Source organism: Gambusia affinis, linkage group LG10 (assembly GCF_019740435.1).
Source record: "Gambusia affinis linkage group LG10, SWU_Gaff_1.0, whole genome shotgun sequence".
Classification (NCBI taxonomy): Eukaryota; Metazoa; Chordata; class Actinopteri; order Cyprinodontiformes; family Poeciliidae; genus Gambusia; species Gambusia affinis.
The window spans coordinates 24284498-24428676 of NC_057877.1; the positions used below are offsets into that span (position 1 = coordinate 24284498).

Consider the following 144179-nt stretch of genomic DNA (forward strand, 5'->3'; position numbering starts at 1 on the left):
TTGAAAACAAAATATGTGTAAAGGTTTATGTCTGGTTGAACGATGTTGATGTTTTATTTTCTTTTTGGAGGGGGATTTTATTGCAATCCATAGGGGGGCCCAGAAAAAAATCTTTGAGAACCACTGATATAAGTAATGGCAAGAGCTATCTATGGACCCTTTGGTGACAATTGTGTTTTTTTTGAATACCAATTAGCATCTGGCAGTCTGCTTTTAGGGGGAACTTGCTTAGATGGCTAAACCTTATTTTAAAAATCCTCCACTTTTCATAGTGAATGGCTGGGTTTTTTTTTCCAGTTTTTTGCATCTTTTACCAGTCTCATAACCTTCACACTCGTTTTTCTGAAGGTCGTACACAAGTGTTTTATCTCTCTTCAAAAGTCAAACATAAACTAGATCGACCGTCCATAGAGTCATGGTCACTGTCAGGAATTTTAGGGACTGCTTCCTTCAACATGTTTTAGCTTCCTTTTAGTAAAAAAACGCTTCACTTGTGATAAATCCCCAGTGTGAAGACGTTATCTGTTCCAGGAAAATAGCTGGATTCTTTTCCTTCAAGATTGTCATCAGTGCACAGCAACCTTCACAATTATTCTCATTCTTTGTAAAGATAAGCCCCAAACAAATGGGCTTCTATGAAGACTATGACCTCTTGTCCACTTTCTTAGATTTTTTTTTGGCATTATTATTATTAGTCAATGTTATTCTGACAGAAAGGACAGCGTGAGAAGGGGAGGGCATGTAGCAAATGACTTAGGAATTGAACCTGGGTCAGCGGCATTCAGGACTGTACCGTCTGGGTAAACACTGATTAAAGGGATCTTAAAAAAAAAAAAATCATAAAAAGTCTGATTCCGAGTCTGGAAGCAAAAGATAAAGACAAAATTAACAAAAAAACACAAACTTTTTCACAGTATTTCTTTTTAATGTGCTTTGAAAAAATATTCCCACCCTTTGAATTTTTTTAAGGATTTTGTCATATCTCTACAAAAATTAGATATACTGTAAATTTTACTGGGAAATTTTATTAGAATTTTATGAGGTAGATAGAACACTGTATTATTACGTGACCTCTAAACTTTTATCCATTAATGAAACTCATTGCAACCAGTTTCCCTGAGATCACAAACTGACAGAAATGAACCAACAGGCTGAGCAGCGAGCGCATTAATCATCATGAATTCTTTTTGAATGAGAGGCAAGAAGGCATTCACATTTACATTTTTTATTTTTGCCTTCATGCAAAGCTATGTGTGAGAAAAAATCCCTAACATGGCATGGTAGTGACAGCATCATCCTGTGGGAACAGGAAACCAAGTCAGAGTCAATGGGATGTCGAATGGAACTAAATATGGACAATCGTTTGATTGTGAAAGACTTGAGATCTTCCAGCAGTACAACATAACACTATATGCTAAACCACATCATATAGTGTTATATTGGCCTAGTCAAAGTTGAGGCATAAATTCAGTTGATAATCTGTTAGGACCTTCCAGGATGCTCTGCATTAAATATGACAAAGCAAAGAAGTATGAGTGAAGAAATATAAAAACCTGATTTCCTCAGAAAACTTTCAGTAAAGAAAAACTTAAATTTAAATCTGATTTTAAATACCAGCAGATTCACTTGTGATTACCGAATAAAGAGAGCCACCCACAGTCTCACCCAAAGCAGGGGCCTGCTCCAACGCAGCACCCATGAAATCGTTACATTCCCCAATTAAGACATTATTCAAAAGGAATATTCCCCTCGTGTAAGAGTACTAATTATGTGATTAGGATTGACTGCATAAACCCAACTGCTGACACGGAAGCACCTGTTGCCCTCAGATCTGCGCTGGCATCAAAAACCGGCAGATTTCTAAAGGTTGCAAATCAGTTCAGGGTGGTCTTAAAACAAATAATTGGGCTACAGGGGAAAATTAATCTTAATGATATCATTATTCCCAAGCTTTATTTGATTTGCACGCTCACACGCTCTCACGTGTGAGATTGCATCCTCACCTTCTGATGTTCTGAGTCATTTACACACCACAGGCAGGTCGGAACATTGCACAAGGACCAGAGCGAGGACACTCACGACCAATGCATGAAAAGTGGTTATGTGTGAGCAGGTGTGATTACGGCAGGGAGTGGAGGAAAGAAAGGTGCTTGTGCATAACTGTCATTCAAACGTTAGAACTGCAAGAGAGAAATGAATGATTGGTGAGTATGTGGTGAATAAAACTGTCCTGTATCTCTGTTCAGGCTTTACTGTCAACCTTGTTCCTGTCCAGAAAGTCCAGTGAGCAACACTTCTCATGCTCACGCATGTTAACCGGAAAGGGCATCAGTCAGTGTTATCATTTCTCCTCCTGATTCAAAGGGTCAGCAGTCTAGACAGGAGAAATAGGGAATAAAAATTCCACTTCCAACACAAACACACACACACCCCTCCCCCCCTTCCACACACACACACACACACACACACACACACACACACACACACACACACACACACACACACACAAAACATGATCAAAGAAAAGGTGTGTCCCTCTTTTATTCACTTCCCAGAAAAAGCCTGAGTGATTTTTTTTTCTTGGTGACAATTTTGTGCCAGTAATCTATTTTTCCTAGAAACATCACAAAATCCCATAATATTTGAAGCTGGCAGAAGTTTTTCCACTTTCCATTCAGTTTTAAGTAATAATTACTTGTGTGAGTGAGAGTTTTATGGCAGCACGCAGAGTTTGAATCACTTTCTGCAAACGCACGCGATGATATGAATCAGAAAAAGCCTGAGATCAAGTCACTGCCGGTGGTCTGCACAGTCGGACTGAGCTGGTTGCTAAAACCTTCCATTGACCATGCAGTAGTGGTCAGAAGACACACCGACTAAACACACAGGCAAAGATAAGCAAGGGAACATTCCAGCAAGTTTCTAAATTTCATCACTGCTCCTCTTCCATCTGGATGCTATTACACTGAACACTGAAACTCTCAGGAGAAATATATGCAAGAGTGAGACCCACTCATTGATCCCAGTTTATTAGCATTATAAATCAAAGGCACAAAAAGTCAATGATGTGCCAAATCAAGCTCCTTATGGTCTTTTGTTGCTTAAGAAAATATATACTCAGACTAGTAAATTATCTTCTGCGTTTGGTACAAAGCAGTTGAGATGCAAAGCTACACAGTCAAATTAAAGCTAGCGAAGGAAAACTGGCGTAAAAAATGGTTACATTATGAGGAACACACACAGTGTGGAAAGCATTTGTTATATATATAACATTGTTCCCAGTTGTCCCTCTATTCATTAGGCTTGTGCGCCCTCTAGCGTCACGTGTATAAGCTCACACCCTCTCTACTTGTAGCGTCTTACTTTGCAGGTTAGATGGCGGTAGTGAGTAAACTGAAGCCAACAAAGACGTCACAAAAAGGAAGAGGAAGCAGTAAGAGGAAGTCGTCTGTCTTTCTGTCTCTGACAGCCGCGTCAAAGACAAAAAAAAATCCACTAAAAAGGCCAAATTAAATCTCCCTCTTCAGATTCAGAGTCGGACATTTAAATAGCATCAGCCATGTCGAAGAACACAGTGTCCGCCCGTTTTAGGCGAGTGGACGTGGATGAGTACGACGAGAACAAATTTGTGGACGAGGAGGACGGCGGAGAAAATCAGTTGGGTCCTGACGAGGCAGAGGTGGACTCCCTCATCAGACAATATCCTTTACATTATAAGCACGCAGAACTGGTACTTTGATGGTATATGAAGGATTAAGCGAATAATATATATATTTTTTGCGTTTATAGATACGTTTTTTTCGCCCGTGTATTTCCATAAGTTTTTGCTGCTGCCCGAATGATTGGCCTGCTAGCAAAACACCCATCACTGTACAGACTTGCCTCAGTCACATTCCAGGAATTGCTGCTCCAGGCTTCCTACACAAGTTCTTGCAAATTTTCCCTTGAAGTAATTTTTTTCTTTGCCACATTACAAGCACAAACTTTAATGTATTTTGTGATAGACCGACACAAACTAGCGCCAAACTATGAAATGAAAACGGAAGAATCTTTAAAGTGTGGGATGCATTTGTTTTCGTCATCTCTAGGTCTATACCTTGTTGAAGCTCCAGATGGAAGCCTTATAGCTAAATAATTTCATTCTACAAGAGCCGAATAGTGACCAATTTCTGATGTCCCATTAGGAAAACGTTACATGTTTATCATTATCATTACTTTTAGGCAGCGCAAGTCCCTGCGGAGTGTGTGCATCCTTAACCTTCCATTCACAGGGAATCTCATAGAGGCGTTACATGCAGTCCTGAAGAACCCACCAATTAATACAAAGAATCAGAACGTCAAGGTTACTTGCTTTAATTTATCTAACTAATGTTCGTAAACTTTGTAACGTGACCACATTTAATCATGATGCATTTTACTCATACACTAACAGCAGACTGGTCACTTGTGTTTTAATATGTTGAGGGTTTTTTTTCTGCTGCAATCATAAAATTAAAAATTTGATTTATGAGAACTGTTTGCAAAATTATTAATGGCATACATAATTCCGGCATCAGATTATAGTTGGTGTTGCTCAGGATTGATCATTTTAGCATTCTAATATTATCTCAGTGAGTTTATGGTAGCTGTGTTCTGTAAATGTTCCTCTGTCCTGATCAGGATCGAGCTGAAGGTCTAGTGCTGAAGGTGCTCAGTGCCTTCAAGAGCAGCGACATTGAGAAAGCGGTGCAGTCGCTCGACAAGAACGGGGTAGACCTACTGATGAAATACATCTACAAAGGCTTTGAGAGACCTTCAGAAAACAGCAGCGCCGTCCTGTTGCAGTGGCACGAAAAGGTAAATATTGCCAAACTATTTTGTAGCTATAAATTGTTGGACAAATTGTTTTCCTAAGAGAAGTGAGATGTCTACGTGTTCTTGAAAAGTTTTTCGGAACAGTTTTTTTAAGTCTGGAAAGATGATAAAAATTAAGCTTCGTGTGTCATCAAACTTAAGACCACTTAAGTCACAATTCTTTCACTTTATTATGTGTGCCATCACATTTTAAAATAGTTTCATGTAATATTCACATTTTCAAATAACCAGGAAACAGGACGCCTATGAGTCTGTGAAATGAAAGTATGTAGTTTGTTTCGCTTTTTCTGTTCAATTACTAACATAAATGTTATTTTCGGTAATATCCAAATTTAATGAAACACATTGGTAAAATCCTATTAACTGACTTCTCAATAAAGATTGTTTTACTATTTGTTAAAGTGGAAAAATGTGCCAGGTTTAATCCCTTGATGTTAATTTGTGTTGTGTTTTCAGGCTCTGGCTGCTGGAGGTGTGGGCAGCATCGTCAGGGTTCTCACGGCGAGGAAAACTGTGTAAAAGCAGAGCGTAGAGGCACGTCACGTCACATCACTGACACGCTGCACTGTTCCTCTACCAGAAGGCATTGAAGCTGAAAGGAAAACCAGATTATTGTTCTTTTTACCCACTGAGATGCTGATTTACTTGAGGCAAAGATGTAGGACTTGAAATGTGTGTCAGAGTGGGTTTGAAAGCTGATTTTCTTCTTTTTCCTTCTTTTTCAATCATCACAGCCTAAAGTCCTCACAGGGTGCTAAAAATACTTTCCTACTTCGTCTATGTGCTGATCCCTTTCCACCAGTGATGCCCAACTCTGAGATCAGTGTTCGTAAAAAGCAGGGTACCTCTGCATTTTAGCAGAAATGCTGGTGGAACTTCAATAATCAAACCTTTTCTGTTCATATTTGTTCTGAGTTTTGTTGTTTGTTGCTTCACTTCTGGGTGAATAAAAGCAGTAAATCCTCTGAGAGTAACTTTCAAGCTGTGGACGTCTGCAGAAAAGCACAGTTACAGATGGAGGGTGATAATATGAGCCACAGGGGTCGGCATTCACCCTGGGGGGCTGCTGGGGGAGGATTAATACCCATGATGCATCTCTTGGTAATCCCACTTTGCAGTTTTCTCACATCCATATGCTCCCCTCTGCTACTGAACAGGGCATTATGTGGCTAAACTGTACTGTTTACAGGAAACTGTCGCAATGAGAAAATGTGATTATATTTTAAGATTAATTTAACCATAAAAAAATCAGCATTATTCTTTATTTAGTAATTTTCCTCATATCCCCACTAAATTGAAATAAAAAATAAACAGTTTTCCACGGAAAAGCTTTTCTTTTTAGATTTTTGTTTTGCTGTATCTCTAGAGAGGAATTAATCGAGATGTTTATATTGTCTGCATGATTCCATTTTTGAAATTTAAAATCATACATTTCATACCTGTCTTTTCTACATATTTTGTTTTGCCACAAATATAAGTTTATTTTTTGTGTTAATCTCCTGCTTTATGTGCTTTAAAACATTCTCTTCACTGTAGATTCTTTAACAACCACAAAGTAACAGCAAGACTAATTAAAGTACATTTAATAAGATGTTTTTTCTGCCTTATAGGGTAGACTATCTGTTGCCAAATCCTTTGTTTTTCTGAATTAAGTAGCCTATTTAGGTGGCTATTAGCTGATCTTGTGTATCAGATGCAAGGTCTGTTGTGGTTCAACATGCTGCAGTTTTGAGAAAAGCATCCTCAGAGAGTAAACACTCTGAAGTTTACTTACTTTATCCAGTATTTTACTCTCTGGATGCTATTTGAATATGGATTATGTTTTAATTTTGTAATCAATTGTGATGCATCCAAACATAAGATACAGTTTCTAATGCAGTAATAAGACTTGACATGAAGCCAGAGATGTCTGATGATTTCCTCTGCTTCATGTAGTTCTTCTGTGATGCTCTTCCAGCCTGGAGGTGAGAAGACAAGGAACAGAGCAAACCTATGTGCTAACCGCCTTACTCAAATGTTTCTTTTTTATGTTTGTGCTTTTTTGGGAACAAAAATAAAAAGTATGACCGCTGATCATATTTTCATCTTGATGTTTTTATTATGGTTTATATAATCAGCCCACAGTTTCTGATGGCTTAGAAAAACATCCTAGAATTGTCATATTTTTATGGGTCGCAAGTGCATCACACTCACCTAAAGGCAATTCAGATACGCCAATTAATATTCTCACCTTAATGCCTGAACAGCCAAATGTTGTAGATCATCATTCATTAGGCAGAAAAGATTTTGCTTTTCAGTTACATTTTCAGACTTTCTTGTTGACACTTTAACAGATTTCTGCTCTGATGTTAATGTCCACATTTTTGCAGATGATCTGGTGACGTTTCTAAATGCAAAAAAAAAAAAAGTCTAAACGTCTTTGAACAAAAAAAGAGGAATTTGTGGTATTTGTTTCGGTATGTGACAATGATTTTGACACATCACAGGATTGTGGGGCGTTTAACACAAGCAGAGAAGCAATGCCAATGGTGTGGTTGTTTTTTTCAATATATTGAAAGGGTTGAAAAAATATATTGATTTTTGTCCAAAATGTCCATATTCGTGCATCGTGACAATGACATCTTAAAAATTTAAAATGCATACATCAGTAGTTTGTGTTGCAAGGTTGACTTCTGCTACAGGCATGAATATTTTATTTTTTCAGTGTAGTTTATGAAATTTTTATTACAAAAACTAATAAAATTAGGAGAGGTACTGCATCACAATTTGAGCTAAAGCATTATGTACAGGTTAAAATAAAATACATCCCGGTAATTCCTGGAAAGAAAAGAAAGTTTTGCTGATGGAGCAGTTTCCATGACAACAAAACAGATACAAACTATCTAGGAACCTCTAATTTCCAACATGAGCACCATGCATCTCTACTAGTAAATGAAGTTCAGTTGTGTTGATGTTCAAGCACTTTCCAGTAAAGTAATATTAGGTAGTTGGAATTACACATTGACTATAAGGAAACTGACCTTATAAATACATTTGGATGATGTGGGAAAATGTGAAGTCAAAATATAAAACAACTAAAATAATCGATTCCTTACAGACTGACAGAGCTTATAGGGACTAGAGGAAAGGATCAGTTTTATCCCCATTTCCTCAGTCTCTTTCATATTCCCACTAATGTTACATCCATTCATCGTCAGAACTGTAGCCGCTTATTGTCCTTGCACTCACTTAACATCAGTCTCTCAGTCTTCATACTGCGGTGGCCAAAAGTCCAAACACCACATCATATCACTCTCACCACATTGTTGTTCTGCAAGCTGAAGGCGCATTTCAACCTCACATCTTCATCTCACGTCATTTAAAGTGCTCTCAGTAAGGGTAGGCAGAGACCGCGATGTATACGATGAAGGTCGTCTGGTACTCGATGGCACCGTCCTCGCTGTAAGAGAGCGCTCGCACCTTCATGCGGAACGTGTGCGGCTCTCGCAGCGGCTGCGTGGTGAACAAAACACCCTTCATGTTCTCGTCTCGGAGGGCGAAAGGCAAGGTGACGTCCTCGTCCACCACCAGGAAGGAGGTTCTGGGGTGCATCACGCCATCCTGTGTGTAGGCCACCAACCTGATGAGATCCTGGTTGGCTGCGATGCCGAAAGGCAGAGACAGCAGCTTGTACTCCAGCGCATATAGACTCAGTGTACACTCCAGGTCGTTCGGTGGGCAGTCCTTCAAACAGAACCTACAAGGTGAAAACCGAATATGCTTGATAAAATTAGTTTTGAATTTGACTTTTTGATTCCCCATTGGGACATGAATAAAGATCTGACTCTGACTGTCTACCCTGTGGCTGGGTCCCTCTGGTAGTTTGGAGGACAGGGTGTGTCGATGCACTGGTAGCTTCCTCTTGTGTTGAAGCACATCCGATTTACTCCACACTGGATGTTCTGCTCCAGGCACTCGTCTATATCTGTAGATGTAGCAAATGGTTCATCACTGTGTGCAGAGGTCATCTTTCAATCCAATGTTTTAGTTGTTCAGTAAAAAAAATCACAAACTTTTAAATCAATTGCAGAATCTTTGGGTCTCTGCAACCCCTAGATTCAAGAGATTAGGGTTTCACCTTGACATGTTTTTCCATTAGCCATCAGGCGGTAGCCAGCAGGACAGAGACACCGGTGGCTCCCTGGTGTGTTCACACACTCATGCTGGCAGATGTTCCTCACTTCACACTCATTGATATCTATTGGTGCCACATAAAGAAACACAAAATACAGTTTTCTTCCCTATTTGTAACAAATTTAAAGCATCAAGCAGCATCAAGTCTTTAAAGTTTTTCAGTTAACTCTTCTCCGTCATGTCAGCGATGTCCGTTCTACATAGTTACCTAAGCAGTGGCCAGCCCTCGACTCAAAACCTTCCTTACAAGCAGGGAAATCCTGCCTTGAGCGGTGTTTGTGAGCCTCTCTCCGGTTACGGTTCATGTAGCGCCTATTTGTGGCGGTGAAGGAGTTGTAGCTGTGAGAAGCAAAGCTGTGGTACAGCTGCTGGTTGGGCGCTTGTTCAGGAGAGGACTGGGACGTGCGGTAGCCGTATGAGTAACTTTCGTAGGTGGGTAGACGCTCCAGCCCAGCGCAGGACTTGCCATCTCCCAGCAGGTGGCGTCCCGGTGGGCAGGTGCACTTGAAACTACCAGGAGTGTTGATACACTCAAGGGCACAGGGCTGAGGGAGCTGCTCACACTCATTTATGTCTGCCCTCATTGCAAAGAAAGACCAGCACCAGGAGAGATGGAAAGGACAAAGTGACAGGAAGAAATATAGGAGGGGAAAGAAAAGAAGAAAGATAATGGACAAATGAAGAAATAACATATTAGGAGTAAAGAAAGATAAGGACAGAGAGGGGAAAAATGGAATATATTATTAACCTCACTGCATTACAGTACATTTTCATGTTTATTGAGAAATGCATTGAGACTATGCAAGGCATCGACAAGTAGCTTTCAAGGTTCGATTAACAATGTCAACATCCTTGAAATCTTCCATTGTACTGCTCTGACAAAACTAGACTGAAGGACATTGCCTATTAATCAGGTTATTGCTCTTCTGAAAATAAAGCAGCCATGCTAAAAGTCTGTAGCAGTGTGACTGTCAGGCAGAGTGCAGGCTAGCCAACTATGCTGAATAAAACTGACAGCTGATAATAGCTTTCAGATTCTACATACGAAACTAGATATGTCATTAAAAAAACGGAGGATTCATCCAGGGTACAACAGAGATAATATGGAACTGAATGCCGAAGCAAAACCAGACAAGAGCTGTGTCCAAATGCAAGGGTGACAGAAAGAACAGAATTAGAAGAAAGTGGAAAGAAGAAGAGGCATACAAAGAGCAGTGGTGCTGGTCTTTTCAGATTATTTTTATTTCATTATGTCCAATGAAGTGCTAAGAGTTGCCAAATCTCACAACAAAAACAGTCAACTTGATCTTTGTATTATAAGAGCTGGCTGTGTAATTAAGTCACATGAGCAAAGCAAGAGCTAAGAGTTACACTTACAAATAAATCAACATTAAAGATAAAATAAATCTCTTTCTGATGCTCCATCCTGGGCATTTTTGTGCTTTTGCCATTCACAGCTTTTCATACAGATGAATAACATGTGTATGGAATACTTAGGAAGGAATACTAAAAGTGCTGTGAGGAAAGATGTGAAATGTGTTGAGGAAGTTTAAAAAGAAGCCAAAAAATAAAGCAAATGAAAACAACCGCAGTACAAAAAAAAAAAAGCAAAACAACTACAAAAACGCTGAAAAATACTTCCACTTACAAGAAAAGCCATCTAGAAGACATAGCAGCTTTTCCTTCATAAAATAAAAGCAAAGCAGTTGCTTTTTGTGAAGACTCAGCAGTTTTCATAGCAGCATCTGGTCACATGCAGTTGATGGATAAGATGATTTTTTAAATTAAATTTTTAGTTTAAATGAAAAGACCAACTTATAAAAAAATTGCAAACAGAAGCACAGGAGCTTTAGCAAAGTGCAGGAAATGAGCAAATCTGACAAATATCCAGTTAAAATAGCTTGCCATTACGTTGCAAGTTTATCTTTCTTATATTCCAAAATACTTTAATTGTATACAGTTTCTTTGTTTCTTAAGCTGGGAAGACAACACAAGATTTTTACGAACCAACACATGGGCGTCCTACTCCCTGAGATCTGAAACCACGTGGACATGTACAGTGGTAGCTGCCTCTGGTGTTCTCACAGATCTGGTTGAATCTGCACTGATGCGTCCCATCTCTGCACTCATCGATGTCTAAAAGCAAGAAACACAGAAGGCATAATCTCTGTGTGCTTATTCATGTTTCCTCGTTAGCTGATACCGTCTGTCTTGAACTGCCAGTCACTCACCCACACATGTGCCGTTCCCACTTTTGGTCATGCCGCTCGGACACAGATCTATGCAGGTGTAACCACCTCGTGTGTTTTTACACTGTTGATCCAAACGGCAAACCCTCTGCCTGCACTCGTTTATGTCTGAGGCAACATAAGACAAGAAAAAAATGGCTTAGACATTAAAAAAATCTTTTCTATAGTACAACATAACGTGAATCTGGATGCATGTAGAATAAAAGTGGCCCAAGAGCGGAACCCTGAGCAACTCCACCTAAACCGTTTGTTTGACTCCAGTTCTAATCATTTGTTTTGACTGGTCTGATGTTAAACAGGGTAGTTGACTCACCGATGCACCGTCTGTTCCTGAGCTGAAAGCCTGGTTCGCAGGCACAACGATAACTTCCTATGGTGTTCATACACTGCTGATGACACGGCTGGGACTCCAAGCACTCGTCCACATCTGAGGATTATACAATGAGTTCTAATAAAGACAGATCACAAATTCAGCCAAGAAGAAATTAGCTGCATCTGTTGAAGTACCGGTGCAGCTGAGCCCATCAGCTGTTCTCCTGAAGCCACGGCCGCATCGCATTACACATCTATAGGAACCAATGGTGTTTTCACAGTCTTGTCCACCGTGGCACATGTATCCACCAAGGGAGCATTCATCAATGTCTAAAACACAGACAAAGAGCAAGTCAAAAGCATAGTAGGTTGTGAGAATAACAATGAACTCCCAGAATCAATGCTGCACACTTCATACCTTGGCAGGTTTTGCCATCAGCTGATATGGTGAGGCCATGCGGACAAGAGCAGTAGTAGGTTCCCATGGTGTTGTGGCAGGTATGAGAACAGGGGTTCCCAACATCACACTCATTTTCATCTGCAGCACAAAGAACACAGAAATAAACTCCAATGTAAATACAATCAAATAGGCATATTTAAAGTGACATTAGTTAAAGCTGGTATTGATGTTTTGTTTTGGCATAAAAGCAGTAGCATTTGGTAGAATAGACATCACCTGTACAGTAGGGCCCAGCAGACACCAAAGTGAAGCCATGAGGACACTGGTTGCTGCGATCGCCTGCAACAAACCGTGTAAAACCACTATGAAACCCAAACTGGAATAAAGCCAGAGGTCCTAATTCATTCCTTTGAATTAATATTTTTATCCACTTGAAAACACATTTCAAGAAGTTGGCCCAGTATTAAGTACCACAGAACATTGTTATTATATTTGTGATTTGTAATCTGTAAAAGTTAAATATAATTTTAACCTTGGGCAAAACTGAAAGTGAAGTTAATTTGTGATTTTTTAAATCATTGTTTAACAAATGTTGATACTGGAAGAAGTATACCATCTACAATTAGATAAAAAATAATAAACACCAATGAAAACCGGAGTGTTTAACCTATGCGTAACTTATTTGTGGTACGAAATATAAGTAATAAGTAATAAAAATAACAGCTTCAAAAATGTTCTGCAAAATGTAACAAAAAGAAAAAAAAATTCTGGTAAGGAATAAGTTAGGAAACTGCCATATGTCTTCCTTCTTGAAATAGCTGCAATCAAATATTACATCAGGTGCACATGAATAAAACATCATAACTCAGTAGTTGGAAGGATGCTTAAAGTGCATTCAAAGCAACGGCCATCTTGCTTTCCATACAAGTTTAACCTGAAAGCAGACTGCAATGTGTATCTTCAAAGGACCTTGCTTTGCTCATATCCACCTTTGGTTATACTGGCTTGTATGCTATATTCCAACACTTCCTCCAGGGGGTGGTAGAGAGCACTGATGGCCGTGGCATGGAGCATTTCTACCAGGAAGGGCATCTTTCCTTTAGTGTGATCATAGGAGATGGTGTGGTTCCAGGAGTAAGGCACACTTTCCTTGTCGATGGTGAACATGCGGGTGGATAGAGCGTACAGCTGACCGGGACCGGTCTGGATGTAATCCTCTGTGTAGTCCTAAACAAATACACAGCGTTATTCAGCATTCAACAAAAAAAATTATTAGGTCTTTCAAAAACATCTGATATTTTGGGTTTTCATCACATGCAAGACACACTTTACTCTTTTAATTTTTTTAAAGATGTCAATATAACAAGAAGTGCAAGAAAAACAACAAATACAAGAAAAAAAAGAATTTTAGGTTTAGTGGAAAACAGTGACAAGTAGAATACTTTAATTTCAACAAAACATACTTTTTGTATAACAAAATGTATTTAATCTCAGTAGTAAAATCAGTCTTCTTAGACCTTTGCTAAAAAACTGCAGCTGAAAAACGCAAACAATGTTTTAAATTGTATTGACATCAACAAAATTGGAGTTTTGAGTTAATTAATGAAAAAACTTTCATGTCAGACATGAAAATAAAAAAAATGTACACTGAATTTTGTTAAATCGAGAACAAAACTGATAAGTAAATTGATGTCATAAGGTAATTATCAACAACCAACAGTTTGTTTAATATAACTGTTGCTGCATGAGCACATAAACTAATTTTCTCAGTTTAAAGTTGTTCCTTCAATGTAAAAGAAGAGGCAAATTTATATAAAAACACCAAAAAGCTCTTTCAGAATTTTTGCAAACAAATTTTTCTTCATAAATAGTTGTCCTCAAACCTTGATTACCGCTTACCTTGATGTTTATGTCAGCATGTGAAGGCAGCTGCAGAATATGGCCGTTAACAACAATGTCCAGAAGCAAAGCTCCATCAGAGTCCAGGCCTCGAGCAACGTGGGTCATCCTCAGGATTTCACCTAGCAGAATCCAGTTGAACTAAACTTCACTTACCCAATTAAATTTATCTTTAATGTGTGTTTATTTGACCATGACCAGAACCTACCTGTAGCAAACTCCACCTGCGTCTCTCGCCTGAAGACGCCGCCTGTCAAGGTGTAACCGTTAACAGCCTCTCCTATTTCCTGTGCAGTGGTCCAGTAGATGGGGTTCAGTATGGAGATGAGCTTCCTCATCGCATGACCTTAAAGTTAAATGTTATACATTCAGTTTTACAATCAAAGTTTAAGGGTGAAAATACATAAATAAAGTTGTGTATTCAAGGCTGACCTAAGGTTCTTGGTACATTTGAAATAGTGGCTTTGATGGTTTTGCTGCCCGAGTTGCCGTCTGTGATTGTGGCATTTAGGAAGGCGATGCCAAACTCAATGTCATTAATGTTTCCTATGATGCTTCCTCGAGTTTTATGAGGCCCACCTGACAAACAAAGAAAATGTTTATGACTGTGAATAGTCAAGGTTCATACAGACACAAGAAACTTTAACAAATCAGTCCCACAAAATATCTCAGTGAGAGCATAGAACCTGATGCAAAACTTACACAACAGAAATCAGTTTTTGTTGGTTTCATACCAAGAATTGTTGACCTAATTCTAATATCTACTATCTTAACATGGAATAGGCTAAATCCAATGATTTTTTTTCAATCTATGTAATTGTAATGTAAATATTAATAAGAAATTCACACCAAATAAAAATAGATCAATATTACCACATATACCATTTTTAGATTATGTCATTACCTGGGCATGCCTGATTGTTGCACCTCGATAGCTGAGTGGGGTCACCTGGACAAGGCCGGCCACCGTTACTGGGAGGTGGATTATTACAAAGTCGGACACGTGTCCTTTCTCCTCCGCCACAGGAAGAGGAGCATCCTCCCCATCCCTGCCATAAGCTCCAGTTCCCATCCACTGCAATACATGACAAAAACAGAGGATTTCATAACAGTCAAGTAGTTGTTAATGCATGAAACAAGACTAAGAAGGTGTGGTACTGACTCACCAGGACAGTCTGCAGTGCTACATTTCTGCATCTGTGAATCGGCTCCTCCACAAGCTCTCCCACCATGAGAAGGTCGAGGGTTGTCACAGGTCCTGTAGCGCCTCATCTGACCTCCGTTGCATGTCTTGCTGCAGCTGCCCCAGCTACTCCACTGTCCCCAGTTACCATTGACTGACAAACAGTGAAAATAGAGAAATAAGGCAGAGGAAAAAATTTGTTTTCTTTACAAGTGCTTTATTTTTTATAAATCAAAACTCACTTGGACAGGGGTCGCCATTGCAGAAATCAGTGTGCACGTCATTTCCCTCACACTTTCTGCCACCATGCTGAGGGGTGGGGCTTGCACAGAGGCGTGCCCGCTGTCTGCTCCCACCGCCACAGGAAACACTGCAGGGCCCCCAGCTCATCCATGACGACCACTTTCCATCCACTGGAGAGCCCAAAAATAGAAATATTAGCGGTTCAGATTATTTATAGTGGTTGTAACAACTTTACAACCACTTTCCATCAACGGTCATGTTACATATACAGTACATTACATTACATGGTTACAGAGTTGTAGAAGCCCTGTCAGGATGGAAAATGTACAACTCCAATAAGTTTTAAAAATGTGAGTATGAGTAAAATAATCTACCAGTAGAACAAGGACTTAAAAATATATATTAAGGAATTACTTACTTAAAACGACTTCCTATAGCTTGCTGAAAAGTTACTCGCAAGTCAGTTTTGTCTTATTTCAAGTGTAAGATATGCTTTAGAAACTAGACCAAAAATACTAAGCAAGAGTTTGTGTTTTTGCAGTGAAGGTCTAAGTTTACTCTAATGAGTGTCTTTATTCCAACAGCCTCTTACCAGGACAAGGTTTCTCCTTGCAGACTTGTGATTGGGTGTCTGTGCCTTCACACTGCGGGCCGTCGAACGCTGGAGGAGGGTTGTTGCACAGTCGGATCCTGGACTGTATGCCCTTACCGCAGGTCTCACTGCAGGCGCTCCATGACAGCCAAGAACCCCAGTTGCCCGTCACTAAGAAAGAAAAACAAATTATGCTGAGTGGCAAGTGTTTCTCTAAAATATAAACTCATTTAGTTTAGATATTTTTACTGTAAACCTTCTTACCTGGGCATGGTCTGATACTGCACATTATAGCTTCCACTGCCTTCCCCACACATGGCCTGCCCCCGTGCTGAGCGGGTGGGTTACTGCAGCTCCGGACTCTCGTTTTGTTGCCCTGACCACAGGTTTGTGAACATTCCTCCCAGGGAGACCACTGTGACCAGTTGCCATCCACTTTGCAAACAACGAAAGTTTGGTTTTAGAACTTTTATTTGCACACAGACCAGAAAATTTGTCAAATATTATTAATAAAGTACCTGGACATGGTTTCCCCTGACAGCTACGTGTTTCTGTGTCTGATCCTGCACAGTGGCGTCCTCCGTTAGCAGGTAAAGGATTGTTACACTGTCTGACTCTTTTCTGGGTACCAGTGCCACAGGACACACTGCAGATGCCCCACTCAGTCCACTCAGAATATCCACCATGAACTGCAAAATAAATCACATGCACACACTCATTTTTAATTTTCTAACTCAGAAAGTAAAGAAACAAAAGTTAACAGTTTTTCATCATTGTAAAGTACTTAAAAGTTTTTACAAAGTGTAAATAAGTGGAATAATAATCGGTATCTTACCGCGAACAGTGAGAGTGACGCTGACCACCACTGATCCGAGTAAGTTCCTGGCCACGCATTCATATTCAGATGTGTCCTCCTTTTGGGCACTGGTGATCCGGAGGGAGCCGTTAGACAGGGTGGAGAAGCGGTCGTTTTCCAGCAGGGGACGTGCATGTTGGGTCCACTCTATCATGGGTCCTGGCTCACCCTCTGCTTTACAGCTAAGAACCACAGTGGTACCTGCATCCACAACCGTTCCGACTGGCTCCAAAGTTATAACTGGTGCTCCTGATTGGAGAGGACGCACCTGTTAGATTTACTCTCCCAATGGCTCTTCTTTTCATTTTCTTCACAAATTAAATGTTATTACAGCTACACTGGAGTGAAAAAGGTAAAAGCTTACTCTGAAGTGTAAGGGTGACGCTTCTTTCTACAACCCCAGCATCATTTGTTGCTACACACATGTAGCTGCCCGCGTCTTCACTCTGTCAAATGCATTTTAAAGAAATAAATATTCTGCATCTATTCATGCTACAACAATAAATGCCAATGTGATTGTATTGGGTTTTTAAAGGAAAGTACAGCACAAAGTACCAGGTTTTCATTTTGGTGCAAAATCTAAAGTGGAAGGAAAGTTTTTTCACATTTTTTACCAATAAAAGTCTGAAAAATGTGCCATGCATTTTTATTCAGCTCCCTATTAAAGAGTTTGTGTTGCCATCTTTTACTGCAAAATCACATTTACAAAATTACAAACATAAAAAAAAGCAATTAAGAAAATTGACTCAAGTAAGTGTACACATCTGGAAGTAAGCATGTTTGTTGTTTCTCAGTTAGGCCACACATTTCCATTTTCTAATGTTTGAAATATGATCACTCAACAGTCTTCCATGAGCTCTTACAACTTGGAATATTGTTTTGCAACCTAACCCTTGTTTAAAATTCTCTTCCTTGGTGTTAATGATGCATTTTGTTCAAAAATGAATCTCTGACCAGTTGGATTCATTCTGGACTCTAAAAACTGATTGGATTATATCTGAAGGCAGTTGGTTGTCCTGGATTTTATTTAGATCTGAAAAAGTGGGTGAATGAAATGTGTGCTAATCTTTTTTTATAGAAAAAAGAAACGTTGATAAACCACGGATCCCTTTCAGTCAGATTTATGCTTTTGATCTACATTTTGTACATTATAATAAAACACATTGATATTTGTGCTTTTAAATTGGCAAAATGTAAAAAAGTTTTGCAAAGGACAGTATATCCTCAGCTATATTTTTTACGTGTCATTTCTTACCACGGTGCCGTAGATGGCCAGGGAGCCGTTATCTAGCTGCCGGATTCGGTTGTTGATCTGGATGTTTATGCCGTTTTTGCTCCACTGGATCGTTGGCAGCGGGTCGCCTCGAACCTCACAGTTCAGGATGGCATTACCACCAAGAGCTTCAATTCGGTTGGCGTGAAGGTCCCCATCAATTATTGGAGGCTCTGGAGAATACATTGTTAAGAAACATGTACTAGAATTTATTAGAAGACAAAACTGAAAGATGCATATTTTAGGAGAGTGAATGTGTGCTTCATGCAATATAAAAATAGACACTACTGTTAAAGGGAATATACACATTTCTATCAATATTTGTCATTGTGATTAGATCACCAACATGGTTTTTTCATCATTTTCCATAACTATTAAATGATCCATTCATAGAAGTCTATTAATTCTCCCATTGTAAAAGTGTGATATTTTTCTTGGTTGTAAAAATTAAACCTAGTATCAAGTTTTCTTTAACTATAAAACTATAAAATCTAATAAGCTATCTTTTTTCAAAGAACCTAGAATGTATTGTTTCTTCACACACATGTTGGGGTGAAACTGTCTCCTTGGATTGCAAAGTTATTGTTTTTGGATTACCCCAGAAACTGGACTTTAGCTTCAGCCTCCACAAGCAGCTAATCTGGATTCCTTACTTATAACCTTTTAACAAAACCTCACTTCAAAAACTCCGAACAACCCCTTTATGAATGTTTCATAAGAGTTTGGTTTACCTTTTACATAGACGAATCCCAGGGACTTGATAGTCCCCACTCTGCTTTCAGCTACACATGTGTAGGTACCAGTGTCTTCTTTACTTACTCTCTCTATCACAAGCTCACTGTGGCCATTCACATGATTATAGTGGACTACAGCAGTGGGACAAGCACAAAGAAAACACATTTAAAGATGACAAAATACAAAGAAACATCTAAAAAAAATAATATATATATACGACAATACCAACCAAGCTATCTCAATTTTGCAACAAATCATACCTGGGATATTTTTGTTGTTCATGATCCATTTAATGGTGGGTGTTGGGATTCCACTGACACCACAGGTCAGCACGAGTCGCTCTCCTTTGTTGAGAGAAACGTCTGAGAGCAGTTTGGTGAAGGAGGGGTGAGTATGAACCGACAGCGTCACCGTCCAGCTGTCCTCCCCGACTGAATTCGTTGCGACACAAGTATAACTGCCGGCATCTTCAGGCTGGTATATTGTTTTGTTTAAAAACACAACATTCTTGTTAACCCACAAATATGCATAAGAACTTGTGTGAAGAGAGGAGTAAAAACACAAACATTTCCAGTTAAGGCTGGCCTGTGTGTGTTTTCATACCTGAGCGCTGTCAATAATCAGCTCCCCGGATGGCAGGATGGTGAACTTCCCTCGGCTTTCGCTGAGAGGATTCCCGTCTTTTTTCCAGGACAGTTCGGGATGTGGGATACCGTCCACCACACACATCAGCTGAACCTGACTTTTTTCCACGACAACTACCTCCTTTTTTCCTCCACTGATAGAAGGAGGAACTATAAGATTATAATAAAAAAAGGACAAGAATGTATTTCCTTCCAAAAGTGTCTGAACTGTAAGTATAGAGCAGTAAATAAAATAGGGGCCAACATTTCCAAATTCAGCATGTTCAGTGAGATCTCAAAAGGCTAAAACTGTGTTTTAGCTGGAAGTTTTGCTTTCTCTCACTCACCCAAAGTCAGAATGAAACAGCCAAGCATTTCATAGAAAGTATACTGTCTGGGCTTCTACTAACTTTATTTTAAACACATTAATGATAAAAGTCCAAGAGTCCTTCAGTAACTTTGTAAAAAATTAAGGAAGGCCTTCATATGACCACTCTACCGTACAGGTCACATTGGTGGATTCTGAATGCTGCTTAATCAACTAAATTTACCACAGAAGATTTTAATTGGTAAGTAAGGTGCAACTCAACTTACTATTTCTATTTTTTCTTTCACAAACTTAATTTCTGTGTCCAGAAACTTGAACACAATGTGCATCGTTAAGAGATCTTGCATCTCATTAGGTTATCAGTAAGTTATCTAGTTTGATGTGAAAGCTCTTACTATGGTGCATTCACTGGTTAGAAAGAAAATGGGATTTTTGATTTCCCGACCAGCCATTTGACTGTCAATGCCAATCAACCTAAATAACATCAATGATTTTTCATCGGATCTCTACGTGACATTAACATTTTCTTTAAAAATCCAGCTAGGAATCAGATATAAAACATAAAAGCACCACAAAGTTTTTTTTTATCTCTGAATAATAACGTTAAGTTTCCAACTTACTCTGTACAGTAAGTGTCATATCCAAGCTGTCAGTGCCGGCAGGATTGGCAGCAGTGCAAGTGTATCTTCCAGCATCACTCTGCTGAACAAGGGCGATCTGGAGGGATCCTGAGCTGAGCAGCCGCTGGTGTCCGGAGTCACTCAGCAGCTGCCCATCTTTGTGCCATGTGATGGAGGGTGGAGGCGATCCTGCAGCTTCGCAATGAAGAGTCACAGAGGAGTCCAAAAGAGCAAGAAACTCCTGAGTCTCTGAACGGATCACTGGAGGAACTGCAAACAGAAAGTTCATTTAATGAGACATTAGAATATAAGATCAGACAACTAATGGTATAACAATGCCTCCATTGATTAAATATATTATTTGTTCAAATATAGAGAAAATCTGCTAGAGATTTCTGTGAGAAATGTGAAAGTTAGCTGTTTGAATCAACATCGTAATTAGGTGTCACCCACCTTGAACTCTGAGTTTGGTCTTGCCCAGTGCAGTGCCTGCAGGATTTTGTGCTACACAAATGAAAGTCCCAGAGTCTGCTAGAGACGCCTTGGAGATCTGGAGACTTCCATCAGGAAGTATTGTGTAACCTCCACCTAAAGCAAACCAAGAGATTTATGTCTGTGCTACATGTGGAGTAGAGGAGAAAATGCAGGTCTAAAGTTTTTGACCAAAGAAAATCTGCCAGGCATTTGCATTCAGTGTACTCCAATACTCGTGAATAAAATAAAACTCCTGTTTGGGAAGCAACATCAACTTGTGTGTAGTGTATTGTCATGATAAATCCAGGTGTTCTGTGAAGGTTTCAAAAGGTTTACTAGAGAACAATAGTGAATAAATGATGCCATGAAGACTGATGGGAGAATCTGATGAGTGATGAATCTGATCAGTAATTAGATGTGCAGTGCAGTAATCAGGGCATCATTGAATATTGTCCTGAAAACTTACAGAAAAACAGAAAGGAAGGATGAAAACTTACATAACCTCTCAAAAAAAACATTGTAGTTTCTAGTTGTGATTCACAAAATGTGAAAATATCTCCAGGGGTATTAATATTTTTGCATGGCACTGTAGAAGATGTGATTACCAGTGGCAGGTATGTTGATGCCCTCCTTCTGCCAGGTAATGGAGGGTCTGGGTGAGCCTGTGGCTCTGCAGGGCAAACTAATGGTGCTGTTGTAGATCACATCCAGTGTGGAGGGATGGGACTGGATCACTGGCAGTTCTGAAGAGACGAACGGAGAAAAGATGATGGTGCTACTCATCATCTGTCATACTTTACAGTAAAAGTGTTTTTAGTTTTAGAGTTGATACTTTGGGTGTGATTATGACTGCCTTGCATCCAACTTAACTTAGAAATCAGTTGGAAATAAATCAGAAACAATAATAATAATAATAATAGAGTAGCAATAAAACATTTTGGCATTTAATTATACATTTTAGAGTTTCCTCCTCCAAAATAAGGTTTTTGAGAAAGTTTTGCAAACTGATTTTGAGTAATATTTGCAGTATTGTTTGATTTCTCAATAATTCAATAGGCTTCATGGAGCCCTATCACACTTAAAAATGTAGCTCATGAACACATAATGTTGATTTCTTGCACAGAAATACAACAGCTTATGCCTTATTTGGCTGAAGAATTTGTGTTTGTTTTGTGTATTAACTTCATTAATAAAGTATTTATAAAGATATAGATTGTTACAGTCTGCATACCCTGCACTGTTAGCTGCACATGTCGGTGGGTGGAGCCAGCAATATTTTTGGCCATGCAAGTGTAGCGTCCAGCGTGGCTGAGCTGAGCAGAAGGGATCTGTACTTGACCTGAGGGAAGATAAAGACAACAACCAATAGGCTTCACATCAGTAACAAAAGTTCAGATGAATCATACCTAACAAGCATTTAAAATGACATAAAAACTAAGTAATTTAGTGGACTAATATTGAAATGTTTAGCTAAAATTATAGAATACGTTTTGAATAAATAAAAGTTTAACCTGTTGGCAAAATGTTGTATCCTTCCCCTTTATTAGGAAGCTTCATGCCACCTTTGCTCCAGTGGATTGCAGGTGCAGGCACCCCAGTTGCAGTACAAGCAATAACCACCGGGAACAGTCTTGTAACAACTATATCTGTGGGTTCATCTGCTATAGATGGAGGAACTAGGACAACAAATTTTTTTGTGGAATTAAAAAAAAATCTTACAATTTAATTAACAGCATACAAAACTCAGACAAAAATAATGACAAGAATGGTGATATCTAAACAATAGTTTTTCTCACCAATAACTGAAAGAGCGATGAATCTGGATTCCTCTCCAGCTTCGTTAGAAACCACACATTTGTACTCTGCAGTGTCCTCCACCGTAGGAGCTATAATCACCAAGGAGCCTGATGATAGCAATCTAAACAATAATTAGGACAAATAAATATTTTTAAGAAAACATATGGTAAGAGGTTTTACCTAACTACAACCTGCTGCAAATAATAAATCTGGAATGAATATTCCTCAGTGTGTGAATGGGTGACTGATTGCTTAGGGGTCGTCTGGACTTAATACAGAGCTATAAAATACAGGCCATTTACCATCAATACTTTGAAAACAAACTACAAAAAAGGAGCTTTACTAAAATAAAAGTATTTATACACTCTTTAACTTTCCCACATTTATTTTATTAGGATTTTATGTGAAAGAGCTACAATATGGAACATAATGTTTTAGTACGGACAAAAGGATCCATGTTTTTCTTTCCTTTTTACAAATAGCCTCTTGGGGGATGACTGTTCCACCTTTTCACATCTAAAGGCAGACATTTTGAACACTCTTTCCTGCAAGAGAGCTCAAAATCAGACGGGTTGGTTGGAAAGTAGCATTAGGTCTGGAATGTGACTCGGCCAACCGTACACATAAAAATGATTTAACTTAAATTATTCCACTGCAGCTCAGAGTGTGTTTTAAGCGTTTGTGTCCAGCTGGAAGGTAAACGCTGTGCCAGTTTTTTTTGTAGGTTTCATCAGAACAGAGCACCTTCTTCTGCATGTTTACTATGTTCCCTGGTGGATTAACTTTACTTTATCCACAAGGATAAAGTAAAGTTTTATGGTTTCCTGAAACAACCATAAACATTTTTGCCACTCTTCCATTATGGTTTGTTAAGTGCACAAACAAACGTCATGCTGTTCTCCAACCTGAGCTGTCCATTTCTGAAGCTTTTCCAGAGTTTTTATGAGCCGTTTGAATACTTGTCTGATTAATGCATTTTTTATGATGTCTTATAAGTTTTGGTGGACAATTATGTTTTGGTAAATTCCATTTGTAAAACACTATTTTCCATTTTCATAAGACTGAACGAATAGCATATTTTGAGATTTACTGGGGCTTTTTTTAAATTATTAACCTAATCCTAATCCCTCTTTAAAGTACACACAAGGAAATTGTGATTATAAATTGGAGGCCTTCCATTGGCAATAGGTTGCTGTATTTTATTTTTATTTTTTTAGAAATACCAGAAGGGAGTATTAGTGCCTGAAACATGCACTACAATTTTATTTACAAAATATGTAAAGCAATGTACAATTTTTTACCATTTATTTCAAAGCTACATGTTGTACTGAGTTGTAATGTGCACAATAAATCCATCAAACCTTGTAGTTATATTCTGACAAAATATGAAAAAGTTCAAAAGGTATGAACATTTTGCAAAGAACAGTAAATCCCAAAACATCTTTCACACAACATGCAAAGAGATACATGGTTTAAAAAAGATTTATGTTTTATAAATGAGTAAAGATTGGTAGGAAACCTGAATAGACCTGTACATGTTCTGATTCTGCTCAGTACTGATGATCCGACCATTCTTCAGCCAGCTGACAGTCGGTTTGGGAATGCCGGTGGCCTCGCAGGGCAAGGTGGTCTGAACATTGACAATTACCGTCACATTGGTGCGACTGCTTGCAATAGAAGGAGGCACTACAAGATGAGAGGACAAAAATAGTAGTGACTACTGTTCTGCTTAGCGTTGCTTTGTTCATGCATAGCTATCACTCACCATAAACTTGAAGATCGACTCTCTTGCGCTGTGTACCAGCTTGATTTGTTGCCATGCACAGGTAGCGCCCGGTGTCCGTCACCTGAGCTGAGGGGATGTGTAAAGATCCATCCTCTGCAAATGTATATCTGGATAAATATTCACAAATTAGACATTGATCTGGACATTAAAATATAGTAATATATTCACAAGAAGATGGTTTAGGATCAATACAGAACCCAAGAACATGTTCTACCTGGGGTTATTTTCTGCTATTATTGCTCCATTTTTCCTCCAGGTGACTCGAGGCGGTGGCACTCCGCTAACCACACATTCAAGAGTCGCTGGCTTGTTGATGTGTGCCACCACCATCTGAGAGCCGTCCTTAATAGTTGGAGGTACTGAAAGGATAGATGTCCATATTACCAAATAGTTTGACATTTCATAAGACAAAATCTCAAATTGTATTGTGATTTTTTTGTTGTTTACTTCTTAATGTCTCAAATGATTGTTTTTATTTACCATTAACAGTCAGGTTAAACAGTCGAGTGGTCTTGCCCGCGATGTTACTCGCCACACAGGTGTACTGAGCTCTGTCCGATAGAGCCGCCATGTTGATTTGTAAATAGCGTCCACTGGACAGAATACGGAGCCGTGGCGATTTCTACACGTGTGAAAGACATGAATACAAATCTAAGTCAGAGTATGCATTGTATATTTGACATCAATACATAGTTTCTATTCCACTTGTATTAATATTACAAATTTTTATGGGTATGCTGATACACTGTACTTCTCTATTAAGGTACAAACTAACAAAGAACTATTCTATTCTATTCTATTCTATTCTATTCTATTCTAGCAATGGTTTTAGCTACTGACCTGGAGTAGTGTGCCGTCCTTGAGCCAGGTCAAAGTTGGAGGTGGAACAGCATCAGACTTGCACTCCAGAGTTACCTGACCCTTCTGCAGCACTGACAGATGCTGAGTTGTGCTTTCTCCAGATATGTTAGGGGGAACTGAGAGGAACAACAGCAACAAAAAAGGCCAGATGCTATTTAGAAATACAATTTTGAGGCTTTTGTTTAAATATTGATAATTGTAGCCATGGCTTTCATCAAACAAAAGCAAGCAAATAAATTTCTGTAAATAATTTTATCTTTTTACAATATCTATATACTGGTCAAGGTTGGCGGTAAACCACTGAGCAACAGACCAAATATCAACACTGATGCAACACCTAGATCTCATTGAGACATAAATTAATGTTACAAACTAATTTAATCATTTTTTAATTGTGATTTTGTTGTAACACCAGTGCCTGTTAAAAATTTACAAGAGAAGTGTTGATATGACAAGAAATTAGCATTGTATACTATTGAATGGAGTAATAATTTTGTTTTTATAAAAAAGAAATTATTTGTTTCTGATTAAATGCAGTAAGTATATTTTTAATGTACTGCCTGTATGCTTTGGATAAACGTGTGTTGTTTCTATCCACTGTCATTTTCACCTCTATCCTCTCAATGTTTGGATTTTTTCTTAAAATTGTAAATTTATTGAAGACTCAAAACAACACAGTAGCTAAAATACTCACCATGAACTCGAACCAGGAAATCTTTGTCATCATCTCCTGCTGGACTGTTTGCTAAGCAGCTGTATCTGCCTGTGTCCTCCAGCTGTGGGGGAAAAAGTTCATTTTTTAACATTTTTACAATAATACAACATATGCTGTGACAAAAAGAGGTAGGATTTTACAGTTTAAATCTGGGGGGACCCACTTGTGCTGCGGTAACATGGAGTATCTCTCCCCCACGGAGGAGATGCAGGTTTTCTGTCTGTGGGAGTGGCCGTTCGTCCTTCAGCCAGGTCAAAGTGGGTGTTGGAATACCGGTGGCCTCACAGAGTAACTCCAGGACATTATTCACCACTACAGAAACCTCTACTGGTTGGTCAGAGCTCCTGATGCGTGGAGGATCTGAAAAAGTAAGCAAAAATGAAGCCAAAACAAAAGCTGAAAATAAAAAATAGAAGCTAGAGAATAAAGTTTGCCTTCATTTACCCAGAACCTTTAGGTTAAAATAGCGGCTTGCTTGGCCAGCATTGTTATTAGCCACGCAGCTGTAGCGTCCTGCATCATTCACTTGGGCCTGGCTGAACTGTAAGGTGGTGTTAAAGCCGAGGAGACTGATTCTGTGGTCAGCGGTTAACGTTTCTCCATCTCTGAGCCAGGAAATGGTAGGAGTTGGGCTCCCATCAGCAATACAGAGCAATGTTGCCAAATTTCCTCTGATGACAGTCACATCTTCTGTGGTTCCTGCTCCTTCCACACCAGGAGGAACTGGCGGTGAAAATTTAAAAGCTCATTACTGGCCGGCTCGTCATTTCGCCTTGAAAAACCGTATGAACGAATACACTCACCGTGAACCTGTAGATTATACTGTCTGTTGTCGACTCCTGCTCTGTTAGATGCCACACATGTATAGCTTCCACCATCAGACACTTGGATTCGGTTTATCCTGGTACACGAAAGGACAAAATGGTCCATCATGAACACTTTCATATCTACAAGTGACTACACTGTAGTTCAAAAGTTTGTACAGTAAATACATCCACAACCCTTGAACCTTTTCATGTTCGATACATTACAAAATACCAACAAGCCTAAGCTTTGAGTATTGTATGTCTATTTTTTGTCAAAGAACAACAGAATGGAACAAAGGACAAAGGCAACCACCCACCTTCAAAATTAATCTAAATAGCATCTGTGTGTAATTTAAAGCTGCAGTGTTTAATTTTATAAAAATTACGCTGTTGTTTTTTTTTACATATTTGTTAAAGCTATGTTGTGACAGTAGGGTATGAGACAAATAATATCTGAAAAAAACAAAAATCTAGCTTCTCTGGTTCCTTGTGCCAAAATGTGAAAAAATTCAAATGGCATGAAACTTTTGCAAGGCATTAGAAACCCATTATTTAATGATTAAAGCTTTTACATAAACACATTCTAAGATAAGAGCTGTTTTTACAAATATATTAAACACAATACTTCAGACAACGTTTTAGGCAAAAATCCCCAGTAAACTAATAATTATGACAGCCTTCTTTATGTTCCCTGACCTCTGACCCACCGGAGCACTTGTCCAGCAGAGAGTAGTCGTATGTTGGAGGAGACTGGGAGAGGCAGCCCGTTCCTCAACCAGTTCAGTTGTGGCCGAGGTGACCCAGTAGCAACACATTCGATACTGACAGAACTGTCCAGAACTGCGGTCAGATCCTCACTGCTGCCGAGAATGGATGGAGGAACTGAAAGAAGACAAATTGGAGGTCAAGCAATAGATTAGATGTACACTTTGAGTTTAAGATAAAGAATAAAACCCACCATATACATGTAAATTAAATATTCTGTCCTCTTCTCCGGCAGCATTGGATGCCACACAAGTGTACTTTCCACTGACAGCAGGGTCCGCTTGGGTCACGGTTAGAGTATTAGCATGTGGACTGACCCTAAAGGAAAAGACAGAAATGTTTTACATTTTTAACACCTTGAAGGCAGAGTAAGGTGCCTTAAAAGTCTTTAAGTCTTTAAGCTGACTTTGAGTAAACACCGTAAATGCAGAGTAAACTGTGTATTCAAAAAGAATTTGGAAAACAGAGTATTCCAAATGACTATTTGGAATAATTTTCAAGTTTCTATTGAAAGTGCCTTTGAGAGTACAATGCTTTCATTAATATGATACTTTCCTCAATTCATCCTTAAGTATTGTTGTCAAACAAGATTTGCAAAACCTATAACGTCAGTGGAAAGTAATAGAAAAACTAATTCCATTTTGCATTTATCCCATGTTATGATTAAATGCAGAGCATTTGGAATTTTACAACAGGTTTTTATTTTTAAGAAAGAAAAACCCAAACCCCTAAAAACTACTCTTGATGATTGTTTTTAATAATTATGGTAATTTAGGTCTGGATAACCTGTCCCACTCATGGAGCGATTTGACAAGTCCACAAAGTTCGCTGTGTATGCCACAAAGTTAAATGTGTTGGAGGACGAAGCAAGTTTATTTCCTCAAAGCCACACATCTTCCTACATCAAGTGCAGTAAGCCATACTGTGAATGACTGTAATCTGTCTGGAGCATAAGGGTGTAAAAGTTCAGACAGGTAGGCTAATGACCAAGGCTAATCAAACACCTGGGGGGTGTACATTTAAGTACCTGAGACCTTTGAGTTCTGTACTGTTAATGGCTTCTCCGTCTTTCAACCACTGGATTGTTGGAGTCGGGATTCCCTGAGCTTCACAGACAAGCTCAATGCTCTCATTAACAAGGACTCCCATCTCCCTGGGCATTTCTGATCCAGAGATACTGGGTGGGACTAAGAAGAAATTATTAAGTTAAGTGCAAAACATCTGACAGATATGAAAATGTTTGCTGTGATAACAAAAACTATTACATTTATTCTTTTAAGCTATTCTCCTAAGGGATTCAAATCACCCTAAGGCTCAGAGTAATGATGTTTATGTACCTTGCAGAGTGAGGTGGTAACTCTTGTGTGCTTTGCCCTCAACATTAGAGGCCACACATGTGAATGTCCCACTGTCAGAAAGTTGCAGCCGTGCTATCTGTAGTTTGCTGCCCCCTGAGAAGATGTTCATCTCCAGAGACTCAGAGTTCTCTAAGGGAAATATAAAGTTTCCATAATTGTGGTTATGCACATAATAAGACAAAGCATTGATTGTTTTAGGTCTGTTAGGATTATGACATTTATATTTACTAAATCCAGGAGTAATACCTAAGATGCTTTGAGAATCTTTTATTCCTGTCTTTGAGTTAAAAAGTTTAGATGTTACATTTTCCTGAGCACTTAGTGTTACTGATTATTAACCTGTAAGACTTAAGTCATACATTGTCTGGATATAATCACAGTACCTATAGTGTTTCCATTTTTCAGCCACGTGAGACTGGGAGGAGGGATTCCAGTAGCATCACAAGTGAAAGCAACTGGGTTGGTGATAGTTTCCACAACATTCTCCTCTGCTGGGCCATCGATGCTGGGAGGAACTGAAGAGTTAGAACTATTTGTTATTGTCCCGTAAATGAAAAAAACACTTTCAAACATCTGCTATAGCTGTTTTTGAAATCTATGGATTGATAATTATTGTGTAACACTCTACCATGAATATTCAAGTTGAAATTCTTGTTCACTTGACCAGCAACATTTGAGGCCATGCAGACATACTGGCCAGTATCAGACACCTGAAGAAAATAAACTGTTGCATAAAAACTTTGCATATTTTTGCAAATACAAATGATCCCTGCACATGTAAGAGGCATTAAACAGTGTCTTGCAAAAGAATTGATGCCCTCTGAACTTTCAGATTTAAGAATGTATATTCGTAAACATTATACATTCAATCTGAATTAACTTGAGCTACCTTGCACAGAAAAATACACAAAAATGTAAGTCTTAGGACTTAAAGCTCTATGCAAAAGGTAGTTCTACAAAGTATGAACCCAGGGGAGCTAAATACAAATGCATGTCACACTTTTTTCCTTTATATTTGTGAAACATTTTAAGATCCATGTATCCTTTTCCTTCCACATCAGTTATGTGCTACTTTGTGTTGGTTAATCACATAAGATCCAATGAAATACAGCAAAACTTAAGGTTGCAATGTAGCAAAATGTGGGACATTTCAATGGGTGTGCATTCTTCTGCAAGGTACTGTTTTTAAGTAGGCATTTACTCTGATTCCATAATTAATAGAAAAAAGAAGCCGGCATTGTTTGCGTCACCTCAGAGCGTTTGATTTGAAGCATTTGTCCCCCTGGCAAAATATGTGTGTTTGTTGTTTCTGTCACCACTCTGCCATTCCTATACCAGGTGATAATGGGAGGAGGGACGGCATTGGACTCACACTCCAAAGTTACAGATTTCCCAACAAGAACATTAACCTCCATAGGCACATCTCCACTGCTGCCCCGGATACTCGGTGGTACTGGTGAGGCAAGGAAAATAAAAAATTGTTCAGTGTATGAAATAAACCCAAAAACCGAGAAGAATCTGTAGAAAAAAAAAATTATAGGCGTACCATAAACAGTGAGATAGATGTGTTTGTGAGCCTGTCCTGCTGCATTTATGGCCACACAGATGTACTTTCCACCATCAGACACTTTTGCTTTAAGGATCTGTAAAGTTCGACTACCTGAAGAGACAAAAGGACACAGACATGTACAGGATCTTATGTAATATTTGGTTCTTTCACATTTTTGAACAGAAATAATGTATTTCTTCTCTTTTATGCATGACTGATAATAATTTCAGTACCTGGCATGATGAGGGCATTACTTTTAGGCTGTATGGGCCCCCTGTCATTTAGCCAGCTCAGGGTGGGAGGAGGGAAGCCGCTAGCTTCACAGGTGAGGGACACAAAGTTGTTCACCACCACTGTCACATTCTCTGGACTCACACCAACAATTGTGGGAGAGACTGCAAAAAACAAAAACATGCAGTAATCCAAAGAAAGCCATTGTAAAAGCATACAAATTTCAGTCAATTTATAGTCTTCATATTAAAATTACATCCAATTCACAAAGCAAAAAGGCAATTCTGAACAGTCTCTAATAGCTTACCATGAACATTCAGGTTAAAGTGTTTCTCTGCATTTCCAGCTACATTTTCAGCCACACACACATACTGTCCTGTTTCAGAAACCAGAGCATTCGACACCTGAGGGAGACAAAACTGCTTAAATATCAAGATAGTAGCTACAGTATCAGTTTAACAATGTTAAACAAAAAGCTGCTGTGCTAAACAAAACTACAAAAACATGAAAAAGATGGTAACTCTGAGGCCTGAAATAATTTTTAATGCAGTGTTTTTGGAAAATAAAAATTGCAGGATATATAAAAAAAATATTTTTTTGACTGGAAAACTCAAATTGTCAAGCCGAGATTACCGTAAAAGTTTTATTGCATGATGAAATCGTAGCTGAACAAGCGACTGTAGGGTGTTTGCTTATATATTTCTGTGTTTCCTGTTTGTTACCTGTAATGCTCGTCCATTAGACAGAATACTGCGTGGTCCACCTGAATTTATCACCTGACCATCTTTAAACCAGGTGATCTTGGGGGTTGGGTTTCCATCCACGTGACAGTCCAGTTGGGCAGTTTTGTTGACCAGTACAATAACTTCTTCAGGCACATCACTAACTGATCCTCTTATGCTTGGAGGTACTAGTGCAGTAAAGACACAAAAAAGCTTTAAATCATAGAAAGATTGCACACAAATGCTTATCCAACCTTTGCAAAATGTTCTAAAACCTTAAAGTAATTGGTTTTAATGGAGACTCTCCAACAGTGAGCTTTGGGAGTTTTGGGTGATTGGCTGCACCCCCATAAGTAAAGTGGAAACTTTAGAAGTTTCTTTGGTAGTTCTAAGATGGTTTCCAATGTATCTATCATTGCATATTTGGCGTATTTGGTGCTTGAACAATTAAAATAGGTAGTTAAAAGAGTTTTTAAAGGGGATCTGAATTACCCAGTTATAAGACATTAAATTAATAATATGACACAAAAGTCTTCAGGAAACTATGCAATAGTCATGAAAATTAGACACTTCTGGATCTGTACCAAAAGTAGACTCTCACCTAGCACTCTGACATTATACTGGATGGAGTCTTCTCCTGCTTCATTGATGGCCACACAGGTGTACCTGCCAGAGTCATCAAGCTGCGCCCTGGGAATCTGTAACACCCTCCCACCTGAGAACCAGACAGCATGGGCTGTAACATGTAAACTGTGCTTTCTTGTTTCCTTATTTTATTATTGCTAACTTGACTCACCGGGTAGGATCAAAACTTTATCATTAGAGGTAAGGAGTTTTCCGTCTTTGTACCAGGTGAGGGTTGGAGGGGGTACAGCATTTGTCTCACAGTACAGAGAGATTGGATTGTTAAGTATGACATCACGAGGATCCCCTCCAAAACCTGGGATGGATGAAGTATACCTGACTCCACCAGGCCTATTGAAATGTGGAGGTACTGCAATAAGTGAAAAGAAGAAAAAAAAAAAATTTCAAACCCCAGTTTGTTGATTTCTTTGATGACACAGATTTTATTCCTGGAGGAGTAAATTTCCATAAAATTAACCCGAGCACCAGTCCAACCAGTTCACCTTGTATATTTACATCAAAGTCCTTCTCGTCCTCTCCTGCTAGATTAGTGGCGACGCAGGTGTAGCGGCCAGTGTCCGACACTTGGGCATGTTTGATCTGAACAATGCGACCATTAGCTATAATGGATACATGGTCATCTGCTATCAGAGCCTAAAGAAATTACAAAATTGTTTGACTGAATTTTGCTTTGAGAGAAAAAAGTCTTTCAGATGCAAATGGTAGCATTGTGGATTCCTACCTGTCCATCTTTATACCACTGCAGTGCTGGAGATGGAAAGGCCTGAGCGACACATTCCAGGGTCAATGTGCTGTTAATTTTGATTTTTACCTCTTTAGGGGCAAGTCCTTCCCCGGGGATATCATTCTTATTAATCTGAGGAGGAACTTCAGTGAAAAAAAAAAAAGATTTAGGTCAACATATTGATCATATTTATGTTATTACAATGCTGTTGTGCAGGAATCTCACCATAAACTTTGACTTCATAGTGCTTCAGAGTCTCTCCTGCTTCATTTGTGGCTACACACGTGTACCTGCCAGCATCCTCCTTCTTGGCATTAAGAATCTGCAGCGTTCGTCCGCCTTTAAACAAGAGGTCAAACAAAAATTACATCAATCAAAAGTCAAGTTGCATTCTGCTTTTTCACACTTGTAACCTCAAACCTGGAAGAATTCGAACACTGCGAGTCGATTCAAATGGATTGCCGTCTTTGAGCCACGTGATCAAAGCAGGTGGGTAGGACTGGACTTCACAGACCAGGGAGGTGGGGCTGCTCAGGGTCACTGTAACCTCCTCCGCAGAAATGTCAGGACCCGAACCAGCAATGGTGGGAGAAACTGACAAAAAAGGCAGGGCCAAAGTCGCAGACAATCAGGTTAGGAATAGATTAAGAAGGAATATATTTGTTGGCACCGCTAGTAAAGATGTGTGAAAAGTTTAAAGTAATTAGTCTCCTATTGCAAAAGGAAAAATTCAAGATTCAATTTTGAGAAAATTTATTCAGAGACCAAAACAGCTTTTAAGACAATCACCTGTGGAATAATTACTGGTATTCAAGAAGTTATGAATGATTAAACCACTAACTAATGGCATCATTCAACATTTTTAGTATTAAAATGGTAGTATTATATATTATTGACTTTTTTTAACTTTAAATCATCTTAGAAACTTGTTTCCTCGTCAAAAACATGGCTGGATAACAACTAAAGTTAACACAGTGACTTGAATGTGCTATAAAATGAAACTATGTGACTAAAAAATACATATTACTGCCCCTTTAATTAATGCTACTGCCTTAGTCATGTACCACACAGAAGCATACTTGCTAAAAAACAAAAATAAAATCGCAACTCACACTGTTTATTTTGAATATAAACTGAATTTGAATCAGATAAAAAAAAAAAAAGTCCAGTTTAAGTTTTTGTCTGGTCAAGTTTCAGATTATTTACTCGAAATTCACGTAGAAATAAACTTTTTGTCATAAAATGGATGATAACTAGTGAACCTAAATTGTTTACTGTACAAATGAGTGGAGCATCATATTTATATTCCCCAAAGAAACAGATAGTTGGGGAATAGCAATAACAGCAACACTAGAAATACAGGTCAGCAGAGAAAAAGTTTAACATAATTGAAATCATTTCTACATGTTTGGACCAGGGGTGCCAACCAACATGTCTGGGTCTATGTGAATGTTTTCATCAGGTACTCAGCAGGAAATGTTAAGATAAAGTGCCTTCATACCCAGAACATTGAGGTTGAAATGCCGTCTGCGTTCCCCTGCGCTGTTTGATGCCACACAACTGTATCTTCCAGTGTCTGCAACATGGGCCTCAAAGATTTGGAGGAAACGGCCATATGATGTGATCTGCTGTCGTCTGTCAGGCACCAACAGCTGTCCGTCCTTCTGCCATTTAATCTCTGGAGGAGGGTTACCTGGCAATAAATTTAAACAATTGCACAGTTGTGAAGTTAAGAATCTTTTTTTAAATGTAGCAAACATTATAAAGTATCTTTTAGAATTAATTTACCTGATGCTTCACAGATTAGAGTGATGTTTTGGGATTCTCTTACTTTAGTTTCCATGACCGTTCCCTCCTTCACAATACTTGGGGGAACTGCCAATGAAACATTCAACTTGTTCATAATTTTGCTTGAAATTAAACTAAATAATTATTAAAATGCAAATAGGCTATAGTTGTAATGCGACTTTCATCTGAAAATCCTCAAGAAATCCACTTTCTTCACCTAGAATGTCAAGGTCAAAGTTTTTCCTCTCTTCTCCAGCGCTGTTAGCGACAACGCAAGTGTACCTCCCAGCATCCTCCACTGCGGTGTGTAACAGACGGAGACTACGCCCCCCTACAGGTAAAACAGATTAATGGGACATAAACCTTTACACATATTTTGTTTCCAAACTCCACTGAAGTTTATTTCAGTCTTTGTACCAGGTGAGGGTTGCAACAAAGCAAACTACAAAACATCTTTACAGTGGAACACTTTTACAAAACTGTATTATTTTTTTTTCCATTCATCCGTACTGGTTCCCCCCCATGGCACTACAAGGGGGGAGTCCCACATTCTGGGAACCACTGGTGTAGAGTCAGAGCACTTTCGATATTTGTCAAAAATTTTTTGAAGAAATTCTGCTGAAGTTTTTGAATTGGTTGATATTTTCAACACTATTTTTCAGCCATATGAATTTATTGCAGTCCACAGCTCATACTTTCTGTAAACAGTAACAAAGTGTGAATCTACAATGTCTTTTGCATTAAGGAACTGCACCAGACAAAACAGGCAAACAGACAAACGGAACGGTCTGATCAACAGGACTTTTAATGACAAAAAGTAAAGTATCAAGAAATTAGGAATGGTTAAACAAATACCATTCCACTTTAATATTACTTGCAAGATTAGAAAAACCCATGAACAGTAAAACCCAAACTCACCTGAGACGATGCGCACCAAGCTAGTTGCCTTGACTGGCCTTCCATCCTTCAGCCAGGAGATAGAAGGCAGAGGGATACCAGAAGCCTCACAGTTCAGAGATGCTGGATTCTTCAGCACAACACTGACGTTTTCTGGAAACTGCACCTGACCGGTTATAACAGGTGGGACTGAACATGATGAGAAAATGGTGGAAAATGATCAACAAGGTAATTATTTAATCAAACGGAACATTTCAATCTAAACAAAAAATGATCCCAGAATCATACCATGCACACTGACGTCATGGTTAATGTCTGCCTGTCCTGCCACATTAACAGCAATGCAGGTGTAGCGCCCTGTGTCTGACACCTTAGCGTCTTTAATTTGCAACATTCTGCCCTCGTTTAGGACCTTTGCACCATGCTGGTCCTCTATGGGCCGCCCGTCCTTCAGCCAAGTGACTGTGGGCTGTGGGACGCCCTCTGCAGGGCAATGTAACGTCACACCGCGTCCTTTTGTCACTGTCACATCGTTGGAGTCGTCTTCACTACGTCTGATTGAAGGACGAACTGAAACAGAACAAGGTCGTTGACAATGTGAGAGAAACTGCTGATCTCACATTACTTTGAAATGCAAATACCACACTTTTTTTTTATTAAATGGTGCAATAATTCATGCCAAAGAAACTTAAGTATTGAGGCAAACAACCAAAAGCAATAAATAAATATTGCCTTTGAAAGAACATTATCATCATAATAGAAATTATCGGGCTCATTTTAATTATGCGATTAATTGATTATTTGCTCATTGTGACAGGCTTATTATGGAGTATTCTCATTCTTTGTGAAACTGACTTTTGGGAATTTAGTTGATGATGATGTACAATAAAACACATATGAGCAACTTAAAGAACAGATCAATGCAGGATTTGATGTTGCTGGAGTATGCACCATAAACCTGGAGGCTGTACTCCTTTGAGGTGGCGCCAGCAACGCTGGAGGCTGTGCAGCTGTAAGAGCCTGTGTCTGTTTTCTCAGCACTGGAGATCTGCAGCTGGCGCCCTCCAGACAAAACCCTCAGTCTCTGGTCTGGCTTTAGGGCATAACCTAAAATATGCAGAAAGCAAAGGTTAGCTAAAGCGCTAAAAAGCACCTCCACATACCACAGTCTCTTACAGTGGTTTGTTGACTTGTGCTAGCATAAATAAACTTACCATCCTTCCTCCATGTAAGGCTGGGAGGTGGTATACCACTGGATTCACACAACAAAGTGATAAAACTTCCTTCAATCACAGTCATAGGAGAAACCTCCTCAGAGCCACGGATACTGGGAGCAACTGTAATGACGACAAGACACCTTAAGGAGGCACTCAAATCAAATTAAACTGGTAACTGCAAACAACTGGACTATGATCAGTTTACACATAGGATTTTATAATTTAAAGACACTAAATCAGATTTGTTCATAAAGATTAGCCATTTTTAGCATTTTTCTTGTTAGAAGAATTACAGATTAATCTTACCCCAAACAAGCAAGTTATAGTTTTTCTCCGTTTTTCCAGCAACATTGGTGGCTTCACAAGTGTACCTTCCTGTGTCCTGCAGCTGAGCATTGTCAACCTAAAAATTACATTCACAGACACATCAGGGAGTTCTGAAAAATCATAGATTAAACTTCCAAGATTTATGTGATAGATCAAGACAAAGTAGAGTAAAATTATGAAATAGAAAAAAATTCTGCGTTGTTTTCAATCAAAACATCCCCTAAAAAGTTTGGTGTGGTTTTGTGCTCAGCTTTCAAGAGTCTGTAGTCTGTGAACCACATTTTCCCACAATTACAAGTTAAGCTCTTCTGGCGTACCTCACATGAAGGGACTCAAATTGTGGCTTGTTCTTTTTGAGTAATATAGCTAGAGCACAATCAAACTGACTTTCTATCTAACCACAGATCTAAACTGGTGTTTCTCAGCTCTGGTCCTTTATGACTTACAGCCATGCATGTTCTAGGTGTACCCCTGATGCCACAAACCTCATTTCAGTGAATGGGTATTTAACATGAAACAGCACAAAATTGCTTGTTAAAGGGGCGATAAAATTATTTTAATCAAGTTGTTCCATCCATCTGCATAGCAACTTTAAGAGCTTTCCTGTCCCTGCTAAATAAAAGCAGTCCTGTTCAGGGAAAGCTGCAGACATAGTTTTATAGCATTTAATATGTGGGGTAAAATGCTAAATTTTGGTATTCTTCCAAATTTTAGTTGTATCTCTGTAAAAGATTTGTGGCAAATTGCAAACTGGACTTTGTATAATATTTTTTTTCTTGCCACCCTTCCATAAAGCTCAGATTTGTGTTGTGCACAATTTTTACTTTTCTTGTTCACAGATTTTTCCACTGAGGTGGGGATCTCTCAAGCTCCACCAGTTATCACTCCTTTTTCAGTTGTGCTATACTCTTACCTTTTTTTAATGACTGATTGAGCAGTGAGTGCTCAGATATTCCAAGTTTGATATATTGTTTTATGACCTGACTCCGCTTAAAACTTCTTCCTGACATGTTAGCGTTGTTCCTTGGCCCTAACACATAATTGTAAATACAATGAATTTACACAGAGCTCTGCCCTATTTACTAACGAGGTGGCTTCTGAAAGCAGTTGGTTACATTTGATTTATTTAGTTTGGGGATACTGAACACAAAAGCACACCATACTTTTGCAAGATTGTTGTACATTTTGAACCCCATTTATCATGTTAATTCCATATAACACTTTTGTAAACCTTTGTGTCTATCACATAACATCCCAACAAAATACATTAAAGTCTTTTGCTCTGCAGAAGATGTTCTTGTGCAGAATCTCTAACAGACTCTACCTTGAGTAAACTACCGTCTGCAGAGACAATTAGACCAGGTTTCCTGAAAATAGGGCGGCCATCTTTTCGCCATAAGAGAGTTGGTGGAGGCACTGCGTCGCTGTGGCAGTGCAGCTCTACTGGACCACCGAGCATCACTGTTGCATTCGCTTCCTCACCCTTGATGTTTGGTGGAACTGGGTAAGACATGAGTAAATGTCACTGAAAAATGTTTCCATGTCAGGCAAAATGTTCTCTCTGTATTTGATTGCTCTGATACTTTGATCATTTTTATCCTTCTTGGAGTGCAAAACAATGTGAAACAAGTTTAAGATTTGTTTGCAGAATTAAACTTGGAGCATGTTAAATTTACAAAACGATTCTGAAACCTAACATCCATTGAAATGGCTTATCTGTATGAAAAAACAGAACAACATGACTCACGAAACAAAAAGTATGGTAAATAATACCTCAAATATGAATGCACAAATATGTGAGTCTAATGCTATCAAGTTTTTTGAAAATCTTAAATGCCAGATGGGGAACATAAGGTAAGTCTTCATCTAATAAAAAGAGTTACCTTATGTTCTCTTTAATTATCTCTCCATCAGGATTAAAGAAAAGAATGCTCCTCTCTTTGAAAATCTATCCCTGTCTGGTAAATAACTTGGAATAAATATCCTTTGCAGGATGTTTTGTTTCTACACAGAAAGCAGGTCACTGAGAAACAACACAACAGTCTTTTCTCCTCAGGACATAGGAAGTCCCTCAAAAGATGGTACCAATTAACAAAACAAATCTGCCTGTTTCTGAGGACAAATCCTTATTGATATTCTGCAGAACAGTAAAGCTGATGCAAAAACACACATTACCAGTGGTGAATTATTGGCACCCTTGGAAAAATGTGTTCAAAACACTGGTTATCATTCAGACTTTGGGTGTTTTTCAATCTCCTCTGCATCCTGCTAACTATGCATGGGAGTAAGATAAATCCCCTCATGCAGCTCCAGTTATTTTAAACTCTTATTACTTTGAATATAGACATGCACAGGTTTAAGAGAGAAGCTATTTTCTTATAGTCATTTACAGACTTATGAGGATCAGTAAAGTTTTGATTTACTAATCAGTCCTTGTATCCTGCTGAAGTTGGAGAAATGGAAACTGGTGACATGTTACATACAAACACTAGGAAACAAAGTCAAGGATTTATCAACACTTAAACATGGTTTAACTACAATCGTAGCAATAAATAATTAATTTAAAATAACGGTTTAAAATAATGGCAGCATCTTAGGGTGCCAAAGTTTCCATGATACCCAGGTATTGAAATGCATCTTTACCAGGGGTGCCAATGATTTGCCTTTGGTAATGTATGTTCTCGAGTCAGCATGAGTCAGAATTTGTTGTCTGAAACAAAGAGAGATTTGTTGTGTTAACTGGTTCCATCTTTTGAATTATGTGTCCTGAGGAGAAAAGTTTGTTGTCTTGTTTATGCAGTGATGAACAAATGTGTTTGCTCCATTCCTGATTTCTTATCTTTTTGCATGTTTGTCAATCTTGTGTGACAAACTTCAAATCACTGCAACACAAGTAAACACAAAAAACAGTTTTCTTTACAAAAATGAGCAGGTTATGCTTTCTCACCATACACCCTCAGATCGTACTCCTTTTGTTGTTCTCCTCCTGCATTGACTGCCACACAGGTGTATCTACCAGTATCACTGACCTGGGCACTGCTCAGAGACAGGACTCTGCCTGCAGATGGCAACTGAGAAAAAACAGAATCAGAGTTGAGCTCAGGAATTTGCGAGTTAATAGAATCCTAGAGAAGGAAGCTTCTGATAACATAACTGTATTAATAATATCTATGTTGTGAATACAACACCAAATGTACAAGATACAACTAATCTCACACCTCACAGATGAAAACTAGCTAGCTAAACTTTTGATTTGTACCTGTATGCCATGTGATACACTTGCCACAGGGCTTCCATCTTTTAACCATGTCAGACTGGGAACAGGAACCCCAGAGGCCTCGCACTCAAGTTTTACAGCTTCATTCACCACAGCTGTAACCGTTCCACCTCTACTGGAGATTTCTGGAGGGACTGTAAGTAAAAAGATTGCAAGAATGGTTGGATATGGCCTTTGACAAAGTGAGAGGATTATAATGCCAGCGAAGCACCGACCAAACACTTGCAGACTGTGGACTTTCTCTGCTGCTCCTGCTAGGTTAACAGCCACACATTTATATATTCCTGCATCAGATAGCTGGGCTTGTTCAATCTCCAGCACTTGGCCGCGCTTCCGGATTGGGACAGCAGCTGCACCAGTAAGAGGTCGGCCATCTTTGTACCATGTTACAGCTGATGCATAAAAATAAAGCAAAGAGCAGCCATGAGACACGAATTATATAAAAAAAGAGAAAATAGAAACATAAATTGCAATGATAGGCTTACAACTCATTTAGTCACGTTTGTGTAGCTGAACAGGTCAGCTCAACATGCTATCTTCCAAACCTTGTAATAAAGTGATGAGACTTATCAAGTCATTTAATCTAGAAGGCGTGGAAGGATAAAGTCATGGCAAAACGTGTATGTAAAATTTTGCAGCATCATTTTAGCCTGTACAGGTTTTCCCTTCTGAACTCATTTTTATTGCAGTGGTATAATCAAACTGAAAATAAAACCAAACTTTAGAAATAATTGTTGGTGGCAAAATCCAGCTGCCACACGAATCATTAAAATTAATATAGCTGAAGAAGTTCTTTACTTAAACAGGATTTTTAAGATTTTAATTCATTCCTTAATTTTGATAAGGGAATAAATATTAACAAGATGAATTAAATTATTAATTCAATTTATAAATGAAGCTTGAGGCAGAGCCCCTTTTCCTTTAGTCACACTTCAAAATACTAATTTTCTGCTGGCATAAGTCAGAAAATGGGTACAATTGTTCACATCAACAGCCAGAGAAATACTTATAAGAGTTTAAAACAAACTGGAAGTGAGAGAAACAGACCTAGAATATGGATAAATAAGTGCACTAAACAGCTCACTGAAATGTACAATTTTCTTTTGCTTGTTATAATTTCTGTCTAATCATTCAAAGCATTTGAATTGCCTGGTTGCTCAAAATGTGCTATACAATTAAAATTTCCCTTGCTTTTACAAAAACAAAGAGAGCTGCTGAGAAAAACTCCAGAGTGATCACAGCAGGATGGTGGAAAACCTCTGCAACAGTCTCACCAGGTAAAGGACTTCCTGTAGCTTTGCACTCCAGCTCAGTGGGGAAGCCTGAGAGAACAGTCTGGTTGACGATGTCTGCAGAAAGGAGGATGCTGGGAGGCTCTGGGAGGGAGATATAAAACATTTTATGCAAGAATGATGGCAGCTCTGTGTAGTTAAAATAAAGATGTCCAGCAGATCCCAGAAAATAAATGACAGAAGAGGGCGGTGTGTCGGTAAATTACCATGGACACTCAGTCGAACATGCTGTTGAGCTTCTCCAGCTGCATTTGTGGCCAGACAGGTGTATCTCCCAGAATCCTCCAATCTGGCTTCTGTTATTTTTAATGTTCTTCCTGCTGAGTGCAGCTGTGGCAGTTGAACAGGCAGACAAAGAATCAACATAGTTAAGCATGAATGTTATCATTTATGTAGAAGCACAGGCATAAAATATTTATTCTTTTTGCATACTGATGATTTTTACTCTTTACTAATAACTTAAAGCATCTCTTCAGTGGAAACTGTTGGAAAATCTTTACCTTGTATTGCCCTTTAGTTTGAGCAAATCACAAAGAAGAAGTCATGTCACTTTGGTTTTGGATTTTGATACTTAAATGCAAGGATTTTCTGACATTCCTTATAGATTCAGCATTGGTTTTCAAGACAGTTACAGAAAGGAATAACAGAATATGATCACACTGTGGCTGGGTCACTCAAAAATGTCAACTGAAATTTTAAAAAATCCTTTAAACATCAGTATGTTAGTGGTTTGAATAATTTCAGGCTTAACTATAGATGCAAACTAACAACAGATATTTTTTAACTAAATAATAGCCAGACACCAACCTTGAGGTGGTCTTTTGCTGTGACCACAGGTCGGCCATCTTTAAGCCAGGTAAGACTGGGTGGAGGAATGCCACTGGAGATGCACTCCAGATTGATCGGTTTGTGAAGAATCACTGAGCGATCAGTTGGCCCCGTCATACGGATAGATGGAGGGACTGCAGAATAGCAAAGAATAGACTTTTATATAAAAAAAAATCCTTTTTTTAAATTTCACAACAATATGAGGAGCAAACATAAATAAAGTGTGATATTTACCCACAGAAAAAGCTTTCCAGCAGCTTGTATTTTAATTTTAAAACAAGTTAATTTTGCATAATCACCGAGACTTTGTTTTTACCCTTAAGAAAATCAACCCTAAGAAAGGTATCTTTTCCTTATTTTGTACCTTGGACAGTCACATTGAAGTTCCTCTCATGGTCTCCAGCCTCATTAGTGGCCAGACAGCGAAAATTAGCTGTGTCAGAGATCTGAGAGCGAGAAATGACGAGCCGTTGCCCGCTTGCTGAAATCCGCAACCCTTCTCCAGATCTGATTCGTTTCCCATCTTTGTACCACCTGGAAAAAAATAGTTGGCGTGTTGCCTGGCTATGCCTGATTGTTTATTTTTGCCGGTGTGTTGGACTGAAGCCTTACGTAATAACAAGTGCAGGCGTCCCAGTGGCATGACACTCCAGCTCCAAGGGAGTGTTGATTATTACTGAGCTGTCTGTCACTGCGTCAGCTCCATCAATAAAAGGAGGAACTAGGGCAAACACAGAAAAATAACATTTCAATCTACAATAGTAAAACTATTGCATTGAATAGACAATATTTTCCTGATACCGTTACCGTCTATTTGCATGTGTCAGATAGCGAAAACCCCAGTGAAGAAGCAGGTGTCTGTTTCCCATGACATGAACACATTGTTCAAACAGAAAAAAAAGCAACACTACTAGCATTTGCTACACATGGGTTGTCGTGGCCGAGTGGTTAAGGCGATGGACTAGAAATCTATTGGGGTCTCCCCGCGCAGGTTCGAATCCTGCCGACAACGGCAGAATGTTTTTGTTCCAGCTGTCATAAAGTGTCGGGAGTAAAGTTAGCACAACACGGTGCGGTTGTTTCAGGTCTCTCATACAGGAAGACTTCTAGCAACCAAAGCTGAATTCAGGCAATTCTAGTTGTTTCCTCACTAGATATCCACTGACACTGACATAAAATTCTCACAAGAGGCTTAGAAAATGTTTGAAGACAGACTGATCAATCCAGAACTAAGAAAGAAGGTAACATAAATGCCGAATGACTCGTTTCTTATAAACAATCAACATTTCAGCAATCTTAAACAATATTTTTTCCATGATAATTTAAGCATCTTAAAACCCTAAATTTATTTATTTTAAGTGCAAGAGTAATTCTTTCTGATACTTAGCTGTTTGTAATAATTGTATGTATTAATACCATTAATTTTAGTAGTAAAACTATAATTTTGACTACACTTAATATTATTGCATTCTAAAAATAACAATTTGAGGTAGCAGTAGAGATGTTTTTTGAAGAAATGTTTAAACACCTTAGGGATATTTAATTTTCAGACTTAAATAGGTCTGAAAATATTTAGTTTTCAGACATGAAGATTAAATATTAAAGACATTTAGTTTAAAGACATGAAGAGTTTACTTTCTGCACAACCATCATGTTTAGCTGATACTGATTTTCAATTTAGATGTCTATACCTCTACATAGGACTGTAGCAGAACTTTCTAAATATTTTTAGCTGAAAAAGGAAAAAACATCTGTAAAGACAACTCAGGCAAGCCCTCATCCCTGTGTAAGTGTTCGTGTTGATGTAATTGGAATTTCTAACTTTATCTTTATTTACAGTAATGTAGCTGTAGTTCAAAAATACATACAAGTAGAATAGATTAGGCGTGATGATTGTAATGAAATGGACAATATTTGTATATATACTTCGTACAGTATGTGGTTAAGCCAAAATAATACCATTCTTTGTGTCTCTTTACCCAATACTTTGACATCATATTTGACCTCCTTTTCTCCAGCGATGCTCGTAGCCACACAGATGTAGCGCCCAGAGTCCGAGATGGAGGCTGAGAGGATTTCTAATTTCCTTCCCTGCTCTAGAAGACGAACACTGTCTCCATGATGCACAGGGACTCCATCTTTCAGCCAGGTGAGGGAGGGCGGTGGGTGACCTGCTGCCTCACACTCCAGGGTCAGATGTTTATTGAGGACCACTTTTCTCTCCGTGGGCCCATCTTCCCCTCCAGTAATGGTGGGAGGCACTGTGGGGAATATATGAAATAGAAGAGGACAAGGTGTTAAAACTTTCTTGCTTAACAAATATCGTATTTATATTAATAGTGAATGCTTCCACAAGTAAAAATCATCCAAACCAGGGTGGGGCATGATGTCAAACTAATTATAATTTTTTTTTTTAACTGTTTTATTTAATAGAAAACACTCTCTAAAATGCTAACTAATCTAAAAACATAAGCTCTGGATCAATTCACTCCTATTTTGTACCACGCAATATTAATTTCCATAAATTCATTAATAAAAAACACAGCCTCTTATTAAATATACAATCTTTTTATCAGGTTGCACCACTAAAACGTCATTTTTACTGTGGGCAACAATGTTTCATATCTTTATGTTTTTGTTTCCATCTAAGTGTTTATTATGCACAAATTTTCTTAATTAAAACAGACATCCTAAACATATAATCAAGATTTATTTAAATGAAAATGAAGACTAAAAATAAAAAATCTTACTGTAGACGTCCAGCTCAAAGCTCTTCTCTGCACTTCCGGCCACATTGTTAACCTTACAGGTGTACTGACCAGCGTCAGACGCCTGAACTCGTGGGATTTTCAGTCGGATACCTCTCTCCAGATACTGAGCCTGTCGGCTGGACATGATGGCTTCTCCACTGCGGTACCAGGTGATGGTGGGATGCGGTACTCCACGTACTTCACACCCCAGTGTTACCATTGTGTCCAGCAGTGCTGTCACATCCGTTGTTAAGTTGCCTCCTATGATGGCAGGAGGCACTGTGACAACAGGATAAAAAAAAATAGCAATCACAATAGTACAATTTACTATTTGGCTTTATCACTATAGACTGAAACACACACCATAAACACTAAGGTTGAAGTCTTTGGACTGTTTTCCAGCTGTGTTTATGACGCTACACTGGTAGCGACCTTGGTCTCCAAGTCGAGCACTTTTTATCCTTAACACCTGACCCTTGTTGATGACTTCCAGATTGGGATCACCAAGAAACACCGACCTAGAGAGAAACAAAAACAAGACGACAGAGATAAAGTTTAATTTTAATTTACAGTCATCCTCCCAGTCAGAGGTTTACATACACTCATCATAGCCATGAGTCTCATGTTAATTTTGGACATTTATTGATACATTTGAAATGTCCTTTTTCAACAACAGTATGATCATAGAACATAAAAGATTAAAGATTTTTTAAATCAGGAGTTTGGTGCACATATGTGACTCTATTGAGGATTTTAGAGAAGTCTAAGCTTTCCATAGGGCCGTTCCAGATGTTTAAAGTTAGCCGACTTTCTCTATTTCTAAACCCAGCTTTGATGTGTGTTTGCAATTGTTTTCCTAATTGTGCTAAAGTTTTAAATATATAGCTATTGATTTGGTGAAGCTAAGGAGTTTTGGTCCTCTCGCCTTTCTGCATTGTTCCCATCATCTTGTGCAATGCAACCACATTGCTGTGATGTTGGCAAAATTCAGAGAAAATATTTTGGTGCCAATGGTTCTTATATACTACATAAAGTGGTATAGAAATAAGGAAGGTGGACTCTGCCCAACAAAGTCCTTTTATCCGGTCAAAACAAGCTTTGATATGGAGAAAGCAGAGTGACATAATTCTTCTGGAATGTTCTCATCATCAGCCCTCGGATATTCAGCCAAAACTATGCAGGAAGGCTTTTCAATAGCTGCAAAAGGAATGGATTTTTCCTCCACTTTCTGAGGGACATTACACCAAACAATAGAGGAATTGTAAGTATATGTGAGGTTGTGTGTATTTTAACTTTGTGGGTTAGAGAAAATGCTGTTGTGCACCCAATTGTTTGCTTTTTAAAATGCGTCATATCACCATTTCACCCAGAAAACTGAAACAATAAATCATTAAAAGCTCCAAAATCAAAATAAAGTTTATGCTTATAATGAGTGCATGTTAACCACTGATTAGAGAAGTATATTTGTATATGTAAAAATCAGAATGCACTTACTTTCTCTCTTTGTACCACTGGATTGTGGGAAAAGGTGAACCCTGCACTTTGCATTCAAGGGTGAGCTCTTGTTTGAGAATTGCTGAAACATCTACAGGAGAGCCAGATTCTACAATTGTTGGTGGGACTGAAAGAAAGAATCAAGTTTATTAGATGAATTTTACAGAAAAATTACGACAAATGCATAAAATGTAGTCTGACCATTTTACCCTCGAGCTCACACAGGGTCTCTGTTCGCAGTTGATTCTTTAACATATCTTTATTTCATTTTATGGTATGTTTTCTAAAAGTTTAAACTCTCCAAAGAACTTCATATATGGCTGATATTGAAAATAAATCTTAAAATTCTAAATGTTTCATTTTTAATAGTTTAACTCATAAAAAAGTTGCAATAAACAGCATCAACTATCAACTAGTATTAATGTATTAATTCATGTCAGGCTATGGCAGACTTCATGTAGAAATAGTAGTAGAATAGATCCAGACACATGAAAGCTATCTAGATGTACAAACATGCATCATGAGGAATACTACTTGACTTTACTTACCAAGTACATCTAAACCAAACACTTTTTCTCTGCTGCCTGCAATGTTAATGGCGTTACAGCTGTAGCTGCCTGCATCAGCTGTTTCTGCCCTCAGCAGTTTCAGAGATTTTCCCATGTCAAGAATCTGGATGCTGTTACCAGCGACAACCTGTAAATTAGCATTAATACATTAAATCAAATGCAACACAGTGACAGAGAGCTCAGGAAATGCTGTCTGGCAGTTACTGGAGCGCATTCTGTTAATAGCAAGCAGATTTGAAAAGCAGCATTAATGTGTGAAAGTGGAAACCCTGTGGAAAGCAGATTGATTTGATTTACATTCCAAATAAATCAGAGCTCAAAGAAAAGGCTTTGGATTTTCCCCTCACTGCCTGGCAGAAAATAAATACAGCAGCAGCCAAAACATCAGGAAGTAGCCAGTCTTGCAATAGTTTCCCAAGACGATGGTTTTTGAAGCCGGTAATTACAATAAACAAGCATACACCTGATAGGTACATGTTTATAATCAGTTTTCTTGGATGTGATTTCAGCATGTATTACTTTACTGACTGCATTCAAGATGAAATGAGAAAAGAAACCTATTATTGTAACCAATCATCAGGTATGCACAATGTGATTTAATCCTTTCTGAAAGGAAGTTTTTCTGTGCTCTGCAAAATTATTCAAATTCATTTAACGTTTACACATTTTTTCACATTTCAACCACAAACATCAGCAGGTAGGATTTTATGTGAAATCACCAAAAAGTGTCAAACAATTCAATGTTTTTCCAATTACGAAATTGAAAGAAAATATTTCACAGATTTCAAACGTTTTGCAAGTAAAAATCTGAAAGGCATTGCTTGAATTTGTGTCAGCACAGAGGACGTTGCAATCTGGTCTGTGTAGAATGGTGGCAGGTAGAAAAGAGAAATAAAATAAAAATGGTATAAGCAGTGCAGACACTTACAGGAGTGCCATCCTTAAACCAGGTGATGATAGGTTTGGGACTTCCTGTGACATCACAAACCAAACTGATTGGCTCATTTAGGATTACTGATACATTGCCTGGTGTGTCCCCATCACGAAAATCTGGTGGTACTGTAGATGTGTGATATATTTTTAATATGCTACAAATATTTATAGGAATATATTGCTGTTCAGGATAGTCTGCTATTGTCTGAACTCAATGTCTCTGATCTCAATGAACAGCTAAATCACCATTGACTCTGAGCTGGTACTTTTTCTCGGTGGATCCTGCATCGTTAGCTGCAGTACAGACGTACTCTCCATCATCCAGAGGTGAGACAGCGGCTAAAATCAGCAGAGTACCATCATCCAGGATGGACACACCGGGCTCATTGCCCGTCAGTTCAACCCCATTACGCAACCAACGGATCATTGGCTTAGGTAGACCTGAAACAGAAGTAAAGACAATCATTCATTCATAAAAAAAATAAATAAAAAAAATCAGCTATTTATTCTCTGTAGCAGTTGCTTTTAGACCAATAACACATGTTGGAAATATCAGGAATTGTTTTAGCAATACATAAATGTGAGAGGGAATGGTACAGCACCTTTTGCAAGGCAGGGGAATGCGATGCGCTGGTTCAAAACTCTCTCCTGCAGAGGGCTGTTGAAAGGAGGCTCTGGCACCTCAACAACAGGAGGGACTGAAAGGAATAAAATAAGCATTTTATTAAGACGGAGACATATTGCACTTTAACATCAAATTTTTTTATTTATTTTTTGCTGATTATTAAATTATTTATTGTATTTTATCTTACTTTTTCTATTTAAAAAAACAGATCAATTTTAAACCTAATGCACATAGGTGAAAATATAGTTTTTGGTAAAGGTTTTCCTTTCATTTGCTAAGTAACTGTTGGCCACTCCTGTAATATTTTTGCTCTGTTTCATCACATTTCCTGTTGATGTTGTATCACAGGTAGCCACCATTCTACACCAGTCAAATTGCTTGTAAACACAAACAATCAGCCAATCACATGCCAGCAACTCAATGCACTTTGGCATCCAAATATGTAAAGATTATTACGTTTAAGTTTACATCAAGTATCAAAACAAAGGGGATTTTTAAAATTCACATTCTTTGTTGGTGCCAAAGAAACTGGTCAGAGTATTTCACAAACTGCAGATACACGTAGTTCCAAAAACAAAATGTGGTTCAGGCAAGCAAGGGGTACCAAATAAAGTGACCAGGGAATATAGAGAAACCCACCTTGGACTTGAACCTTAACCTGAGCCTGGTCCTGGCCTGCAGTGTTGCTGGCTGTGCATGTGTAGATTCCTTCATCATCGAGCTTTACATCCCTCAGTATTAGAGTGCCATCATGTGACACGGGGAAGTTTCTATTATCTTTGGTCCAGCTGACCGTCGGCTCTGGGACTCCGACCACCACACAAGCCAGCTCTACTTGATGACCAACCTGAACCTTTATCACTCTTGGACCTGGCTGGATTTTAGGAGGAACTGCAGAAGAGAAAACGTAGGAAAAGATTTACAAAACCTCTGGCTGCCTTATTTCAAACTGCATTTTACTTATTGATCAGAAATATCACCTAATCATTATAGTGCTAATATTACTGTGGGTATTGACTGGGCCACTTTGATGGCACTAAAGTATCCAATTGATACTGCAAATTGTTCAGAAGCTCAGTTTAAACCATTTTACAGCCCATTAAGTATAGAAAGGACATTAATATATTTAGCTGTCTCCCATTTTATTAAATGTTCTTTCAAACTTCCAGAATTTCTTGAAAAAAATTTAAAGTGATAAACATCAGTGTTGCAGTTGAAAGAATAATTCATCACCTTCTAATTGAATGCAATTAGAAGGTGTGTCCAAACTTTTGGTCTGTACTGTATATACACATACATATGTGCATGGGTGTACACATATGTGTACATATGCCTCTAACTAGATTTTTATTCTGTCTCTATAAATAAATGTGAAATATTCTAGCCTCTTTTCATCTTACCTAAAACACTCAGCTCGATGGACAACGTCACATTACCAGCAATATTTGAGGCAACACAAACATAAAGTCCACTGTCTGAAACTCTAGTCTCAAGGATCTTCATCGATCCAGATGGAAGCTGACGATGCCTGCGAGGATGAAGAACACAGCGTCTTACTGTTCACACACAAGAAACAGCAGCTATAAATTAATCTGTAAAATTAAAGCCTTTTCCAAATATTATGCTTCCAAGCTGCCAAAGAGTTAAGTAGAACACTAATTGTTTCCACTCAATGATTTAAGTAGTTTGGACTCCAAACAGATACCACAGTAATTCATAATAGTTGATCATTATCCATAATTACAGTTACCTTGGCAGATCACAGACTAAATGTAGGATAGCTTAGACAGCCTCAAAGAATGACAGGGACAAAGCACTGTGATGTGGATAGCATGGAGTTAATTTGAACCACTCATTCATATAAAAACAGCATAATCTGACAATAATTATGAGGTCCTTTTTTGTTGCATGTAATTGTGGAAATATTTACAGTCAGATGCAGGCGTGTTGGTTTTGGATCATCTTCCCTTTTAATAATATTTAGAAGTGAGGAAACAGTAGTTGCAGATGTTTTTCTCATTTTGTCTGACACAGGGTTTTGCAATTTCAAACTTCAAGGCTTCTTTTGTCATATTTTTGCTTCACAAAGCAACATATGTTTTCAGTGTGACAGGTCTGGATTGCAGGCTGGAGTCTGTTTAGCCCCTGGACTCTTTTACTACACAGACATGCTGTCATAATACTGACAGAATCTGGTTTGGCACTGTCTTTCTGAAATAAGCAAGGGCTTTGTGTGTGTACAGATCTAGGCTACCCTTATGGGTAAGCATCAATGAACTGAGATCAATGACAATTCCTGTGGATTTTATGCCATTCCCAGGAGTAAAGTAAAAAAAATAACAACACAAAGGCCTTTAGTTCTCTGTGCGTGTTCAATATGAGTTGGATTTTACCTCGGGGAAAAAGGCGAGATGAGCTGTTTCTCTTTCGCCCAGCTGATGATGGGTGGTGGGACACTTTGAACGTCACATGGCAAAACAATATCCTCCCCCTTGATCACTGACATCCTCACAGGCTCTCCTAAATTTCCAGGGCCACCAACTCCAGGCTTGGGTCGGACTGGGAAAGAAACCAGTGATAAATTTAGAGGTGATTTGAATATGTGCGACACTAACATCCCAGCTAGATATGTGGTTTGAATGCTTCTGCATGTCATATTACAATAAACAACTTAGGTCACCTATAGATAATAAGCTGGTTACCATAGACTGTGAGCTGCACCTTCCTAGTTGCATATCCCGCTGCATTGGTAGCTGTGCAGACAAACTCTCCAGTCTCCTTTCCAGAGGGAGAAGTGATGAGGAGGCTGCCGTCCAAATCCAAAGAGAAAGCTGGACCACCCAAGTTTAGCAGCTCCCCACCCTAAAAGATTAATGGAGAGGACAGAATTCAATGTTTATTTCACTGAATGGGCTTGTCAAAAACACTTGTTACCAAAAATGATGAAATTTACTATGCAATTCCCTGTTGATATTAAATAAAAACACTGCTATTAAAACAATGTTGTACTTTCAAATGACTAAGCATAAATACAAAGGTTATGTCAGAGTTTCAGGACTGTTTAGAATATAAACAGTGTGGCTCACATATAACTCAACTACTTTGTCTACTGTTACAGAGAGAAGCAACCCGAAGAGAATCTATTGTCCCTTTCACTTTCACAGCAAATCCAAATCCTGCTTATTTATAAAGAACCTTTAAAAACAGCAAGTTATCCCAAATGCTTTACAAAAATAAGATAAATAGAACAGAGATAAATACCAACACATAAAACAAATATTAAAAGACTCATAACATTGGACAATAAAAAGATCATGTCAACTCACACTGGACCAAACACTATTAAAAAAAGATGTGTTTTTAAAATACACTTAAAAACAGGAAGCAAAGACTTCTACGATTGAGAAAACTACTGAGAAAAAAAGTTAGTTGTGAATTACAGAGAAGCAAACAATTGTGTATGCTATCCTAGAAAAACTTAATGTAGGAGTTATTGTCCTAACATTGGTGTGAGACCCATGCTGAAAGGTCATAAAAGTCAATGAAGGTCTTCTGAACCTGAAACTGATAAATTACACAGCTAAAGGTTTCCAAGCAGAGATCATTGCTGACTGTAACTTATCAAAGTAACTATAGTATAAAGAAAAATCATAAAAGCAATGAACAGCCATTAATCCACAAAATAATATAGTAATATCTCATCCATTCTGTAGTATCCAGAGAGCTTTGGAATATTTATTTTAATTGAGACATGTTGTTCAAACAGACCTTGCTCCAAGTGATGTCCGGACTGGGTACTCCACTGGCACGGCAGGGCAGAGTTATAGGCGTTCCTTCAATTGTGCTAAATACTTGAGGTCCATGCTGAATTGTAGGGATTACTGTAAATAGGGGGTTAGCTGATGTTAAACCATTTTTGTAGTTATCTTTGTGTGATATATTTCTTGCACATAAACGTACCATATACATAAACGGCAGTTGTATGGTTGGTGGCCCCAATAACATTTTCAGCCAAGCAGGTGTAGTCGCCTCCATCATCCAGCTGAACTCTCTCAATATGGAGGCTACCATCTCTCCTCACTGTGACATACTGGTCTGGGGTCACCTGGAAGATTGCAAGAGGGGGAGTTTTTAAATAGCCGGAAGCAGAAACGTGCAGGAACAAGAAAATGTGCACTTTTGTTTGTTATCCCACCAGGCCATAGTTGTGGAGCCACTGCCTTTCTGGCAGTGGATTTCCAGCCAGCAGCATGCAGGGCAGAGTGAGCTGCTGGTCCTCGATCACACTGATAACAGGTGGACTCATTGCAATCACAGGTTTAACTTCAAAGAGAAACGAGACAAAATGTGTTGGGAATTTCTTTAAGCAGAAAATAAGTTTTGATAACGTTTGTCCTTATATCTGACACCATGCATGAAAATTGCTTTGAATTTAACTAAGGTCAAAATGACAAGCATGTAATTTTGCCCAAAGTGCAGAAAACAGCCTATATGATCTTAATCAATGTAGACAATAGAATGTAATGGAGTAAAAGTACAAATCTTCTTATAGAGTTCAATAAAAAGCAAATGTGTATGTTCCCCTGGTATGTTAAAGAAAGCAGATGTATTTAATTTACCAACACAAGAATGAGCAACATTTTCCCAGAGCTTTAACTCTATGAAAGGGATCATTGGCCTTGAGAATTAATTGGAACATGGACACAGTACCCCATTTGCATCAATCAAATAACTATCATCTTTCAAAAACACAGAGAAAAATTTGTTTCACCTGTATAACAATATGGAGATAACTTTCCTTGTATAATTACATTTGCCAGACTATTCTAACAAAAAAAATCTATTTCTAACTTTGACATGGTTTTATCAAAAACACTGAATGTCTTGCCATTTGTGAACAAAGTGTTGTATTTAATTCAATTACATAATTGGCTCAATTATGTTTCTAGCTTAACTAAGATTAATTAGAAATGGACAGTTTGTATTGTATTTTGGTTGCAACTGGATTTGAATTTGAATCATACTGCCAGATTGCACTATAAAGATCCTTATTTTGATTTGAGGATCAATGCCATACAAAAACTACAGAAACAAAATGTGAATTTAATGAACACTGTAGCTGTATCTGTCAAGTCCAGTGCAGAGGTGGGTAAAGTAATATTCATACTTTATGATACTAATAAAACATCTGTGCATGTGCTTCTGCACTGAGTGTTCATATCCAATTAGGTAATTTAACCGGTAGGGAAAAGGCAGGCAGTGGGGTGTGTAATATATGTCATATGGGTGTCTGTTTGCACTTTCTAACCTTTGGCCCACATTTAAGGACTCAATGTGTTTCCACTGCAGAGAAACTAATGGTGGTTAACAAGGCACATGTGTTCCCACACATGCATTGAAGCATGTTAATAAACTCACTTGACTGGGTAAAGGTCAAGACACACAAGCTCACTCTGAAATACATACTGTAATTTGTTCCTGAAAATTACCTGACCATAAAGAAGAATTATGACAACTTCAGGTTATATTTTTCAGAAAAAAATGAATGTTCTTGGATCAGTATCTTAATATATGTGTTTACATATCACTAACATTTACAGACACATTTTTAGCTTCTGTTAAACAGCTCCAATGTGATGTTAGACAAACGCCCACTTGATACATGGATTTTTGCAAGAAAAGTCTGACAACATTATCAACAAGAGCTCCAGAAAAATCTTAATATTTCAAATAAAACGACAACTAGTTGTTGAGTTATTGCAGGAAGTATATCGTTATTGCAAACTTAGATTCTAAATTTTACACTACAAGCAAACCAAACCTCACAAACTTTGTCTTAACTAGACTGAATTCTGAATTCAGAAGAACAGATGCAAATATTATGGTCCCAACATTAAGAAATCCAAAGAATGTATAAAGGTGTAAGCATTTCGATTACAATAACTAGGACCAGAAAAAAAACAAAGAAAAATATTTAAGTGCAACCAATTTTAGGTATTTGTTACCAGTGAGTCATCTTTAATTCATACATATCCTCACTTAAAGTAAGGATATGTGTGACAGCAAGTTACACATATCCTTACTATACCAAGGGTATTTTAACCTTAAAGTTAAAATATCCTCTTCTTTTAAGACACACTAATAAATACAATACAATAATTCAGACATTTTATAAAGCGATCTTACCAAGTCCTGTCACAGTGATGCCAGCCTTGGCTTGGATCTTCCCAAAGCGATTTTTGGCCTCACAGATGTACTCCGCCTCATCCTCCACCCATAGATCTGAGATAAAAAGGAACAACTTGAACAATTTGTTTTTGACTTAATAGGAACAAAATTGACTTAACAGACTTACTAAATATGTGTAGGTCCCCTTTTTTCTGCATGATAGTGCTATGTGAGTGGGCTCGGTTAAACAGAGAGGACCCGTCCTCTCTCCTCCATGTGACTTGCGGCTCAGGATGCCCATGCGCTTGACAGGACAATGTCACGTTGGAGCCAATGTCCTCTGCTACATTTGATGGCTGAAGAGTGAACTTTGGTGTAGCTGGATTGGTCACGAGTAAAGAAGAGTAATGATAGTGATGAGAAATAACATCCTACATATATATGGAAAAATTTATGCAAAAAGTATTCAGAACAATTTCTACTCCAGGTGGACAAAGAGTTAGCCACGACAAACCGAATTAGCAAAACGCACAGACGGAGTATTCCACACTTTCACTTTATTTTACTTTGTCCATGTAAATCCAGATCTCCACGACACTGAACTTACATTATTTTGTCATACATGAGAAAAATAACAAAAGTTGCACCCCTCTGCACGTCAGCATCACCGATATTTCTTCTTTCTAAAACGTCATGGAAACGAGTTCTTACTGATAACAACAAAAGAAAAGGGAATAGGCGCCCCCTTGAGGTGATACCTACTCAACTCTAGGAATCAAGCAGTAAATTGACTGTTACACAAGGTTAAAATAAGGTTGCCCAGCATCTACTAATAGCAAACTTGTTTTTAAAGTAAATAATAATGTGTTTTTATTCGTTAACATTTTCAGTTGTAATCTCCAGCACCTTCTAAATGGATAGAAAAAGTGTATCAGTTTTCCATGATTGAAGTCTTTGATAACAGCTGAATCGATCTAACAAAATGCTGAAAAAATCCCAATCACATTCAGTTCATTAACATCAACTCACTGAAGAAGTGTTTCCTAAAATGTTTAACCTCATACTCACAAAATAACAGCAGTAAAGATGTTTGATGCCAATTATAGTTGTAATTTAAAACTATTGCTAAAACAACTAAAAGCCCAAATGGAAAAACAATCAAAAAATACTCAGATATACAGTTTTCATCCAATCAGCACAATTGATATTATTACACCACTTGAAAATTTTGTTTTAACTTAATTTAATTTCCAGACAAAATTGTAAATGAATTACCATATGAGATTCTGGCTTCTACTCTGGGAACCACTGGCATAAAATATCTGAGAATGGGAAAATATGTCAACAACACCTTCTTTAGAAAACAGCTGGCTGCTCAATCGACTTATATTTGGCCACAAAGCTATTTTATGACATTATGCATCCAAATCCACTGAGGAGTTGAACTCTAGACTGGAATTTCCATTTACTCCACTGAAATTTCAACCTTGATTTGGACATTCAAAGAAGATTTTGTTATTCTCCCTACAAAGGCAAAATCTGCAGTTTCGATTCATATTTTCTGCAAACTCTCTACATAAAATTAGACTGGATGATGACAATGATTACAAGATCAGGTAACAGACATTTTTGGTGCAGAATACAAAAAGAAGAAAAAAAACACTAAATGAAGCACAAGCAATTTCTGATCACAATGTATAAAAATACAAAAGATTCCTTTAAAAGTCAAAAGATGATTTCATAATATTCACCACTACGTACCTCCAACATCAAGACGGATCTTTAATGAGGAGGAACCAGCAGGATTTACAGCCACACAGGAGTAGTCTCCAGCATCACCTAACTGGGTTTGCTTTATGGTAAGTATTCCTCCTATTTTGTCCACCTCCAACAGATCCGAGGAATGGAGCTGAATATTACCTAGTAATTACAGCAAATGCAGCAAATATTTTATATCAGCTTTCAAAAGTCAGTTTGAAATTTAGAATGCAAGACCCAATACATTTATTCAGACTATGTTCTTCATTATTTCTGTAAATTAAATAGTTTAAGTCTCCCTCAAGACTTTATTTCTTCTCTGCATTTGTCCTGTTAACGTTAAATACATTGTTATGCTTTTAAACTGTTACCTTTGTACCACCAGATCTCAGGCTGAGGGATGCCGGACGCTGAACAGGACATTGTTGTGATTTCTCCAATGTTACTGAGTATTTCTCTTAAGACTGCTATCACCACAGGAAATTCTAGGAAACAATAAAGTGTAAAAAAGAAAAAAAACAGACAAAACACTAACACAGCAGGAACATAAAAGAGGCCAATGATTTGAATACTCACCAAAATAGGTGAGAATGGAGGTCATCGTGTCAGTACCAGCCTGGTTACTGGCCAAGCAACCATACACTCCTCCATCCTTCTTCTTTGCATTTCTTATAACCAGAGTACCATCAGGAGTCATCTGGTATCTAAAAATCAGAAATACAAAATTATAGATTTTACAAGTTTATCAGGGAAAATGGCAATACTAATTATCTAGTCACTCCATAAAAAATATTCTTAAAAGGTTTTCACTTGGACAAAAAATTCTGATTTCTATGCTAAATTTTGTATATTGAACTATTTTCATAAAGCTAACATTTTGTGCACCAAAACACTATAACCCATTGAGTAAAGTCGTTTCTACACAAAATGTGGAAAATTAGTTAACATGCATATAAATTTGTCTGTCTTTGGTTCAAGTTCTGCTATACATTATTGCTTCAGTCTAGCCCCTAACCCCTGAATCCACAAGTTTGGCCATATGCTGAACATTTTGACATATAACATGCCAGTGCGACAAATACCTTTAAAAGCAGAGAATGAAGAGATATAAAAACATATACATTTTTGCAGCAAGTTACCATGAAAATTAAATTTTCATGTCCTAAACATGAAAACTCTTTTTGTAGACTCTTCGCTACCTGCTGGTCATGAGTCTAGGAAAGTTTGCAATTACAGAAGGACAAGCAGAAGACTAAAATCACAACTTAATGCATTCTGTCACATATAGGTTTGCTCGCTGACAAACTAAAAGGTTGCAAATGACATGTAACAAGATGATATTCTACTGTAATTAGCACATGACATTATGATGTATTTAAAAATGAATATTTTGTCTTTCCTGTTCTTGTGTGAACTCAACATTTAAGGACAAACACCAAAAGCAGCAATTTTCAACAGTTTAAACAAAACAGTTTTTATGAAAAATATGACTAGAATGTAACATTAATAATATTTATAGTGTTATGGTGAAATGAATTAATTTACCTATTGGTTCCCGTTATAAACATGTCGTTGTGGGTCCAAACCAGTCGGGGGGGAGGATAGCCAGTGGCTGAACACCTGATCCTCACTTCATCTCCCATCATGAAGGTCTGATTTCGAGGCTCCACTGACACCCTGGGTACCTCTAAACAAACAACAACAACACCAAAGGTTTCAATTATTCAGTAATTCAGTGAGAGCATGAAAGGCAGGGTGAAATTCTGAAATAAAACTCGCATATTGAAATACTGGAGTTAGTCTCTGCTCTTGGGAAGATCAGGGGAAGGTCTTAAACACATTTCCATGCAGGGACAAGGGTTATCCGCTTACACAGTGAATTTAGTTCCAGTTACATGATGGAGCGGAGCCTAAAATTTTATGGCCGGTGTTGCAAGAGGAGGGATGACTGCTAAGATCACTAATATTATTTCACAGCATGTCTTTCTTCTACTAAAACAGAAAACAATGTGGAATCCAGAGAATCTGGAAATGTCTCCATAGACCCTCGGATTGATTCATGATGGGGAACTGTTCTCTTCTAAGATGTGTTTTATCTATTATATTCTCACTGACAATTTTATCGGCAGTGTTTCTTGCAGAAGAGTGATGATTGGGATATTCTCAATGCACACAGCTCTAACGTGTTAATCCAACATGTTGAGGACAAATTCAACGGAAAAAGGATGTCATGTTTTAATGCGTAATGTCTTAGACTCTTTTAGGTTTTATTCTATCTGTAGGGCAGGCTTTAAGGAAAAATATTTGGGCTCAAATTGTTCCTTCACAACAAATGCATTAGTTGTGAAGGAATATATTTTCCATTTTTGCTTTAACTTCAATCATAGAGGATGCCACATTTTTAAGATATGCAGGACATTTAGCAGATGGTGCAATGAAATAACTATACTATCCGCACACATTGAAGACTAAGAAACACAGCAGCACTGTCAAATTCATCATCTAAGCAGTGGACAGAAGCAAAAAGTGGGAAGGAATGCTCTGGTCAGATGAGACCAAAATTACACTGGAAGAAATTCTATTAAAGATTGAAAAATACCTAAAACTGGGATCCAGTAATAACACTATTACTACAAGAGCTACCATGACAGCTCTTGCAGTAATAGAGCTTAGATAAAAACATACTGGAACGTTTGTGTTCGCATGGCCTAGTCAAAGTCTGTCCGTAATGAGCAGTGTCATGGCTTGACTATTTTATTTTCATCCTGAGAGCTCAGCTGATTTCTTTTGAGTTTTCAATGATACCACACAAGGAAGCAGTGTGTTCGAGGTGTTGCCTTGCAACAACTAAAGTGTTGTGAGATGACATACAAAGGAATGACATCACCTTGTTTGCTTTACCAAATTGTTCAATAACACATAACTCTTAGTTAACATGCATACAAGTTTGGAAGGTCTGATTAATCTAAAACAGAAAATGTTCAACATAATTTACTGGTAGACAAGAAAAAAAGTTGTGTGTCTTTTCATACTGTATAAAACAAATTCAGCAAAACAAAGTTTGGCTTTAAGCCTGCTTGGAGCAGAAACACCTTCTGGATCTTTCTGGTGTGAGTCAACGTGCCTTACTTCAAAGTGAGGTTAATCACTAGGATATTACTGACGAGGGGCAATTAGAAAGGATCTGGGACATGCTAACATCTGTTTCACAAAGAGAACGAAATGACGTAAAGAACGAAGGGCCACAGATTATGTAATAATGTGGCTGAACAAAAATAGTTGTGACTGAATAACAAGAAACTATTGCACAGTTGAGGAGATAAAGGATGAAATATAAAAATATATCAAATAGGACTTCAAAGAAAATTCAATTCATAATTTAATGCACTGAAATTGGGGCTCTGTCTCTTTAAAACTTGATCTTTTTGGAACTCCGTCATCAGGAAGTTATGGCAACACTTCTACCCTTTAACAATGCGTTTACCTGCATTGCACTGAGTAGTAGTTCATATGATGAACTCAGCAGATGTGCATTTCCCCTTGGTACTTGCTAATTGCTGCTGGCTAGTCTAAAGGAGCTGATTGAAGGTCTTGCAGGGAGGGCAGAATCTCTAAAGTTTGGAAACTGCAGCTGTGGAGGAGCTGTGTCTCAAGACAGTGCTATGTCCACTGAGGTGTTTAGCGCAGCTTAATTGTTGCCACGGGAGATTAAAGGATTTCTCAAACATACATGAAAAATCAAAGCAACACTCCAGCTATGTTTTTGTCGAGGGAATAAAATTATAACATGATGTAAATCTAAAAAAACTTGATTTTACATAATATTGCCCCGTGTTTCAAAATTAACTCCCTTTCACTGAAAATTTAAAAGTGCTGAAAGTTCAACACAATTCGCCGCTGTGGGCTTCAGTATGGAGCGCATGGATTTGAAATGAAATCCTCCAGGAACTCATAGTTGTGTAATAAGGTGGAAACAGCATGTGGTTTTGGACAAACTGAATCAAATCTAACATTTATTTGCTTTGTTTATCTTGTTTCTTCCAACGGATTTTAGCTGGGAATGTTTGGTAATTTGGAATAATCTACAGTGACGTGTGCCTGATTTACTGCCAGAGAAGCATCAGGAGTAGTGGAATAATAATCTTTTGGAGATGAAAAATCCAATCTCAATGCTTCCTTATCATTTATCATAAATTATTTTTACATTTCCTATTCAAAACATTGGGCTGAATATATAAGAGTATGATAGAGGTGCTTATGGAGGAATTATGTAGTAAAGGTGGTTGTGTTTGGAAAGAGTATCACTCCACTTTGTTTTAAATCACAGCAGAAACACTCAATCATGCACAAATAAAAGCAAACAAAACAATATTACAGATCAAGATCAGGCCGAGTAAAAGCAATCAAGCACACCTACAAACTTTTTGTCGACACAAACACGCATAGAATAGAAAAGAAATATCCTTTATTATCCTGCAGTGAGGAAATTCAGGACATATTTATCACCTTGTACTGTGAGATACGTCCGATCTGTGGTCTTTCCTCCTTCATTAGCAGCAATGCACTCATACCAGCCCGAATCGTCTGGGGTCACATTGGACACCTGCAGTGAAAGATTGGCAAGGATGTTCCCCCTTGGGTTCAGACGGGCATCGTAGCCCCCTCGCAGCCAGGTGAGGTTGAAGGCAACAGTGCTGATGACTTGGCAGGTGAGGACAGCATGATTGCCAGGTGAGACGGTAACATTCCCTTCAACAGTGATGGCAGGTGGAGGTTCTAGAGAGAAAAGTGAATGCTGTAGTTATTTTAATTGGATATTGAATATGAAAGAAAAACATATTCTCTGACAGTTTTTATTCTTTTAGAGTTTAAATGTTTGATCCTAACATTGCCTCTCTCACCTGTAGGGTTTCCAGAAAGTTCAGTTCTGAATTCAGTTTAAGTTGGAACTTATCATTCACGCTTTATCTGAGATTTTCTTTTATGTTGATGACATTCAGCTCTACATCTCTTTAAGGCTGCCATCCCAAGTCGGTGTAATCTGATCCTAGGTGGCTAAAAGTTCTGCAATGACTATGCAGTAATTTTTGTTCTGTAAAGCTAGATATTTATTTGTAAATTAAAAATGTTAGTATTCATCTCAACTCTTTCGAAAAGCATTTAAGCTATTCCACACCTAAACACCACTTGCGTAATATGATTTTTTTTCCTAATAACGGTCTTGTGTGAGTATGTTACATATTGCAACAAATGTTTTTAGAAGTGAAATGGTTAACTATGTGTTGCTAAAATTGGTAAATTTACTATGAAAAGGTTATTCAGGATGACCAAAATTCTTACCAGCAGCTTCACAAGGTCTGACATAAAGATGCTTTGATACACCAAGTTTCATATTTACTCTTTCAGATTTATACATGATCGTATGAAAACAGGTAAGACATGGTGTATCTGTATTACTGAGAGTCTTGGGATGTTAGCTTACCTGACACATCCAGGAAGGTACGAGCTCGTCCTGTTCCAGCGCTGCTAATTGCGATGCATTCGTAGTGGCCTTCGTCCTTCAGAGTTACCTTTTCGATTTCCCATGACACGCTATCTGATTCACTGAAATTAAAAGTCACAAATATTGGTACTGATATTAAATTAAAGAACAATGTATTGTTTATCTGATTCTCTTGAGTTGATAATTGTCCTGTCTGACTGGATGATGTCAAAATAATGGCTTGAAAATTAATCATATCATTCTTGCTTTACCACACAATATTTTGAAAAAAAAGAAGAAAAACCAACACCGCTTTTTGTATATTCCTTATTAGTAGCCAGATATTCTAAGATTTTTTTTATGTGTTTGGGCTTTCTTGAGGTTCTTCAATAATTTTTAAGGACCTTGCCTTCTCATTCACTAACAAATCAGATTTATTTATTTTATCTTATCAATATCTGATCACCAGACATTATTTGGTGCAGCTAAAAAACTTTTAAAAAGTCTAACTCTCTACCTATAGACTAAAAAGGATGAGAAGTATTTAATGTTATTTATATACGAAAGAGAAAAAGTCAACACAGGATCTGAAAGCTGGACCATCGTTCAGCTAAGTACTCTATTTTTAGTACTTTACAGCCAAATGTTTTGCAAACAAAATCTATTTTTCAAAACTAGATTTTATTTGATGGTTGACAGAAAAATGTAAAATGCCCATATTTTACATGTGCATATAATTTTGGTGGTTAACCCTCCAACTTCAGGCTTACATCATCAACTGTGAATAGTTGGATAAAGTAAAGCTATATTCAAGGAATTAGAGAAATTTTGAAAAGTTAATTTATTTCAGAAACTGAATTCGCAAAATTAAACAAATTATTTAAATTAATTTCTGGTACACTGACATTTTCAAGTCTTTCATTTTCTCTGATGATTATTCACTTACAGTTAAAGAAAACACAACATTTAAGATTAGAATATTGCATCAGACCAATAAGAACATATTTTTATACAGAAGCATGTGCTCCACGAAAAGAAGGCTTAATATTCACTTAAAAAAAGATACTTATAATCTGACAAACATCTGAAAGTATATTCTAATTTAACAGCATAACTATATGTCACCTGAAGAGTTGGTCTACTCCAAGTCGCTTTCCATCTCTGCTGAAGCGCTGAGTAAATGGTAACAAACTCTCTACCTGGCATCTGATAAACCCTCTTCGTAGGTAATAACCGTGTGTGCTGGCTGGCATTACCACCTTAGGTGCATCTGAAAGAAAAGCAAAGTAAAGAAGATGGCATTTAACAGGGAATAAACAACATTGTTTCTAAAGATGGGTGAAAAATGCACATCACTCACCAGGTACAATACTGGAGAAAGAGACACTGGAGACTCTCTGGAACACAAAACCCTGGCTGTCATATCCTGTGAGCCTCAGGAAGAAGGCCTCGTTGGGAGGGATGAACTCTGTGATGTTCCAGAGGTTGTACGGCTGTCGCTCTGGGTAATACCTGATTGGCAAAGTTTTGATAACTACGCCGGTGATTGTGAGGAGATCCAACTGGTCAGGCCGAGCAGGAGGGGAAAGTCCAGTGGTGTTCAGAAGGATGTGAGTGGGAATACCTAGGAAGTGGAGATTACTGGTGTTAATAAACAAACTAAACAAGTAAAGCCTTGAAAGGTTGAATTTCATCACCTTGAACTGGTCTGCTGATTGTCATTTTAAAATCCATTGTGGGTTTTCTGGAAAACCCAGCACGGAAGTCAATGGTGCTGAGACCTGAGATCCGGACTGAGTGCCTCCCTTTACTTGATGTCTGCGACCATAACAGAAAAACACTGGGTCATTTTTAACTTGACTGAACTGACAGGAAAACAACAGAACAAGGATTCAAAAATCAGATTGTTGGACTATATTTTGATGAACAGTTTAATTGAAATAGTTGTTGGATCAAAAGTAACACTGAACGGTCTGATGACAGACTGTGCTTCACAACTGGCAACCAAACAAGTAGAGACAAGCTGCAAGAGTGACTAAGTCCCTGTTCATATCGCCTGAACTTATAAAACATCCACACCTTTGGGCTGACCGGTTTTGACTGAAGCTCACACATAAGATAAGCACAATCACTATAATCAGAGTGGATAATGAGGTCTTCAAGTGTTGGAGGTCTCTTGAAGTTTGCAGAAATAAAAGATGAAATAATTACTCTGAAGTACATGTTTGTACTCCTCACCTCAGTTGATGGTGTCACTCTGCAGAGGAAGGCATAAATTCCTGAACTGTCATTTACTCCACAATTGCTCCAAATGAAAGAGAATGTTTGGAATCTCTGTATTTTACGATGATTACCAAACGCAACATAATCACACCGTACAAAACAGTGGAGAGGCAACAGGCAAAAGAATGACTGAGCTAGAGAAGAACTTACTTTATTTTAATAAGCACTTATATTTATTCAGAAAGACTTAAACAACATGAAGCATCATTATGCTTTACAGACATCAGCTGGGAAATTAAAGCTTGGAGATAAATTGGTCTTTTAAACAGACAGCAGCCCCCTATGCATATCACCAAATTAGTTAGAGCACATTAAAGGAGAGCTGGAAAGAGATTTTAAGCAAAAATCAAATGAAAGAAAAGCATAAAATATTCTTGCTGGAAACATTTTTTTTAACACTGAGTATTGAAAAAACACTTTTCTGTAATACCACCTCCATCTAAGATGGCATTTTAGTTGTTAGTTTTATGCTGATCAGGAAGAAATGTAACTATTTCAATTAAAATAAAAAAATGTCTGAATTAAACTTAACCCCCTAAATTTTAGCTTTATTTGGCCTTTATCACAGAGCAACTTTGACAAAGGCCACTGTCTTTCTAAACTTTCTATGGAACAGCTTCGAAAGAGAAGCTTGTCTTCTCTACAAAGTTAAACACCTAATCAATTTGAAGGCAAATCGAATTTTTAAAAATGGTTATCCTAGCTGTGTGAAGCTGACACCCCACCCACGTCAAAAAAATCAGCAAATAGTCTGAATGGTTAGTGCTCCGTTTGTGCAGGTTTGTGCCGTTAAAATTTTCGTTTGTGCAGTTTTGGTTTCTGAGATATTAAAAATTATTTTTTAGGTCATCTAGAGTTCACCATCCCCCCATATCGCTCCAAAACAAACCAAAGTGGGCTAGATCGTTAGTGCTCCGTTTGTGCAGGTTTGTGCCGTTGAAATTTTCGTTTGTGCAGCTTTCGTTTTCGAGATATTAAAAGTTATAATTTTGGCCGATGACGTCACCATCCCCCCATATCGCTCCAAAACAAACCAAAGTGGGCTAGATCGTTAGTGCTCCGTTTGTGCAGGTTTGTGCCGTTGAAATTTTCGTTTGTGCAGCTTTCGTTTTCGAGATATTAAAAGTTATAATTTTGGCCGATGACGTCACCATCCCCCCATATCGCTCCAAAACAAACCAAAGTGGGCTAGATCGTTAGTGCTCCGTTTGTGCAGGTTTGTGCAGTTGAAATTTTCGTTTGTGCAGTTTTCGTTTTGGAGATATTAAAAGTTATAATTTTGGCCGATGACGTCACCATCCCCCCATATCGCTCCAAAACAAACCAAAGTGGGCTAGATCGTTAGTGCTCCGTTTGTGCAGGTTTGTGCAGTTGAAATTTTCGTTTGTGCAGTTTTCGTTTTTGAGTTATTAAAAGTTATAATTTTGGCCGATGACGTCACCATCCCCCCATATGCTCCAAAACAAACCAAAGTGGGCTAGATCGTTAGTGCTCCGTTTGTGCAGGTTTGTGCCGTTGAAATTTTCGTTTGTGCAGCTTTCGTCTTTGAGATATTAAAAGTTATAATTTTGGCCGATGACGTCACCATCCCCCCATATCCGTCCAAAACAAACCAAAGTGGGCTAGTTCGTTAGTGTCTCTTGTGCAGGTTTGTGCAGTTGAAATTTACGCTTGTGCAGCTTTCGCCTTTGAGATATTAAAAGTTATAATTTTGGCCGATGACGTCATCCGCCCCCATTTTGCTCCAAACAAGAAATTTTTTGCTTTACCGCTAATATGTCGCCACCACCAACTGGTATGTAAGATGGACCACAATGTCACCCAAGGATTATATTATACAAATGACTAGATTTGATTTTACTTTATTTGGCGCTTTCAGAGTTTAAGATTCAGCTGAATGTGACTGGGTATAATTATGTCCTAATTATACCCAATTAGGGGACAATTAATTTCACCTGCTGTAGGCTGTACTTTCTGTTTTAGTTCTTCGTCTTCCAGCACATTCCTGTCATGTAAGTCTTGTTTTCTGTGTCGTTTTTATGCAATTGATGTTGCTATGTTTTGGTAGAGAAGGTATTAGAAATCGTGTATACAGTTAGAGTAAGACAATATTTCTGGTAATTGTCTTTTTGTTTTTTTATGAAGTTGCATGTGCCTCTTGGTTTGCTATTGACACACCCAAATATCTGTAGTGTGAGGCAAAGGGTTTCTATCCTAATTGAGAAGTAATGAACCATGAAAGTAACTGTTTTGAAAATGCAATTTAATTATACAGTCGAAGAAGAAACTAAGAAACTGTGTTGATTTGAACAATGAACTTTAACAATTTAAACAACAACAAACAGTGCCTTCATAATCTGAAATTTCTCCTGTCTTGAGTAGAAAACTTCTTTCATTTGAGATTTAGGCAGAGCTCAAAACTGTTGAAAGTCAAAATATGGAACATTTGTCATAATATGGAAGCCCATTTCCGCCATTAAAGAAAAAATAAGACCAACTTGAAGTCATAATTTCAACTTTTAAAGTCAAAATTATGACTTCCTGTTGGTCTTTATTTTTCCTTCATGGTGAAATGGGCTTCCATAATAACTTGCAAAAGGAAAAAATTAATTCTGGTCAGGAGTATGTAAACATGGCATGAAACTTTTGCCTTTGGTCTGGTCTTCAAACTTTCTCGTCCTTTTTTCCCCTCACAGATCTGCTGTGTATAACACTGCATGTGGCAGTATTTTCTTCTTTTCAGACACTGTCTTCACAACATTTGCCAGGTCATCAAAAGCTCCCACACAAATGGAGCTCTCCGGCAGTATGCAGTGTAATGTCCCAGGCCATCTTTGGTCAAGCTTCCCTGAAAGCGACGACTGCTCTCAAAGTAAATTTTTTCCTTGCAGAACCATAGTGGAGGGAAATTCACTCAAAGCAAATTCAGTTGAATTTGGAAGGTCTGTGTCAATCCATGCTATTTCTCCGATACTGTAGTTGTGAGTAACGGTTCCTGCACAGAGAGCATTTCCTGAAGTGCTGGCTCCTGTTTTTAATTCTGCTGGACATTCTGATTCATTCTGCAGTGGTCTGAGGCAGGGAGACTGTGGAAGGAAGAGTCCTTTTTCTATGGAAGTGTGAAGCTGAGCCATACCAGAATTCTTCAGGACAGAAATGTCTGGTGAAACAAATGGTACTTCCCTGGTCATTCCTTTGTTTAGGTGGCAGTATTGTGAAGAGCAATGTTTTGAGAGATAAACACTTGACACATTTCTCATTGTCTTCCCAATAATGGTGGCAATATTGCACTGTGCATCGATTTGGTGAGTGCCAGACCTTAACTGTGTTTTTGCAAACATTGAACTAAGCAGATCTGCCCTCTGGAAGTATGTCCTTGGGGTCACACCATCTGTAGTAATGGACTTCACCAGCTGCAGGAGAGGGTTGTCACTGTTATTCATGACAACATTTTGAAATGCAGAGCTGTCACAGAAAGTACAGCATAAGCACTGACAAAAGGCATCGAAGGCGCAGGTGTTTAACACAGAGATTGACAGTTTACCAACTTTAACAGGCTGATGCATGTTTCCATTTTTTAATAGTCCCACTTTCACTCTTTTGGCCCCAGATGATGAATCTGCATGGAGCCATTCAGTGCAGGAACTCAAGTATGAAGTCCTCTTCCTCTTTTTGGGTGGAAGAATTTGTCCTCTCCAGTTTTCAACCACGTTTTCATCTGCTGTGGAAAGGTTTTTGGCGGGATCAGATTCCATTAAATTGCTAGAATCCATTTTTGTTTTTTCTTCAGCATTGTGTGTAATTACTGACGCAGGATTAGCTTCTGCAACGTCTGCTGATGTAACTTGTTCCTCCTCTCTTTTTGCTTTGGCAGAGCAAATCCGCATATTTCCTTCGATGAAGGAAAGGTGCCGAGAAATGAAGCGATCCACTCGAATGGGCAAGTTCTCATGTTTGAACAGGCCATGTTTTATATTTTTGAATTCGGCTTCAACATTGGCTGAGCTTGCTGTGAGACTGGTGCTTTTGAAGAGGGGAACCATTATTCCTGTCCACAGTGGTAAGTAACTTGCAAGTCTTATAATGTGTGGCACAATCTCAGGGAGGAAATGAATGTTATCCCTATCCCCATTGGCTGCAGCATGTGTCCTGCTCTCCTCACAAATGTTTGACACCCAGTCTCGTAGGTCAGTCTGGATGTCATTACATGGATCCACTTGATGAACTTCCTTTGTGTCTTCATCTGGAATTATGATGGAGTCTTCTGCAATCTGGGTTTTCAGGTATTTTTTGCACCTCTCTGATTCAAGAGGGGTTCCAGAACTGTCATCACCTTCTGCCTCACTGAGAGCCACGACAGTGATGGCATGTATTAGCTGCTTTGCATGGTCCAAGCTTTGTGCCTGAAGAAGCTTTGCTATTCCCCTGACAAAGAAGTCTTTGACACGGTGTGACTTGTTTTTCAGGCAGTCCCACTGGCAGACCATCTTTATGCAGTGGGCAACATCAACCCTGATATAACAGGGAGGAAGTTTTGCAGACTGGTTCCCAAGTAGCACATGGAAGCATTCATCAATGTATGATTTCAGGTTAGGACAAGGAGTGAAGGCCTTCACCAGAGCACCAAGAATAGCCAGGAAAAGTCACTCACAGCTTCTTTTGGTACAGCTGCGCCTGCGAAGCCATTCTGTCAGCCATGTTGCAATAGCGTTGATGTCATGCCTTTCTGATAGCATTTGTACAACTGGGACTGAACAGTTGTCTCCTTCAGAACACCTTGGTATAAGAAGATGTGGCCAGATGTACCATTTGGTCTTGCCAGTTTTCTGACAACTGAACCAGTTGCATCAAAGCAAACTACTGAGGGACATTTTTTGGTCAGTGCCTTATAAACATGTATCTGAGTTTGACTCCAATAGTGACAAAAGAATTTATCCAGACCAATATCTCTTATACTGCCACTGTTGGGTGTGCTATACTTTAATAACTGTAAAGATAGAACAGGGTCTTTGTCGCCTAACTCCAAATCTTTTCTCTCCTGCTTGGCTTTTCGTAAGGTTGCCAGGTTTGAAGGTGACTTGGCTCGATCTCCAATATCCATCAACTCTGATGCCTTTGCTGACCTCCATACAGATGGTTCCATCCTGCCTTCACACAACTCTTCTGAAATCTGTGCACGAAGGGTTCCTGACATGAATCTTTTGGACTGGCCAGTGTGCAGGGAGATGTCGGCGCCTTCAATGGAACACTGGAGCACCATTGGGCTGTTGACCGTTGGCTCTCTGTCACATGTCATTTTAACACGACTTTGACACTCTTTACAGAAACCTGTGATGTCAATGTACTTGCTAGCGACAGTTGGATAAACTTTTGCTCTTTGGAATACAAATGTACAAGTGCTTTTCAACTTTTTCCAAACCAGATCATTAATTATATGACTCCATGTGCCAGGTTTTAAAATTGTGTAATTCCTTTTACCAGATGATGAAAACTTGTCATTATATTCAACTTTTTGTGGTATAAATTTAATCCATTCTTCAAATGGAACGTCGAGCTGAAAATCTGAACATTGACCAGGAGAAGTGGTGTCTGAGTCAAACTCTGTGTCCACAGGGCTTTCAGGATCACTTCCTTGATTAACTTCCAAGCATGACCAGATGTTGTGTCTGTTCAGCTTTACAAATGTGTACAGACTTTTTGCAGACATTTTATTTCCCAACTGCTGACTTATCTCTGTCCAGACAGCGGCAGCTGGAGTGGCTATATGGCCGTTTTCTAGAATGGCCTCTTTTGAGTTGCAGAGAACTGCGAAAAGAGACTCTCTGTCTACCGCTGGCTGTCGAGGCATCTAGTTAAAAAAATAAAAAGGCTTTGATTAGCATTGCTTAAAATAATCAGTGCCTACATGATTTCAAAAAAGCCACAAATTGTATTCTAGCAGTGTCTGCACACTTAAAATAGTCTTGACTTTAAAAAAATCAATTTGGTTTTCCCTGTTTAATTTCTAACATTTAAGCTAATTAAAAAATATATATTTCAATAATGCATTGTTACTTGAAAATGTAAGTACCTGTTAAATTTTAATTTTCCTTTGGAATAAATTTTTCAATTGAATTCAGAAGATGTGCCCTTTGTGCATATGCTTAATGATTCAATATAAATGTAAAGGCTGCAAGATGATGCCTCACTATGTTTCAAAAGGTTTGAAATATCGACTTATTACAAGTTTGAATTTAAATAAATGCATATATAAGCTAGCCCTGCATACATCCTCTCTGCTTTTATGGGGATAGATTGCATTGAGTCAATATTTTATGTGAAACCTGAGCATTAATTTACTTACCTTGTTCAAAAATCAAAATCGGGGTTGAAAAAATTCCAAAAATGACTTATTCAAAACGATTTGAGACCGCTAGATATTAACGAGAGGTTGAAATTACACTTGCTCTGTCGCCAAAACAAGATCGGGGTGGTGGTGGTGGGGGAGGGGGCTCACTACAGTGTGGATGGAGCCAATCCCAGTTGCGTGAGAACTATGTCAAAGTTCGCAAAACGTGGAGCTTTTCAAAATCCTTGAAGCCCATACACATTTAATGTAAGAAATTGGATGAAATGAAAGTCGTTGCATTGAAAATATATTTACTAAATATTAAGTACATTACTTGGATGAACTTTGAACCAATGACACATTTCCGTTTTACTCTGCAAAAACTTTGCTCAAGCAACTAGCAAATTGGCTGTGGATTTTTTTTTTCTTCTATTTTTTGAACCGTTATAGGCTAATGTATATTTTTTACACGTTTGCTGCATAATCAGCAGACAGTACGTCAACAATGTAAATATAATTGTTCAGACCACCTCCGAAATCAAAGCACAGTTGAACAGGTTATACACATTACGTTAGGGTCAGGGCTGCATGTCCTTTATTAGCAGGATTCAATTATTGTGGAGAGAAAACATTGGTATCTTGAAACATCACTTTAAATGAGACACATTTTTTCTTGTTCTAAGTCTTTATTGAAGTTCAAAACAAAAGATACACATTGTACAACAGCTGAAAATCTGAAGAATTAAAAGAACTAGCCCACTTTGGTTTGTTTTGGCGCAAGATGGGGTGACGGTGACGTCATCGGCCAAAATTATAACTTTTAATATCTCAAAGACGAAAGCTGCACAAACGAAAATTTCAACTGCACAAACCTGCACAAACGGAGCACTAACGAACTAGCCCACTTTGGTTTGTTTTGGAGCATATGGGGGGATGGTGACGTCATCGGCCAAAATTATAACTTTTAATAACTCAAAAACGAAAACTGCACAAACGAAAATTTCAACTGCACAAACCTGCACAAACGGAGCACTAACGATCTAGCCCACTTTGGTTTGTTTTGGAGCATATGGGGGGATGGTGACGTCATCGGCCAAAATTATAACTTTTAATAACTCAAAAACGAAAACTGCACAAACGAAAATTTCAACTGCACAAACCTGCACAAACGGAGCACTAACGATCTAGCCCACTTTGGTTTGTTTTGGAGCGATATGGGGGGATGGTGAACTCTAGATGACCTAAAAATAATTTTTAATATCTCAGAAACCAAAACTGCACAAACGAAAATTTCAACTGCACAAACCTGCACAAACGGAGCACTAACGAACTAGCCCACTTTGGTTTGTTTTGGAGCGATATGGGGGGATGGTGACGTCATCGGCCAAAATTATAACTTTTAATAACTCAAAAACGAAAACTGCACAAACGAAAATTTCAACGGCACAAACCTGCACAAACGGAGCACTAACGATCTAGCCCACTTTGGTTTGTTTTGGAGCGATATGGGGGGATGGTGACGTCATCGGCCAAAATTATAACTTTTAATATCTCGAAAACGAAAGCTGCACAAACGAAAATTTCAACGGCACAAACCTGCACAAACGGAGCACTAACGATCTAGCCCACTTTGGTTTGTTTTGGAGCGATATGGGGGGATGGTGAACTCTAGATGACCTAAAAAATAATTTTTAATATCTCAGAAACCAAAACTGCACAAACGAAAATTTTAACGGCACAAACCTGCACAAACGGAGCACTAACCATTCAGACTATTTGCTGATTTTTTTGACGTGGGTGGGGTGTCAGCTTCACACAGCTGGTTATCCTTGCTATAAAAATTGCTAGAAGCTGAGAATTTTTTAAATAACTGCTCAGGTGAGGAATGAAGCATTTACCTTGACAGACCACATTCCTGGCTGTGGGTCCTTGATGTTGACTACTTTGGCCGAGTTGGGAATGTGCAAAAGCTCAGTCAAGCCGTCAGTCTTCCCCAAGACTTTTCCTGAAAGTCAAACAAATATACAGATGCAATTATTTACTTTTTCAGCAACTTTTATGTCACAAAGTTTTACAACTTTATACCACATGGTTGTAAGTTAAACATTAAAATGTGACATTATAGAAGAAAATTTTAAATTCCATGATGTGTTGTAAACATTAGTCAAGACACTGTAAGTAAAAGAACATGTGTAGAGTATATGTATCCCAGATGTGGAAATTCCAGGGATTTACTCAAACTCTTTTGCTGTGTAGGACTTCAGTTTTAGCAATCAATTCCTTAGTCGTTGCAAATTATTCCTTTTAGTAATATAATGTCATCTCTTCCATCAAACTGTTAAGTGAAATTTGCCATAAAAGCAAAAGTGTCTTGATGTAATTTTTAAAGAAGACGTGTGAAGATCCCTGGAGTCCAGATAATGTGGTTTCCCTCTGCTAAAAAAATAAAAAAAAAATAAAATAAGTTTCCTTTTGTCAGACTTAAGCTAGACTCTTTGCTACCTTACTTATCTCTCTTACTGGCAAAAACTATCTGCTCAACTAAACTATTTCTATGTAAGCTTGAAATCCTTCACGACAGTATTAAATTTCTCTTTGGGATCAATAAAGTATTCTTGAGCTGAATTTAAAGTAGCCTATATATATTTTTAAATATCACGAAGCGACTCTCCAAGGGTCTAACTGATCTGTCTGACACGTGCAGCACCCTGTTGAACACCCTTTGGGGGTACCACATGGCTACATCCTAGAGCCTCTTCTTTTCTCCTTCTAGATGCTGCCATCATTTTCTAGAAACACAAAATTGAATTCAGTTATTATGAAGATGACTATGGGATTTATTTCCCACCGAAGAGTTTTGGTGACTGCTCTGCTCTGGCCAGATTCCTGCAGACTGACTGTTTGACAAAAGGAGAATTTCCAGAAACTTAATGAGGTCTAGAAGAAAATCACGTTTTTCTGAAGCGAATAGAACCAGCTGTATCCCCTGTATCAAACTTTCCTCTTTGAGCTTTTCTTCTTTTCTTCCTTTATGTGTATACTACTTGTTCATACTTCTTTCTGGAATTACAATTACATTTTTTGGAAACAATGCGAACAAAATACTACTGCTGAATTTATACCTGACATAAGCATGAGGGTGAATTTTGCTAAATTATTGGCTTCTAGAGTATTTCAAGTTAATTTTAAAATAATTTATTTTCCCAAGGCCAATAGAATAGTGTTATAGATCTAATCTTTAACAGTGCTCATCAAAAAATAAGCAGAATTCAGTCACCATGTCAGCAGAGTGAAAATCTTACCCAGGGGAGTTTTTATTTCAATATCAGGTGCTGGGCCGCTGAGAGCCACCGTGACTTCTTTTAGGCTGGGATCAAAGGGTATTTGCCAGGTGTTGCTGACCTGACTGAAATGATCAGTGGAGAGCAGGTTGACCTTTGAGGACTGTACAGCCTCCTCTACCCATTTAAGAACCTGTAATGCAAAGGAAAAATGTTAGAAGTGTTGATAAAAGGTTGACTACTTGTGCTTACTAGAAGATGTAAAAAAAATAATTACTGGCATAACACTACTAAGCATAACTTAAGTTTAAAATAACATCTTTTAAGAGCATAAATTAATTAAGTAACATGTCAGCTATGACACATAAGCTTTTTCTTGGAAACATGGAACTCTTTATCAGAAATATTTTCGCATTCCGGGCATGCCATGGTCATATTTCCTCCACATCCCGAATACCCAGAGGCTATTCTGACCATGTGATTTGGAAAAGCATCTGGCCTTCCACATTTGCTGACACTTCAGGTAAAGATGTGTATGAAAAATGGTAACACATTTTTTTAAATATTAGCACAATATGGGGTTACAAATTTTCTTTTCACAGTTCAATTTAAAGATGACTGCAAGTGATGCATATTGGGGTCCCCAGATCTAAAACTAATTCCCACTAGGAATATGCAATATGGCATAAAATTCTTATCATGTAGCATGTAACATCCATGATTCTGGCAAATGAATTAGTTCTCATCTTTCGCAGGAGGAACAGAGTATTTCAGGCAGGTAAAATATAAATATTTAGTTAAACCCATGTAACTTTGGCAAAGAAAGAACAAATGTTTCCAGATCCACACAATTAAATGTCCATGAAGACAAGAATACACACAAGGAATTTTTGAAACAATAATTAGTTTCCATATTGTATACGTAGCTCAAATTTAGATCAAAGCTGATCTCTAGGCACTTTACACATAAAGATCCATAAAGAAAGTTTTTTCTTTTCTTTTTTTTACTATTGAAAGCAAATTGTCTGAATGTTCTCTGTGAATCTAAAGGCCTTACTTCCTTTGTATAAATTCCTCTCCAAAAGTAATAAAACTGCAGAACATTTAAATTTCATGCACTGGCTCTTTTCACCATCCAAGACTGTTGATTTATATTTTGGAGAGGCTGAAAAGAGCAGTGGTATGCATCAATCAGTACATTTTTCCCTGCACATTAGGTCTAGAGTCCCCACCAGGACATGGGTTGTAAAAACCGTCTGAAGACATTTAATTTCCAAAACTTTAGAGGAAAAAACACTTTTCTGTGGTTAAATCAGATCTAAAATCAAATGCTTCACTCAAATTTAATATGCAGGTTGATAACAGTGCAGGGCAATACAGTAATTATCCTCTTACCTCATTGACCTGTTTCTTGTCAAGGTGGAAAACTTGCCCAGAACTTGTAGAGGCAATCTCCTCATACACCTTGTAACCAACATGATTCCTATCATCACAATCACCCGTCAGCACAAACACCACCTTGAAAAGAAATATGGAACAATTAAAATGAAGTTTCTTTGATTCTGCACTTAAAGAAATTTCCGATTCATTAAATTATCTCCAAACCTGTGACTGTTTCTGTTGAATGAGCTGCAGGACTTCATGAGTCAGTTTGTAATCTTTAGAACGGGCATCTGTGAAAACATAGACAAATGATCCAGGCAAAGAGATCTCCAAAGCGATCTTTATAGCACCGATGCTCATCTCTGGGCAGTCACCACCTCCCTGTAAGAGAAAAAAAAGTTTGATCTGCCAGCAATGTTCATGTACAGTGACTCGTAAGAGTTTTCACATTCCTTGATCTTGTTCCTAATTTGTTGAATCACAGCTACAAACGATAACTTTGTAGTTAACGTTAACGACAGGCCAACACAAGTATTGCATAGTTCTGAAGAGAAGAAAAATAATGCATGGTTTTCAATTATCTTTGTAAAAGAACAATTCAAGAGTGTGCTCTGTCTTATGTATCACATGTTTGCATCATTCTGTTCTTATTAGCTCAGGGAGAAGCTTTATGGTTCCTCTGTGTAAATGCAACTACCTTCAACACACGTTTGATCTGTCCAAGACTGTTGATTTACACATCTTTACTAGATGATCATTACCATAGTTTGTCTCTCCATCTGGACGATTAGCTGAGTCTGAGCTGAGAAGTAGGAGGCTCAGATCATCAATTGTATGAAAGGTTAAAAATGTATGTGGACATGTACTGTGTGCTTGCGGGAATTCATTGCCCATTTGAAGCCAGTAAGTTCTTGTTGTGCATCATTGTATTTCTTACTCGCACAAAGCTTGATGTATGTCTGCTTAATTTTTTATGTTGGTTTGAATGTATTTAAAGCATTGTTATGTTCTGTTTGTATATCCTTTCGTCCAAGACAAATTTCTCCCATGAGAGACAAATAAATGTCTTATAATTTCATCAGTCTATTCTAGAAAACTAAAAGAAATACTGCCTACCAAAGTAAGGTTTCTTCTGTTATTTTTTATGTCAAATGGTGCAAGGGTATCAGAAGCAAAACAAACAGAAATGCAAATGTTGCAAACAGCCAAAATATGATACACCTTCAGCCTGAGACAAGTGAACCCCATTTTCTTCCATTTGACAACTTTCTCTTTTCGGTGTACCTGAGGCTTACATTAAGCCTTATAGCAAGACTGCATTGTTATTTTTACATACAGTTCTGCCTTTTGTCTGAAACAAAAACCCTTTTTTGTAACATTCTCAAGCAAAAGGAAGGAGTGTGACTGTTTAGAGGAGAGGGTAAGAATTAAGAATAAAGCTGTGACAGAAAAAGGGATTGTTTTCATGGTGAACTTGATCTATTCAGGCATAAATTTTAACACGGCATGCTAAATATGCAAGTTCCTTGCCAATGTCTTTCATCAAAGGCTATTCAGGGTTTATCTGCCTTTGTTTAACATGCTTAATTTGAGGCTTTTATTCTTTCTTTAATTTATCCGGAATACTTGTCAAACAAACACATTTTAGCATTGACTGATATATGTCCAGCTATTGAATGGTGTTGTTTGGCATTTATTTGCCTTCCAACGCTACAAAGTTCCTTTTTAGTGCCAAGCTTAGCAATACTCTGGTATGCAATTATGAACTTGTCAGCCTTACACTTTCTTTCGAGCCTTGTTTTTGGCTTCCAGCGCAAAATAACTAACTAACTGCAACAGCTCACAGATCTTCCAGCCCTGATGTCTGGTATAGTGACTACAACCTTCTGTATTTTAATTTTATGAAGTCCAGATAACCTGGGCATCCAGGCTACAGCTGCTGTTTCCTTGAAAGATGCAAGAGTCTGAACCCACCTGAACGTACAACTCTCTAAGTTCATCCTGGAACTTCTTTGGGTCTGTTGTGATTGTTACAGGTCCAATCTCTGCAAGAAAACACAAATCAATGAGCTTAATGGAACCACAGCCTCAATATGTGTTGGAGTATTTTTATTGTTCTACATTGTACCCAAGCCAACTATTGGTTTTGCCAAGTGCTAGTGAATGTCCATATTAAAATGTTAAAGTTTGAACTGCTGAACGAGAAAACTTTATGGAATAAAAGAGATTTTTTTAAGCAAGAAACAGGTAGAGGGAACTATAAAGAAAATAATAATACTAATATTAAAAATATGCAGAAGGTTTTAAGACATTTTTACTTTTAAAAACCTGAGTAACTATACAGTAACAGGTTATTGTAAAAAAAAAAAAAAAACAGAGTACTGCAGCTCCATTGTGTACTGATATTGTTTCAAAAGACAAAAATATTTTTGCGATACTCTAAAGTAGACCTATTTTATGCAGCACACTGTTTATGTAAACTTCAGTAAAACTGTGGCATCTTTGTTTTCTTATTGAGTGATGAAGATTTAAAGTTAGATATTTTTAGTACACTGCAAAAACACAAACACTTACCAAGTATTTTTGGTATACTCTTAACATGCTTGAATTAAGACAAAACTAACTTACAAATACCTTTTCAGCAAGACATAGGAGATTGTTATAAGTCAATAATTAATGGGAAAATGTCTTGTCATAAGTGAAATAATGAGCCAGTGGATCAAACATTTTTTCATCAATATTAAGGAATTGTGGATTCAACACAAGCGTCTGTATTTTCCTGAAAAGCTACTTCTAAGTCAGTTCTGTCTTATGTAATGTGTACTAAAATATTTGCACTAGAAACTAAACCAAAATTACTTGGTAATATCTTCTATTTTTGTAGTGTGAAGAAATCCAAGGAAATTTATGAGACTTGAAGTATAAAATTCAGACAAATATCGCCTCCAAGAAATTTGGTAGTGTTGACCACGTTAATATTGTGATGATTGTGATGATGATCGTGTTTCAATAAACTGTGCCACCAGCAATCACTTAATCATTAATGTCCACACCAGCGGTTTTCAACTCCAGTTCTTGAGCCAGTTCTGCACTGCACAGATGCATTTAAAAACTGCAGGACAGCAGTTCTCAAGGAGAACTTTTGTCTATATCATCCTCACTTTTCACAGAAACTAATGCAAGCACATGCTTGAACTCAACACTTACTTTGGAGTAACTTTTTAAACCCAAAACTGGAGTGTGGGAGTACTTGGTGTGACTCTACTGATCCAGCGGGAAAGTGTGCAAAATACCTGAGTGACAGAGCTCAGCTCAGGTTTAAACTCTGGACTGGTTTGCTATGAGGCAACATGGCTAAAACCTAAATGTCTGTGCACTTCTGATGATGATATTCCTCTACCGTATAAAACTACACTACTGCCTCACAGTAATAACATCTCTATTTTACATATGCTACTGTTTATACTCGCTTTTGTTTCTCAGACGTTTTATTGGCTGATGGGCAGTAAAGATCTCTCCCATCTCAAACTAGGTGACTGCAGCAGCTGCAGCTGCGCTAAAGAATGAAACTGATGATTGTTTGCAAAAAACAGCAGACGCACACAGAGCGGTTCTGCATATGCAAGCAGATTGAAACACTGGAAAACAAGGGGTCCCTTGTTGAAAATGGGGCAATTACAGAGAATCCCTGACTGTTAAGGAAGGATGCAGTTTTAAAACAGCCTGCAAGATGTTGGTTGATGTACTGCTAAGATATTTTGCCATTTTCCTTTTCCTCTAATCATCTTTTCAAAGAAGAACTTACGACATTAAGTATAGGCAACATAAACAGCAAGGAGTCTGTTGGCACTCCAGTTTTATAACATATATTATTTATTCTTAAAAAGCACTCATATGGTGTAATAAATAAAACAGAGAAAATTGCATTTGCTCCCAATAATTCAACTACTGACACTGCTGTGAAGCCTTGAGGAGCTTTTGTGGTGATCAAAGACATTTTTAAAAACCAGAAGGGAAATTAACCTGGCTGCTAGGAACAGAACTTGGATTTGAAGTTAAACTTTTCAGAGATGGAAAAATTGACACCTCTTCCTTTAGGGAGAGGTTCCCATGGCTGTTGTAACGATTCTTTAGACTGTTTTGGCTTGATGCCTCAAACCACAGCCACTCTTTTCAGCACCGCCAGTGTGGAAAACCCGGTACAAACCCATGACCTCGAAACAGCATGAGCTGCAATAAATCTGTTTAAAACTCTCCCTAGGTAATAAATCCTGACTCTGACATATAAAGACAATTGAAGCTTGATTTTTATAGTGTGTTTGTCGACATTCTTTGGTTATAGGGATCATTATGAGCTTTCCCAATAACACCACACCAAACAACTACACATAATTGCAAATGTGAAGTTCTTTCAGCATTCATCAAATGCTCAGCAGTAAGGGGATACGTCAGACATAGAATTAAAACTAGCCAGATAAACAGGATTTGATTCTTAAAAAAAGTAAAATCACTGCAAAATGCAGGTCAAAAAGTTTGATTTTGGTCTTATCAACTGGTCAAGTTTTTCAACACATTTCAGAGGTGATCACCTCTTGACCCCATTGATGCATTCTTTAACATCAGGCTAAAGAAATATCTTCAGTAACTTCTACAGCTCTGTCAATCAGACTAAGAGATGTTTTATTCAGAAAATGCCTGGATGCTTCTGTTTGTGCCCCTCCAGCTTTAAGGAGCAGGGTCTGGTAGTGTGTTGGTTATTACTGGTGCCTTCACATCGGTAATAAGTATGAATTTGTAATTAAATCTTCCAGACATGGAATGGTTGACAAGGACAAAAGGTTTAAAATCACTGCCCAAGATGGCTATTAGCAAATTTATGCAGACGTCTTGATACATTTTTTTAATACATGCTTTTTCTTACAACTCCATAGAAGCCAGGTTTGTGGATTGCTCAGTTAAACATTATCCTGTCAACAGATTTTTCCACCTGAGTTTAATCCACATGGCGTCTTCTCTGATTATTGTTTTCCTTGCCTTCTGAAGAAAGTTGGTTGTCCGGTATTTTATTTAAAAATAAGTTAAGTTCAAATATATACCCTTCTTATTTTAAAAGAACACTGAAAAAGCAGTTTTTATTTTCACTTTATTCCTACCACCTTCTATTAAATAATATTTGAATAAAATAAATAAACAATTTTAATTGTAACAGGATTAAATGTGGAAAATTTCAATTTGGTTTAATACAAAAATACTTTATTCACCCAAAAGGAAAATTAAATGTTGTCATAACTCATCCCGGTATCTTCAAACAGTGGTTGCACATGGTGATGCTGTGCAGAGGAAGGATCTCCATCAGCAGGCAGTCTTGCAAAAAAAATCTGAAAAGGCCTCTGCCTGAAGAAGGTTTCTGGTTGCTGTATCATGATTCTCATAGAATCATAGCTCTTAAGCTTTTCATATGCTAACAGCTCAATATCCAAACATCAAAGATTATATTCCAAAGTATCATTTCCTGGATGACACACTCAGTTGTTGTCAAACACTCCTAATCCAAATAATTTTCTTTTGCCGCTCCTGTTTAAATGCTTGTCTAGGAGAATGTTTAGAAAGTAAATGGATTTAGGGTATGATCCTTCCTCATTAGGATTGATGGAAGAGATGATTTGAACTTTCTCTGTCTCTCTCTACTCTGATTTTGCAAGGAAACCTCTTTTCAACTCCTCAGGTATAAGTAGAGTTTTTGAGATGCAAATCAGCAAGGTCTCAGATGTAAAAACAATATATTGCTACCACTGTTATGAATCTTTAAGTAAAAAGGAAGAGCAAAAATCCTTCCCATTGGACAGCATCCAAAACCACAGCAAATAATTCTACAAATATGCAACAAATTATAAGCAAACGTTTACAAAAAGAAGAAATCAGAGTTAACTTCACAAAGCTACTCCAACACGCAATCATGAGCAGTGTCATTCTAGAATCTCATGTCAATTCTAGAAATTTATATCAAGGGATATCATTTCTTCTGCAAGGCATGGCAAAACTTTCCAGGTTCTATAAATGATGTGTCTATAAGATGAAATCAACACCAAAAACATTGTAATTTGATAAGTTAAGTGCCCAAAGGTGGTCTCCTAATTAAAAGGATGAATTATCTCACTGAGTAATGATGGTCACGCAAATGAATTTAACATGAAAGAATGTCTGAAAAAACAACAACAAAAGAAAGAAAGTGATTACCACAAACTAAACAAAATCAAGTCCTCCATGACATCCTGTTTTATTTATCTGGTTGTGGAGGTAGTTGTTGACACAATAGAAAACGAGATAAACAGTCAAAATCAACCTAAACTATCTCAAAGGCATTTGGAAGTATTTACTTGTAATCTCTGCATGTAAAGCATTCATCTGCAAAACACATGCATGCCTAAACACAAAAAGAACATCTAACGAGTTCAGGCAACTTTCCAGCAGCAAATTGAGTTTCACCTCCTCCTACATTCAAGCTTGAAGTGATTTCAATTAGTCAAACATTTGCTGTGCAGCAGGCACAACATCAGCAGTAAGGAAAGCAAATCATAAGAACATTGCATCCTATTTAACCCTTAGATCAAAAAAGGTTTTAGCAAGAATGAATATTAGTTAATAATGGAGATGCTGAGAAAACATCTGGTGACCAGAATCAGATGATTCTAACACTTAGCAGAGTTTGATCTGTGATCATCTGTTGAGAAATAAAAAGTCTGAGCTTTTCTTTGATCACTGAACACACCACATCTAAGCCCTCACAGATTGTGCTGATGTCATCATGCATTGTGGAGGAAGACAGGTCCAGTTATTTTTAGAATAATTAAGGTGCTTAAAAGTGGAGTTTTAGGATGTACAAAAACTCTACCAAAGTCTTGTCTGCGAAGATTCGTAATGCTTATTCAGGGTGCTACTTATGAGACGGGTCAGACTTCAGCGAACACCAGGAAGATAAACACATTGCAGAAAAGTTGTTCTTGAAGCTTCATTCTGTTCGTCAATGAAGGTGCTCAATTAGAAATTATTGGCAGCCATAGTCACAAAAAACAAATACACCTCCAGTAATCAGTTGGTAGAAATTAACCGATTACATCCTTATCATTATTGTGTCATTTTACTACGTCATATATTTGATATTTAATGTGAACACTCAGATATCAGCAAATCACTATAATTGCCTGCTTGTGTGAAGTTATTTGATATGCTGAAACAACAACCAACATAAAATGGGAAAGTACAGAATGCAAAATCTAACAGGAATGTTGGCAAAGCTAAATTAATTAGCTTTCTCTTTTGCTCACTAAAAGTTCCAATCAATACTGTTAAAATTTTGTCACCTTATGGGGCTCCCTTGAGGTCTCAGCTCCTTTGTGAATAACGTAAGAATAATATACGTGAGTAAAATTCTAAGAAAATTATTTAAATTCAAAAACCTTTCCTAAGATGATGCCACTAGGAGCTAGTAGCTACTATAACCATTTTCTACTGGTCTAAGCAACAAAACAAATCAAAAAAGTTTTACAACAGCATACCTCAATTTTTACCAATTGGCTCTTGGAATATCCTTGTTTCTTGGAACACGGTTTGGGATTTATAATAACATTCAATTTTAAATTAATTCAGCAAATGTAAGACAAAATATGAGTAAAAGTACAATAATAAATCTTAACTGTTCAAACTACTATAGGACTTGCATGCAAAAGAGGCTTTAAAGAAACAAGCCTTCTGCCATTCTGCTGACAGTGTAAATTTTGCCAGACAGAGATTGTCTATCATCTTGACAGCTCTGGAGTGTAATAATTTAAAAAACCCCACAGAGAAAACACATGTGAAGCAGCACATGAAGCCACTAGTTTGGACTAGCAGGCAAAGTGTATAGCAATAAACACATAACACAGAATCCAACGTGTTCTGAGAAATATGATGTATCACTGGGCAAGTAGGACCAGGAGCAAAGTTACTCAATTGTAGAAAAGATAAAAATAAAAAATCTAATGTTGAAATCATGTTCACATACAAATAGTATTTATTTCTCTTACAGGACACACCAACATCTAACAATAAAAGTAAGAACAATCTGGGAGTTATGAATCAAGACTGCCTGTAATGTCAATATTTTTACTTTAGTTGCTTTCCTAACTTGTGGTCTGATCCCTAAGAAGAAATTAGTTTAATATAGACAGATTTACAGGATCGCCAATGTCTAAATCTGCCCTTTTCACTTTCCCAAACAGGAAATTACGATGCTGTAAAAACATAAATGCCAGCTTTATTAAAAATGCACATGTGCCATTTTAAATGGTATAATTCTGTGGATAGGCAGTGGTTAGTCTGTTGGGATAATAATCTCTATTTAGTTTGAATTAAGTCTAATTATGTCAGCTGTTTATGGTGACTCAACCATATTCCTGTTGCTATGAAGCAATAACTACATTTGGAACTTAATCAGCTTGCTGATAACTCTGTTCTTTTTCATTTATGTGCTGTGAACTGTAATTTCTAGGTCACTTTAATCATAAGGCATATTATTTTGTATTGTTCAACTTTTCTGAGATGTGCTTCTGTTTCTTCCACCATCTTCTCTTTTGTCTACCTACAAATTCTTATGCTGCATAAATTTGCTAACCTTCATCCAATAACTACGGTAACCCCAGAGCAAGAGAGCTCTCAAGATGCTTTATTTCAAACCAGCACAAACAGAAATTGTGATGGAAACTTCTAATCACAAAGAAATGGACCACCATGCATTTAATCTCTGCTGGGTTGGCCTCCCCCTTTTCTTTATGAAAGTTGGACGTGTTGTGGGGGACAAAAGGTCACCAACCACACATACCTAATAATGCCATGATGGATTCAATTGATCAATATCAGTCCTCCACAACAAGTAAAGCAAGATGGAACTCACTCACAAACCACACAAGAGCATCTAATACTTCCCACATGTGAGATCTGTTGGAGAGTGTGTTGCAAAGACAAATGAATTCAAGGAGACCTCCTGTGGTGCTTTAAGAGAATAAATAAGTCCTCCTATGGTGCTTTAAGAGAATAAATAAGTGATGCTGACTTTAACAATTCATTTTTTATCATGTTACAAACATTTGCATTGTATTGACTCAATAATATGTAGAACTACCTTCTGCACATGTGTACCAGCTTTTTATCTAGAAGGACATTTTTTTTGCTCAATTTTCTTAATTTTCTTGTTCCTGCTAAAGAAAACGTAATACTGCCACAGCCGTGTAACATCATTATAAAACTTAAATTTCCGTAACATGGCCCAAACAACTCCTCATGGATTAGCTTGGTTGCCACTCTGGCTAAACTTTTTCCATTTTAGATTGATGGACTGAACAATGTTTTGGAAGTCATCTTGGGATTTTGATTTATAACCTAAACTTGCTTATATATATATAAATATATAAATATAGATATATATGATCAATCAGTTTCAACTTAAACACTGAGTTTTCTGGATATGACTGACTCACTGGCACTTGCTCTCTGTAGTTACTTTGAATCACAGGCTTACCCTAAGCATGTGGGAAATTAAGGAGTTTCACCAAAGAAGCGCATCAACAAAAGAGTTTAAGATTTCTTCCTCTTTGTAGTTGAGTGAAATTTTACGCTCTGTCTAAAGAGAAGCCACAAGAGAAGAACGCAGTAAGTAAACAACTTAAAGCTCAAAATAAAAGAGCAACATTTGGTAAGACGTGCAGGGTTCAATTACAACTCCAAAGAGCAGCGTTTATATTTGTGCTGTATATCTGCATGCAGCACAAACGTTAAATTCAAAAGATCAGAAAGAATGCATTACACCCTGGATTTGAGCTACACATATGAGGTTTAAGGTACAGTAGTTTACTACAGTCATTCTCTTTTGCTCAAAGCAACAAAGCAATTTTATGTATAATGAAAGACAACTTTGTGCTCTAAAGATGTTATCATCTATGTGGATTGGCACTTCAATACACCAAGATTAAGGCATTTTTCTTGTGAACAAACAGAAGGTAGACACTGAAAGATTCTAGTGCAAGAGAAAATGTACTTATGGACTTTTTCATCTTATATAAAAATACTTCTAAGTTCTTTCTAAATGCATTTTGCCAAGTGTAAAGGGTAGTTTGAAGGAGGCTTAAGGTGTTTATGGTTTATTTTCAGAAATTTGGCTTGGCTTCTGAAGCTCAAGTGAAAAGATATCTTAATGCTGCAGCATAGTGGGACCTTTTGGACAATTATTTTTGCAGAAACACTTTGGAAATGCCCCATCTATTCCAACATCACTGAGAAAAGTGGACCAGACACAGTTCAGGTCTTCAACTCCAGCATTTGAGAACTAACATCCTTCATTGATTAACTGCATTGGAACTGCAGAATTTGATGACGTGGGGAGGAGTTAATTCCAATAGTTTTATTTTGGTGTGTTGTGTCTAAACATTGCAGGACAGAAACTCTCAACAATAGGGGCTGGAGGCCTCTGCCATGAGTGACAGTGCTTAAGGCCTGAGCTCAACCTGATAAAATAACTTTCTGGTGAATTAGAGTGGAGACTGTTAGTCAGACCATGTCATCCATCATCAGTGTCTGACTGCACAAATCTGCTTTTGTATGAATGGTCAAAAATCTGTACAAGCACACTCCTAAATCCTGTGGAAAGTCTTTCCAATATAGCTGAAACTGTCATACCTAGTGTAGGTACAAGATTTTCCTCGACAGATGTTTTATAGCAGTTCAGGCCAGAGAGCACTGACAGTTTGACCTTTGGTCCTGCAGCTTGTAATTCAGTTGCCTGGTGCACACAATTTAAGAACCAGACCAGTGAAACTCTGGAACTGCTGTATCAATCAAATGTATGTCAGTTTTGGTGAATGAGACACCAGCTGTGATGCCTGTAAATTCAGTGGTTAATATTATTTGACAGCTTTGCTAACAGTTTTCCATTGTAGCACTTAAGCTTATTTATTTTATGTGTGTACACACAAATAGGAAATTATGCTTAGGCATAAATTTTTTTCATTTACAGCTGTAAACGTGTGGTCCTGCTGGTATAGCCTCATTAACCTTTTACAAGGATGTAATGTCTTGCCTGGTCCGTTTCAGCAAAAAATGTCTCATAAAACAGACCAAACTTAACAAAGGCAGAAATAATGTGTTTTACTAGGTTGATGAGGAAGAACACATAGTTACCACAGATTTCCTACATTATCACCTTATAAAGCCATCCTTTTACATGTTCTAAATAAGAACAGAGAGAAACCCATTTACAGTGCAAATACAAATAATCCCCTTTGATGTTTTTGTGTTTTGTTAGAACCACAAAATTGTTTGTACTTTATAGGGATTTTATGTAATATGCCAATACAAAGTGGGACATGATGTTAACAGAATATAACTCCTTGTTTTCAGATATTATCAGATATTATCTGATAACAGAGAAATCTAAATCTGAAAAGTGTGGAATGCAATTGTCTTCAGCCTGTCTGAGTTTAACATCAATATTTCATATAATACTGTAATAAATACAATTATAATTTTATGGCATTTTCTTATCTAAACAAGACCAACACACTGAATTTGTTCATTGAAAATGGTAGAGATTTTTTATGCTCCACTACATCTCCTTTCATTTATGGCAGCATAATTTAATAAAACTCACAGCTGTGAGGTCCGCAGATACATTTAAAGCATAATATTCACTAATCTGTGCATCTCTATTAGCATTTAAGATTCTACAGTTAAATTGAAATTAATGTCCTAAATTTGTATTAATGTTTCATTTTATATTACCTTTTTTTTCTTATGCACTCTACTTGCTTAATGAAATAAAAACATATTTTTTATAAATACTTAAGATTTCAGCTGTTCATTTCACACCATTTCTGTTTAGTATTTCTTTAATAATATTATATACTTTACTTATTTAGGAGCTGGATTTAAAATTTTAGAAAAGAGCAAACAGGACCATAAAGTACAAAATCTAGCTGTCTGTTTCTCTTAAGAAATGACAAAAAATGGGGGCGTGCTGTGGTGGCGTAGGGGATAGCGCAACCCACACTTGGAGGCCTTCAGTCCCCGACGCAGCGGTCGCGGGCTCGATTCCTGGACCCGGCCGACATTTGCCGCATGTCTTCCCCCCTCTCCTTCCCCCCCTTCCTGTCAGCCTACTTTCGAATAAGGGACACTAGAGCCCACAAAAGACCCCCTGGTGGAGAAAAAATAAAAAATTAAAAATGACAAAAAATTATCCCTTGTACTCTGCAACGCAAGAAAATTGTATTATTTGTAATTCACAAAACACACCTTCTCTTGGAAAGACATCACAGCTGATAAAATGTGCAAATCAATTCTGATTTTCAACATCTTGGTAAATTTGGACAGGGTGTGAGAGCTAAAACATCAAATTTTGAAGTATATTAAAGGCAAACATAACTATATAAAGCAGTGTTTCCCAACCCTGGTCCTTAAAGCTCACTGCCCTGCATGTTTTAGGTATTTCCTTGCTTCAGTGCAGCTGATTTCAATTGATGACTGATTAACAGGCGTTTGTTGAACTGCAATCAGTTGAATCAGGCACATTAAAGCAGGGAAACCTCTAAAACATGTAGGACAGTGTGCCTTGAGGACCAGGGTTGGGAAACACTAATATAAAGGATGTTTGAGTACCATAAACATTGTTTGAACAGCAGTTTAATATATCATGCTATTCCACACATACATACCTTTTTTAAGGAATGTGCATGTGTGAAAACAAATGTGATGGACAGATATTTATTACACTTTGTCCATTTGTTTTCTCCAGGATGCAGATCAGCAGCCAAACCGCTCAAAATGAACATATGTTTCAACTCGAGTATGCTAGCGGGCCTTGCACAGAGAAACCAGCCTTAGGAGTCACAACCAGAATGAGGTCATGCAATACCAAATCATGTGAATGCTTAGCGTTGGAATCAGGCCTAAAAGGATGTAAAGCGAATGAGTTCCACATGAGTCAATAAAAGTGTGATGTAAAGCAATAAAATTAATGAGTAAAAAAAAAAAGAACCTTAGGAAAATGTTTCATTAATAATTGCGTCTAGACACAGCTCAAAATTCTGGGTTTAGGAGAAGCTCTGACTGATGCTTTCAAAAGTAGTTTATTATGCAGTATCTGAAACAGTTGGTATTATTAAAACAATATAGACAAAAATATTTCTCATGACCTAACATTAAATCAGACTGAACTTTTTCAGCTTCAGGTCAGTGGAGAATGTTGTTGTTATTTTCTTCAAATCCAAAAGTTTGCATATATTTGTTTAGCAAACTTAAATCAAACATTTTCAGTACCTTTCCACAAGCTTTTCAGAGTTGTTTTGATAGAAATCTAGGACATTCTTGCTGACAGAATGAGGCCGTCTCATTTTCAGCTTTGTACACAAATTTTCTGAGTGACTGACGTCTTTCTATAACTCAGATATCTGTTGCCTATATTGAATTTGTTGGGTTTGTAACTACTTCAACCGTATGATAGAAATCCATTTGTATGACTCAATTGTACTCAAGTCTTAACTTCCTGGCCGACATCTTCAGATGTCATTTCAACATTTCCACACAATGTTCTTTCCTCAAGCTGCTATCCAACACCAGTCCCTCCTGAACTAATGCAGAACTGCGGTTCTCAGATTATTTATAAAAAGCTTTGAAAAGACTGAATCATTTTCCTTCCACTTCACAATTATGTACCAATGGTAAAGATTTATGTCTTCATTCTAAATTTCCCAATGAAAAGAGAAACAAATTTGGAGAAAAATAGTAAAACAGTCGATATAGGCCAGATGGTGGCTTCAGAAGAAAGCTGATGGTCCTGCTTGGACTAATGGAACCTCTTAACTTTAGGCTCAGTCAAAAGGAAAACATGTGGAGTGTCTGAAGGGAACAAACCTCACATGGTGTATTTTAAAAACCCTCTTAACTGCATCACTTATTTTAAATGGATTCAATCTGTCATCCATCCATCCATCCATCCATCCATCCATCCATCCATCCATCCATCCATCCATCCATCCATCCATTTTCTGTTCACCCTTGTCCTTTTCAGGGGTCAGGAGGGTTGCTGGTGCCAATCTCCAGCTAACGTTCTGGGCGAGCGGCGGGGTTCACCCTGGACAGGTCGCCAGTCTGTCGCAGGGCTCTGTGTAATTCCAAATGCATTTGAAGTTCCAGGCTCAAAATTGCACACACCTTTAACTAAGTGCATCAGTTCCTACATCGGTTTTCAGTTATTTGAGTTATTCAAACAAAGTCAATGTTTACTTATATCACCTTGGATAACAATATAAAGTCATAAAAGAGCATTCCAGATCATATATAAAACTACAAAAACCAGCACTGTTGGGCCATCTATTACTCTTTTTTTCTTCTCCAAAATCTCCTTCTCTCTCTCTCTTGGCATTCCTACCTAATGGCATCATTACTGACTCTGTCCAGCTAAATACAGGCTCCTTGTAATCTCACACGGGCGGAGTGTTTAAGACAAAAAATGAAAAGCCCTCGACAGAAGGAAACAAAGAAAAACACGGGACTCGTAGGAAAAGACGCTGAAAACCAACAAAGGAGGCTTTGAGATGAGAGGCTTTGATCTTCCAGAGAAGGTAGAAACTATTCTGCCTTCCCTTCTCATCACTCCTCAGCCGTCTCCCTGTTACTAATCACAACTGGCAGGAAAACGTTAGACAGGCAGGCTTTCAACTGAGAGGAACCAGTTTCCACACCACACAGCTGAAACAAACCAGTCATCTTCATGAAATGCATCCAAACAATTTAGATGCTTGATTTAATTTAGAAAAATGTAACGTTTTGATTTGAGCGGATTTTCTTCAGCTAGTTTTCAAATTTGCTCAGCTTCTTTTTCTACACTTCTGTCCAGTCAAGAAAAATGAAAATACAATGATGAAAAAAAAAAGAAAATATAAGTACACTCTTTCTGCTTACATAAAACAATCAGGTCCTGCTAATCAAATGTGTTTCACTAGTTGATCTTCTACTTGATTATCTCTCAAAGGTTTAACAAATAAAAACCTGAAAATGTTCAACACATTTGGATTTTCTCTTATCTCTGTAAATAAAATCCAGTGCAACCAATTACCTCCAAAAGTCATTAGTACATGTGTTTGATTTAATTTAAGTATGAATACAACTGTTCTGTGAAGCAGCAGTTTCAGATTTTGCCACCGCGCTTCATAACTGCTAACTAAAAAAAAACAACAACAGCGTGGAGGATAAACTGTGGATTAAACAGGAAAAGTCATGCCACCAGTTTGGAAGCATTTCAGATATTTAAAACAAAAACTAAATCAAAAATTATAGATATTGTGATTCATTTTTCAGCCATATAGTCAAGTCCTATTTGTATTAAATATACTTTTCATTAAGTTGCATTTCTGCATTAAGTTTTTTATTGATCTGATGTACTGTTCTAATAATAAATGTTTTCATTAAATGTAATTGAAATAAAGTCTTAAAGACAGTTTGTAGTTAATCTCTAAAATGAGTTTCAATCAAATAAATAAATGAACCTGTCAATATAACATTATTTTTTGACTATGACCAAGCACACAATGCAAGTTTTGCAAACCATGGATCATTTAGCTGAGAGTTTGGTAAACATATCGCAAGACTATAATTGTGTGTATTTATGAGGTCACAAAATTGAACAAAAGTTATTTTGAAAGGCACTATGAATAAACGTATTTCCACTAGAACATGACTGCAGTCCTGAATGTGAGTAAAATGGTTTGAGAAGGAATCCTGCTTCTTTCCTCTTTTTTGTTTTCTCTCTGCAGGATGGAGTTTCGGGGGGAGACTTCCTGGTTATCTTCCCATACAGGCCTGACCCCAATATCCAGGCATCCTCCTTGCTTCATACACAGACTCTCTTAGAAACTTGCAAAAGGATAGACTTTAGAAGAACACACAGTGTTGTGTTTACCGAGTCAGATTGCAATATAAATAAAAAGACTTCTTATGTAAAAGCAGCCAGATCAAACAGGAGGGGCTGTATTATCGCACTGGACTGGATAAAGCGGAAAGAAAATGGATCTGTGTCATAAATGTCCCAATGAAAACAAAACAGAGGAGGGGACAGAAGGGAAGGCAGAGATCCGGGGTCAAAACAACATTTGGAAAAATGTTCAACTACCCCTGCTCGCAGTGTGTTGTGCTAATCATTCCTCTACTCTCTGAGGGGTTTCACTCTGACATCCTCGTAAACATCTTCAGAAGTAAACGAATGTCACTTGCCAGTGAAGGACAAACACACGGCTGTAAAGTCTGTAAAAAGGAGTCGACATGGAGGCTCAAACTCAGGCTGTAATCGTAACTGTGAGAAGACAATCTCAGAATTTACGTCATCAGACAGGAATAATTGTATGAAAACCTAAACTTAGTCTAAGATGAAAGTTTTTTTCCATTTCTGTTGATACATCAGAGCGTTCGTATATCACGTCCTAATAAATTCCACACTCAAAAATGCATAATGAATTGGATATTTATTAGATTTGTGTATAAAAACAGATTTGTACCTTGTATTATGTGGTTATTTTTCAGATGAATGCTCACAGATCAGAGAAATAAGGATATGTGCTTCAGAAAAATGTTGAAAACCAGCAGAGAAGCAACATCTGGTTGAGGAATTTGTGTTCACCACACAGATCATCTGTCTATTAATTTATTTTCTTTTCCTTGAGGTCTCCTGGTTCAGGTATTTTCATATTAACCTGCTTACAGTATTTGACATAAAAACGTCCAGGCTGAGGGAGCAAACTTACACCAAGAGCCATTAACATTTATGGAAAGGATGCTACAATACATTGCCAAAATATGACATGAGATGTTTTATCTATCAAGGCAATTCTTATTTTGAGTGTTGAATGTGTCTTTTTTTTTTACATTTAAGCTATAGAGCATCCAAACCTGCAAAAATAATCAGATTCCTTCAGAGTTGTCTGCTCGCCTCTTCCTTTAAGTGTCCCCTAGAAAATTTCATTTTTTTATTAAAATGTTGTTCCTGTGTGTTTTTCCATAAGCACTTTGAAAATAGTTGCAATCAATCTCATAAAGTGTCTCTTAAACACAGAGTTTGTTGCAGTGAATGGCTTTACTTGACTATTTGCCAGTTCTGACCTGCAGTGTGATGTTGGTGTTAAATGACCCGATGATATATTGTCTAGACATTACTGCTGAGAATGAGAGAGCACTTAAAAGGTGATGACAATCGTCAAGCCGTTACAAAACTAAGAGCCTTGCAGTCACCCCTGACGGAATGCTAATGAAAGAGACCGTCAGTCCTAACATCTGCACAGAGAGACTACGTCCAACAGTTCATGCTAGGGAGGAGGTGAGGAACATTCAGAGGGCAGAGTGTGAACAAACTATCACATCTTCCACCTTTCCAACTGGTGGAAGATGTGATAGTGTTCCACCAAACACTCTCAAAATATTCAAGATTCAACAAATTTTATATTGCAAAGTCTCATTATTTTCCAGACTCAATTTCCATGTTATACCAGCAGTTCTTAAATTTAAGACATTTGTTCATAAAGTTGTTCCCGGTTGAGGTTTATAATCTGTGTGGTCCACAAATATGAAAACATATTGCTGACGTTCCAGTTCATCAGTGTGTAATTACAGCATATGGACAGACATAGATCAGCTTCTAAAATCTAGAATGGGTCATAGTTTATTTTGCAATTACTGAGAAAGGGGCTGGCTTTTGATATCTATATTTTTGTTTATGGACCTTCCAAACCAAAAAAATAAGTGTATAGGTTGCAGGATGTTTTATGGTCTTCTGATTTTATAATCAGAAACCACTACAGCAGCAAAAACTAGATTTTCCAAACTTCAAAATATCACATAACAAGCAGCTTTCAGTTTTTAAAGTTGAGGTGAATGAGCAGAAAATTTTAACTGTTGATTTTTCTTTCATATTCAAAATAATAATTAAAAATTATTTATTCTAATGTTCCACAACTAAAGGTTCCCTCACAAAGTATATGATTGACATAATTGTGGGAGGAATCCTTGACCAAACTAATCAGAAATTTGGGGGTGGGAGGGCACTTAGGAATAATCAGTGTAAAACATTCATCTAAGAAAGTCTATGTGCAAAATTAAAAAAGTGGCATTTTTTTCCACTAACTTTACTTGAAAAATTATCTGAACAAGTTTTATATTTTTTCAGTCTGTTCAAAACTGCACATGGACCCTTGTTTTAACAGAAAAACCACAAATAAAATTAAAGATTTTTTTAATGCATGCATTCCTTTCTTTTCATCTGTATTACCTGGGTCATGAAAGGGCACCAGAGCGAAGTTATACAGCGGTCTCTTCGGTCGGCTCAGGGATGTTTCTAAAATCTTAGAAGCTCCCTCGATGACCTGAACCAGGTCGTCGTACATGGAGCCGGTCACATCGAAAACGAACGCCAGGGTGGATGCTCCCTCCGGGATGTCCTCATTCTTGGCCAGGGTGTCTGAGTCCTGCGCGGCTGAAAAGGCCACTGACAATAAAATTAAGAGCCACATAAGTTCGAAAGTCCAAGAATCCTTCTCTGACAGAGTTTTTGTACAGTTGGTTTTCGCCAGTGTGACCCTCAGGGCGAGTGTCGGCATAAGGGCAGAGACATCAGAGCGGTTTATGAAGTGCAGAGTGAGCCAAAGTGGAACACAGGACTCCTTCAGTGCGCCTCTGTGGTTTCTGCAGCTCCTCAGAGATCTATGAGCTACACTCCCCGTCCCAGCGGCTCTGGCACTGTCCCTCACAGAAATGCAGAGTCAGGACCCTTCATCTGCCCCGACATACAAAGACCACCTCTAAGCTGGCCACACAATCTCCGAGGCGCAAAGCCTGTCCCATTGGACAAGAAGAGGTTTCGCGAGACATCCTGCGTGTATTTTGTTTATTACAAAAGATCTGCCAACTAATATAGCTCACTTTAAAATATTAACGCATCATGTCGTTTTTGATATATAAAATTATTCCACTCGGGTTTTTTAAAAACTCTTTCTACTAATCCATTTAGGTTGTTGTGTATTCTCTATTGTCTTCTGTCATTAGATGCAACTTTTAAGAAAAAATAAATACTTGGTTGGATTTTAGATATTGAAAAATCCACAGGGTTGAAGTGCAACAAGTCGAAAACAGATGTGTGAACACTCCGAGGTCTTCTTGTCTGTGCTCAAGTCTGCATTTCCATCTAGTGGCAATATGTTGATATCGCATCTAAATTCAAAACAAAAATTCGATTTAATAGAGTATTCTGCTAATGCGATTTGAAAAACCAATTCTATAAAAATAGCTACTTAGGACACTTGAGCAAAAAAGAAAATGCAAGTGTGATAACTGGAGGGAGAACTTTTATGTCACTGCTTTGTGTTTAAAAAACAAAAAACAACAACAACAACAAAAAGAAAACAGTCAAACAATCATCAAAAAAGTTGATTTTTCTTTTGCTAAAGAAAATTTTAGCAATTTGTCCCTTTTATTAAGTCCTGGGTATGGTTTTAATGGACTAACTACATGTAGAAAGGCAAGCCAAGTTGCTTTTTTTCAGTGCTAGACCTAAGACTAACAGTGGATGCATGAAGGAACATGCCTCAGTCAAAGCCTCAAAACTGAAAGTTGTACCGTCTTCAATGGAAAAACATTAGAGATGTGAAAATGTCTATGTAGCACGAAAGGCTTTTATCCGATAGTTTCAGTTTCTGTGCAACCGCTTTGCTGTGCCCTGCCAATATTTTTATTCAAAGAACTTGACTGTTGTGTTAAACACAAAGATTCCAAAAGAAAACATGTCAGTAGTTTTTTTTTTACAACACTGGCTCTCAGATTAGTTATTCCAGAGCTGAAGAACTAGAAACTAAATGCAACCTCCACATCTATATTTCTGGAGCTGAAAACACTAAGTAAGGAGATCTCTAATGACTTTAAGGGTCTACATTTTTCATACTTGACAAAACCCACTCAGAAATGTAATACATTTTGGCCAAAGACCATCCGGTACTAAGTACTATACAGACCAATTCAAAAAGTTCAAATTACATCCTTTCATAAACAGAAAACCAATGCATTGAGTTAAGAACTGGAGTGAAATGATCAACAGGCAGCAGCATTTAGGATGACATGCAGATGCCTTTATTTCTTTGCAGAGTATAAAAAAACAATTACAAATAAATTACTTCAAATAAAGATGCACAATAAGTTTTCTGTTATTGTACAAGACTTTATTATTATTATTATTATTATTATTATTATTATTATTATTATTATTATTATTATTATTATTATTATTATTATTATTATTATTATTATTATTATTATTATTATTATTATTATTATAAGTAGTAGTAGTAGTAGTAGTAGTAGTAGTAGTAGTAGTAGTAGTAGTAGTAGTAGTAGTAGTAGTAGTAGTAGTATTATTTTTATTTTGCCTAAAACCTCTTTTGGAAAGAAAACGTTTATGGGTTTTTGTTGTTTTTGTTGTTGCCAAAGTTACTTTTGGGAAACAATGATTTGGCCCATTACTTTAGGAAGGTTTCCTGAGGCCTAAACAGTGCTGATGTGGCTGTGACTTATTCTAATCATTATTGTAGCCTTTTTAGAAAGAACATCCTATACAACTAGTTTGATCTTCAGTAAATAATTTTTCCTCCAGTTTTAGCTGCACCACTACATTGAGATGTATTATTTTGCCCCAACTAATAGAATTTAACTAAAAGTGAAAGTATCCAAAAATAAATAGATTTCAGTTTCCATATGACTGCAAAACTTCCAAATTCCCTTTTGAGCCGAGCCAACATAAATTCCCCTTTTCAAATCAACAGCGTTTCTGAGAAACACTCACCAGCCACTGTTTGCTGGTGGATCAGTTCAACACAAATTGAGAATAAGGCCACCACATGTATTCAGACACCTGTATCTTGTGAAGACAATTTGCCAGAGTTCAAACTGAGCATCATAAGAGGGAAGAATCAGGATTTAAGTAACTCTGAATTAAGTGCGGTTGTTGTTGCTAAATCAGATTTCATGTGACGGGGCTTTTTGTTACAAAGTAAAAACATATTCAAATGGATCCATAGGTGGTTCATGTTGGCTTCAGACAAATTTACTGAAGGAAGAGACAAAACATAAGACTTATGATAGAGACTTTTATTTTTGAAAACAGACGTCTCAAACAAATTTGTTTCACTTTTGTTGACTGTGGGAGGGGTTATAGTGCCATATAAGACTCCAGAGTATTTATTTCACAGTCAGTGAGCTTTTCTCATCGACACCAAGTGTTCTTTAGAAGAAGCAAGGTAAGACTAACACTGATTTGTCTATTGCGATACTTTCAGTTACTAACTTACATTAATTCAAAGTTTTGCTGAATTTATGAACTTACTTAATAATATTTAGAAATGTAGTATGTACACTTAGAACTGCTCTGTAGGATGGCCAATAAGTTCAGATTTTGTATTTAGTGAAATAAATTTGAAACTTCTCAAAGAAACTAAAAACACCAAATAAAAGTGTGAAATGATGTTTGCTGAGAAGAAATAGAGAATAATTTAAAATAAAATTAGAGTGTTCTAGAATCGGCGGCATCAAGATTGTGTCGCCACCTGCGGGTGCTGCAGCGGTTTTCTGATTTTCTGACAACGACTCCTTTTCCCTAAACTTCTGCAATTTTCAAAAATTATTTTGATCTTTTCTGCTGTATGATCTATAAATACAAGCAAATGTGAAACTTGTCAGTAGTAATGATCATAAAAAAGTCTTTGTGAAAACTGATGAAGTCAAAGCAGATAAAGACCGATCTTTAAAATGTAACTAATGTTGCGTGGTGTGGTTATTTAACCCACGGGGCAGTTCTGATTTCCAACTTCCTGTAACAATAATAATAATAATAATAATAATAATAATAATAATAATAATAATAATAATAATAATAATAATAATAATAATAATAATAATAATTTAAAAACCTACAGATGTATTTGGGATGGCGTTTTCAGTTTTGCTACAACGCATTGCTTTCTTTTTACTTTTTCTGTCAACAAATAGTTGTGTAATATCTTTCTTTCCCATCCCAAAGTGAGTGAATATCAAAGGTTCCTTCAGTTCACCAGAGCAGCAGACCATCATGAACTCCAAGCTAAGTGTGACTCATCAGAAAGCAATCTGCTCTCAGCTGGGACATGTTCAACTGAAACTGATCTACAAAGCCACTTTCCATGGTTATACTGCTGCCGCCTTTCACCAGCAATGTGACAGCCAGTCACCCACTGTGTCTGTGGGCTACAATGTCTCTGGTTACATCTTTGGAGGCTACACCAGACAACCTTTTAATCAGTCTGGACAATATGCTAATGATGACAAGGCATTTCTTTTTACTTTTGAGGGAAGAAAACTCATCAAATATCCAGTTGCTAATGCTTCATACGCTGTTAGAATGATGAACAACTCTGGTCCTTATTTTGGAGAATCCCTGGTTCTTATTAATACAAGCAAGCCAATTGTATATAGCAATGCAGCAAGTCATTACCCATTTAATGCTGCACAGATGCATGGAAATGACTTGAACTTGGTAGAGTGTGAGGTCTACCAGGTGGTGGGTGAGTTACTTAAATATTAAATGTCTGAATATTATTTTTATATGAACATTTTATGCATTTTATAACTCAAATTTGCTTTTCAACACAGAGCAGACTAAATTCGAGGATCCATGGCGGACTGTAACCTGGAACCTTGAGTAAGATGAATGAAGACTCACACTTGCATACAATTACATAACTGCTGGGAGGTAAAGTGAGATCTGTTGGGAACCTAGCTAACAATACTAGGGTGTAAACACTGCAGTTTTTTGTTCTCCTGCCATGGTTACGGACAAGGACCACACAAATGTTGTCACAGAAATACTCTGTCTTACCTCACATAGCAAAAACATAGCATTCAAAAATAACAACGAAACAGAAACTCAAGTGACTGCAGAGATTGATCAATCATTTTACGGTGTTCTACACTACAGCTCAGAGTTTCATGATGTACATGATGCAATAATGGGTTTGAGCCATTTGCAAACAAAACATTCTAAGCAAATCTTCCATATTGAATATCTGAGTATTTTCCAGCTTTAAGTCTAAAGCTTAAAAAGACAGACTTTTGAGGAAGTGTGTAATTAAATCTCATTTTAAATTTCGCCATTCTTTTCCAATTTCTTGTAGTTGACAAGCCATCCTTGATGCTGTCGTTGAAGGTGTCTTTCAAATTCAGTTTGAATCTGTTAGTGTTACATGTCAAGTCTAAGGTAATTTTGTTTATGTTATAGATTGTAACTGCAGTAAAACAGAAGTTTAATTCTTTACCTGTCTGGACTTACCGGTGGGAGCGGGAGGAAGTGAGAGCACAGGGGTGTGAGAGATTTTTTTTCAGCTGACTGCAGTATCACAAATAACAAAACAGAAACAAGAAAAGCAAGTTTGCAATAACAAGAATATCAACAGAATTGAAAATTCATTAATTTAAATCTACAGAGTTGATTAAACCAGACTTGTGACTCCAACCTATGGCACCACACACAGCATCAGAACCAAATATGTTAATTTGAACTATTTGCACGTACTGTTATTTATTCCATTATTTACAGTATAAATTTTGCAGTTACAGAATTGGCTTTTATACAGTAGAGCTAGCTCCTAATCTACAAGGGCATTTTTCCAAATTTAAGAGACGTAAATTTTGTTTTTGTCACAGTGGCGGAAGTGTAGGATTCATGCACTGAACTAGTCTGATTTAACCAAAAGCAAATTCAATACAAATGACTAGGATTAATTTAATTACAATTTAAAGAATAAAAGTTCCTCATTAGATGCAGTTCAATCTGAACCTTAATTGATCAATTCTTTAAATTTGTGGTTGAATCACAACACCCATCTCACTGGGGAAAAAAAACAACAAACAAAACTGCTTAGTTGATAATTTGCTTGAATTATACATTTTTAACCTTCCAACAGACATAAGCTGGAGCTGATGAATTACATAGAGAACTACAAACCCCTGATCAGTTCTGTGTCCCAAGCTCGGGTTTTACTCATTGGACCAGTTGGAGTTGGAAAGTCCAGCTTCTTCAACTCCATCAACTCTGTATTCAGAGGCCATGTCACCAACCAGGCCATGTCTGGTTGTTCCTCCACCAGCCTCACCACTCAGGTCTGAATCAGTCACATTTACATTCCTTTTAAAGTAATTAATCTGAAACAAAAATCCTTCTAATATTCCTATTGTCAGTGTATTAATTCACCTTTTTTAGTTTCGAACTTACTCACTGAAGGCTGGAAGAGAAGGCAGACTTCTACCTGTAATCCTGTGTGACACAATGGGACTGGAGAGCAGCACAGACACAGGGCTTGATATAGAAGATATAACTAGCATCCTCAAAGGTCATCTGCCTGACCGTTACCAGGTGTGACATTTGATTACATTGTACATGATAGAGCATGAATCTGACAGGAGTTAAGCTTTTTTTTTCTTCAAACATTACTGCAGTTCAACCCTGCTGCTCCTCTGGATTCTGAAGCTCGTGGCTATTGCAAGTCTCCAAGTCTCAAAGACAAGATCCACTGTGTCACATACATACTTGATGCCTGCAACATCTCCATTATGCCCACAAAGATGGAGGAGAAGCTGGGAGCTATCCGCAAAAAGGCCAACCAGCTACGTCAGTAAAGCTGAATCTCTTATAGTAGTATAATGAAAACGTGTAATATTAGTAGTCGCTGTTCTTCGTGAAATTATTGTTGTGGTATAGTTATCTTAGTGCATGTAATTTGAAGAATATAATACATTTTCTCAAAAATAACTATTCTGGTATTTAGCAAGGACGAATGTCCTGGCTGACCAAAAAGAAACGTTACGTTTGATTTATAGTCAAACTTTGAAAGAAAAAGGATGAGTTTTTTTATGCAGTGACTTTGTTCTCCATAAGCCAATTTTTAACTAATTTGGTAGTACATTTAGCATAATTTTCTTTTTAAAGTTATGGCTCCATGTGTAAAGAAGATACCTGAAGTGAAGTTAATTAAAAGTTACCTGCCACTTAGGTGTACAAACCGATCTATTGAGCCTCCGGTGTGGAAATGTTTCTGCTTGTGTTTGCAGGGATTCCTCAGCTGGTTGTACTGACCAAAGTTGATGAAGCCTGTTCGTTAGTGAAAGAGGACCTGACAAACATCTACCAGAGCATCTACATCAAGGAGACAGTGAGGGTTTTTACACAAAGAGCATTTGATCAGAAAGTTGATTGTTGTAGTTTAGAAAATTTGATCTGAATAATGTGTGCTCTATGATGCAGATGCAACAGGCCAGCACAAAGCTTGGCATACCGCTGAGCTGCATTGTTCCAGTGAGGAACTACACCGAGACGTTGGATCTAGACGTCAACTGTGACATCCTGCTGCTCAGTGCCCTCACCCAGATGCTTCGATCGGCGGATAATTTTTATGATGATTTCAGCGACCAATTGAGCACGCTTCAAACCAGGGAATAAGATTTTGGAAAAGCAGATGCAACAGATCAACCACTGCAAATCCTAAAATTTTACCTGTGCGTTTGTTTACCTGCACAGGTTTAATGTTCTACAAAATAAAATATCCCATCTAGCTATGCATTTAATCTTCATTTCAAGCTTGAAAAGCTAGACATATAACTCTAACTTTTAGCATATTAATGCTACTAAAGCTATATGTCACTATTCTATTTAGCTGTTCTCCCTGGGAATATTGTTCACCATAAAATATGCTTGTTAAACTGCATCACTGCACATGTAAGATTCTACATAACCTAAGATTCTTTTACACATGCTGTGTAGAAACAAAACATATCTACCATCACCTACACATTTACTGGAGTGACAATTCAGTCGAGAGTTAAAATGTCAACAATGCGAGTTGCATTGAAATTACTCAGAACTTGTCTAGTTTTTCTAAAAACCATTTTGCTCTTTTTTGAGGTTTTTCGTTACTGAATTTAATACTGCGGTCTCTCACTGTATACTGTCTCAAAAGCCTGACAATATTTTCAGTCATTCTTTGAAACATTTGTTTGAAATAAAGGTCTTGTAGCTTATGTTGTCCACACTTGGTTTTCTGTTCAATCTTAAATGTGATCATGTAGGTACTAAGGAGTCATATTGTGTCAGTTTGAGGCAGGATCAAAATGCAAACTGCAGCTTCATCCTGAAGAAATTTAACAAGTAAACCAAAAACAACTTACAAATATGAGAGGAGAACACACAATGAGCCAGGTTACAGAATACCAGACAGACTACAAAGTAGCAACAGAGGAACCTATAATAGTGAGTAAGATAAAATGAAGACCTTAAACAGTGACAGGTGGCTAATTGTTAAATATGGTGTAGATGTGAGAGGAGACAGGGCAGGAGACCTTTTCTTGCTATTAAAAGTCTTTGGAAATGGAAATAACCTTTTGACAATCACCTCAGCAGGTGAATTATTACCTTTAATGAAAAGGTAATAATTCATAAGTTTTCAGTGAGTATCTATTAAAAACAATATGTTAAAAATAATGTGTCCTTTCTCAATAAACAGCAGAACCTCTCTTTTGGCATTACAGCAACCAAATCAGCTGTATCCAAAAATAATCCCTAACTTGTCTGTAAAACATTGTTACTGTATATTATAGAGATTTAAAGATATTTAAGTGAAAACTTAGAATTAGGCTAAAAAATTATGGAACCTCCATTGGACAACTTTAAAGAATTACAGTGACTTTTAGATTTATTTCTGACACATTTGGTGTTTTTTCACAGAAGTCAGAACAAAGAAATTGTACATATTTTAAAACATCAATGCCAAATGTAAAACTAATTTGTTAGTTTTACATTTAATTTTTTTTCTAAATTAAATGTAATTTAGAAGTTCCAGTGTGTTCCAGCTTAACACACTGGAACAAAATTTTTCTGCGCATAACTTGTTTTGAGCTGTCTTCTTTTCAAAGGAAAAAGCAGACAAATACAACCACTGTATTTGTTTTAGCACTAGAGGGAACTATTTCACCACTTTTTAGGCAGACTCCTTAAAAAGTTATAAGGGATAAGAAGAAAATGAAACAAAAAATGCACATGTACAATGTAATGCATCTAATGACACATTGTTTGATGTCAGTCTAGTATTTATTTATTTATTTTTTTTCAATTAATTTTACTATGTGTTTACTGCAGGATGTTAATGAAAGCTGTGGAAATATTCAAATATAAGTCCTGACCTCACTAACCAAGATTTGCTCAACTAATGAGCTGTGTTGCTGATGATTTTGCATGGCAAACAAAAAAGAAGGCCAGAGTTCATGAAAATGACATTTTCCAAATCTGGCACTGCAATGATTACACAACATGTTTCTCTGTAACAATGAAACACCTGCTTTCTCAGATCAAGAATGAAGCTGGAGGCACTTCTTGTACCTCAAATGCTCTCACAGAAAAAAAGGGATTGTTAAAACAGGTTTTCCTACACATTCATTGCTCTATAAACCAAGGCAGTGATAGTGAACTTGTCTTAGAATTCAGCACATTTTTACATGAGCAACAAATCAAATTCACCACTAAAAACCTTCATAGAGTCAAGGAATTTCAATAATCTGGTTCAAAGGGGAAATTCCTAATTCATTTGTAGACAAGTTGGGTTGAAGAGTCCTCTGTGTAATGTGGCAAACTCTAAATTTCATTTTAAAGCCAAACGCTTTTATCGCTGACTGTTCTGCTATGTTTTCTGATCTTCCTTTGAATGCTTGTTCTCTAATATTCTAGCAAACCTATGAGACCCTCGCAGAACAGTCGGGTTTATTGTGAGATTATTTACACAGATTTAGACTCAAGTTATTAGCTAGACAACTTTTGAAAGTCACTGAGGATATCAGAGGAAAGAGAGCATAGAATAAAAGAAATTCGTACTTTTAATAAATTTTTTATTTGTGAATCATTTTTGCAAACCATGGATTGTTTTCAATGCACTTCCCTTTTATGCACTATTTTATTTGGTTCTATGACATAAAACCCTGATCAAATACTTAAGAGATATTAATTATCTTTTAAAGGAATATAGATATTTTGAATTTGTATATAATAATTTAAAAAAAAAATTTTGTTTTGCAAAAGCCGTTAAAGAATTTAACATGTCCTCTGTTAATTACAAGAACTTGAACTTACTTCCAGGTTTCTGTGTGCTACGTTGTAGTTTTCCATAGCTTGAAAAGTTTCAAATTACTGACATTAGCAGGTTCACTTGACCGAGCATGACAGCACCACAATGTCAGCCACCCCGTCTACCAAACACGATTCACATGACACATGCCTCTGCTCTTCCAACAAGCCAAATAAAAAGGCTGCCTCGAGGCCTGGCGCTGTGTTGCCCAACAGACCTAATCTCTGGGTTTACAGCCTCTCATAGCTGTAAATTCCATCTTTTGTGGTGGAAACAACTAATCTGACCAATGAGGCTCACTGATCTAGCTTATTCACACCAGCATACCCCTCATAATCCCTGCCATTCTTTCTTTTTATCCCTTTCTCCCACTCGGGGTCTCTCCCTTTCATAGACACATACTGTGCTGTACTGACACATGAATGCCAGCACTTGTACGGACAAACAATTTCCCTCATTCCCTCAGTCTCATGCACCCACTCACATGAGTAAATTAAGCACACAGTTGACAATATTGCTTTCCTTTTTTTGGTTAGAGGCTATTTTTATCCAAAAATAATACGTAAAGGAAAAAAAGAGAAGCAGATACTGTACATAAAATATTTGGACAAATGTAGACACACTTTAAATTTTGAGCTATAAAAGTATGCACATATTATGCATGTGAAATAAAATGCTAAACTTATATGGGAAAGTCAGTGGAGGAAAAAAAGCATTCTCAGAGAAGAAGTGACATATGGACCTGTTAACCCAGCTGTGATTGTGTAAGTCACTGACATGTTGTTTCGTCTGCACATTCCTGCCTTCCCTGAGCCCGAAAGCTGGTCATATCGGTAAGTGTTCATTCAGGCATTGTTTTTCATAGAGTGTGAGAGAACAGTGGGTGTACGTGTGTGTGGACATGTGTGTGCCTTTGTGGGCGTGCCATAAAGTGAAAGAACAACAGAAAACAAGGGCAAGGCGGACAAACTCGCAGAACGGCAAGGACAAGACTTATGTGTTGCACACATTTTTCACATAAATCACTGGAATATGTACCTAGTTATGGTTTATGGTGACAAATTAAAATACGCTTGTTTGTATCACGTGTTAGTGCTTTACTCACGGTCCTTCTCATAATTTACTAACCAATCAATCATTTAGGTAATCCTTTCACAAAACTGAAGATGTCCAATTGGTACTGGGTTACAGATTGTAAGAAGTAAGAAAATAAATCCTTTGCAGCAAAAGTTACTCCTCAGAGACACCATGGTAGTTTGGAGGATATGAAACTTTCTAATTGTTAAAGTAACATTACTGGAGGAATTTAAGTCATATGACATGTCCTGTTTTCACAACTGAAGCTTCCACTTTTTACTTTCATCATAAAGAGACAAAATAAACTCTGAAACTTAACTTCTGAGAGCACCTCGGCCACACACTATAGAACAATACAGCATAAAGAGAGTTTCTGTCTTCTGTTGCTTTCTAAACATAAATGTGTTGGAAGTTAATGGAGTAAGAGGGTCAGCACTGATAGGACGTGTTCTGATTAATGCAATCAGAGCTGGATAAAGCGATGGAGAGCAGACAAAAAGGTTTTGAGTTAAAATAAGTTCAAAAGAATGAAGTCCTAGAGGCTGGGCAGAGGAGTTTAATTTGCAATAGTGTCTGTGGTCCTCTAGATAACTAGATAAAATGAGTTAAAATTTGATCTCATTTTTTGTCTGGAGCCATACACCAGTTGAAACATATAATACTAGAACTACAGAAAAAACCCCTGTGCTGACTGTTGTGAGAAGAATAGTTTTATCTTTTCTTCACAAAATGTTTCTCACAGCATTGTTATCCAACTTCAGTCCTCTTAATGAACTTGTCCTCTCACAACAGCAGATTTTGTGGGAGCAAAGTTGTTTTGGAACCAGTGTTTGACAAAAAAAAAAAAGAAATCATCATGTGTGACTGTATAAGGAAGGACATAATGTTTTCAAAACTGTTCCTCTGTGCAATTGAAAGCTCAGGATAACAACATGAGTTTCATCATCAACTTTCACTTCCCATGGCCATGAGGAAGGTAACATGTGGATGTTTATCTTTGAAAATTAGTGAGAGTATGGAAGAACATGGAAGAACAGCATAAATAAAACATTTGTTTCTTCAAGTTTAACTTTAACAAGATAAAGAAGGTCCAGCATGGAAAATCTGCCCATGCATCCAAGGTCAACTATAAAAAACATTAACCAAATGTTTTTCTCAAAAGAAATGGCAGCTTGAAAAGAAGCAGAAATAAGTGTTTTTCATCTACTTGCTAGAATACACTTTTGATCATAAAAATAAATAGATAAATGACACGAGAGCTGTCATTATTGCTTCTGTAAACACTGGAGTGCTGTGTCACATTTAAGTGCTTTTTCCTTTAATGTGGGTCATAAGTTGTTTACACAGAAACCTGATGTATTTAATTAGTAGTTTGACCCACAAAATAAAAAAAAAATCCATAATCAGTTGCACTATATTTTATTTATTGGCAACAGAGTAAACAAGGCTGAATGCATTTGCATGCCACACAATTCAGATTTTACCCTATAAATGCACAATACTGAAACACTCTATGCAAATTTTAGCATGGTGGTGAAAGATGTGCAAAAAATAAAATGATATGAGTGAAATATTTTTTTTTACTATGGTGAAAAAACAAACAGAAAATCAGAATCGTATAATTTGTCAAAAATATTACCTTCATAAATTACAGTAAAGTCACTGTTGAGATAAACTAAAGTTAGTCTTATCATAATTACAGTGTTAATGACTGGAGCATCATCATAAATGCATTTATAGGCAGCACAATAAAAATAGGCCTTGTTCACAGTGTGACTTCTAGAAATTTACTTTACAGCTTGGAACTTTCCCAGAGGAAACCATTAACTCTGGTCTGATTAAAGACTGTTACTTTGAACGTCTGCAACAACTATCAGAAAAACTAATAAAGTTAATTGGTAACCAGTGTGAAACCTAAAACCTCTTTTCTTTAACTTATGATTTACCCCAGGAAATGTAGTTTCTCAAGTTAAATTTGAAGAATATTGCCGATACTGTGTCACACTTTAACATTTTCTGAGCTGTGTTATATGCTGATTTCCCTCACTGTGATTCTAAAATGTGCTTAGGAAATAAATATTCCAAAAATATGTGTTATGCAATCTTTTAGGATAGCATATAGACTGTAAGGGACAAATTAATATTCAAAGCATATCTGCCTCAGTGATTCCAAAGAAGCCCACGTGGACGGGCTTCAGATTACTAATATACTTCACCATGGCAACGGAGCCATGGAGGCTCGTGGGCAGATTTATATTTCAGCACAGGAGTACCAACAAGGTCACTGCATGATTTTTCTAATCACACCGGGTGCAGCTGCATATGTGTGTTTGTTTACTGCAGGTGGGTGGGTGTGCACAACATCGGGTTTATGAAGGCGAGCTGTGATTGGGTTTTGGTCCTTTTTCTACTGGAAGAAAAATGGGAAGGAAGAAAAAAAATGAAGAGAGGAAGAAGTGCATCAACAACACTAAGGTGGTTCTGTGTATCTGCTCAAAGACCTTGGAAGTGAGAAGAAGGACAGGGATTTTTCTTGAAATGTCTGAATGTGTATATTGGTGCATGTGTGCTTAATGCAAGAGCCAATGTCACAGAGTGACTAAAAAAACCATAAATTTCTAATGTTATGCTTAGGATTGTTATTAATCATTTTACAGTGGTTGTTCACGTTTAATGTATTCCTCCTCATTATTCTCTTCTTTGACGTTATTTTTTCCACATTAAATATGCCACAGTTTGAATGTTTCTCCACCAGATTTTGAGTGCATTTGTTTTGATTAGACATAGTACAGGTACTGGATTTAATGTTTATGTGCAGATAAACTCTAAATGTTACATTTTATCTGTAAAGAAGCAGGACATGAATTTATTGCATGTCCTGCTAGAGTGCACTTCAGATTCTACAATCACAGGAGGTTAATCTATCAGCTTAGCAGTTAACTTCAGTTTATAAGACCCACTAAATTGTATGTATGGTACAGTTGCAGATTTCTCAAGGTTTTGCTTAAAACTAAAACTGGACCTTTCTCCCTTGAAATGGGGAAAAGATTCTGCATCTGAGATTAAGTGTTTGTAACTGATCAACATAACGCCACTTCAGAAACCCTGAAGCTTTCCTTTAAGCTCACTGTTGTTGTTTTCCCTTTAATACCAAAGTTGCTGGATGGCAACACAATGACAAAAAAAGATTCCAAGAATTGACTAACTTTGTTTTTGGTCAAACAAAAGACTCTGGGTCAAACCATCAACACTTTTAGTCACCAATGTATTGTGGCATTTAGGAAATGTACACAGGAAACTGGGCCGCAATGTGGGGCCACTAAACAACATGAGTTCACATGGACTTAATAATAGGAGATCTTGAGTCATTTACTCCTTTTTATTAATTTTTACTGTTCCATTTTAAGTATAATTTAGGTTTTTTTAAACTTGTGAAAAATGTTTTATTTTTGTTAGAACATATGATATTTATAGCGAAATTTGTTAAGTGACATAAAAAGTTGAAAATTGTGTCAGATTATTTATCTGTTTAAAACATATGGATTAAGTGCAGTATGTTTTTATATTGATGGCCAAGAAAAACAAGGCCAGTGAGGATTTGTTCTGATACGGCCATAAATATTATGGTTTGACACAGGAGACCAGATCAGCGGATATTTGGTGCCAGAAGAAAGCAGATCAAACCAACAATAATAAAACATTGTTAGTTTTTATCAACAATGTTGATAAAGAAGAATAATACAAAAGTAATGTGCAGCCTTTCTCGCAAAATAAGCACAATCTGTCAAAATGAAGGTCTTATAAAAGATGCAAACATGTTTTCTGTGATATTCAAGTTACTGCATTTAACAAGAAACATTCAAACTACTACAACTAACAACTGGCGAAGTTTAGGTTAATATATTATGAAATATATTAACATTATTGCACTCTTTTCACAACTAATTTTAATTTTATTTAGGTTGCGGCTTGCAACAATTTTTACAGCTAGATTTCAGTTTGCTAAATTCATCTCACATTTACTGGCAAACACGGATGAGAAAAGCAAGATGAAAAGCTTGCTTTCAAAATGTGTTAATACAACTTTGCTGAGTTTGCTGCTGATACAGAACATAATGATTTGAAACAAAATGTTAAAAAAAAACAACACAAAAAATAACACTACGGTTACAAAAAGTTTGGAAATATACCAACATGTTTTATACCAGAAATATTTTGACATGTTATTAGACAAATTATCATTTTGTAGAGTTTATAACTTCATATTGGTTTAAATGTTAAGCATACTCTTCCCCCCCCCACATTCATTTAAGAGACTTTATCTCCTTATCTCCCACATTAACTCTAAAACATGTGAGCAAACATCGTCACTGATTCCAATTATTATACTCCCCTGTATTTTGTGTAAAAGTTACAAATCATGGAGATAAAGAAAAACTTCATGGGCTTTTGACCAATTATTGTGAAAAATGTAACGCCTTGTAAGACAGGCAGTTGATTTTGCCTGTCTTACAGGTCACAAGAAATCCCTGCTGCTTCTGTTTCTCTGGCAACAGCTACCTTGACTTTGGCCTTAACTGGACAAACGTGGCTGAGGTCAGACGGCTTGAAGACTTCCCCTGTAGTTAAAAGTTAAACAGCTCAAAGACAGTATCACTTATAGCTTACCGCTGCAGAGAGCATGTGCTTGTGTGGGGGTGTGTGTGTGTGTGTAGAGGTGTGCATGTGTGTGTGCGTTTTTGTTTGCTTATGTGGATTTCCCAACACTTTGTCCAGCGGCCCCCATTTATCAGAGCTGACCTGTGATCTTATCAAAGTTTTTCATGTACAGCTGGGTTTTGAAGGTCAACACCCTGTAACAAGTCAAACACATAAAGTTTCTATTGCAAAATTAGCATTTCTTCTTTCTTCTTCTTTCTCCTTGGAGTTTAACTTATGTTATTTGGCAGTGCAGAGTTTGCTTTGAACTACTCTAAGTATGATTAGTTTAGTTTCAATGTTTAACAGCAACTTCACCACTTTGCCACTATGTACCACATAATCTTATCACCAAGCCATAGCGATTCTCTGACACAAACCATAAAATTGACATCATCAAACATCTGAGAGACTCAGTGAAAGATCAATGGCCAGATTTGTTTTCAGGCATGTTGAGGCTTGTTTTGCTAGCACCTTGTGAGGTCTGGGATGTCACACATTCTTCACATCTAGAATCACCAGACCTCACTGATAAAGATTTTTTCCAATGTAGTCTAGCATGAAAGGGTTGCTCGTGCTACCACGATTTTGCTTATCATTTTACATATTTCTTTGTTGTCATTTCTGTTAAAAAAAAAAACTAAGTATACAGCAACAAAAACAAATATGCTGTTTTAAAAATATATTTATATGTTTTTGTATTACTGAAGTCTCATTGCAATGTAAATAAAGTGCTTGTTAAAATTACAGTCAGCGTAGCTTTAACTGCAAATACAAATGAACCAGTAATGTGAAATTACAATAGGGGGTGATAATTTCACATACGGGAAACCATTTCACGATTATTGCTCTTTTTTAGACCAGACTTATTTCAGATATGAAAACAGAGCTAGCTACAAATCCTCTTATTCAACCACAGGGATATGTTTTGGGGTTGCAGTGTTATTTTCCTGCCATTTTGTAAGTGGGTCAAAATGTTTAGTTTTGGTCTCATCTGACCATGGTACCTTCTTTACACGCTACTACCCCGACGCGACCTTTCTTCTTGCCACTGTTTCATCAAGAACAGATACCTTAAATGAAGCTTATGATGATGTCAGCTTCATTTAAATGGTAGTTTCCAGCTAACACTTCGAGCATGACTTTGACAACTGTGACTATGCAGAGAAACATGGATTATTACTCAACCTCTCAACTTTCAGAGATGAAGGCCTGGCTTTTTTAAGTTTCCTGAGCAGGAAGAGCCACATAGATCTGGCTGTCCATCCTATGTTGGTGAACACCCTTTTAATAATTTTAAAACAAGCATTTACTTTTACAATCAAGGGTCAGGATAAAGAGAAGTGCTCACAAAGCAAGAACTTAAATAGTCATTCATATGAGCACACTGATCAAAATCAAATCAAATCAAACTTTATTTATATACCACATTTCAGCAGCAAGGCATTTCAAAGTGCTTTACATCAAATCAAACACAAAAACACAATGCAACATAGAATCAACAATCAAAACACAACATTAAGTCAGGTTCCGTCAAAAATGTTGTAATTGATTACGTTTCAAATAAAACTCTAAACAAATGGGGTTTTAGTTGAGATTTAAAGGAAACCATTCAGTGATTTATAAACTAACAACAGTATTTTAAAGTCTATTCTTTGAGCTACAGGGAGGCAGTATAGAGACTTTAAAACTGGTGTTATGTGCTCTGTCTTCCTGGTTTTAGTGAGAACGCGAGCAGCAGCATTCTGGATCAGCTGCAGCTGTTTGATTGATTTGTTGGACAGACCTGTGAAGACGCTGTTGCAATAATCAATACGACTGAAGATAAACGCATGAATGAGTTTCTCTAGATCTGGCTGAGACATTAGTCCTTTAATCCTGGAAATGTTCTTCAGGTGATAGAAGGCCGTCTTTGTGACTGTCTTTATGTGGCTCTGAAAGTTAAGGTCAGAGTCCATCACTACTCCTAAGTTTCAGCCCTGATCGCTGGTTTTGCACAGAATATAGAAAGGAGAAATATAGACGAGCACCAATTTATCGACTACGATTTTCTTAATTTTGGGAGATCAGTAATCAGCTAATATGTGAAGCCAATCTTGTCCCACAATCTTATCTACCTTGGCAAAGGTCTAAAAATAAACCACTGTCCTCTTCTGCTCTCCTGTGAAAAAGGTTTTTGACTGACAGACCACTAAGTCATGTCTGCACGTTTGCAGTTAACAAACACTGACAACTCAGTGACATTTCAGATCAAATAAATTGGCATCAGAAAAATAAAAATCGGAGGATCAGGCTATTTAAATATTAGAAATTGGAGATCAGTGCAACTGGTAAGGACTGCAGTCAGTGCACACCTAGTGAAATGATGTGTCAGGTACTGAACGTCTGTCATAGTTAAGTGTTGCATCATCCTCTGAGGAAGGTACACACCCTGTTTTTGGGAACAGTATGTGATGCTTTGTTTAGCCGCAAAAATGTTACTGGCTCATTTGCTGAAGAAGTGGCAGGAATTTTTACTTGTAAGAATTTTTACAATCAGAGCACAGTATATACTCACACCACTGTTTAAGGTATTGCATTTTTCACACTAATTGGTCTAAAAGTACATCGGATTTCCATGTATGTGATTCGTAACGGGTTTTTTTTTAAGTTTTATTGGCTCTAGTGGCCTTTATTTGATAGTAAGTTGACAAGAAAGTGGGTAATGAGAGAAGGGGGAAGACATGCAGCAAAGGTCACCAGGCTCGGAATCAAAATTGTGATGGCCGCATCAAGGACTAAGACCTCCATATGTGGGTTGTGCTTAACCCCTGCGCCACCACAGCACCCCCGTGATTCGTAACTTTTACACAAATTATGGGAAGCATAAAAATCAGAATCGATAATCTTTGCTAATATGCTTTGGAGGTATTGTGGTAGCTAAGGCAATGAAGTTTCTGAAAGGATTCTGGGGTAAAGAGTGTGCACATCTGCTATAGTGTCCTTGAAAGAGCAGGTGTTACCATATTGCTTACGGTATATAGCAGACTGACATGCAGAAGCTAGAGACATGAAATGAAGTATCAGCTACTAAGTGTCAGCTACTTATGACATTTACTGTCATAAGTAAGTGTGTGTGCTTTCCTCAGAGGGTGAGGGAAGCACCCTCTGAGGTGTTGTTCCTTTTTTTGGAACAACATGGGACGCTTTGTTTAACTGCGAAATGATACTGTCTCATTTCTTGTCAGATAAAATTTCACATGATCTTGGAAACTGATCATGTGAAATGTGTTTATAAAGGATCTCAAAACCTAATTAACCATGATTTTTTAGAAAACTGAATGTCTGACACCTGTGAGTGATTTTAGGTGAATTGATCATCTAAATTAAATGTTTAGTGATTTATTTTGTTTTATTTTTGGACATTCTTTCATAATTGCAAAATTATTTTAAGCACGATTAGATAGTAGGAATTAGAAAATCAGGGGTTCATGACATTCTTTCCTTCCTTTCAAAAATGTTAAGGTGCAATTCGGCTTAAGAAATAATTTGTTAAATGGTTTGAAGAATATCATCGCTGTCTAATGATTAGCAGACGGAAATTAATACACAGATGTTTGTACAGCATTCAATGTGTGCAATCACTGAATGTGACGTAATGTCAAAGATAATGTTTGATATGTTATAAAGCTTGTGTGACCTTTGATAGAACAAGTTTAAGAAAACTAAATTTTAAATCTTACATGTTTCAGACTGTGTACTTTTATATTCTGTTGTTTATTTGACTTTCTGACAGTAATTTCCAGCTTCTGTCCTTTTTATGAGGACAATTCTTGTTCATGTCTGTATGGTTTCCTTCCCTCCCCTTCCTTTAAAAAATAACATAAGCCATAATTTTTTGATTTTTTTTTTTTTTTTTTTTTTACATAATCACGCCGTGTACAGAGCTGATGCAATCACTCTTTTCTATTCCCTGTGACTGTGAACAGAGGATTATCTTAAAGGGAGTCATAGTAAGCTGATATATATTACACGAGAACAGAAGGAAGCATGAAAATTAACAACACAGTCTGCGTCAATATATGACAAGTCGGGAGTGAGACTGTTAAAATTAAACAAGAACCAACATGAAACTGAAAAAGGCCTATAAATGGAAAAGGGATCAAAAGTTACCAAAGCACACAAGTTAAACTGAGGTTTTCTTTAACCTAATCTTTCAATCTCTATTTTCACCGTTTATATCCATCCACATATTATCCCATTAATCCTTACACGGCTGCCTTCCTTCCTTTCTTTCTTTCTACTTATGGCAATGATAGGTCTGTATTCCTATGGCATTTAAATAAAATTTTTAGGTTGTATCAAGTAAACCTTATTCTAATCATACAAAGGGCCATGACAGTTTTAACAGACTACCAAAATGGCACAGGGAATTTAGAGAAAAGTAGGGTATAAAAATCTTTGTTTGCAGATTTATGTCCTTTAACATCCATTTTGTATGTAGCCTCCTTTTCTCAGCAGCTGTGAGCATGTGCCTGGATTCCTAAAATATTTATAGTGTCCTTGTCAGGAAAGATTTCTGCAGCTTCACTTAGCAACTCTATAAAGAATGAGGGGCGCTAGAGCCCGTAAGATGACTCAGCATAGCAAGAACTGCAATGTTTTTGCATGTGAAAAGATTGAGGTCAAACACTTACACCACACTCTGCTGTGGTTTTTAGAGCCATTCTAAGCTTGAAAGGCATGAAGATTAAGACATGTCCAGGAACAACTATGTTTTATATATTTTATTGATTTCAGAAAGCTGTAGATGTAAATGGGTGTGTGTAGATTTTTGTTGACTATTTCTGTAATTATATTTGTGCTGGTTTCTAGAGTAGGTCAGGCATGCCTCTATAAAACAGTCTGGATGCGGAAAATGGGAATTCTTTGTGAAGAACTGATCATTCACAGAGAAACATGACCAAACATGTGTCCTTCTTTTCGATTTATGTGTTGATGCATGAAATGCATGAAATGCATTGCCTTGCGAAACAACTCGTGCCTCTTGAACTTTTTCCCCAATATGTCACTTTACAATTACAATCTTCAGTCTATCTTTTTAGTTGTTTTTTTTTGGCAGATTTAATCATTAACTTTAAACATTTCTGTAATTATTGTGCAAAATTCCTAACAGGCTTTTACATTTTACAATGACCAATAAAAACAACTCAGCTTCTTTCCTATGCCATATGGGAAAGTCACTGCCCCTTTTACTACTTCTATTTCTAAGCCAAATCAGTACAGAACCAAAGAAGAGAGCAGAGTGTGTTGGCTGTGCTCCATAAGAGGTAATTGCAAGGATTGTGTCTGAGTATCTGGCCACAGTGTTCAGAAAATAGCCTGAGCGCCTGCCAGGGGATCTTATTCATCTCTGCAGACCATCAGGGGAATGCTGATAGTAAAAGACCCCAAAGACCATTTGTAAAGACAAATCTTTCATTGAGCACCAAATGGTGTCCTGAGAATGGTTTGGAGTTGTGGTTGTACTTACAGTAAAGTGTGTTTTGTAATCTAAGGAAAGCTACTCAGAGTGATCTGGAAGTGGGCATGTACAAGATTAGTTTAAATAGTTTAAATAAAAACAGCAAATGTATTGTAATCTTTGCAGTGATTGGTCCTCTGAGTTGTTTGTGCATAGAAACCCCTGGTCTTCATTCAGAAAAGGTGAAATTTAATGTATTTCCTCCTTGGCAACCAATTCTTTTTTGTCATTTCATGAATGGAGACATGTGTTAGAATAATCTACACACTAAAGCTTATAACATGAAATTTGCATATAAACTGTAAAGTAAAGACTATCACTTACTTCTTTCATATTCTGCTCTTCCATGGCTATACATAAAGGTGTGAAGCATCACAATTAGTCTGTGAAGCTCTGACTGACACCTTTGTTATAACAGGAGGCCTTGCTATCTAATCTAATTAATGATGAGCTTAGGCAGGACTAAGCTCTTTTCAGTCAAGGCATGTGAATGAGTCCAGTGACGTGTGTGCTTCTGCAGAGAAGATTTGGCCCGGATGTTCCTTCTTAATGGACATGAGATGACCCATGCAAGGGTGATTGTTCAGTTAGGTGCCATGAGTCAGAGCTCATGTAAGAGTGAAACAAAAGTGATCCTTTCATTTACCAGGGATTTAGTCTGTCTACTCTGGATTTGGCAGTAGGGTTTAAACAGTACCACATCTGATTGGAATAGATATTAATGCAAAATGTGACATGAAGTCATTTTCACTTTATTTGTTTTTTTTTTAAATTATTTTTGTTAATTTCATATTGCAAACTGCTTATTTTAAATTCTTGGTCATTTTGTAGTTGGGGATTTTTAGCAGTGATTGTTTTGCTCTTGTGGTGTTTTGTGATTACTATGTAATGTGATAAGGGATTATTTTATGTAATTTAGACTTTGTTGATTTTTTTCTTATGTATTAAGTAGAATGTATTTCTTCGTTTAAAAAATTCTGGACATCAAACTTATTCCTCCTTAGAGCACTTTAGTAAATGGTCCACGTCGGTCAAACCACATGATCTTTCCTACAGATCTTCCCCGTTTTTACGGCAAGCACACTTGCTATATAATGACACCTGAAACGCTTCAAATTTGATACCCATAGTGCATTTAATTTAAGTCAAAATTAATTCATTATCTAACGCTATTGATCTTACTCTGAACCATTAGGCCACTTTCCCCCATTTATTTGTAAACAGCTTTAAGCTTCCGAATAGCACAATCACTAATAGATATTCATAAAATGTAGAATTTTACTATATATCATGTTATACGTAATATGATTTCTTGCACCAGCAAGGTCTGATCACAAAATTTAAAGTAGAGAAATGAGAAACAGAATTTCTGATTATCTTAAGTTAATCTTACAAATAAGGATAAATCAACAACTTTGTCCTTTTTGTCTTTTTTTTTGTGAAAAAGACATTTGTCTATTCTATTGTGTTATATTAATTTCTTGAAAATACTCCTGTTGTCACTGGTAAAAGGTTTTTTTGATTTCCTTCCTGGACCAAATCTTGAATAAGCAAAAGTAAATAAAATATTGCATGAAAGATGGTTCTATATATTTTCTTCAGCTACCAATTTTAAGTGTTGATAGATTTCTAATGCGCACGCGAATTGATTAAATGTCTTAATAGCCTTCCATACACCGAACACTTGGGCGTTAGAAAGCTTGTAGCACCGCCCACTAATGACGTTGGAAGCAACCTAGGTCATATTTCGGGAGCGCGCATTCTCGTCGCCAGCCATTCCATCCTGGACTGAGTGGACGTGCTTCGTACTGCAGTGACAGAATAGATATCTGTTAATCACACTACAAGCCTTGGGTGAAGTCGCGTTGCGTCTCCTCCTTAAATCGAACCAACGAACTCTGAATTTGCATTAAATATGCCTAATATCGCTTGTTGTCAAACGCCTCAGGTAAGATTTTTCCCCTTTTTTCTCTTTGTCATTTGTGAACGAACGTTATTTGTCTGTTAAGTCGTTAGGGGTTGGTACGTTGAGAACCGTTAAACCTTTGTCTTCTCGCAGAAGACAAGTTGGCGGTTATTGCTCGTTTATAGTGCCTGGTTGAGATGTAACAAAGGAAACTAAATAGCGCGAATGTTAAAGAGGCGCGGAAATGTCGCTCAAACCGCCTCTTTCCGCTTTAATGACTGAGCACACGAACAATCCGCTGCTGATCGTTTAATTTAATGACTCACGCCGCCGTGGCTATCACACGGCTCCCCATCCTGAGCTGTAAGTAAGCAGCAGGTTGTGCAGTTGGAAAGCTAACATCTGCTTTGCTTCAGGACCTCATTCCTTTTGGTTGCTAGCTGTCCTTTTCTTCAGTTGGTTCGTTAGTAAAATTATTAGACTCGTCTACGTTTGGAATGTGTGCCAAAGTCGAGTCAGCCTAATAGGATACTTAAGGGGTCTCCCCGTTCCTGACCCAGATTCCGATGGCGAGCACAGTAAATGACTTCTGGCTCGCAGCCATCCATCAGGGCCCTGCTGTTACAGGCTGTGTGTCTGTACGTTGCCTCTAACAGAAGAACATGAGACACCGTGCCCTCAGGGGGGGATGGTGCTTTTAGTGCCATATTGTGTCGTTTTTTCTTTCTTGTCTTTTGTGCTTCTTTCTTGGTCATGGAAATTGTGCACACAATTCTTTTCATCAGTTCTTAAATTTTTTATTTGTAAATCATCGCCCAATGCCGTGGTATCCTGCTATTAATGGTTTTAAAATTAAATTCCGAATTGATGGATTATAAAACAATTTTTATGAACTTAATAATATTCTAAACTGACTCACAGATTAAATAAATAAATCAAATGATTACAATAAGCGCCGCGTTGAAAGTTGTTTTGGGGTTTTTTCGTATAGGGTGGGGGGCGGGGTGTTTCCGTCACATGTCTAGTTTCATATTTTTATTATTCCATAAGTCTTGTAAAATTTCAATCTGGTACACTCATTTTATTTTTAAAACGTGTAAAGTGCCTGTCCTGTTTACAGCCGTTGTTACATATAGAGAGTTTATGTTAAAATTCAACTGGTAAATTTCCACTCCGTGAATGTGGGGGAAATATTCCCCAATACTCCACTTCGCCACCAGGGGGAGTGTCTAACAAGCATTGATTGTTCAGCGTCAGACCTGCACTTTTGTGCTTGTTTAATCAGATGGAATAATTGGAGAGAGGGAAAATGCAATCAGAGCTCCCCTCTAACAAACCGGTCAGCAGAGCCTCACTCTTTATATCACTGTTTTTTTTCTTCTTCTTTTTCCATCTGCTTGGTCTGTTCGTTTTTTCCCCTCAATGGATTTTTTTCTCTCATCACTGTAGTTCTACTTATGAATCTTGTGTGCACCTGTTGGTTGTAATCAACAATCACAGTACTTACTTAGGCATTATCTTTCAATTAGCAAAGCTTTCAGAGTAAAATGGCTAATATTGTGACTGAAGTGGAAACTGTGTTAAAAGAACCATCTAGAGTGTTGGGGGTGTGGCATGGCTGCCAGGGCTTCTTTCTGTGAAATGAAAACAAGACTGTATGAGTTATTGTGGTGGACCTAGCAATGTGGAGGAGTTGAACACTTGAGCCTCCACCAGGAATCTTCTGTCAGATGTTGCGTAACAGCTTGGAAGTAGGTCAATGGTCCATCCACGCATCGGACCGAATGAATTTATACAGTGTGCTGGAATATAAAAACCTATGTGTAGCATTCTCCATGGCTTCTGCCTTTTCCTGAGATAACTAAAGATGCACCAATCAGATGTTTTGTAGCTGATTTCCGATTAGAGTTTGTAATCTGCTGATTCAGATTTCTAGCTCTTCCGATTTCTTTCTGCAAGAAGGATAAAAACACAGTTTTTTTTTTGTTGTTGTTTTGTTTTTGCACCGTTTAAAGTATAAAGTGAACAAATTAAATAACTTAACATCTTTGGGTGGGAAAAGCTCTTAATTACTCTTAAATTGTTAAGCCATTAATTTATTGACCTTTACAGGAGACTTAAGAAGTTTTTCTGTTACTGACCAAATATTTCTTTGTGTTACTGAGAGATCGGTCTATTTGTTTTGCAGTTTCTATCAAGCTACTTAAGTAGTTACTTATTACATTTAGCCCTTTTGTTTTAAGTTGGAATTTGTTCTTGTGTCTTTAGACCCATGCTGGGCAACATGGTTATGAGTTTAGTAGGTCACTGAAAAACTGTCCGGGACTATTCATTTATTTCCTTTGCACCTTTTCTTACACAGATGTTAATTATATACAGGGATTTCTCCGAACACACATAAATTATTCAAGGCTAGCCTGCGTGTTGCACTTCCTTGTTGTTTTTATTTTCTCTTCAGTGAGTATGCCATAAAAACAGTTTATTTTTTGTAAATGTTTTTTATGGTATTTGTATGGGACATCAGAGGGTCAGTGTGACGGTGGTTATTAAGCAGCTTATAGAGAGCATGCGGCTTCTCCTTTTGGAAGTACATTGTGCTACTCAGCCAGCAAAGGGCTGTAGAGGAAGTCTTAAAGGGTAAGGAATAATTCTTAGTGTTTAGGTGTTGCGAACTTCTTCTGGATTGCTGAACAAATCCAGTTTATCGCCAATTTCTCAGTGGGTGTGGAATATCACACACACACCCCAGCATTTTTCTTATTGGCCAGGGGGGGGGGTGACTGGAGGTACTCCCATTGGAGGAGGAGCCAGCTCCTCAGGCTTGTCACTATTTGAGAGGTCTCAAATCAGAGTGACAACAAAGTTCTTGACATAAGTTGAAATAAGATATTCTCCCTGGACAGGTGGGATGTTTACCGCTGATGTAGAGATTTAAGGTAGGAGTGTGAAACAAATAGACACAGCTGTACGTTAAATGTTAAATCAAGTTTCCTAGCTGAATTTGGTAAACGTTATTAAAATATGTGCTGCAGATAACTTAAAACTTTCCATTGTTTGAATCTAATGGAAAGTAAAGAATCCTCATCTATGAATCATAGCAATTACAAAAAATGCACCACAGCACACGGTGTTGGCTGATGTGCTTCACAGCAACGGTTGGGAGTTCCTGGTTTTGATCCATTTTCATGAATGGGAAGAATCTGATTTTGGTGCATCTTTTTGTGTCAACATGGAGGCGTTAATGGCTCTGTTATGTGCTTGGAAAATATGTTTTTGGAAGGAGAATTTGGAGTGAATTTTGACAGGGATGTGAGACATTTTAAGTACCATCTCTGGTTGCTTCTTTAACTGTGTGGAAGTGACTCATGTTTTTATTGCTCTGGTGCCAAGAACAGGCAACTTTATCGGAAAAAAATGACTAAGCTTTCTTTTTTCTTTCTTTTTTTGTTATTTCTCCCTTTTAGGTTATAATGTATGACCAACAGAGAATAAGTACAACTCTATAGCCAACGGGATCTCAAGGACTTGATTACAGTCGCTTCAAGCCTGATAGTTTGTCCGTGCGACTGCTCCCCTTCTCCCTGTTACGCAGCTCGTAGTCGGCTGGCATCTCTTCTGACAACTTCCCATCCCTCTCCTCGGGTGAAGAAGACTTAGTTCTACTGAGATCTTGTCTGCTTCGCCTGTTTCTGTTCTATGCTCAGCTGTGGTGTTTCCCTGGATTTGGATTATTGTCTGTTAGGTAAGCCTATGACTAATGCGTAGAATAGATAATGCACAATGCGCCTTACAAGCGCCTTATTCTAATCATCCTTTGTAATACATTAGTTGAAGTTATTCATTGATGAATGGAGATGAACAGCTTGGAAGCATGTTTCACCTTGTGCAGAAAACATGCCTTCTAGCTACTGTTATTTATATAAATTTCTTGCATAATTTTGGTTCTTAGGAATATAATCAAAATTCACCAAGATGACTCCAAACGGTTATTTGATCTTTGATGATGAGACTTTCCTGGATTCCACCGTGGCCAAAATGAACGCTCTGAGGAAGAGCGGTCAGTTCTGCGATGTTAGACTGCAGGTACAAAATGTCTTTATTTTACCTTTAAAAGCAGAGCATTAAAACACGTTATTTTTTTGGGGTTTTTTCATTTCATTTGAGCGTACTCTGACACCTTCTGGTTAATTTTTCCAGGTGTGTGGTCATGAGCTGATGGCTCACCGTGCTGTCCTGGCGTGCTGCAGTCCGTACTTGTTTGAGATCTTTAACAGCGATATTGAGACTCATGGAGTCTCTCATATCGCTTTTGAGGACTTGAACCCTGAGGCTGTGGAGGTTCTGCTTAACTACGCCTACACTGCCCAGTTAGTAGCTGTTTTTACTCCTTAGTTCTCCTGATGCACATAGAGCTTTTTGCTTTATGAAGTACCTCACATTCTTTATGTGTTGCGGCAGATTAAAGGCGGAGAGAGAGCTGGTTAAGGATGTGTATTCTGCAGCCAAACGGTTCAAGATGGAGCGAGTCAAACAGGTATGCATTTTCTTAAAACATAATCAATTATTTGAAGTATCTTACACATTGATTATTATTATTTTTACAATCTTAAAACCTGTTCCTTAGATCTGTGGTGACTACCTGCTGTCTAAAGTGGATTCCCAGAACGCCATCTCTTTCCGAAACTTTGCCAACTCCATGAACGACGGCAGACTTTTGGCCAAGGTGGATGCTTATATTCAGGACCATCTGCTGGACATATCTGAACAGGAGGACTTCCTCAAACTTCCCAGATTAAAGGTAATGGTTTATACTAACTAAACACATAAAAACATTAAGTGTTTTAGAATATCAGTTGTCAAATGCTAGAAGAAAATAGATTTTCTCCATATTTGTGTTTTTCTCCATTGATAAATTTAAAGGCCACAGTTGAAGTGACTGAGATGCAACCTATTAGCCTGCTGTTACCTTTGCATTAAATTTAGCTTTTTATATTTTACAGTTAGAAGTGATACTTGAAGACAACCTGACCCTGCCCAGCAATGGCAAACTCTACTCGAAGGTGCTAAACTGGGTGCAGCGTAGCTTGTGGGAGAATGGAGACCAACTGGAGCGACTGATGGAAGAGGTCAGTATCAGACTACGCCGCCTCAACTCATTGACCAGTTCTTTTGGTCTTACTTTGCCCTCTCCCTTCCTCCTCCTGTTGACTTCAAGAAGTCATTAAGGAGATTGAAGTAGAACTGGCATGCTGATGTCATGCTCCTTTGTCAGGACTGTTCTTTTGTTTTCCTCTGATTTGAGGTTTTTGGAGTATGAAACTGTATTCCTGATCCATACGTCAAATTAGAGGTGAGCCAATAAGAGCTGCTGCTTGCTCTTGCTTCTCCTTTGGGTTTGTTTTTTTTTGTGAGTATGTGGTTGGTTTACACACAACCCGATGTTAATATTGCAGGGCTCGTCTCATCTGAAACACAAACTCAAAAGGTTCCCAAAGGTCTGATCCCTGGTTCTGCTTTTTCACTGCTTGTTTTGTTCCCTTTTTCTTTTGTTTTTTTTTTTGACTATCTGAACAGGTTCTAGGTTGTTGCTCCAGCACTAACAGGCACTCCTCCCCATTGATTTTCCCCTGTAGGTTTATTATCATCAGCAGGAGACCAGACTGAGGAGCCAGGACTGAGCCACCAGGGTAAATGAGTCAAAGAAAACAGGGAGGAGAGGAGCACCACTGCTGCCTCTCAGCATCCCCTCTTTGCAGCCAAGCAATACTGTGCCCCCATCTGTCCCCTCCATGCATACAGATTGCATCCCATTCCTCAATTTACCAGATCATGTTACTCACAAGCATTAAGCAATCACTACATTGACCATTTACTCTACATTGTATCCGTTGTAGATATATTGAAATGAATCACCATCAGCTTCTTTGGCTGGTTCCTATTTTTGTAAATCTCTGACTTGCAGATTCCATTTTGAACAACATAAAAAGATTCTTTATTTATTTATTTGTCCAGACCATTTTGCTTAAATTGAGCCTAAATTTCTACATTGACATTTAAAAATGCTCCTACATTTTCAAAACTATGCTAGAGGTTCTCATTTTAAAGCAAGTTATTGTGCTTTTTAAAACTTTTTTTTTTTTTTTTTGATTTTTCTTTTTCTTTTTTTTTTCCACCTAGTCGTGTATATTTTCTACAAGCCCTTGAAGTTGGAGATGCTTTGAGAAATAAGTGAGTGATGGGGATAATTTTTGTGCTTGAACAACCTTTTTGTCAAACACTAACCCTATAGCGCTTTGATGTTATGTATTCACAAACACTCTTTAGGTGTGCAGTTGTTACTGAGTGGACGCTCAACTATACATTCAGGCTGTTAGTTACACTATTTATACCAGTTTTGATAAATTTTTATGTGATTTTAAAACCTCGTTTAACTGCAGACCTGTGTAATATGGACTGCCCTCTCTCACACACAGTGTGACTTTGCCTCGCCTATGTAAATATTTAATAATCAATCATGAGAGAATGACTTCTTGAGGATTAATAGTTTCAGTAAACAAACACTTGAAATAGAGGATGGCATATCAGCAAAGATTCATCATCTCATAAATTAAAGCAGCTGTTTTTGAAAGAATCTTATAAAATAAGATGATAAACAGTGAATTGTAATCTCTCAAGGAAATTTTCTTTTTAGTTTTATCTTGAGATTTTTTTCTCCCCTAATCTCGAAGATTTTACTTTTATTTAAAGGTTTTCAAAGAGCTCACTATCTTTGGGCAACTTTTGAGAAATCATTGGTTCATTTTGATTTTATTATAGTCCTTTCTGTGATATTGGGATTCACTGAAATTGGTATCTGCAGGTCAGCGCTTTACATGATCGGGAATTGGCAAACATAAGATTGGCTTATATTCGCTTTAGACAAACTTGTCTGGATGATGCATAATTAATTTAATTGTATTTAAATTAAACTTTTTATGTTTCCTACAAATCCTGTAAAACATCTGCTTGATTTGGCTTCCATACCAAAAACTTGTAGATATGAAACATGTTTACTCACCAGCAGTTGACTGGAACTGAAACTTTTTAGCAGTTTGATTTGACCCATTAGTTATGGCAGTTCAATCCCTGACTGAATCAAATTAGTTTTTTGGATAGCAAATCTGACTCGTCAGTCAAGCTGAAATTCATCTGATTCTGGTCAACGGACAGGCAATCGGTGCAATTCCTTTACCGCTCAAAATTTCCTCTTGATGAGACAAACTATCAAATGCAAACTATCTTATTTTTATCTGTTCTGAAATTGTTTTTTTTAATTTTTTATCTTTATGTGACTGCAGCATCGTTGCTTGCTGTAGTCTTTTTTGTTTTGTTTTGTAGCTTGTTTTGTTGGCTGGAGCTGCAGGGCCTAAATGTGATGCTGTTCTCTGGATTTGGCTGCCCACACAATGACCAACTTCTTCAGTTCAACGACCGCTTTTAGAAGCAGCCGCGATGCCAAGATGGACACACACGCGCACCGTCTATTTGAAGATTTTTCCAGATGCAGTCTTTTCAGTTCTCCTCAAGTTCCCTCTTGCAGTGCGGTCAACATTAACTAGCTCCACCCACTGACAGCCCTTCAGCAGCTCCCCCTCTTGATCTCACACAGTTAACCCGGCCTGTGCATCAACAGAAGCCTCTGTGTCTTTTAAAGGAGGTTTTCCATTCAACTGAAGATCCAGATGTCCGTCCCTCCCCTCCCTTCCTGTTTGCAGCTCTGCCGACTTTCCTCTTTCCTCTTCCCCTCCTTGTTGTTGGGGTTTTGAGTCTGTTGCCATGAAGACAGCCACATGGGTGTATTGTTCCTGTTTGTCTTGCAGGTGCAAACCCTCTACTACTCACCTGACCATAAGCTGGTGGATGGAGGGCTGGTGATTGATGGGCACAGTGAGGTGTTTGGTGGCGAGGACGACCACCTTCAGTTTGTTCAGGTATTCAATTGCTTGGTGATGGCTTCACTGTAATTAGGAAGCCTCTGATGCATAACTCGGCAGTGCAGCACCTAGTTTAGTAACTTGTGTTTGACTTTAGTTGTTCTACGTCTCCTCCCGTTCTTGGTCTAGATCTGGTGTGTTTAACGCCAAAAAAAAACCTGGCTTAACATGTCTGCTGCTGTCAGCTGAGAGCGTCTATTGCTATGTTTTTTTTTTCCTGGTAAACTTAGCAGAGACTTGATTTAAAAATTTGGCAACATGTCGGTGCTTGGCTTGTTAAAATGACCGTAGATTTGCCAGCCAGATCAGAGCGATGGTTTGGGATGCTGTTAGCTTTCGGTTTTGGCCACTGGCAGGTCTGTGGTGCAAGCTCGGCTTCTGTAGCTGCGTTCTGCTCTTGCAGAAGAAACCAGTGCGTGAGAGTACCCAGAGACAGCTGAGCTGCAGCTCTTCAGGAAGCCTCTCGCCCTCCAACCAAGCAGCCAATGTTCAAAAACCAACCACCAGGAGAGACTGGAAGTACATCGCCTCGGAGAAGACCACAAGTAAATGTTTGATTGATATGCATAAGTTTGTTGCCTGAAGTGGAATTTAAATTAACTTTTTTTTTTCTTTCCGTCTTCCTAGACAGCAACTATCTTTGTCTGGCTGTGCTGGATGGAGTGCTGAGTGTGATTTTCCTGCACGGTCGCAACAGTCCCCAGACATCTCCGATGGCAACGCCCTGCCTGATGAAGAGTCTCAGTTTTGAGGCCCAGCCAGAGGAACTGGAAGAGCACCCGCTCTCTCCCATGCATTATGCTCGCTCTGGCCTGGGTACCGCAGCCCTGAATGGGAGACTCATTGCAGCAGGTAAGCTGTAAATTTATCCAATTAGATTGCCTCCTAAAAGTATTCACACCTCGCAGGTGTCTGGATTGCAAAAATATCTCAAGTCTTAAATTCAAATATCTAAAATTAGGCACTTAAGATGTCTTAAATTCATTGAAAACAATAAGTTGACCTGAAATATATTAGTCACACGTCAGTTTGAGTCATGCGCAGACATCTTTATTATGGAATTATTGACAACCTCCTATTTCCTGCTGGAACATTACTTATAAGTTGGTTTTCGTCTTATTCCAGGTGTACTAAGATATTCACACTAGAAAATAGACCAAATATACTTTGCAAGCTTTAGTGGTTTTTGCAGTGTTTCAGGTGTGTGTGTGTGTGTGTGAGAGACGAAATGCTTCCCCAGATACTGAGTGTGGTGGTCCTTTGTGGTCCTGCAGGGGGCTACAACAGAGAAGAGTGTCTGAGGACTGTGGAGTGCTACAACCCCAGCGAGGACTGCTGGACCTTCATGGCGCCCATGCGGACTCCCAGGGCTCGGTTCCAGATGGCTGTGCTGATGGTTGGTCTAACCCAGAGGTGTCAAACTCCGGTCCTCTAGGGCCACTGTCCTGCAACTTTTAGATGTACCTCTACTGCACCATAGCTGAATAGAATAATTAGGTCATTAGCAAGGCTCTGGAGCACTTAACTACACAAGGAGGAGGTGATTAAGCCATTTCATTCCAGTGATTTGTACCTGTGGCACATCAAGAAACTGCAGGACAGCAGCCCTTGAGGACTGGAGTTTGACACCTGTGGTCTAACTGCTCGCTCTTATCTCAGACATGTTTAGTCTATGATAAAGTGGCATTTTAAATATTGACCGAGTGGACTTGTACCTGTTAGGACTCGTTCCACTAGTCTTAGGTAAACAGTAACACATAGTGTTAAGTGTTAATCAACTCCTTGTTCAAATAACTGGGCTCCTTATTTCTGCTGCATTTTATTGGTCCCTGCAGTTCAGAATGTGTTAATTGCTTGTTTTGTGTCATGGCTGCCTCCCTCAGGGTCAGCTGTATGTGATCGGTGGTTCCAATGGACATTCTGATGAGCTCAGCAGTGGGGAGATGTACGATCCACACACTGATGAGTGGGTTCAAGTGCCAGAGCTGAGGACAAACCGCTGCAATGCAGGTCAGCCCGGGGATCATTATCTTTTCATAAGAACAACACCTAATTAACATTTTAAACTCAATTTGCTGGCTGGTCTGACTCTCGGCTGTGTCCTCTCCAAAGGTGTCTGCTCCTTGAACAACAAGCTTTATGTTGTCGGAGGGTCGGACCCCTGCGGGCAGAAGGGCCTGAAGAACTGTGATGTTTTTGACCCTGTGGCGAAAACCTGGTCTAACTGTGCCTCCCTTAACATCAGTATGTATCTATTCAGTTCCACAGTTGTACATCTGTCAAATACAGTGCACCAAGTGCAGCATTGTGGGTGCTGAAAGCCCAACCATTAGGCCAAATACAGTATGGGCATGCAGAATTTGCATATATGATACTTGAAATGTAGCATTCTACCATAACTAATGCAGTTTGCGTGCCTGGAATATATCATGCTGAGATAAATGTAACCAGTGTAGGCATATTTGAAAATGTAAAGATGAAAAAAAAAAACAGCTGTACTGAAGCTGCATAGTGTTAAATTTCATAGGATGATGCTGGCAGCTGAAAAACGCAGGCTCTGCACTGGAGCTGCATCGATAACAGCAGCAATTGTGTTTCCAGGGAGACACCAGGCCGCAGTGTGTGAGTTGGATGGCTTCATGTACGCGATCGGAGGAGCAGAGTCGTGGAACTGCCTGAACACCGTAGAGCGCTACAATCCTGACAACAACACCTGGACTCTGGTGGCCCCCATGAACGTGGCCCGCCGGGGTGCCGCTGTGGCCGTACATGCAGGTGAGCCCGACCACAAACCACAGTTTTACTGGGATTTTATTTCATAGACAACACTGTAAAATGAAGCGAATTGGAAGTTAAAAGATGTATGGAGGTGTGGAGTGCATTTGTGTTCAGCCTCTTTCATCTGAGGATCTTTGTGTGGAAGGAAAAAAATAGTGGTGGCAGAACATTTGGTCAGAATTGACTTGAAGGCTCAAGAAGCAAGACGATCACCCTGGACTTAGTCATATCAAATGGTTTAGATCCAAGCAAATTCACAGGTTAGAATGTCCTAGTCATGATCCAACTATAAAGTCCCAATGACATACTTAGAAACGTTCCTCATTTTATTTTCCTTCAGGTATCTATTCCTGTACCTGTTTGTTTTGAAGAAACTTACTAACCCGCAGAACTCTTTGTTTGCTGATGTTTGCTTCTACGCAGGCAAGCTCTTTGTCGTGGGCGGCTTCGACGGCTCCCACGCGCTCCGCTGCGTCGAGGTGTACGATCCTGCCCGCAACGACTGGCGGATGCTTGGCAGCATGATCTCCTCCCGCAGCAACGCCGGCGTGGCCATGCTGGGTGAAACCATCTACGTCGTGGGCGGCTTTGACGGAAACGAGTTCCTCAGTACGGTGGAGGTGTACAACCCCAAAACGGATGAGTGGAACGACTGCACCAAAACCCCATCTCCCCTCTCTGAGTGAAGGGAGAGGAGATGGGGAGCGAAAACAGGGGAGACAGGGTTCTGGAGTTTCACAGTGCTTCACTCATTTCCAAACTAACAGGCTTAGTGACGTAATCGTGTTTTGTGATGTTTTCGTGTTTGAACGGGTCTACGTGGGTGGGGATGTTGAGGTGAGGAGTCTTCAGTGAAGACTGGCTTAATCTTAGCAGGTCGGGGAGGGGGGAGGGAATATTGCTGCCCAAAGCAACGTTAACGCCTTTTTTGTTGTTCTTGCATATTGCATAGATTTTGGTTTTGTCTTGTATATATTTTGTTTCTTCCTCTGATTTTTTTTTTCTCTTTTTGTCATATGCCAACATTTACTACACTTAGTGCTTTTCATTTCGTTTAAGTTTTAGAAGCTAGTCGCATGGAGGGATTTTAGATGAATTTTTACTATTTGACCACCTAGAAAGCTGCCAGTTTGAAATGGTAATAATTTGAGTTCAGAAAATGTATAAAGTTTATTTAAGAAAATTTCTGTTGTGTTTTTCCCCCAAAATATTTAAAGGTCAGTGGTTTGAAGCCTTACTCTGTGTGAGTTGCTAAACACCCGTCAAAGCTTTCTGTCATTTTAAATAAACCGGATTGTTTTTTGACTCTTAAAATGATGGCCTTTTTTCTATTTTTATACACTGCTGATTTACCAGTAACATAGATGTAGTAGCAGAGAGCTTAAGTGAATCTAACCAGTGCCAGATTTAGTTGACCTTTTTTGTGCACACGCCAGAAACGCACAACCATGCTTCTGCTAACAATTTTTTATTTTATGCGATTTTTAACTAGTTGATGTACGTAGAACTGCAATTTACTGAGAATCCTTTTGTGTTTTAAAGTGTCAGGCATTGGCAGATTTTTCTGGAAGGAATGTTGGTGCAAGACATTTAACATTTGTAACATTTCTTAATTAATAAATCATATAAATCTAATTTTTGTCTTCAGTCTTCTTTGTTCTTGTTGGTAAATAACTGATAATTTTTTTTAAACAAAAGCTTATAGCTGCATCTCTGGTAAAAATCCTCCTGAGATCTCAATAGAGTTGATCCAATCAAACATATTGATTGGAAGAATGCAAAGGATTGTTTAGTATTTTGTGAAATGGATTCTGACTATTTTGCAGACTAGAATTTATTTCATTCCGTAATTTGAAATCTGAACAGAAATATTGCATGTGGGGTTCCTCAAGGCCGTATTCCTGGGTCACTTTTATTCAATCATTTACACTATCAACATAGCTCAGATCTTGGAGTAATACTCGTACAATGTAGTATAAAACAATTTTTTATTAGACTTTGGCAACTGAACTTTGAATCTAATAAATTATCAATAGCTGATTTTGTGACTCCAGTTTTATCTTCTTACAGTCCTCCAATTACTGTCATGGCCTCTGCCTTTTAACCTTTAGCTATTTATATTTTCCTCATGGACTACCGTTGTAAGCCAGGTTATTTTCAGTCCCACTAAGTGTTTTACCAAGGAGATTAGACTCAACTACCCGAAGGAAAAAAACCAAAACAGGAAGGCACAACCAGAGTGACTGTGGGTTGTGAAACAGGGCCGGATGAGTAGGCTGTTTTTTTATGACCCCAGATCTGAGGCTGCCTGCCAGAACTGGTTAAATCCCTCCCTCTGTGCTCATTCACAAGTCAGTGTCAGTAATCTGCTGACCCACCTGACGGTTGCAAATGTGCCATGGCAGGAGAAAGTAGCGACTGAATCCTGAATCCGGTCATCGTTACTGTCTGACCATTAAAACATGTTTATTTAAAATACTTTAATTTGATTAGAATATCGAGAAAGTTTTTGTATAGGTTTTGTGAAACATTTGATTTATTAGAATGTCTTTCAAATTTGAAGCACTCAAAACGAAACCTGAGTGCACATTTGTGCTCTTCTACTAGAAACTCTTCTAGTGGACTTGTGGGTCTGCAATTTCTTAATCAGAATCCTGATGACATAAACATTTAAATACAACCAGTAACAAAAGTTAATGGAGTTGTTCAAGTCAATTTCTAGAATGGATTTTCTGTTGCCTGTGCAGGTTTTTTTCCCCTTCCACTAGCCTTTCAAACAATATCTTTAAATATAGCACTCTGTGGCCTGCTAAACTCTCGAGCAATGACCTTTTGCAGCTTGTCTTCCTTGTGTAGCGTGACAACTGTATCAAGTCAGCAGTCACTACTTTAGATAAGAAGATGATTAAAACTGAAGAGCTTTTTTTGGTCTCATTTTTCTGAGAAGCTGATTTTTGCTTCAGAAAATTTAATCCGAACTATGTCTCTTCACTGTCCAGCTGTGCTGAGATTTTATGAAGACATAAAGTTCTGATCATTATTGGCTCTCCTTATCAGTGACCCTAAACCCTGCTCTACCTTTGCTTTTGTCTGGATGACGTCTCCTCATGTAGCAACTCTTCACTGTAACAGCCGGTGTAATCTCAGCCTGTCTGCTGCCGTCACCTGGGTTTAATCCATTTAATCATCCCACACGCATGCAGCCGCATGAGGTCGTGCACAGAGAATCAGACACGTTACATGAACTGTAACAGACAGAAAAGCTTCAACTTGAGCAAAGAAATCAGACAAAGTGACTTTAGGAGTGTAAGATTTAATTTACAAGAGTAAAAACTTGTACACACATTTTTTAAGTTGGCGCAAAGAATTTATAACACTCCAACTCTATAATGCAGTGGTTGCTAACGTAAACTTATTCAGCTATCTTTACCATCTCTAAGGTGCAATCACATCAGTAACTCCAAGCTTTAAAGTGACAAACCAGTTGTTTGATCCGGGCTTCTCAGCATTTTAAACCAGCATGGAAATGGAAAAAAATAGTATGAAACAGAAAAAGTGTTTTAAAGCACCAGCTTTGCATGGTCTGCAGCGGGGTTAATGCCTATCTCTAATAAAAATTGGGTAAAACATCATAGACAGGTTGCCAGCCCATCATGGGGCGACAGTTGGGGGGAGATATGCTGCGACTTGCAGAAGCATTAATAGCCCTTAAACCACAAGCTTCAGAAATTATTTTTTTTTGTGATATGTAAATGTAAAATGGTAAGTACTGTTCAATTCATCATGAAAAACGGTAAAGTAGCCAAGAGCCCCTTGGTGATTCTGGAGGAGCTGCAGAAATCTAGAGCTCAGGTGGGAAAATGTGTCAACAGGACAAATACTGGCCATACATGCCAAGAATTTGACCTTTATGGAAGACTGACAGCAGGAAAGCAATAAGGCTCCCATCGAACCTGGAACATTACAAAAAATACTTCATTAACTTCAAAAATGTTAAAGGTCCAACATTCAGTAGATCATTCACAATTTTTTGTAGTGCTTTGGAAGAAGGTGCCATTTCTTTTTTTTTTTCTTCTAAGAAACACAGCCACAGTTGCATAGAATTAGTTATTTTCTGTCAATGAAGTTTCATTTGAAATAAGGCCCAGCAATAAATACAATACAAAATTACAAGTAAGCGGCAACAATAGTAAAACTAAAATTAAAGCTTCAGTGTGACCTCATCACACATTCATTTGGTCCAATAATACCAGTAAATATATACCTGAAAATTTAATATTTTACCTGAAAGATAAAAAAAAAAAATGTGATCTGTGATTACATACTAGAAAAATACATACAAATACAAACATAACATGCAAATGTTCTTTCATTCTGTAGTTTTAATGAAAGAACATTTACATTATGACCTGACCACAAACTGGAGAACAACCTCACAAATTACAGAATAAAAAAATAAACATATTTAGACACCAGTTAACAAAGAAAGCAAAACAGTTTCTGTTATAGTGAAGGTGTTTAGAGAGGAAACAAGTGTGGAAAAATGGTCCAAAAAAGAATTGCTGTCAACATCAAAGGTTTTAATCGAAGGAACAGGTTAGGTTTTTACAGGCAGCCGGTGGTTGATGTTAATGGGACCCTGAGTTTCATCAGCATGGTGCGGTGAAGGCAAAGTTCTGCCCTCTGGTCTGAACACAACCATCCAAGGCCTTTTTTAGCTCCAATAACTGGTTTCCTCCAACTCCAAGTTTCTCCCTGGAAACAGACGAGAAGACGTTTGGCTGATAGGAAACAAAGAAATGGATGAAGTCTGGAGCAGAGGAAGAAAGCTCTGATCTGAGGCTTACCTGTAGTTTTCTGAAACACCCACATGTTCTTTCTCTTATGCAGAACTGTGTGTTACAGAAAATTGCTACTTGCTTTCATTTTGTTTTTGTTTACAATTTAGTCCTCATTATAACCTGACCACTGCATTTTTTCCCCTCAGTAAAAACAAAACAAATTCCCCCCCCCCCAAAAAAAAACATCTCACGATGTTCCAGCTATCCCTCTGTTTTGATTCCTCACGCCAAGGCTTGAATGTTTCGCTCGCAATTAGATTTTATTTACCCACATGTTGCTTTATGGCAACAGCTTTCAAGCGCTCCAAAGCACTTGAAATTAACTGCAGATATTTTCCATCACATGGTTGGAAAATATTGCAGGGGTAAACTGCATTATATCCATGAAGCAGCTTCTTAAAAGAAATCAGCTCTAATCGGTCAATCCTGAGGTTTTTCTCTAATTTGAATGTAAGAACATTTACGTTATAGTGGACAAGGTGAAAAAAGGCTTGAATAATTCTAACTAAATTGGTTAAATACACAGATGAACAGAAACGGGAGTCATTCTTTTCTTTTCAAAATTATGGATGAACAGATTTTATAATATAGATCAATCTAGGTTTGACAGGCCATTAAAAAGTGAAATTTTTAGTGATTATCATAAGGAGAGTGTTATAGTTCATATGTTTATTTATATAGATGCTTATGGCTCTACCTCCAGACTCTGGGATGTCAATTTCCAAATTAAGTGCAAAATTTAGTTTCATCTATGTCTTATTTTATTTTTTACCAACCCTCTACAGGCTTTGTTGATTCACTGTTACTTGTGCACTTTTTAAGCCGCAATTTCTCCTTCGACTTAACTTTCCCTTAATGAGATTGGATACAGTACAATTTATTTTAAAACCAAAATGTTCAGCAATGACCTTTTCTGGCTTACCCTTTATTTGGGGTTGTCTGCAAGACAACTGAGTAGTCACCAGTTCCCTGCTGATTGTTCTGTTTCAAAAGGCCGCATTCATCAAATCACCAGAATAAAATGCCTCAAATGCTCTTTGTGTAACATGATGAGTTTCACCTTTTTAAATGAAATATGTTAATTAATTAACTTTTTGGTAATATTCTGATTTACTGAGTTTGATTAACCACCGCAGTAGTAATAAGTCACACTTCTCCGATTTAGGCCAGTGAAGGAACAGCTACATCATAGCTTCCAGTGACAGCTACTTATCCACATTTCCACCAAACCGAACTCTGGTTTCATTTCTTTTTTTCTGAAAACACCACAGGCGGCTTCAAATTCCCAGGAAAGAACACAGAACACTACAGTCGTGACAACGGCTGCTTAGCAGCGAGACACTGAGGGAGCTTGTTGCTTGTTTGTCTCCTCCTCTGCTTTATTTCCATCAGAACATTGCGTAACTACAGACCCGATGGAGGGAGGGAGGAACGGAGGGAGAGCAGGAAGAACTTTCTGGCTTTTGCCCCTCGCTGTTTTCACCCAGCATTCATCCGTTTGTCCTCTTCCCTCTTCGTTAAGCAGGCGTACAGCTGCTTGTTTGCTCAACCTGTGATGTCAGGTTTACTCCCGTCATGTTTTGGCAGCACTCAGGATGTACTGGTCTGCACCTGCTCAGCTGGTTTATCCGTTCAGTTACTGTCACTGCATGCACATCGATACCTTCCGATTCAAAGTTATAAGCTCCTAGTCATGTTTCAATGACAGAAAGATGACTTTGCACCAAGGTCACTGAACCGGATGAATAAAGGATGGGTACTTTGCTTTTTTAGGGAGTTAGATACCAGAGAACAACTGCTCTGCAGGTCAAAAATACACATAATTAATGTTGACCTGGCACAACCAACAAATCTGAGCATGTGATTCTTTCTCAACCTTCATGATGCTGAAAAACAAACAACAAAAAAAAAACTTGCAAAGATTTACTACTTGTTTTCTTTCTTGTGAACCACTGCACAGATGTCTGGTGTCGTTCATTTAAATTAAATAATAAACAAACTACATCATTTGCATGTAAAACTGTGGAAAGCAGTGAAATAATTACCACTGCATTAGAAGAGGACAGCTCAAAAAGACCAAGCTGTCTGTTCAAATGAAGCCATTTCTCTTTGCTGCATTATTAAATACACTGAACACAAAATTAAGCAATGTGCACCCTTAGGCTTCCTCCTGCCGAACAACGCTCTGCTCCCTGTGGGTTTGCTAAATTGAGCGGAGCAGAGGAGCGCTTTCATGGTCGTTCTTTCAGAAACAGTTTAACTCTTCCGTTAAATATCAGCTGAAGACGAAGCCAACGGAGGAGAGAACAACATATGACAAACATGACTGACCTAAAAAGCTGTGGTTTAAAGCTGAGCGAGTATTCATGCCCCATGAACTTTTTGAATCAGTTTGACCCAGCAGCCACTAACATTAGTATAGTTTATTGGGAATTTTTTGTAATAAAGTCAAACAAATTAGTGGATGACGATGCAATGGAAGGAAAATTATACGTGAGTTGTATGTTTTATTTATTTATTTTTTACAACTACAGGGGAGTTTTCTTTTGCCAATTATTATAGTTCAAGTTAAGTCAGACTGGATTGGACTTTGATTAGGCCATTTTAATACATAAATGTTCTTTGATTTAAATTGATTTAATGTCATCCTAGTTGCAGACTGAGCGTGGCTGTCCTTGCTGAAGATAAACCTCCATTTTTTGCAGGCTTTTGGGTTTTTCACCAGCATAGCCTTGCATTTACCTTCATCTTCCAATCAACGCTCAAATTCCCCTAAGAAAAGCATTACCACAGCAAGATGCTGCCACCACCAAGCCCACAATGACTGCATTTAATTATAGTTTCAAATTTATTGTTATTTATTCATATGGTCACTGAACAGTAGAGAAAAAAGTAAAACTATCAATCATGACAACACAGGCAGTTTTGGGGTTGTTAAACAATTAGAATTTATCGTGACCACGATAAATCTAAATTCTTATCATGATAAGAAAATCATCACGATAAATGATACAATGGATTTCATTTAGGGATACCAGAGTCAAGGAGGCAAAATACAATGCTACACTTTTTTTGTAAAAAGAAAGTTAACCATGCATCATGTCCTTCTATTTTGTAATTATGCACTACTTTGTGCTGTTGTGTTACATAAAATCCCAATAATATACTCAGAAGTTTGTGTGCAACGTGACAAAATGTGATTCCTGCAGGGAAAGACAAGCAGCTCAAACACATTCGAACAGGCATTCACACCACAAAGAACTTGAGAGATGAGTGCAGCTTGGAAAATGAGTCACTGGGTTTATCAGAAGTGTTACTCAACAGCTAAGCTGTGCCGCATTAAAAGCCATTAGCCTTCCACACTGATGAAGCATCCACATGTGAAGAAATCGACAGATAAGCAAAAGTATCTGGAAAACAGACACTTTAAAAATAGGAAAATCCTTTCCACAGACCATTAGCAGGGAAAACAATCACTGAAGACATTGTAGTGCAGGGTAGGTCGCATATATTTTTTAAATATTTCCAGCATTTTAGTGTTCTTTTAGTAGAGGATATGAGACATCAGAAAGACAAGCAGATGAAGATAGTTTTTTTTCTTACCACTAAGAAAAAACACAGTTAAAGCTACGTGTTAATTTTGTAGACATTCAGCAAACACACAAAGTGTTTCCCAATGCTTTCAGATTCTGCTTCCTAACAGAGACAAAATACACTTTATTCTGAATGAATAACAACTGCTGCTAATAAATAAAGTCTTGTCCAAAATGTTAAACCAAAGATTTCACTTGATTATGTTTACCTATCAATGAATAATATTAATATATTTTCAACCTGACGCGGTTGAATCTTATCAGCTGATGCCCACTTGACTCTCCTATTCAGTGACTGGAAAGCCTCAATTGGGCATTATATAACTCATGACATCATACGGCGCCTCTGCGCACACAGATCAAATATTTAACGGCGGCGGTAATGTATGCACTAAGTAAAGGCCCAGATCGCTTCACAGGGAATGTTGAGGATAAAAAATTTACCATCACAACACAGCCAGCTTAACGGAGTCCATCAGCGGTGACCTGCTGTAACCAGAGCGGGGATAACATTACTGATAACTGCTGAGAAGCTGCCTGTCGAGGTGACAGGCAGGTTGTGTTTCCTCATCATCAGGAGCAAATACAACCAGTCACTACAGGAAGCACTTCATGACTAATGATGTATCGGCATTTATGACATAACAGTCAAACTTTGCACCAAACCTATGTGATTTAACGGTAATGAAAATAGAAAAAATGTTGACATATAACAGATTCCTGTAGCCTATTTTGCTCAATATAAAAATCTGAATACGTACAGATGGAATATTATTCCTATGCTCTAATGCTACTTGATTGTCCCATTTGCTGGACAAATAAGGGATTATTCTACTCTACCCTAACAAAGTAAATGTCAGGTACAGTCAGTGTTTTACATGCTGTGGTTACAAAACCATCAGCACATGTTTCTGGCTGTCAGGTGGTTGTAATAGTAGGAGACGCATAATAACAAATAATCAGTTTAGGAGTGAGACCTGTGACTTGTTTCTATGGCAGCAGCTCGGTTTTACCTGCAGGCATAAACATTGCAATTCACCGGCAGGAAGGTGAATCCGTTTGTCTAGGAGTGTAGTAGTTTTCTGCTTTACTGAGGTTGTGCATATTTGTTATCTCTGCACTTATGAACTATTGGTATTATTTATTGCTTGTAAGTTTCATTTGTTTGTCCTAATAGGAAGTTAAGAAGTTACATTCCATGATCTTACACTTACTTATTGCATTGCATTGAAAGCAATTTTAAATGTAAACATTATCTCCACAGTAAAGTTAATAATCGTATAAAACTTTTACCACTAAACATGTAATATTTAACAGATCAAGTGCATGATGAACACTTCAGTTTTTGAGCAACTTTAGCTATTTCATAACCAAATCTTTCAGACTTTCCACTTAAATCTGTTTAGACTTGAGTTTTTCATTTCAAGACTTGTCAGTGTAACGTAAAAGTGAGAGCTCATTTCACCAAGCATGTTTTCTCTATTGCATCAGCTTCTAAAACTGTGAATGCAGTACCTTGAAAGAAGTGTAAACCTTTCACAGTATTTGGACAAGAGAAAATGGACGAGCCATAAAGGCAAAATCTGCTTCTGAGAAAAACCTTACCCAACTTTCTGTGCACTGGAAAAGGAGAGGCCTGACACTCCTTATTGATTATTGTGTAGTGTTGTGTCTTTATAGCCATTTTTTTCTGTTTAATTTTTGTTCTTAATGTTGTAAAATGTCCTTGAGTGTCTTGAAAGGCACTGACAAATAAAATGCAGTTTTATTATTATTATTCCTGAATCTTTAAGAACAAGAATATTTTAAAATGCAAAATCAGATTCTCACATTCACCATAGATAAAACTGTAATTTTATCTATCTAAAACTGGCATTTCCAAATCCTTTCTTTTCCATCTCTACTGCAATTTCTAATATATGGATTTGGCCCATCAGTTTATAAATAGGGACTTTTTTTGCCATGTACCAAATATATTTTAGTGTAGATTAAAATACATTTTTAGTGTAGATCCAATGTTTTATAGATGACATTGCAGGAGATTCCCAAATTGTTTAAAGGTGTATCCATTATAGTGTATATAATCTTCAAACTTAAGTAATAAAGATTTGTCTAAAATCTCATCTCATTATTTTGACATTCAGCAAATATGAATACTTTAGTGATCCTGTACAATTCTATAAGGATTTTATGTCAAACAGCAAGAAAAAAATGGTTATATGTCTTTTGATACAGTGTATGTAGATATCTGGTTTCAGCTGTAGATCCATGATCAAGATTTGTTAAACTGTAATTATTTTTATTAATGCCACCAGGTTTCTAAGCAGGCATTACATCTGTTTATTTCTGCTCTTCGTAAATAAAAAGAAAGAAACATCTATAGAACCAACACAGTGTGCTGTGAGAGGAATAGGTAACCCTTTGTGATAATAACAAGTATAAAGTTACTGCAAACACCAGTCTATTGTCATGGAAATGAAAAGCCCCAATGGATCCTTCAGAGAAAAGTGTTAATAATAAATGTCCCAATTGTCCAGAAATGTTGGCATGGACACGGTCTTTGTGAGACCTGCTGGGGATGTCAACAAGGAAGGTTATTATAGCGAAGGTGGAAGCACATAGCTGCCCGGGCAAGCAGCAACAAAGGTTGCAAGATTTCAGAGAACTGGTTTGAATGAGTATTCAGTTTGGAAGAAACAGAAGGCCAAAAAAACCCAAACAAACTTCAGAGAAAAAACAGGTCCTGAAAAATCAACAATTCATCAGTAATGTGTATTTTTTCCATCATTATGTCTGTGTTTGTAGCCTACCTACCTGTAGTCTGGTTGGGAGAAACAATCCAGGAGGTCTTTAGCTGTTAAACTGGCTTCTTCACTGACAAGCTGAAACAGAACAGACACACACTAATCTAAATAAATGCGCATGATGAGCCCAACGTGGCATGAGACCACAGGGAGCAAAGAAGGTTATGAAATGAGGCCAGTTTTATATCCACAACTCTGATGCAGTACAAACCTTATTGGAGTAAATAATACTGAGAAGTGCATGGACTTCCTCTAAACCCGGAGTCGAAGACAAGACCCTAAGAGACAAAAGAGATTTCAGAGGTCGCCTCACCTATAGATAATGCTCTAAAAGCTTCTTTAAGTATGTTAAATCATTGAATCTTACCTAAGATAATGCTAAATAAGGGATACAACAATAATTGTTCTTAAAGAAATCAGATTAAACCAGGGAAGATGAGAAAAACACAATGGTCATTTGTGCACACTAGTTCTAAAAGATCTACAAATAGCCTGCAGACGGAGGAAAAATGAGCGCAAGGGAGACATGCCCAAACACGTGAAAACTAGACTGGCTGTTTCCTAGGCAATGCTATCCCCATACACATGAACATGTGCACAATGATATGCAAGAAAGAAAAGATAAACAGAAAGTACACATAGCAAACCAGATTTTAAAAGGAAGCAGGCAATAAAAAGGTTCCTTTACATAAAGGTTACTTTACGAAAAAGTAGGGAGGATTTACTAGTAGGTGTATAGAGGTAATAGCTACTCAGAACTGGGCGTGCAGAGGAGCAAAGTTGCTTTCCCTTTTGCAAATTAAACTTAAGCAAAATGCCCATTTACATGAGAGAACCTGCAGAAATATTAATGCAAAACTGAGTAATGTTGCTCTGAGCAACAGAGTTTTAGTTTTTCCAAACAGGCTCAGAGGTGCAGCAAAAAGAAGCTGCCCGTGGTACAAATGTTGCTGCTGCCAGAAATTCCCAGAAGCTGCCAGAATTCTCCTCCCCTCCCTTAGTGAAGCAAGATTTCCAAAATGACGGAAATGAGTGGCAGCAGGAGTGTTTTACCAGACTGAGGTCGAAATCTCACACAGATCCAAGAAAATAAGATTTTAAGATTTTACTGGTTAAAAGCTGCATGTGCAACTAAATATGCAACATTTGTGATGTTCTGAAGGTGACATAATCCTCATCACAAAAGGCCTTTGTTAAGCAAGTCCTATCACATGTCAAGTCCCAAAAGGACATCTCGCCATCACAGGACGTCTGTAATAAAGCATCACAACAAGAACTACATTTAACTGAAGCAACAGACAGAAGTAAATATTTGCAGATAACAAAACAATGAGATAAATATATTTTTAAAATTATATAATAGAAATCAGAGAATGTGATTCATTCATCCCATACAGTCAAAGGTTTCTAGATAAGGAGAGTAAAAAGTAATGCTTTGATACAACTAGCCTGACTGTTTCCTTCCAACACATTTTTGCTTGTTTCTCATTTACCTTCACTGCTCCATCTGGGCTTTCTGCCATTGAGCTCAATTTCTCCAATTGAAATTCAACAGGGCCAATCAGTGAACAGAAGGATGAGTTGTGATTTTCTGCATTAGTCAATAATTGGAATCTGTCCATGTTTGTGGCTTAGCAACGGCATCAGAGGATGAGGAAAGCCATGGTTCCTAATACTAATCAATTAAAATTGGAGCAAGAGGAATGTTTAAGACATTTTATTTCTGACAAAGACAATATTCTGCTCTGCACTTGTCTCTTCACAGTGTGTGATGGTTGTTTAAAGCGCACACAGTTTACGGTAAGTTAAGAGCATAGCTTCCTTCGTGATCTAGCTGGTGTGTTACATACATAATGGCCAAGTGTTAGCGATTGGATGAAGTCAGATCCAATCATTTCAAACTTCAACAGTCAACGCCTCCAGCAAGAAATTGTTTTTCAATAGCGGAGGGTCCAGAGTAGATCTCATTTGGGACACCAGCTCTGCATGTTTACTTGCAAGATCTTCAGATGTGTTTGAGTGTGAGACACGAAAGGAGAAGTGGGTTTTAGACAGGCATAACTTTAATAAAGGAACACTTACATAAGCAGCTAAAAAGTTTATAAAGAAAAGGCATAGCTGCCCTACATTTTTCTATGAGTTGACAGAAAGAGTAGGATAAATTATTAATATTATGGTATTTACAAAGCTTCTGGCTCACTGCTTTATTCAAGCAGAAAGGATGATCTAAGATGCGCCATAACTAGAAGTTAAAAGTTGAGCTGTTTAAAAGATTTCAGCTTCCACTGGTTTTATTATTTACATGCATACCACAGAATATTAAAATGTCCACAAGGCGACAAAAAAAGGGGTTGTTGCTGTTATCCAAGATGTTCCTAAATTTTCCACAGACGTTATGTGTGTCAGCTCCAAGTAATTGGAAAACAACGTGAAACAAGTTGATAAAAAATCTGTGCTGCACCCAAACATTCTGTTTTGAAACAGAAAAAAAAAATACCTGACCCAACTAAACCAACCCAACTGGAAAACAAGTTAGCACTCTGGGAAAAGGAGAAAAATGGAAGTTAGTCAGTCAAACGTTCAAGTTCACTGTAGAATAATCAATACTAAGTTCCTTGCAATAGTAGTCATACCCTTGAAACTTTGCTTCACTCATTTTTACATGTCACACGCACATCATAATATATTTTGTATGACAGACCAAACAAAGCAGCACACTTCTGATATGAAAGGAGGAAACATTTTTGCACATTGTTCTTTAAAAAAGGGTTCTAGATCAGTCATGAACATGAATTTTCAGAGTTGCAGAACTTCCCTCCTGTCTCAAGCTTTTTATAGCCTCTAACAAGTTTTCTTGCATTGTTGTCTGTATTTAGTTCCATCAATCTTTCCATCAACTGTATGATACTCATATGATTTAACAATACATTTTGGTTCAGTGTGGTTATTGTCCAAGCAGATACAATGAAATGGTTTTTCAGTTTCTAATTTCTTTATCAGCAGCAATGTGGTAAAATAAGCAGCACCAAAGTGCATCAATGGTCACTGCTGCATCATGGGAACAGAGTTAAGGAAAAGTGACAAGGTCAAGAGGATTACACTTCTTGACCAATACTACATGCCAACCAAGTCTTACAGGTCCCACACACATATAAGTAGGACACAGGAAGAGGAAATCTGGCTTAGACAGGGAGAAGGCAGTTTAAAATGGGTTCTTAGATGGACTGGCAGCACAGACAGAAGGGCCTGAAAGCAAGTGAAAAGGCTCAAGCTTGTTCTGTAAGAGGGCTTAGTGAAAGTAGACTTATGGGGATGATGGGAAAATGATAGAAAGATGAGCATTAACGAGAAACATTCAAATGTAGCACATTTTAAGATACGTATCTCTTAAAAGAAGCAATGGCTGCAATAGAGGAGAGCTAATTAAACAAAACAAACTGAAGGTAGAATGTGAGATGTCTAAAGGTTACGTTTAGCAAGACAGCTGCAGTATGAGCTGGCTTACATACCTGCCAAACGCCTGCAGCAGCTGTGAAACCATCGAGGACAGTCTGTGCAAACAGGCCACAGCGTCCTGTGGCGGCGGACGACGTCCCATCGGTGGAGCGGCCTGCATAGTGTGAGGGTCAAAGCTGAGCGCTTTGAACACTTCCAAACTGAAACGTGACAGAAACAAATGACCTTTTAGGTCAATGGAATGGGAAAAAAACAAAGCACATATCAAAACAAACCAGGATGTTGTTCTGTGGCTGAAAATTGCTTAGGTGTTGGGATTAACTTCTTCACCTTTTATGTTTCAATCATGACTTTAGTTCTTAAGCCCTGAGGAAATGTAATCACTTTAACATGTTTTGCTAAATTTAACTGACAGAACCATGGAAATTGAACTTACTCAGAAAAACACTTATCCTTTTAACAATTACATCATACTATGTTTTTAACATAAAATGTAAGTTCACATGCACTCATCATGGACATGAATCTCATCCTTTTTGTTTTTTTTTTCATTAAGAATTTCAACGATTCACCTACAAATGGTCACACAAACTATAAAATCATGTGAATAGTTTATCCTGTTTTTCCGTGTTACTCTGTGGTGGACTGACAACAATCCCATTAACAGTAGGAGATAAAACTTCAGAATCCCTAAAGCCCTACATCAACAAATGATAATACGCAGTAGATGGATGTCCACAAGATTCTGGCTATTTTTTGATTAGATATTTGAGGACTTTTCTTGAAATAAATGGTAGAGCTCATTTTAAGTTGTTTGTTTCTGGCATGATTACTGCCTTTTAATATTGTACTTAGATTTTCCACGTGGCTGTGGCTCTTCCATCAGCTTAATGTTAACCTGATTGCATTAAGGATGATTGTGCAACACCCAACTATTTCTAAGTTTCAACCGTCTAAATGTTGAATTGAGGTTAGATTGAGTTATTTGGAGATAGCCCTTCATCTTCATTGCACCACCCATGTTGTGCAATGCATTAGAACCACTGGCAGCTAAGCAGAACCTCAAAATGATCCCATGCTTGATAGTTGGTGCAGGGTTCAAGGTGTTCAGAATCCTATCTTGACTCCTCAAATTGAACTTGCTCAGAAAGATTTAGGCTGAAATTTTAATTCCAAAGAGACATTCAGGATATACAACTGAAAGCCCTGAATCATTTACAGTAGCAGTAATGATGAGTGTGTGTGTAAACTGTTCAATCTTTTAGCTCACCTAGTTTGGCACACTTGAGACCAGATATTCTCGAACACAGCCCACACTTTCTGTGAAGAGATGTGAGCCGATCCTGGCTGCTTTTCTACAGACTCGTCATCATTCATGACAACATCACCAGCAGACAGTTCCTGCTCCCCAGACGAATGGTGCTACAGTGAGAGAAAGGTTTACAGTTAGCCTCAAGATATTAAGTACTGAGTTAGAAGTTGGTGTTTGGCATAATGACACTCAATATTGTTTTTTATGAAGCTTTAAAGAGATTAATTGGGGTATTCTATGATTCTATATATGACAATACTTCATCCAGACAGCTCTATATAGATTAATTCCAATTGATTAAATGTGGAAGCCTGACCTTCAGCTACATTTAGATTTCAATTTTGTTTAAACTTACCTGTGACTGTGCCTTATTCAAAATATTTTCGATCACAGTGAGGGTTCCAGGGACAAGTTTTGAACTTTTCCCAAATGCTTTCACTAACTCCTTAGTTTCTTGTAGAAACCCTAAAGTTGAAACGGTTTCACCTGAGGAAACACAGAAAAGCAAACAGTGCTGGTTATAAACTGACTG

General features: G+C 37.7%; 5 protein-coding genes, 1 long non-coding RNA gene and 1 other non-coding gene across 18 annotated transcripts in view; 5 read left to right on the forward strand and 2 right to left on the reverse strand.

Annotated features, from left to right (window-relative positions):
* The first annotated feature begins 3383 nt into the window (after window positions 1-3383).
* Window positions 3384-6932, forward strand: arpc5b (actin related protein 2/3 complex, subunit 5B). Its single transcript, XM_044128781.1, has 4 exons — window positions 3384-3699; window positions 4270-4342; window positions 4660-4836; window positions 5311-6932. Exons 1-4 carry the CDS (start codon window positions 3560-3562, stop codon window positions 5371-5373), a joined length of 453 nt encoding a protein of 150 aa, XP_043984716.1. The 5' UTR covers window positions 3384-3559; the 3' UTR covers window positions 5374-6932.
* On the reverse strand, window positions 6930-94121 carry hmcn1 (hemicentin 1). Its single transcript, XM_044129999.1, has 107 exons — window positions 94079-94121; window positions 93794-94009; window positions 77428-77498; window positions 75676-75834; window positions 75466-75588; window positions 74092-74263; window positions 72688-72794; window positions 63876-63996; window positions 63539-63802; window positions 63304-63448; window positions 62179-62300; window positions 61203-61472; window positions 58242-58383; window positions 57273-57400; window positions 57068-57181; window positions 56700-56858; window positions 55126-55317; window positions 54957-55052; window positions 52966-53093; window positions 52731-52875; window positions 52539-52651; window positions 51473-51632; window positions 51164-51329; window positions 50171-50298; window positions 49410-49661; window positions 48748-48843; window positions 48392-48586; window positions 48141-48271; window positions 47192-47339; window positions 46644-46770; window positions 45513-45667; window positions 45150-45428; window positions 44379-44660; window positions 43012-43120; window positions 42764-42933; window positions 42379-42533; window positions 41778-41901; window positions 41554-41655; window positions 40495-40671; window positions 40262-40413; window positions 39950-40073; window positions 38327-38502; window positions 36982-37078; window positions 36673-36795; window positions 36410-36565; window positions 35747-36028; window positions 35480-35647; window positions 34779-34892; window positions 34562-34648; window positions 34275-34466; window positions 33194-33367; window positions 32999-33112; window positions 32771-32916; window positions 32532-32682; window positions 32201-32398; window positions 32006-32119; window positions 31405-31592; window positions 30990-31086; window positions 30685-30846; window positions 30449-30562; window positions 30153-30355; window positions 29531-29612; window positions 29286-29417; window positions 28882-29031; window positions 28572-28731; window positions 27738-27862; window positions 27487-27661; window positions 26777-26874; window positions 26418-26696; window positions 26137-26333; window positions 25953-26034; window positions 25238-25374; window positions 24878-25019; window positions 24612-24756; window positions 24377-24504; window positions 24141-24297; window positions 22611-22732; window positions 22326-22490; window positions 22046-22153; window positions 21420-21557; window positions 20794-20928; window positions 20341-20610; window positions 19373-19563; window positions 19030-19243; window positions 18766-18900; window positions 18017-18207; window positions 17126-17207; window positions 16741-17010; window positions 16424-16594; window positions 16170-16340; window positions 15906-16076; window positions 15313-15483; window positions 15054-15224; window positions 14792-14962; window positions 14320-14466; window positions 14096-14233; window positions 13888-14009; window positions 12978-13215; window positions 12265-12327; window positions 12007-12126; window positions 11784-11918; window positions 11590-11703; window positions 11259-11384; window positions 11035-11163; window positions 8972-9091; window positions 8692-8818; window positions 6930-8590 (listed from the first exon to the last, which is right to left on the reverse strand). Exons 1-107 carry the CDS (start codon window positions 94119-94121, stop codon window positions 8224-8226), a joined length of 16500 nt encoding a protein of 5499 aa, XP_043985934.1. The 3' UTR covers window positions 6930-8223.
* On the forward strand, window positions 43330-43411 carry trnas-aga. Its single transcript has one exon. It is a non-coding gene; the product is annotated as a tRNA-Ser (tRNA).
* LOC122838269 lies at window positions 67212-69921 on the forward strand. 8 transcript variants are annotated; one of them, XR_006371865.1, is made up of 5 exons: window positions 67212-67229; window positions 67353-67636; window positions 67815-69123; window positions 69233-69338; window positions 69519-69921. It is a non-coding gene; the product is annotated as an uncharacterized LOC122838269 (long non-coding RNA). The 8 variants fall into 8 exon arrangements; XR_006371869.1 differs by lacking the exon at window positions 69519-69921 and having other exon boundaries at window positions 67815-68744; window positions 68928-69123; window positions 69233-69459; XR_006371872.1 differs by lacking the exon at window positions 69519-69921 and having other exon boundaries at window positions 67815-68521; window positions 68649-69123; window positions 69233-69459.
* A 2602-nt stretch (window positions 94122-96723) lies between the features above and the next one.
* On the forward strand, window positions 96724-101613 carry LOC122838267 (interferon-induced protein 44-like). 2 transcript variants are annotated; one of them, XM_044128779.1, is made up of 8 exons: window positions 96724-96806; window positions 97586-98105; window positions 98194-98242; window positions 99504-99699; window positions 99800-99952; window positions 100036-100207; window positions 100648-100748; window positions 100841-101613. In XM_044128779.1, the coding sequence occupies exons 2-8, from the start codon at window positions 97634-97636 to the stop codon at window positions 101033-101035; spliced, it is 1338 nt and encodes a 445-aa protein (XP_043984714.1). In that variant the 5' UTR covers window positions 96724-96806; window positions 97586-97633; the 3' UTR covers window positions 101036-101613. The 2 variants fall into 2 exon arrangements, with proteins under 2 accessions (XP_043984714.1, XP_043984715.1); XM_044128780.1 differs by having other exon boundaries at window positions 99821-99952.
* Window positions 101614-116747: 15134 nt separating this feature from the next.
* On the forward strand, window positions 116748-129276 carry ivns1abpa (influenza virus NS1A binding protein a). The gene is made up of 15 exons (XM_044129982.1): window positions 116748-116932; window positions 120355-120632; window positions 120840-120973; window positions 121088-121257; window positions 121349-121424; window positions 121515-121688; window positions 121891-122016; window positions 124750-124860; window positions 125267-125408; window positions 125491-125715; window positions 126138-126259; window positions 126747-126873; window positions 126976-127107; window positions 127465-127638; window positions 128065-129276. The coding sequence occupies exons 3-15, from the start codon at window positions 120863-120865 to the stop codon at window positions 128325-128327; spliced, it is 1953 nt and encodes a 650-aa protein (XP_043985917.1). The 5' UTR covers window positions 116748-116932; window positions 120355-120632; window positions 120840-120862; the 3' UTR covers window positions 128328-129276.
* A 2924-nt stretch (window positions 129277-132200) lies between these two features.
* swt1 (SWT1 RNA endoribonuclease homolog) overlaps window positions 132201-144179 on the reverse strand; it is a 20406-nt gene continuing 8427 nt past the window's right edge. For 3 of the 4 annotated variants that reach the window (XM_044129985.1, XM_044129983.1, XM_044129984.1), the window contains 6 exons: window positions 144003-144133; window positions 143606-143757; window positions 142389-142535; window positions 139091-139157; window positions 138890-138957; window positions 132201-132396 (listed from right to left, as the gene is read on the reverse strand). In XM_044129985.1, coding sequence (XP_043985920.1) covers window positions 132291-132396; window positions 138890-138957; window positions 139091-139157; window positions 142389-142535; window positions 143606-143757; window positions 144003-144133 — 671 coding nt within the window. In that variant the 3' untranslated portion in view covers window positions 132201-132290. Of the gene's footprint in view, window positions 132397-138885; window positions 138958-139090; window positions 139158-142388; window positions 142536-143605; window positions 143758-144002; window positions 144134-144179 lie in introns of all 4 variants that reach the window. The other variant, XM_044129987.1, reaches the window with a different exon arrangement.

Bases quoted from the DNA above. Each gene is read 5' to 3' on its own strand.
- hmcn1 (XM_044129999.1), bottom strand. From the start codon at position 94,121: ATGCCGACACTCGCCCTGAGGGTCACACTGGCGAAAACCAACT. The intron at 63,449-63,538 runs GTGAGTGATGTG...CTTTTCTTTCAG, and splicing joins TTTCTCCAGTATTGTACCTG to ATGCACCTAAGGTGGTAATG. The intron at 22,491-22,610 runs GTGAGAAAAACT...TTGTTGTCCTAG, and splicing joins CATCGCTCTTTCAGTTATTG to TTCCTCCATCTATAGCAGAT.
- LOC122838267 (XM_044128779.1), top strand. From the start codon at position 97,634: ATGAACTCCAAGCTAAGTGTGACTCATCAGAAAGCAATCTGCTCTCAG. The intron at 99,700-99,799 runs GTCTGAATCAGT...CACCTTTTTTAG, and splicing joins CCACCAGCCTCACCACTCAG to TTTCGAACTTACTCACTGAA. The intron at 100,208-100,647 runs GTCAGTAAAGCT...TTGTGTTTGCAG, and splicing joins CAAAAAGGCCAACCAGCTAC to GGATTCCTCAGCTGGTTGTA.
- arpc5b (XM_044128781.1), top strand. From the start codon at position 3,560: ATGTCGAAGAACACAGTGTCCGCCCGTTTTAGGCGAGTGGACGTGGAT. The intron at 3,700-4,269 runs ATATCCTTTACA...CCTTCCATTCAC, and splicing joins GTGGACTCCCTCATCAGACA to AGGGAATCTCATAGAGGCGT. The intron at 4,343-4,659 runs GTTACTTGCTTT...TGTCCTGATCAG, and splicing joins CAAAGAATCAGAACGTCAAG to GATCGAGCTGAAGGTCTAGT.
- ivns1abpa (XM_044129982.1), top strand. From the start codon at position 120,863: ATGACTCCAAACGGTTATTTGATCTTTGATGATGAGACTTTCCTGGAT. The intron at 125,409-125,490 runs GTAAATGTTTGA...CCGTCTTCCTAG, and splicing joins CGCCTCGGAGAAGACCACAA to ACAGCAACTATCTTTGTCTG. The intron at 126,260-126,746 runs GTTGGTCTAACC...TGCCTCCCTCAG, and splicing joins TCCAGATGGCTGTGCTGATG to GGTCAGCTGTATGTGATCGG.